This window comes from Hyla sarda, chromosome 3, assembly GCF_029499605.1.
Source record: "Hyla sarda isolate aHylSar1 chromosome 3, aHylSar1.hap1, whole genome shotgun sequence".
Lineage (NCBI taxonomy): Eukaryota > Metazoa > Chordata > Amphibia > Anura > Hylidae > Hyla > Hyla sarda.
The window spans coordinates 4,489,073-4,633,251 of NC_079191.1; the positions used below are offsets into that span (position 1 = coordinate 4,489,073).

At 46.3% G+C, this 144,179-nt stretch overlaps 3 protein-coding genes across 10 annotated transcripts in view; 1 reads left to right on the forward strand and 2 right to left on the reverse strand.

The window, feature by feature from the left end:
- Positions 1-11,907: 11,907 nt before the first annotated feature.
- Positions 11,908-73,989, reverse strand: LOC130361113 (putative nuclease HARBI1). Of its 5 annotated transcripts, XM_056563685.1 has the most exons (7): positions 73,676-73,863; positions 66,505-66,644; positions 65,251-66,362; positions 23,091-23,240; positions 22,862-23,002; positions 22,615-22,758; positions 11,908-12,029 (listed from the first exon to the last, which is right to left on the reverse strand). In XM_056563685.1, the coding sequence occupies exons 3-7, from the start codon at positions 66,044-66,046 to the stop codon at positions 12,019-12,021; spliced, it is 1,242 nt and encodes a 413-aa protein (XP_056419660.1). In that variant the 5' UTR covers positions 66,047-66,362; positions 66,505-66,644; positions 73,676-73,863; the 3' UTR covers positions 11,908-12,018. The 5 variants fall into 5 exon arrangements, 4 of the variants coding, with proteins under 4 accessions (XP_056419660.1, XP_056419659.1, XP_056419657.1 ...); XM_056563684.1 differs by lacking the exons at positions 66,505-66,644; positions 73,676-73,863 and adding an exon at positions 73,871-73,989; XM_056563682.1 differs by lacking the exon at positions 66,505-66,644.
- A 7,835-nt stretch (positions 73,990-81,824) lies between these two features.
- The window catches only part of LOC130361114 (whey acidic protein-like), a 296,171-nt gene continuing 233,816 nt past the window's right edge, over positions 81,825-144,179 (forward strand). For all 4 annotated transcript variants that reach the window (XM_056563690.1, XM_056563691.1, XM_056563689.1 and 1 more), the window contains exon 1: positions 81,825-81,900. The gene's annotated coding sequence lies outside the window, so the exon portion shown is untranslated. The remainder of the gene's footprint in view (positions 81,901-144,179) is intronic.
- The window catches only part of LOC130361117 (caltrin-like protein 2), a 17,555-nt gene continuing 885 nt past the window's right edge, over positions 127,510-144,179 (reverse strand). The window contains exons 2-4 of the mRNA XM_056563698.1: positions 133,639-133,776; positions 130,704-130,846; positions 127,510-127,629 (exon numbers count right to left, since the gene is read on the reverse strand). Coding sequence (XP_056419673.1) covers positions 127,624-127,629; positions 130,704-130,846; positions 133,639-133,735 — 246 coding nt within the window. The 5' untranslated portion in view covers positions 133,736-133,776 and the 3' untranslated portion in view covers positions 127,510-127,623. The remainder of the gene's footprint in view (positions 127,630-130,703; positions 130,847-133,638; positions 133,777-144,179) is intronic.

Sequence of the window (144,179 nt, forward strand, 5' to 3'; positions counted from 1 at the left end):
ATCCATTTATTGTGTTGTCGTATACATTTACTCCTTGTAAACGGTATTATCCATTTATTGTGTGGTGGTATATATTTACTCCTTGTATACAGTATTATCCATTTATTGTGTGGTGGTATATATTTACTCCTTGTATACGGTATTATCCATTTATTGTGTGGTGGTATATATTTACTCCTTGTAAACGGTATTATCCATTTATTGTGTGGTGGTATATATTTACTCCTTGTATACCAGTATTATCCATTTATTGTGTTGTCGTATACATTTACTCCTTGTATACAGTATTATCCATTTATTGTGTGGTGGTATATATTTACTCCTTGTATACCAGTATTATTGGTCATGAAAATTATTTTACCTATGTTAAAGTGTTTTTTACATACATACATTTTTGTTTATTTAGTGTGTGGGATTTGGGTGGAATAGGGGTGTGGCAGAAGTGTGACCAGCGGCAGAACCTTGCAGGGAGCCCTTGCCTTTTTTCGGTCAAGGGGCTCTGAGTGTTGTAAGTCCATCCCTGTCCGTGTGCACGGATCGTCACACTGCGCTCAGCCTATCACTGGCCTTGGCGGGACATCACTGCAGCTGGTGATAGGCTGAGCGCAGTGTGACGATCCGTGCACACGGAAGAAGGAAGAAAACCGGACCAGAGGGTCGAACAGCTCTAGTGGGGCGCTAAGGGGGAATGGAGGGAGGTGAGTTGAAGATTGTTTTCTTTCTTTTTGCAGTCCAGGCACAACGGACTGAAGATACTTTTCAACAGACTATTCCTTTAACACTTCTAGATACTTACATAGTTACATAGTTAGTACGGTCGAAAAAAGACATATGTCCATCAAGTTCAACCAGGGAATTAAGGGGTAGGGGCGCGGCGCGATATTGGGAAGGGATGAGATTTTATATTTCTTCATAAGCATTAATGTTATTTTGTTCCAGGAATGTATCTAATCCTGTTTTAAAGCTGTAAATTGTTCCAGCTGTGACCAGTTCCTGAGGTAGACCATTCCATAAATTCACAGTCCTCACGGTAAAGAAGGCGTGTCGCCCCTTGAGACTAAACTTTTTCTTCTCCAGACGGAGGGAGTGCCCCCTCGTCCTTTGGGGGGGTTTAACCTGGAACAGTTTTTCTCCATATTTTTTGTATGGGCCATTTATATACTTATATACGTTTATCATATCCCCCCTTATACGTCTCTTCTCAAGACTAAACAATTGTAACTCCTTTAATCGCTCCTCATAGCTAAGATGTTCCAGGCCCCATATTAGTTTAGTCGCGCGTCTCTGCCCCCTTTCCAGCTCTGCAGTGTCCCTTTTATGGACAGGTGCCCAAAACTGACCAGCATATTCCAGGTGAGGCCGTACCAATGCTTTATAAAGGGGGAGTATTATACACTATAGACTGTACCAATGATTTATAAAGGGGGAGTATTATACACTATAGACTGTACCAATGCTTTATAAAGGGGGAGTATTATACACTATAGACTGTACCAATGCTTTATAAAGGGGGAGTATTATACACTATAGACTGTACCAATGCTTTATAAAGGGGGAGTATTATACACTATAGACCGTACCAATGCTTTATAAAGGGGGAGTATTATACACTATAGACTGTACCAATGCTTTATAAAGGGGGAGTATTATACACTATAGACTGTACCAATGCTTTATAAAGGGGGAGTATTATACACTATAGACTGTACCAATGCTTTATAAAGGGGGAGTATTATACACTATAGACTGTACCAATGCTTTATAAAGGGGGAGTATTATACACTATAGACTGTACCAATGCTTTATAAAGGGGGAGTATTATGTCCCTGTCCCTGGAGTCCAGGCCTCTTTTGATACATGACAATATCCTGTCGGCCTTGGAAGCAGCAGCCTGACATTGTGCTATTCTGTAGTCTGTGATCTACAAGTCCCCCAGATCCTTCTCTACCAGTGACTCTGCCAGTTTAATCCCCCCTAAGACATACGACGCTGCAGGTTATTAGTATACACAGCCCCCTCTATATACACAGCCCCCCCTCTATATACACAGCCCCCCCTCTATATACACAGCCCCCCTCTATATACACAGCCATTCCTCTATATACAGAGCCCCCCTCTATATACACAGCCCCCCCTCTATATACACAGCCCCCCTCTATATACACAGCCCCCCTCTATATCCACAGCCCCCCTCTATATACACAGCCCCCCCTCTATATACACAGCCCCCCCTCTATATACACAGCCCCCCCTCTATATACACAGCCCCCCTCTATATACACAGCCCCCCCTCTATATACACAGCCCCCCTCTATATCCACAGCCATTCCTCTATATACAGAGCCCCCCTCTATATACACAGCCCCCCTCAATATACAGAGCCCCCCTCTATATACACAGCCCCCCTCTATATACACAGCCCCCCTCTATATACACAGCCCCCCTCTATATACACAGCCCCCCTCTATATCCACAGCCCCCCCTCTATATCCACAGCCCCCCCTCTATATACAGAGCCCCCCTCTATATCCACAGCCATTCCTCTGTCAAGGCTTCTACTCACCTCTTCATAAAAGCAAATTAGATTGGTGACACCTTCTATCCTTAGTAAACCCATGCCGGCTATCACTTATAATACAATTATCCCCTATGTATTCCTGTATGTAATCCCTTATAAGTCCTTCAAACAATTTACCCACAATGCACGTTAAACTTACCGGTCTATAGTTTCCTGGGGAAGACCTAGAGCCCTTTTTGAAGATTGGTACCACATTCGCCTTGCGCCAGTCCCTTGGCACAATACCAGACACCAGAGAATCTCTAAATATCATGAACAGGGGTACAGATATTACTGAACTTACCTCTCTAAGAACTCTTGGGTGTAGTCCATCCGGCCCTGGAGATTTGCTTACATTTATATTACTTAACTTACCTTGTACCATCTCTACATTAAGCCAGTTCAGTACATTACATGATGTGTTACCAGCACTGACCTGTACATGATGTGTTACCAGCACTGACCTGTACATGATGTGTTACCAGCACTGACCTGTACATGATGTGTTACCAGCACTGACCTGTACATGATGTGTTACCAGCACTGACCTGTACATGATGTGTTACCAGCACTGACCTGGCCAATGTCAGCTCCTTTTTCCATAGTGTATACAGAACTAAAGAACCCATTCAGTAGCTCCGCCTTCTCTTGATCGCCTGTGACAACCTCCCCATTATCATTATTAAGGGGTCCTACATGCTCTGTCCTTGGTTTTTTTTTGCATTTATATATCTAAAAAAAATATTTAGGATTAGTTTTGCTTTCTTCGGCCACCTGTCTCTCATTTTGAATTTTTGCTGTTTTTATTACATTTTTACAGATTTTATTAAGCTCTTTGTACTGTTTAAATGTTATCGCTGACCCATCAGATTTGTATTTTTTGAAGGCTATTTTTTTGTTGTTTATTGCTCTTTTAACATCATGTGTCAGCCATGTAGGATTTAGTTTTAATCGTTTATATTTGTTCCCCTTTGGTATATATTTAGCTGTATAGTTATTTAGAGTTGATATAAAGATGTCCCATTTACCTTCTGTATCAGTATTTGAGAACCCCTCCCCCCAGTCTATGTCCTGTAGTGCAGATCTCAGCCCAGGGAAATTTGCCTTTTTAAAGTTATATGTTTTTGCCTTCCCCGCCTGTCTTTGTTTTCTACATTTTAAGTGAAAAGTAACTATATTGTGGTCGCTATTCCCAAGGTTTTCCCGCACAGTTACATTACCAACCAGCTCTGCGTTGTTGGAAATGATCAGATCCCACAAGGCATCACTTCTTGTTGGGTCCTCCACAAACTGGCCCATAAAATTATCCTGCAATAAATTTAGGAATTGTCGCCCCTTTGTAGTTTTAGCCAACCCCGGCCCCAATCTATATCTGGATAGTTAAAATCTCCCATTATTACCACTGTACCTGCCCGGGCGGCCTCTCTATTTGTTTATGAAGCTGAACTTCTATCTCTTCAGTGATATTAGGGGGTCTGTAGATTACACCAAACATTATTTTCAGTATTTCCCTCCTTTTGTAATTCTACCCACAGTGATTCCACATCCTCAGAATCATCACACACTATGGCATCGTTCACACTGACTTTCATACCACTTCTTACATACAGACAGACTCCACCACCTTTTCTGTTCATTCTATCCTTGCGAAACAATGTAAACCCTGCAGATTAACAGCCCAGTCATGCGAGGAGTCCAGCCATGTCTCAGTGACCCCAACTATATCACCAGCCATGTCTCAGTGACCCCAACTATATCACCAGCCATGTCTCAGTGACCCCAACTATATCACCAGCCATGTCTCAGTGACCCCAAATATATCACCAGCCATGTCTCAGTGACCCCAACTATATCACCAGCCATGTCTCAGTGACCCCAACTATATCACCAGCCATGTCTCAGTGACCCCAAATATATCACCAGCCATGTCTCAGTGACCCCAACTATATCACCAGCCATGTCTCAGTGACCCCAACTATATCACCAGCCATGTCTCAGTGACCCCAACTATATCCCCAGCAATGTCTCAGTGACCCCAACTATATCACCAGCCATGTCTCAGTGACCCCAACTATATCACCAGCCATGTCTCAGTGACCCCAACTATATCACCAGCCATGTCTCAGTGACCCCAACTATATCACCAGCCATGTCTCAGTGACCCCAAATATATCACCAGCCATGTCTCAGTGACCCCAACTATATCACCAGCCATGTCTCAGTGACCCCAACTATATCACCAGCCATGTCTCAGTGACCCCAACTATATCACCAGCCATGTCTCAGTGACCCCAACTATATCACCAGCCATGTCTCAGTGACCCCAAATATATCACAGCCATGTCTCAGCGACCCCAACTATATCACCAGCCATGTCTCAGTGACCCCAACTATATCACCAGCCATGTCTCAGTGACCCCAACTATATCACCAGCCATGTCTCAGTGACCCCAAATATATCACAGCCATGTCTCAGCGACCCCAACTATATCACCAGCCATGTCTCAGTGACCCCAACTATATCAATATGTTCCTCCAGTATCAAGGCCTCAAGCTCCCCCATTTTATTTGCTAGGCTTCTGGCATTTGTGAACATACACTTTACATTTCCATCCTTTATGTTATTGGGGTTAATGGGATTCAAGGGTGTAAGTTTTATTTTCCTATGAAGCTTACTCCTATTAACTATTCTAACCCCTCCCTCCGCTCCACCCCCAGGTACATTTATAATTCCCACCTCTCTATCTACACTATCTTCCCCCTCTTTGCTGTAGGTTCCCTCCCCCCAGTCCCTAGTTTAAACACTCCTCCACCCTTCTAGCCATCTTCTCCCCAAGCAAAGCTGCACCCTCCCCATTGAGGTGCAGCCCGTCCCTACGGTAGAGCCGGTAACCGACAGCGAAGTCAGCCCAGTTCTCCATGAACCCAAACCCTTCCTTCCTACACCAGCTTCTGAGCCACTTGTTTACCTCCCTGATCTCCCGCTGCCTCTCTGGTGCGGCTCGTGGTACAGGGAATATTTCAGAAAAGACTACCTTGGAGGTCCTTGCCTTAAGCTTGCGGCCTAAGTCCCTGAAATCATTTTTAAGGACACTCCACCTACCTCTTACTTTGTCATTGGTGCCAATATGTACCATGACTGCTGGGCCTCTCCAGCCCCGCCCAACAACCTGTCAACCCGATCCGCGATGTGCCGAACTCGTGCGCCAGGCAGACAACACACTGTTCGGCGATCCCGGTCTTTGTGACAGATTGCCCTGTCTGTCCCCCTAATAATTGAGTCCCCCACCACTAGTACCTGTCTGGCCTGCCCTGTACTCCTCCCTCCCTCCTTACTGGAGCAGACACCCCCCTGGCGGTCAGAGGCGGTATCCTGCTGCAGTTCTGCTAGCTCTGTAATGGCATCCCCCTCATCTGCCAAGCGGGCAAACTTGTTGGGGTGTGCCAGTTCAGGACTAGCCTCCCTGACACTTTTTCCCCTACCCCTCTTTCTAACTGTAACCCAGCTAACTGCCTGACTGTCCTGCAACTCCGTCCCACTGTCCTCCCCCACCTCTATTCCCGAGAGTGCCTGCTCAGTGAGCAGGAGACTCCTCTCCATGTTGTTAATGCTTCTCATTGTTGCCAGTCGCCCCTCTAGATGCAGGATCGGGGCTTCCAAACGGACAACTAGCGCACATCTCGCACAACAATCTGCACCTCACACTGCTGGTCAAGGATTGTATACATCGCGCAGGATGTACACCGGACTGCATTTTCCAACATGGAGGCCATCTAGTTATGGGGATTTCACAAATGTATAGGAAAAAACAGACAGTCAAAATTACACTTAAAATTTTTTGTAGACCTTGTGGGTTCAGAAATTAACACTCACAGCAATCTCAACCTCCTGCTTTCAAACTCCAGTTTTTGAAACTCCTCTTTCACGCCCCCTCTTACACAGCAACACTCAGAAAGAGCAAGCTGCTTGGCTCCTACTTGGCTCCACAAAGGTTTAGGATGAGCTTTGGGGTGCTGACAAATAAATTCTACTTAAAGGGATCAAAATAAATTAGGATCTCTATACCTGGTCCTCTCAAACCTTCTCCTGATTGTCCCTAAATCCCATTAACCCCTTGTTGTTCTCCTAGATCCGGACGACCATTGTGAGAGAACCAGTGGGATGTGTCTGGGGACGTGTTCTTCACCCCTGTGGCCGAGGGGATCCTGCTCCAATGGGATGTGCTGCTCACCGCTGCTGGGATAGGATGTCACCATCTCAGAGAGGCACAGGACTTATCTCAGAGGGGCACGGGACTTATCTCAGAGGGGCACGGGACTTATCTCAGAGGGGCACGGGACTTATCTCAGAGGGGCACGGGACTTATCTCAGAGGGGCACGGGACTTATCTCAGAGGGGCACAGGACTTATGCCAGAGGGGCACGAGACTTATGTCAGAGGGGCACTGGACTTATCTCAGAGGGGCACGGGACTTATCTCAGAGCACGGTCAATAAATACAGATACTAATAAAATTGTTGTCATGTTCCCCTTTCCCTTGCATGTGACTGGGGTTTGGCTTCAGGGGGTTGATCTATCTGCACTCACTCGATCTTGCTTCCCCTCCTGAAGACACTGGAAGATGTGAAGTCTGATCACTGCACCTGGTCATCTAATTAGGCTGTTGGTGCTGGGGCTCATCCAGGTGAACTGATGACCAGCGTGTTCAAAGCAGGGTGCCTTCAGCTGTTGCAAAACTACAACTCCCAACATTCGCTGCCAGCCTCCTTTGTCTCTTCCTTACCCCACAGCCTTCTTTCTCTTCCTTACAGACTCCTCTGTCCCCCAACACTCTTGTCTCCCCCTCGTAGACTCCTGTTCCCTCCTCCAGACCCCTGTCCCCCAACACCCTTGTCTCCCCCTTACAGACTAATCTGTCTCCTCCCCCAGACCCCTCTGTCCCCCACGCTCTTGTCTTCCCCTTACAGACTCCTCTGCCCCCCCACGCTCTCGTCTCCCCCTTACAGACTCCTCTGCGCCCCCACGCTCTCGTCTCCCCCTTACAGACTCCTCTGCGCCCCCACGCTCTCGTCTCCCCCTTACAGACTCCTCTGCGTCCCCATGCTCTCGTCTCCCCCTTACAGACTCCTCTGCGCCCCCACGCTCTCGTCTCCCCCTTACAGACTCCTCTGCGCCCCCACGCTCTCGTCTCCCCCTTACAGACTCCTCTGCGCCCCCACGCTCTCGTCTCCCCCTTACAGACTCCATTGCCCCCCCTGCTCTTGTCTCCCCCTTACAGACTCCTTTGCCCCCCCTGCTCTTGTCTCCCCCTTATAGACTCGAATGTCCCTCAAGACCCCATCCCCCGAGCAAAACCAATGTTGTAGAGAAATGGAAGTGCCTGGACTTCAGCTCCATCTATTTCTTCCAATATCAGCGCCTGAACTCACAAACAACAACTTCAGGGGAAACACCCAAAGGGGTACCCTAAACTAGAACCTCCTCAAAAAAAGGAAATTATTAAAATGTAAATTTTATTGAACACTTAAAATACTGGGAACGCGTCTAATGATTAAACTTGACACCATTAGGTGCCAGTATCACAGAAATTAAAAGCATAAGGTACATCTAGCACATCTGCATCGTGTGCTTATGGAAATGCCTCTCAATGTGTGTCCCACTTATATATATACCGTATATACTCGAGTATAAGCCGACCCGAGTATAAGCCGAGACCCCTAATTTCAACCCAAAATCCCAGGAAAAGTTATTGACTCGAGTATAAGCCTAGGGTGGGAAATACCTCATCCCCCCCTGTCATCATCCAGACCCGTCATTAACATCCTCATCATCATCCCCTTGTCATCATCCCCTTATCATCCCACACATCCCCCCTTCATCATCCCCTTATCATCCCACACATCCCCCCTTCATCATCCCCTTATCATCCCACACATCCCCCCTTCATCATCCCCTTATCATCCCGCACATCCCCCCTTCATCATCCCCTTATCATCCCACACATCCCCCCTTCATCATCCCCTTGTCATCATCCCACACATCCCCCCTTCATCATCCCGTTATCATCCCGCACATCCCCCCTTTATCATCCCCTTATCATCCCACACATCCCCCCTTCATCATCCCCTTGTAATCATCCCACACCCCCCCCTTCATCATCCCCACCCCCCTTCATCATCCCACACCCCCCCCCCCCTTCATCATCCTCTTCTCATCATTCGCCCTCAGTGGTCTTCAACCTGCGGACCTCCAGAGGTTTCAAAACTACAACTCCCAGCAAGCCCGGGCAGCCATCGGCTGTCCGGGCTTGCTGGGAGTTGTAGTTTTGAAACCTCCGGAGGTCCGCAGGTTGAAGACCACTGCGGCCTTCAACATCATCCAGCCCCCTCTCACCCCCTTTAGTTCTGAGTACTCACCTCCGCTCGGCGCTGGTCCGGTCCTGCAGGGCTGTCCGGTGAGGAGGTGGTCCGGTGAGGAGGTGGTCCGGGCTGCTATCTTCACCGGGGGCGCCTCTTCTCCGCGCTTCCGGCCCGGAATAGAGGCGTTGCCTTGACAATGACGCAGAAGTACGTTGGCAATGAACGCACCTCTGCGTCGTTGTCACGGCAACGTGACTATTCTGAGGCCGGGCCCGAAGCGCTTAGAAGAGGCGCCCCCGGTGAAGATAGCAGCCCGGAACCACTAACCCACCGGACCACCTCCTCACCGGACAGTCCTGCAGGACCGGACCAGCGCCGAGCGGAGGTGAGTACTCAGAACTAAAGGGGGTGAGAGGGGGCTGGATGATGTTGAAGGCCGCAGTGGTCTTCAACCTGCGGACCTCCGGAGGTTTCAAAACTACAACTCCCAGCAAGCCCGGACAGCCGATGGCTGCCCGGGCTTGCTGGGAGTTGTAGTTTTGAAACCTCTGGAGGTCCGCAGGTTGAAGACCACTGCGGGTGGGGGAGTTCACTCGAGTATAAGCCGAGGGGGGTGTTTTCAGCACGAAAAATCGTGCTGAAAAACTCGGCTTATACTCGAGTATATACGGTATATATATATATATATATATATATATATATATATATATATATATATATATATATATATATATATATATAGTCACTACTGAGGCTATTGGTAGATAGAGGTAATAGTGCTGACTGTAACCACAATTTAAAGTATAACACTAGCCGCCAGTCCTCTGATGAAGCTGGGTTGCCAGCGAAACGTCAGGACACTGGCTGGTGTTATATTTTAAATTGCAGTGGTTACAGTCAGCACTATTACCTCTATCCACCAATAGCCTCAGTAGTGAACATGGGGGAGATATAAAAACCTGTGCAGAGGTAAAGTTGTCCAGTTGCCCATGGCAACCAATCAGATTGCTTCTTTTATTTTTCACCGACCTTCCTAAAAATGAAAGAAGCAAGCTGATTGGTTGCTATGGACAACAGGGCAAGTTTTACTAGCCCCCATGGTCACTACTGAGGCTATTGGTGGATAAAGGTTATTGGTCCAACTAAATGCAAACCGGATGGAATAGCAGCCGCTGCCAGATGCTGTGGTAGCCATACTGGGTCAGTATACCTTCAGAGTAAAAACCCCAACAGTGTCACCAGCAAAGCTCCCCCCACACCATCACACCTCCTCCCCCACACCATCACACCTCCTCCCCCACACCATCACACCTCCTCCCCCACACCATCACACCTCCTCCCCCACACCATCACACCTCCTCCCCCACACCAGCACACCTCCTCCTCCACACCATCACACCTCGTCCCCCACACCATCACACCTCCTCCCCCACACCAGCACACCTCCTCCTCCACACCATCACACCCCCTCCTCCACACCATCACACCTCCTCCTCCTCACCATCACACCTCCTCCCCCACACCAGCTCACCTCCTCCTCCACACCATCACACCTCCTCCCCCACACCATCACACCTCCTCCTCCACACCATCACACCTCCTCCCCCACACCATCACACCTCCTCCCCCACACCATCACACCTCCTCCCCCACACCATCACACCCCCTCCCCCACACCATCACACCTCCTCCCCCACACCAGCACACCTCCTCCTCCACACCATCACACCTCCTCCTCCACACCATCACACCTCCTCCTCCACACCATTACACCTCCTCCCCCACACCAGCACACCTCCTCCTCCACACCAGCACACCTCCTCCTCCACACCATCACACCTCCTCCTCCACACCATCACACCTCCTCCCCCACACCATCACACCTCCTCCTCCACACCAGCACACCTGTGAAATGAAAACCATTTCAGGTGACTACCTCTTGAATCTCAACAAGAGAATGCCAAGAGTGTGCAAAGCAGGAATCAAAGCAAAAGGAAGAACCTAGAATATGACAGATTCTCACACTTTTTTGTTATTTCTATAATTCCACATGTGATAATTCATAGTTTTGATGCCTTCAGTGTGAATCTACAATATTCATAGTCATGAAAATAAAGAAAACTCTGAATGAGAAGGTGTCCAAACTTTTGGTCTGTACTGTATATATAAGTGGGATACACATTGCAGATGTGCTAGATATACCCTGTGCTTTTAATTTGTGTGGTACTGGCACCTAATGGTGTCAAGTTTAATCATTATATGTGTTCCCTGTATTTTAAGTGTTCAATAAGAGTTTTAATCATTTCCTTTTGGGGGGGGGTTCTAGTTTAGGGTAGCCCTTTGGGGGTTTCCCCTAAAGTTGTTGTTTATTGGTAATTTCCCTGTAACCTCCAGGGGTTTTGTTGTTTTCTGAACTCATAAATGTGACACAAGGTCTCACAGAAGGTCTAAAATATTGTGGAAAACCTTTCCGGAAGTGTGGGGGCTGTGTTATCTAAAAGAAGGGGAAGAAATCCCCATTAACAGCCATGATTATGGATGATCGGGCTCCTTCTCTCTATGTTGAAGCTTTGGTGTCCTTCCTTCATCTGGATAGTGAAGTGTTACCAACCCAGACCATGTACTGACTACAGTTTGTGGATGTCATTGTATGTACCAGTTCAGTCCTAAAGTGTCCCTGTCATTATATGAAAACTTTACAGAGAACTTCAGAAGTTTTCATTGGATGGGTGAGTGGTCAGATCCCTATCAACCTCTGACCCAAAGGCTGAAACCTGAAAGGGTCTCATGGGTGACAGACTCAGGACCTCAGTAGGGATGTAAACTTCCTCGGTAAGTAGGATACAACTGTATATAGACCCCCAAGCCATGGCCGCCATGAAGACCCCCTAGGCTGAGTCCTTGGGGATAGTTTAGAGACCTCCAGGTCGGTCAGTATTAGGACAACATAAAAAATTCTCATACACAAAGACTTAATCCAGACCAGAGGCCTCCAGATGATCAAATAACTTTATTCATTCCACTTCTTAATAACAATAATCATTGTAGAAATGAAAAGGTGAACTTGGCCAAGTCCTAAGGTTCTCATTATCATCATCATCATCAACAGACAACTGTAATAAGAGGATAAAATATTTGTTATTTTACAGACAAGAATATTACAGCCATCTCATTAAAGGGGTATTCCAGCTTTATACATCTTATCCCCTATCCAAAGGATAAAGAATAAGGTGTAAGACTTCAGGGATCCTGCCGCTGGGGACCTCGCTATCTCGGTAATGTGTAGTGACCGGTTATATCTGGACACTGTGATGTGATGTGACTGGTTATATCTGGACACTGTGATGTGATGTGACTGGTTATATCTGGACACTGTGATGTGATGTGACTGGTTATATCTGGACACTGTGATGTGATGTGACTGGTTATATCTGGACACTGTGATGTGATGTGACTGATTATATCTGGACACTGTGATGTGATGTGACTGGTTATATCTGGACACTGTGATGTGATGTGACTGGTTATATCTGGACACTGTGATGTGACTGGTTATATCTGGACACTGTGATGTGACTGGTTATATCTGGACACTGTGATGTGACTGGTTATATCTGGACACTGTGATGTGATGTGACTGGTTATATCTGGACACTGTGATGTGACTGGTTATATCTGGACACTGTGATGTGACTGGTTATATCTGGACACTGTGATGTGACTGGTTATATCTGGACACTGTGATGTGACTGGTTATATCTGGACACTGTGATGTGATGTGACTGGTTATATCTGGACACTGTGATGTGATGTGACTGGTTATATCTGGACACTGTGATGTGATGTGACTGGTTATATCTGAACACTGTGATGTGATGTGACTGGTTATATCTGGACACTGTGATGTGATGTGACTGGTTATATCTGGAAACTGTGATGTGACTGGTTATATCTGGACACTGTGATGTGATGTGACCGGTTATATCTGGACACTGTGATGTGATGTGACCGGTTATATCTGGACACTGTGATGTGATGTGACTGGTTATATCTGGACACTGTGATGTGATGTGACTGGTTATATCTGGACACTGTGATGTGACTGGATATATCTGGACACTGATGTGATGTGACTGGTTATATCTGGACACTGTGATGTGACTGGTTATATCTGGACACTGTGATGTGATGTGACTGGTTATATCTGAACACTGTGATGTGATGTGACTGGTTATATCTGGACACTGTGATGTGACTGGTTATATCTGGACACTGTGATGTGATGTGACTGGTTATATCTGGACACTGTGATGTGACTGGTTATATCTGGACACTGTGATGTGATGTGACCGGTTATATCTGGACACTGTGATGTGATGTGACCGGTTATATCTGGACACTGTGATGTGATGTGACCGGTTATATCTGGACACTGTGGTGTAATGTGACTGGTTATATCTGGACACTGTGATGTGATGTGACTGGTTATATCTGGACACTGTGATGTGATGTGACTGGTTATATCTGGACACTGTGATGTGATGTGACTGGTTATATCTGGACACTGTAATGTGACTGGTTATATCTGGACACTGTGATGTGACTGGTCATATCTGGACACTGTGATGTGACTGGTTATATCTGGACACTGTGATGTGATGTGACTGGTTATATCTGGACACTGTGATGTGATTGGTTATATCTGGACACTGTGATGTGATGTGAGTGGTTATATCTGGACACTGTGATGTGATTGGTTATATCTGGACACTGTGATGTGATGTGAGTGGTTATATCTGGACACTGTGATGTGATGTGAGTGGTTATATCTGGACACTGTGATGTGATTGGTTATATCTGGACACTGTGATGTGATGTGAGTGGTTATATCTGGACACTGTAATGTGACTGGTTATATCTGGACACTGTGATGTGATGTGACTGGTTATATCTGGACACTGTGATGTGATGTGACTGGTTATATCTGGACAATGTAATGTGACTGGTTATATCTGGACACTGTGATGTGATGTGACTGGTTATATCTGGACACTGTGATGTGATGTGACTGGTTATATCTGGACACTGTGATGTGATGTGACTGGTTATATCTGGACATGTGATGTGATGTGACTGGTTATATCTGGACACTGTGATGTGACTGGTTATATCTGGACACTGTGATGTGATGTGACTGGTTATATCTGGACACTGTGATGTGATGTGACTGATTATATCTGGACACTGTGATGTGATGTGACTGGTTATATCTGGACACTGTGATGTGATGTGACTGGTTATATCTGGACACTGTGATGTGATGTGACTGGTTATATCTGGACACTGTGATGTGATGTGACCGGTTATATCTGGACACTGTGATGTAATGTGACCGGTTATATCTGGACACTGTGATGTGATGTGACTGGTTATATCTGGACACTGTGATGTGACCGGTTATATCTGGACACTGTGATGTGATGTGACTGGTTATATCTGGACACTGTGATGTGATGTGACTGGTTATATCTGGACACTGTGATGTGATGTGACTGGTTATATCTGGACACTGTGATGTGATGTGACTGGTTATATCTGGACACTGTGATGTGACTGGTTATATCTGGACACTGTGATGTGATGTGACTGGTTATATCTGGACACTGTGATGTGATGTGACTGATTATATCTGGACACTGTGATGTGATGTGACTGGTTATATCTGGACACTGTGATGTGATGTGACTGGTTATATCTGGACACTGTGATGTGATGTGACTGGTTATATCTGGACACTGTGATGTGACTGGTTATATCTGGACACTGTGATGTGATGTGACTGGTTATATCTGGACACTGTGATGTGACTGGTTATATCTGGACACTGTGATGTGATGTGACTGGTTATATCTGGACACTGTGATGTGATGTGACTGGTTATATCTGGACACTGTGATGTGATGTGACTGGTTATATCTGGACACTGTGATGTGATGTGACTGGTTATATCTGGACACTGTGATGTGATGTGACTGGTTATATCTGAACACTGTGATGTGATGTGACTGGTTATATCTGGACACTGTGATGTGACTGGTTATATCTGGACACTGTGATGTGATGTGACTGGTTATATCTGGACACTGTGATGTGACTGGTTATATCTGGACACTGTGATGTGATGTGACCGGTTATATCTGGACACTGTGATGTGATGTGACCGGTTATATCTGGACACTGTGATGTGATGTGACCGGTTATATCTGGACACTGTGATGTGATGTGACTGGTTATATCTGGACACTGTGATGTGATGTGACTGGTTATATCTGGACACTGTGATGTGACTGGATATATCTGGACACTGATGTGATGTGACTGGTTATATCTGGACACTGTGATGTGACTGGTTATATCTGGACACTGTGATGTGATGTGACTGGTTATATCTGAACACTGTGATGTGATGTGACTGGTTATATCTGGACACTGTGATGTGATGTGACTGGTTATATCTGGACACTGTGATGTGACTGGTTATATCTGGACACTGTGATGTGATGTGACCGGTTATATCTGGACACTGTGATGTGATGTGACCGGTTATATCTGGACACTGTGATGTGATGTGACCGGTTATATCTGGACACTGTGGTGTAATGTGACTGGTTATATCTGGACACTGTGATGTGATGTGACTGGTTATATCTGGACACTGTGATGTGATGTGACTGGTTATATCTGGACACTGTAATGTGACTGGTTATATCTGGACACTGTGATGTGACTGGTCATATCTGGACACTGTGATGTGACTGGTTATATCTGGACACTGTGATGTGATGTGACTGGTTATATCTGGACACTGTGATGTGATTGGTTATATCTGGACACTGTGATGTGATGTGAGTGGTTATATCTGGACACTGTGATGTGATTGGTTATATCTGGACACTGTGATGTGATGTGAGTGGTTATATCTGGACACTGTGATGTGATGTGAGTGGTTATATCTGGACACTGTGATGTGATTGGTTATATCTGGACACTGTGATGTGATGTGAGTGGTTATATCTGGACACTGTAATGTGACTGGTTATATCTGGACACTGTGATGTGATGTGACTGGTTATATCTGGACACTGTGATGTGACTGGTTATATCTGGACACTGTGATGTGATGTGACTGGTTATATCTGGACAATGTAATGTGACTGGTTATATCTGGACACTGTGATGTGATGTGACTGGTTATATCTGGACACTGTGATGTGATGTGACTGGTTATATCTGGACACTGTGATGTGATGTGACTGGTTATATCTGGACATGTGATGTGATGTGACTGGTTATATCTGGACACTGTGATGTGACTGGTTATATCTGGACACTGTGATGTGATGTGACTGGTTATATCTGGACACTGTGATGTGACTGGTTATATCTGGACACTGTGATGTGATGTGACTGGTTATATCTGAACACTGTGATGTGATATGACTGGTTATATCTGGACACTGTGATGTGATGTGACTGGTTATATCTGGACACTGTGATGTGACTGGTTATATCTGGACACTGTGATGTGATGTGACTGGTTATATCTGGACACTGTGGTGTAATGTGACTGGTTATATCTGGACACTGTGATGTGATGTGACTGGTTAAATCTGGACACTGTGATGTGACTGGTTATATCTGGACACTGTGATGTGACGGTTGTCATGGTGGATATAACTGGACATAAGATGGACACAGGAAGATGCTGAGCAGAGGAATGTGGATTGACCCTGCTGTGGATTGACACATTGGAGACGCTGGAGATGCCTTCCCTCCCCCCTACAGGAATCCGGGTAGATAAGAAGAGTTGGGTGGGGGACTCTGGGTAGTGTGTGATGTCCCAGAGACAGGAGCTGATGCTAGTACAGAGCCTGCTGGGACCTGTAGTACCCCAATAGCTGAGGAGTCATCTGATGGAGTTGCTGTGATGATCTCTGTGGTGAGAGTTGCTGCCAGTAAAACCTGCCCTGGAGATTATGCCCCAGAATCTGGAGAATTGCTGGGATAGAGGAGCTGAGGCTGAGACCGCCCTCTGGAACAAGGAATCGTGTTGGACTTATCTGTGGACTTAGCTGTGGACCCCTGTGAACTGAGGAGCGGATTTGAGGACCGGACCTCCCAGGGGACTTGAGGGACCACTAGACGTAGAGCTGTTATCTTTGGACTGTGGACAATACATTGGAGTGTGGAGTGTTGGACCCGAAGCTGAATCCCGGGATCTGCAGTTTGTTCCTTCCCCGTTGCCCAGTGACTGTGCCCTTCTGTTGCCCATTGTTTGCCCAGTAACTGTGCCCTTCTGTTGCCCATTGTTTGCCCAGTGACTGTGCCCTTCTGTTGCCCATTGTTTGCCCAGACTCCGGATCACCCCTCATCCTGTGGATTGTGTTTTGTGGTCTCTGCCAATAAACCTGGTGCTGTTCTCCCATCTCCTGCTCTGTTGATTGTGTGACAATCCTTGAGTGTTGAACCCCGTCACAACTGGTGGCAGCGGTGGGATCAACAGAGCGCAGCACCATGGAGAACAGTGCAGGGCATGAGTTCAGGAACTGGACCACACACAGCCTACAGGAATAGGCTCGAGAATTGGGCCTGGGCTACAAAAGGACTTTCTAAGGAACACTTAATTACAGCCCTGAAGCATGCCAACCAGACCACCTCCACCCAGATATCCCCTTGGCGAACCCTAGACCCTGGGGCCCCCACTACTGAAAGTCCATGGGTGGTGTGGTATGAAGAGGAGCTGGTAGTTCTGGGCGCAGAAGCCACCATAGATGACCGGAGAAAAGCTATAGACCGGGCAAACAGGAGGCAGGAGACACGGGAGGCCAGGGAACACCATATAAACATGAGCATACAGGAACCTAGACGGTTTCACCAAAGGACTTTAAGAAGTTTAATGAAGCCTCCGGTGATGTGGTGGGCTTCTTTAAGGACTTTGAGCTGCAGTGCAGTTTGCTGGAGGTGTCCTGCTCGGACTGTGTTTATATACTGGTGCAGCTCCTGGAAGGAGGGGCTGCAGAAGCTTAAAGGACCCTTGACAGGCGGTCAAATAGCAACTATGACACCATCAAACAAATGATCTTGGATTTTTATGCCATCACCCCGGAATCAAACCACATCCAATTCCGGGATCTTCCAGCTGCTACCGGAGGCTCCTTTAGGATGTATGCCCACAATATGTCCTACGCCTGTCAGCGATGGCTGGAAGCGGAAAAGCCAGAGCCCGGGAGTTTATGGAAGGCCAACAGGTGCTTATGGTTGTTGCTTTCCCTGCTAACAAGCTGTAAGCAACCTGGGAAGGACCGTACTGAGGTATAAAGAGGATCAATGATACCAACTATGTGATTGCCCAGGACCCTAGCGGCCTGCGACAGAAAACTGTTTTGGCTATCTGCCACCCCCCAAGTGATAGCACAGCGGAGGACTCTCTTCCAGACCTTCTCCAGAGTGCCCAAGCTGGGGATACTCTGCATCAAGTACCCATGGGTCTGCACCTGTCTGAGGAACAAAAGAGGAGTATTCACATCGTGCTGGGGTCAAGGGCTTCTGCTTTTTCATCAAAGCCAGGCAAGTCACACCTCACCCACCACCATGTGGAGACCCCAGGACAACGCCCCATTCAGCAGGCACCCTACCGAGTTCCAGAAGCTGTTCGGAACATGATCAAGAAAGAACTGGAGGAGATGAAACAGCTGGGAGTCATAAAGCCCTCAAAAAGCCCCTGGGCCTCACCTGTAGTGCTGGTACCGAAGAAGGATGGAACCACCCGGTTCTGTGTAGACTACAGACGCCTCAATGATGCCACCATAAGTGATGCCTACCCCATGCCCAGGATTGATGATCTGCTGGATCGGCTTGCAAGTGCCTGATATGTCACTACATTGGATCTGAGCAAGGGGTATTGGCAGATACCCCTGACTGAGGAAGCTCGGGAACGATCCACTTTCATTACCCCATTTGGATTATTTGAGTTACTCCGAATGCCCTTCGGGATGAAAAACGCCCCGGCCACATTCCAAAGACTGGTAGACAGACTGTTAGAAAACTGTGAGGACTTTGCCTGTGCATTTCTGGATTATATCGCCATTTATAGTGCAACATGGGAGGAACATCTCCAACACGTGGGCCTAGTACTAGATCAAATTCTATCTGCCGGTCTGACTATCCGCCCTGATAAATGCCAGTTGGGGATGGCAGAGGTGCAGTACCTGGGTCATAGAGTGGGAAGAGGAACCCTAAGAACCTGCCAAGGTGGAAGCCATCAGCAACTGGCCTACACCTCAGACTAAGAAGCAAGTGCTAGCCTTTCTAGGAACTGCTGGTTATTATCGAAAATTTGTTCCTCATTTCAGTGCCGTAGCCAAACCCCTGACGGACCTGACCTGCAAGAAGATGCCTAGGATGGTGAAGTGGACACCGGCCTGCGAGGAAGCCTTTACAGAGCTGAAGATGGCTCTCACCACTGCACCTGTCCTGGCTGCTCCCGACTACAAGCGCAGGTTCCTTGTCCAGACCGATGCGTCCACCTACGGGATCGGAGCCGTCCTCAGTCAAGTCAATGCAGCGGGAGAAGAGCACCCAGTCGCCTTCATCAGCCGTAAATTGTTGGATCGGAAAGTGGCTTATGCCACCATTGAAAAGGAGTGCCTCGCTATTGTATGGGCCCTAAATAAACTGCAGCCGTACCTGTATGGCAGAGACTTTACCATTGTAACAGATCAAAACCCCCTCACATGGCTGAACCGAGTGTCAGGAGACAATGGACGTTTGCTGCGGTGGAGCCTGTCCCTGCAGCCATACAACTTCTCCATCCAATACAGACACGGAGGCCAACACCAGAACGCTGATGGACTGTCCCGCCAGGGGGAAATATAAACCTGCCTGTGCCAACCAGGGAATCCGTCAGGATCCCCTGGATGGGCACATTGTTTGGGGGGTGGAGGGGTTGTCATGGTGGATATAACTGGACATAAGATGGACACAGGAAGATGCTGAGCAGAGGAATGTTTGTTGACCCTGCTGTGTATGTCTGTTCTGGGTGGGGCTGGATGGACACAGGAAGATGGGGGGATATTGACCAAAGGAATGAAAATTATTCCTGGTGCCCACCTCAGGTCTGGGGCAGACACCTTGGAGACGCTGGAGATGCTTTCCCTCCCCCTACAGGAATCTGGGTAGATAAGAAGAGCTGGGTGGGGGACTCTGAGTGTAGTGTGTGATGTCCCAGAACAGGAGCTGATGCTAGTACAGAGCCTGCTGGGACCTGTAGTGCCCCGATAGCTGAGGAGTCGTCTGATGGAGTTGCTGAGTTGATTTCTGGGGTGAGAGTTGCTGCCAGTAAAACCTGCCCTGGAGATTGTGCCCCAGAATCTGGAGGATTGCTGGGATACAGGAGCTGAGGCTGAGGTCGCCCTCTGGAACAAGGAATCGCGTAGGACTTATCTGTGGACCCCTGTGAACTGAGGAGCGGATTTGAGGACCGGACCTCCCAGGGGACTTGAGGGACCACTAGACGTGGAGCTGTTATCTGTGGACTGTGGAGCTGAATCCAGGGATCTGCAGTTTGTTCCTTCCCCGTTGCCCAGTGACTGTGCCCTTCTGTTGCCCATTGTTTGCCCAGTGACTGTGCCCTTCTGTTGCCCATTGTTTGCCCAGTGACTGTGCCCTTCTGTTGCCCATTGTTTGCCCAGACTCCGGATCACCCCTCATCGTGTGGATTGTGTTTTGTTTTGTGGTCTCTGCCAATAAACCTGGTGCTGTTCTCCCATCTCCTGCTCTGTTGATTGTGTGACAATCCTTGATTGTTGAACCCCGTCACAGTGACTGGTTATATCTGGACACTGTGATGTGATGTGACCGGTTATATCTGGACACTGTGATGTGATGTGACCGGTTATATCTGGACACTGTGATGTGACTGATTATATCTGGACACTGATGTGATGTGATGTGACTGGTTATATCTGGACACTGTGATGTGATGTGACTGGTTATATCTGGACACTGTGATGGGACTGGTTATATCTGGACACTGTGATGTGATGTGACTGGTTATATCTGGACACTGTGATGTGACTGGTTATATCTGGACACTGTGATGTGATGTGACTGGTTATATCTGGACACTGTGATGGGACTGGTTATATCTGGACACTGTGATGTGATGTGACTGGTTATATCTGGACACTGATGTGACTGGTTATATCTGGACACTGTGATGTGACTGGTTATATCTGAACACTGTGATGTGATGTGACTGGTTATATCTGGACACTGTGATGTGACTAGTTATATCTGGACACTGTGATGTGATGTGACTGGTTATATCTGAACACTGTGATGTGACTGGTTATATCTGGACACTGTGATGTGATGTGACTGGTTATATCTGGACACTGTGATGTGATGTGACCGGTTATATCTGGACACTGTGATGTGATGTGACCGGTTATATCTGGACACTGTGATGTGACTGATTATATCTGGACACTGATGTGATGTGATGTGACTGGTTATATCTGGACACTGTGATGTGATGTGACTGGTTATATCTGGACACTGTGATGGGACTGGTTATATCTGGACACTGTGATGTGATGTGACTGGTTATATCTGGACACTGTGATGTGACTGGTTATATCTGGACACTGTGATGTGATGTGACTGGTTATATCTGGACACTGTGATGGGACTGGTTATATCTGGACACTGTGATGTGATGTGACTGGTTATATCTGGACACTGATGTGACTGGTTATATCTGGACACTGTGATGTGACTGGTTATATCTGAACACTGTGATGTGATGTGACTGGTTATATCTGGACACTGTGATGTGACTAGTTATATCTGGACACTGTGATGTGATGTGACTGGTTATATCTGAACACTGTGATGTGACTGGTTATATCTGGACACTGTGATGTGATGTGACTGGTTATATCTGGACACTGTGATGTGACTGGTTATATCTGGACACTGTGATGTGACTGGTTATATCTGGACACTGATGTGATGTGACTGGTTATATCTGGACACTGTGATGTGACTGGTTATATCTGGACACTGTGATGTGATGTGACTGGTCATATCTGGACACTGTGATGTGATGTGACTGGTTAAATCTGGACACTGTGATGTTATGTGACTGGTTGTATCTGGACACTGTGATGTGTGTGACTGGTTATATCTGGGCACTGTGATGTGTGTGACTGGTTATATCTGGACACTGTGATGTGATGTGACTGGTTATATCTGGACACTGTGATGTGACTAGTTATATCTGGACACTGTGATGTGATGTGACTGGTTATATCTGGGCACTGTGATGTGACTGGTTATATCTGGACACTGTGATGTGATGTGACTGATTATATCTGGGCACTGTGATGTGATTGGTTATATCTGGACACTGTGATGTGATGTGACTGGTTATATCTGGACACTGTGATGTGACTGATTATATCTGGACACTGTGATGTGATGTGACTGGTTATATCTGGACACTGTGATGTGACTGGTTATATCTGGACACTGTGATGTGATGTGACTGGTTATATCTGGACACTGTGATGTGATAGGACCCCCAGGCCTCCTCATAGACCCTGTTGTATGAAGACCCCCCATCCTCTCTATTACCTGGCTCCACACATTTCTGTTCGTCCCCAGAAGTGCAGCATTTCTCGTTCGCCCCGCAGTCTGTATCCCGGGAGCATTGTACCGATGAACACTGAAGTTCACTCAACGTTTCTCCATCATTTTTGGGACAAACTCCAGGCGGTTCTGTAAAGAGGCAGAAAACATCAGACGGGCAGAATGTCGGCCTCCGGTCCTGGTGGAGCACAGAGTAGACTATGGCCATAGAGATGTCTTATAATAACTCTACCTGGTGCAGGGTCCCAGCAGTTGTATCCACAGATACTGCAGCACTTCTTTAGCCCTGGGCAGTCGGAGTCTTTGTGACACGTTGGTTTTGGATAGGGCATTCTGCACTTTGCAAATACTAGGGGGCAGCGGCCGGTCTTGACTGTATAGAAGGAGAAGACATTGGGTGACTGAGATGTCCTGGAGGTCACATATATCAGATATTTCCTGTCATGTGACCGGGGTGTTACCTTCCACCGGATCCATGCATTTCCAGCCACAGTTGGAGCAGCAGCATTTCATGGGGCTTGTACATTGACTGTCGTTGCGGCACTCGGCCCGGCCAGGTTTGGCGTACAGACAGATGGCCGGGTCAAAAGATGGACACTCGTATTTCACCTCTAAAAAGATCATAAAACATTTAGATGGATGAAATATCAAAGAAACATTTAACAAAATCCTTAATATGATAAAAGGGAATGAAGGGGTTGTCATGGTTGATATGTCTAGACATAAGATGGACACAGGAAGATGCTGAGCAAAGGAATGCAAATCACTCCTGCTGCTCACATATGGTCTGGGTGGGGGCTGGATGGACACAGGAATTGGGGGGATACTGACCAAAGGAATGCAAATTATTCCTGCTGAACACCTCAGGTCTGGGGGCAAACACATTGGAGACACTGGCAGTGCCCCCTTCCCCCCTACAGGAATCTGGGAAGATAAGAAGAGCTGGGTGTGGAATTCAGAGGAGTGTGATGTCCCAGAGACAGGACCTGATGTGAGGACAGAGCCTGCAGTTACTGTGATGTCCAGGAGACAGGACTTGATTTGAGGACAGAGCCTGCAGTTACTGTGATGTCCAGGAGACAGGACCTGATGTGAGGACAGAGCCTGCAGTTACTGTGATGTCCAGGAGAAAGGACCTGATGTGAAGACAGAGCCTGCAGTTACTGTGATGATCTCTGGGGTAAGAGTTGCTGCCAGTACAGCACTGCCCTGGAGATTGTGCCCCAGATTCTGGAGAATTGCTGGGATAGAGCAGCCGTGGTTGAGGCCGCCCTCTGGAGAATCATGTTGGAGTTATCTGTGGACTTTGATGTGGACTTTGATGAGGATCAGATGTGAGCACTGGACCTACCAGGGGACTTGAGGTACCATTAGACGTGGAGCTATCTGTGGACAATACATTGGAGTGAGGAGTGTTTGTCCAGTGACTGTGCCCTTCTGTTGCCCATTGTGTGCCCAGTGACCTTGCCCTTCTGTTGCCCATTGTTTGCCCAGTGACTGTGCCCTTCTGTTGCCCATTGTTTACCCAGACTCCAGATCACCCCTCATCGTGTGGATTGTGTTTTGTGATCTCTGCCAATAAACTTGGTTCTGTTCTCCCATCTCTTGCTTTTTTGAGTGACAATCCTTACGTGTTGAACCCCGTCACAACTGGTGGCAGTGTTGGGATCAACACAGCGCAGCTCCATGAAGAACAGCACAGGGCAGGAGTACAGGAACTGGACCACACACAGCCTACAGGAAAAGGCTCGAGAATTGGGCGTGGACTACAAAGGAAATTCTAAGGAACAATTAATTACAGCCCTGAAGCATGCCAGCCAGACCAACTCCTCCCAGATATCCCCTGGGTGAACCCCGGACCCTGGGGCCCCCACTACTGAAAGTCCATGGGTGGTGTGGTCTGAAGAGGAGCTGGCAGTTCTGGATGCAGAGGCCACCATGGATAATGGGAGAAAAGCTATAGATCGGGCAAACAGGAGGCAGGAGACACAGGAGACCAGGGAACACCATATAAACATGAGCTTACAGGAACATAGATGGGTCTCACCAAAGGACTTTAAGAAGTTTAATGAGGCCTCCGGTGATGTGGAGGGCTTCGTTAAGGACTTTGAGCTGCAGTGCAGTTTGCAGGAGGTGTCCTGCTCGGACTGTGTTTGTGTACTGGTGCAGCTCCTGGAAGGAGGAGTGGCTAAAGCTCATAGGACCCTTGACAGGCGGTCAAATCGCAACTATGAAATCATCAAACAAACGATCTTGGATTTTTATGCCGTCACCCCGGAATCATACCGCATCCAATTCCGGATCTTCTAGCAGCTACCGGAGGCTCCTTTTGGATGTATGCCCACAAGATGTCCTATGCCTGTCAGCGATGGCTGGAAGCGGAAAAGGCCGAGTCCAAGGAGGCTTTTCTACAGCTCATTCTGAAAGAGCAGTTTTATGCTAAGTGCCCCGCAGAGATACGGGAGTGGATCCGAGAGAGAAATCCACCTTCTCTGGATAGAGCCGCTGCCCTGGCGGATGAGGTGCCTACCATTAAGCCTCAGTGGAAGAGACCGCTGGAGAAAAAACCTCTGCCTGCTCCAGCACAAGGACCCCCACCAGTAACACCAGCCCCTCAAACCATCCGCAGGGCCAACCCAACCCCCTACAACCAGCCTGGGATCCCCACAACCTGCTCTCGACCTGGAGGAATCACAGAGAGTAGGTGCTATGGGTGTGGTCAGCCGGGCCACTTACAGTCCACCTACCAAGCAAGGAATTAGAGAGAACATCAGCCACTGCCCCCTCGCCCTGTACATCTTGTGCACTCCTATGCATCAGAGGAGGATTTACCACTACCCCCACCAGAGTGGATTAATGGGCCCTGCTCTACGGGAACTCCTCCTGGGGTATATGGAGTAAGGCCGCTGGCCCAGAGCTACCCTGAGCAAATACAGCATCATCTGCAGGATGTCCTCATTGACGGCCACAAGGTGTTAGGCTTTCGGGACACAGGGGCATTTCAGACCATTGCTGATCCCAGCGTGGTCTGTCCAGAAGCCATTTATCAAGGTCCAGGGTTCTCTATAGAACTTGCAGGAGGTACACACAGATACATACCAAAAGCTTCTGTACATTTGGATTATGGCCAGGGAGAAAGCTGTGCTGGATTGGAGTAATAAGCGGCCTTCCTGCTGATGTTTTGCTGGGGAACGACCTTGGGGAGTTACAGAGCTAATTTGTGGGAGCCATCACCCAACAACAAGCCGCCCAAGCCCAGAGAGAGCCGTATATTACCAAGTATCAGCCCCAGCCGCCCCCATGACCATCATCAGAACCGGTAAGCCCTGCATCCACCACTGCTACCATGGGAGGAAGCTGGGACAAGGATGAATTCAAGCAGGCACTAGAAAATGACCCTACCCTGGCAGCCATTAGATTAAGGCAAGAAAATGGACAGATGGGTGAGTATGGGGACATCATAACCAGGGAGAAAGGATTATACTATCGTGTAGTGAAGACCTGTGACAAGGGCGTCCCCATAGCACCTACCAGACCTCTTATCGTCCCCCAAATTTACCAACTACAGCTCCTGGAGCTGGCCCATGACATCCCCTTGGTTGGGCAGCAAGGGAGGAAACGGACTGAGAAAAGACTCATACAGAACTTTTACTGGCATGGTATCTCGCAGTCTGTTGCCCAATACTGTCGTACTTGTGATGGGTGCCAACGAATGAGGCATCCAAGAGCCCATTCCAAAGTACCATTGCAACCCCTGCCCATCATCGAGGAACCGTTCCAACGTGTTGCTGTGGACATTATAGGGCATCTGGTTCAGCCTAGCCGATCGGGAAAGAAAAACATCCTGAGAATGGTGGACTATGCTACCCGCTATCCTGAAGCCGTGGCCCTGTCCAGCATTACAGCCCCAAAGGTAGCAGAGGCTCTGGTTACGGTCTTCACCTGAGTAGAGTTCCCCAGTGAGATCCTATGAGATCAAGGGACTCAGTTCATGTCAAATCTGGTCCAGTCTCTCTGGCGCACCTGTGGTGTTCAAGCTATTCGCACACCCCATACCACCCTCAAACCAATGGACTGTGTAAACGCTTTAATGGGAACCTCAGAAATATGCTATGGGCTTTTACAGAGACTGTGAAGGACTGGGAGTGATACTTGTCACATCTCCTCTTCGCCTACTGGGAGGTGCCTGAAGAGTCCACAGGATTCTCCCCATTTGAGCTTCTATATGGCCGAACGATCCGGGACTTCTAAGTCTTGTGAAGGAATACTGGGAGGGAGACATTACAGATACCGGAGTCTCTGATGTCCCTTATGTTTAAGAGTTCCGTAACCGTCTCTCTCAGCTAGCTACCCTGACCAAAGAGCATCTACAGACTGCCCAAACTCGCCAAAAGACCTGGTAAGACCGTAAAGCCCGAGCCCGGGAGTTTATGCAGGGTCAACAAGTGCTCATGGTCATTGCTTTCCCTGCTAACAAGCTGCAAGCAACCTGGGAAGGACCGTACCGAGTTATAAAGATGATCAATGACACCAACTATCTGATCGCCCTGGACCCCAGCGGCCAGCGACAGAAAACTGTTCATATAAACATGCTGAAAGAGTATCATGACCATTCCCTTCCTGTTTTGGCCATCTGCCAATCCCCGAGTGATAGCACAGCGGATGACTCTCTTCCAGACCTTCTTCAGAGTGTCCAAGCTGGGGATACTCTGCACCAAGTGCTCATGGGTCCACACCTGTCGGAGGAACAAAAGAGGAGTATTCACACCATGTTTGGGTCAAGGGCTTCCACTTTTTCATCAAAGCCAGGGCAGACACCTCTGACCCACCACCATGTGGAGACCCCAGGACAACGGCCCATTCAGCAGGCACCCTACCGAGTTCTGAAAGCCGTTTGGAACATGATCAAGAAAGAACTGGAGAAGATGAAACAACTGGATCTGAGCAAGGGATACTGGCAGATACCCCTGACCAAGGATGCTAAGAAACAAGTGCTAGCCTTTCTAGGAACTGCTGGTTATTGCAGAAAAATTGTTCCTCATTTCAGTGCCCTGGCCAAACCCCTGATGGACCTAACCTGCAAGAAGATGCCTAGGATGGTGACGTGGACACCGGCCTGCGAGGAAGCCTTCACAGCGCTGAAGACGGCTCTCACCACCGCACCTGTCCTGGCCTCCCCAGACAACAAGCGCAGGTTTCTTGTCCAGACCAATGCGTCCACCTATGGGATTAAAGCCATCCTCAGCCAAGTCAATGGAGAAGAGCACCCAGTCGCCTTCATCAGTCGTAAATTGTTGGATCGGGAAGTGGCATATGCCACCATCGAAAAGGAGTGCCTCACTATTGTATGGGCCCTAAAGAAACTCCAGCCGTACCTGTATGGTTTACCATTGTAACAGATCACGACCCCCTCACATGGCTGAACCGAGTGTCAGGAGACAATGGACGATTGCTGCGGTGGAGCCTGTCCCTGCAGCCATACAACTTCTCCATCCAAAACAGATGCAGAGGCCAACACCAGAATGCTGATGGACTGTCCTGCCAGGGGGAAATGTAAATCTGTCTGTGCCAAACAAGGAATCCTGCAGGATCCCCTGGTTGGGCACAATGTTTGGGGGGCGGAGGGGTTGTCATGGTTGATATGTCTAGACATAGGATGGACACAGGAAGATGGGGGGATACTGACCAAAGGAATGCAAATTATTCCTGCTGACCACCTCAGGTCTGGGGGCAGACATTTTGGAGACGCTGGCATTGCCCCCCTCGCCCTACACGAATCTGGGAAGATAAGAAGAGCTGGGTGTGGGATTCAGAGGAGTGTGTGATGTCCCAGAGACAGGACCTGATGTGAGGACAGAGCCTGCCTGGACATGTAGTACCCCAATAGTTGGGGAGTCTTGTGCTCCAGTTGCTGTGATGATCTCTGGGGTAAGAATTGCTGGGATAGAGGAGCCAAGGCTGAGGCCACCCTCTGGAACAAAGAATCGTGTTGGAGTTATCTGTGGACTTAGATGTGGACCCCTGTGATCTGAGGAGCAGATGTGAGGACCGGACCTCCCAAGGGACTTGAGGTACCAATAGACGTGGAGCTGTTATCTGTGGACAATACATTGGTGTGTGGAGTGTTGGACCCAGAGCTGAATCCCGGGATTTGCAGTTTATTCCTTCCCTGGTGCCCAGTGACTGTGCCCTTCAGTTGCCCATTGTTTGCCCAGTGACTGTGCCCTTCTGATGCCCAGACTCCGGATCACCCTTCATCCTGTGGATTGTGTTTTGTTTTGTGATCTCTGCCAATAAACCTGGTGATGTTCTCCCGTCTCTATGTGACAATACCTACGTGTTGAACCCGATCACAGGGGTATTCTAGGATTTTTGTCTCTTTGAATGTAAGAGCAGAGTTCGTCTGGTTACTAATATACTTCACTTGTGTTCGGTGGCTGGCATCAAATTTCTTTTGTCTTTCTTTACCCTAGAAGTTTGTTTTCTACAGCCTACAAAATGAATGTAGTCTTGCACCTTTCCCAGCTTCCTGTGCGGCCCGAGACAATACATCACAAGTCAAGTGCTTAAAGGGTGCTTGGCTGCTTCCTCATAAAATACTGTGTACAGTACTGGTCAGACCACACATAGAATACTGTGTACAGTACTGGTCAGACCACACATAGAATACTGTGTACACTACTGGTCAGACCACACATAGAATACTGTGTACAGTACTGGTCAGACCACACATAGAATACTGTGTATAGTACTGGTCAGACCACACATAGAATACTGTGTACAGTACTGGTCATACCACACATAGAATACTGTGTACAGTACTGGTCAGACCACACATGGAATACTGTGTACAGTACTGATCAGACCACACATAGAATACTGTGTACAGTACTGGTCAGACCACACAGAATACTGTGTATAGATCTGGTTAGACCACACATGGAATACTGAGTACAATACTGGTCAGACCACACATAGAATACTGTGTACAGTACTGGTCAGACCACACATAGAATACTGTGTACAGTACTTGTCAGACCACACATAGAATACTGTGTACAGTACTGGTCAGACCACACATAGAATACTGTGTACAGTACTGGTCAGACCACACATAGAATACTGTGTACAGTACTGGTCAGACCACACATAGAATACTGTGTACAGTACTGGTCAGACCACACATAGAATACTGTGTACAGTACTGGTCAGACCACACATAGAATACTGTGTACAGTACTGGTCAGACCACACATGGAATACTGTGTACAGTACTGGTCAGACCACACATGGAATACTGTGTACAGTACTGGTCAGACCACACATGGAATACTGTGTACAGTACTGGTCAGACCACACATAGAATACTGTGTACAGTACTGGTCAGACCACACATAGAATACTGTGTACAGTACTGGTCAGACCACACATAGAATACTGTGTACAGTACTGGTCAGACCACACATAGAATACTGTGTACAGTACTAGTCAGACCACACATAGAATACTGTGTACAGTACTGGTCAGACCACACATGGAATACTGTGTACAGTACTGGTCAGACCACACATAGAATACTGTGTACAGTACTGGTCAGACCACACATAGAATACTGTGTACAGTACTGGTCAGACCACACATAGAATGCTGTGTACAGTACTGGTCAGACCACACATGGAATACTGTATACAATACTGGTCAGACCACACATAGAATACTGTGTACAGTACTCGTCAGACCACATATAGAATACAGTGTACAGTACTGGTCAGACCACACATAGAATACTGTGTACAGTACTGGTCAGACCACACAGAATACTGTGTATAGATCTGGTTAGACCACACATGGAATACTGAGTACAATACTGGTCAGACCACACATAGAATACTGTGTACAGTACTGGTCAGACCACACATAGAATACTGTGTACAGTACTCGTCAGACCACACATAGAATACTGTGTACAGTACTGGTCAGACCACACATAGAATACTGTGTACAGTACTGGTCAGACCACACATGGAATACTGTGTACAGTACTGGTCAGACCACACATGGAATACTGTGTACAGTACTGGTCAGACCACACATAGAATACTGTGTACAGTACTGGTCAGACCACACATAGAATACTGTGTACAGTACTGGTCAGACCACACATAGAATACTGTGTACAGTACTGGTCAGACCACACATAGAATACTGTGTACAGTACTAGTCAGACCACACATAGAATACTGTGTACAGTACTGGTCAGACCACACATGGAATACTGTGTACAGTACTGGTCAGACCACACATAGAATACTGTGTACAGTACTGGTCAGACCACACATAGAATACTGTGTACAGTACTGGTCAGACCACACATAGAATGCTGTGTACAGTACTGGTCAGACCACACATAGAATACTGTGTGCAGTACTGGTCAGACCACAAATGGAATCCTGTGTACAGTACTGGTCAGACCACACATAGAATACTGTGTACAGTACTGGTCTGACCACACATAGAATACTGTGTACAGTACTGGTCAGACCACACATAGAATACAGTGTACAGTACTGGTCAGACCACACATAGAATACTGTGTACAGTACTGGTCAGACCACACATAGAATACTGTGTACAGTACTGGTCAGACCACACATAGAATACTGTGTACAGTACTGGTCAGACCACACATAGAATACTGTGTACAGTACTGGTCAGACCACATATAGAATACTGTGTACAGTACTGATCAGACCACACATAGAATACTGTGTACAGTACTGGTCAGACCACACATAGAATACTGTGTATAGATCTGGTTAGACCACACATGGAATACTGTGTACAGTACTGGTCAGATCACACATAGAATACTGTGTACAGTACTGGTCAGACCACACATGGAATACTGTGTACAGTACTGGTCAGACCACACATGGAATACTGTGTACAGTACTGGTCAGATCGCACATGGAATACTGTGTACAGTACTGGTCAGACCGCACATAGAATACTGTGTACAGTACTGGTCAGACCACACATAGAATACTGTGTACAGTACTGGTCAGACCACACATGGAATACTGTGTACAGTACTGGTCAGACCACACATAGAATACTGTGTACAGTACTGGTCAGACCACACATAGAATACTGTGTACAGTACTGGTCAGACCACACATAGAATGCTGTGTACAGTACTGGTCAGACCACACATGGAATGCTGTATACAATACTGGTCAGACCACACATAGAATACTGTGTACAGTACTGGTCAGACCACACATGGAATACTGTGTACAGTACTGATCAGACCACACATAGAATACTGTGTACAGTACTGGTCGGACTACACATAGAATACTGTGTACAGTACTGGTCAGACCACACATAGAATACTGTGTACAGTACTGGTCAGACCACACATAGAATACTGTGTACAGTACTGGTCAGACCACACATAGAATCCTGTGTACAGTGCTGGTCAGACCACACATAGAATACTGTGTACAGTACTGGTCAGACCACACATGGAATACTGTGTACAGTACTGGTCAGACCACACATGGAATACTGTGTACAGTACTGGGCACCAGTGTACAAGAAAGATATAGTGGAGCTGGAGAGGGTTCAAAGACGGGCAACCAGAGTAATACGGGGAATGGGAGGACTACAGTACCCAGAAAGATCAGCAGAATTGGGGTAATTTAGTTTAGAAAAAAGAAGGTTTGGAGGCGACCTAATAACTATGTATAAATATATCAGGGGACAAAACAGAGATCTCTCCATGATCTATTCATACCCAGGACTGTATATATAACAAGGAGGTGACCTAATAATATATATAATATATCAGGACAGTACAGAGATCTCTCCATGATCTATTTATACCCAGGACTGTATATATAACAAAGGGGCATTGTCACGATTCGGCAGGCTGGAGGTGGATCCTCTGTGCCAGAGAGGGATTGGCGTGGACCGTGCTAGTGGACCGGTTCTAAGCTGCTACTGGTTTTCACCAGAGCCCGCCGCAAAGCGGGATGGTCTTGCAGCGGCGGTAGCAACCAGGTCGTATCCACTAGCAACGGCTCAACCTCTCTGACTGCTGAAGATAGGCGCGGTACAAGGGAGTAGACAAGAGCAAGGTCGGACGTAGCAGAAGGTCGGGGCAGGCAGCAAGAATCGTAGTCAATATGGCAATAGCAGGAAGTCAAGTACACAGTATGGACAAACACAGTAAACGCTTTCTCTAGGCACTAAGGCAACAAGATCCGGCAGGGGAGTGCAAGGGCAGTGATCAGATATAGTCTGGGAGCAGGTGGAAGCCAATTAAGCTAATTGGGCCAGGCACCAATCATTGGTGCACTGGCCCTTTAAATCTCAGAGAGCTGGCGCGCGCGCGCCCTAGAGAGCGGAGCCGCGCGCGCCAGCACATGACAGCAGGGGACCGGGACGGGTAAGTGACCTGGGATGCGATTCGCGAGCGGGCGCGTCCCGCTGTGCGAATCGCATCCCCGACGGCCATGACAGTGCAGCGCTCCCGGTCAGCGGGACTGACCGGGGCGCTGCGGAGAGAGAGGCGCCGTGAGCGCTCCGGGGAGGAGCGGGGACCCGGAGCGCTAGGCGTAACAGTACCCCCCCCCCTTAGGTCTCCCCTTTTCTTTGTCCGGTAACTGCCTCCCCTGGGATGAGGACACCGGGAAAGAGTGGAGGGTTTCCTCAACGGCAGGCAGTACAGCAGGAGTGGGAATGGGGAGGGAGGGCAGAGGGCGAAGCCTGGCACGGGGCAGTGTGACACCAGGACGGGGGCCATGAGGAGGCACTGAGGCCTGCCTGACGGGACTGGGAGGGGGGGAGAGGCACTTCCTATGGCAGGCAGAGCCCCAGTTCTTGATCTCTCCTGTGGACCAATCAAGGGTTGGGGAATGGCGTTGAAGCCATGGTAGTCCAAGGAGAATTTCGGAAGTGCAATTGGAGAGGACCAAAAACTAAATTTTTTCGTGATGAGGTCCGATGCACATTAGGAGGGGCTTCGTGCGGTAACGCACGGTGCAATCCAACCTGACTCCGTTGACCGCGGAAATGTAGAGTGGCTTGACGAGACGGGTGACCGGGATGCGGAATTTATTCACCAAGGAATCCAGAATAAAATTCCCAGAGGCACCGGAGTCCAAGCAGGCCACGGCTGAGAGGGAGGAGTTGGCTGAAGGAGAAATCCGCACGGGCACCGTGAGACGTGGAGAAGCCGACTCAGAATCAAGAGACGCCACACCCACGAGAGCTGGGTGCGAGCGTGCGTTTCCCAGACGTGGAGGACGAATAGGGCAATCCACCAAGAAATGTTCGGTATTGGCACAGTACAGACAAAGATTTTCTTCCCTACGGCGATTCCTCTCTTCCTGGGTCAGGCGAGACCGATCCACTTGCATGGCCTCCTCGGCGGGAGGCCCAGGCGTAGATTGCAACGGAGACTGTGGGAGAGGTGCCCAGAGATCTAAGTCTTTTTCCTGGCGGAGCTCTTGATGTCTCTCAGAAAAACGCATGTCAATGCGGGTGGCCAAATGGATAAGTTCTTGCAGGTTGGCAGGAATCTCTCGTGCGGCCAGCACATCCTTGATGCGACTGGATAGGCCTTTTTTAAAGGTCGCGCAGAGAGCCTCATTATTCCAGGATAATTCGGAAGCAAGAGTACGGAATTGGATGGCGTACTCGCCAACAGAAGAATTACCCTGGACCAGGTTCAGCAGGGCAGTCTCAGCAGAAGAGGCTTGGGCAGGTTCCTCAAAGACACTTCGAATTTCCGAGAAGAAGGAGTGTACAGAGGCAGTGACGGGGTCATTGCGGTCCCAGAGCGGTGTGGCCCATGACAGAGCTTTCCCAGACAGAAGGCTGACTACGAAAGCCACCTTAGACCTTTCAGTAGGAAACTGGTCCAACATCATCTCCAAGTGCAGGGAACATTGCGAAAGAAAGCCACGGCAAAACTTAGAGTCCCCATCAAATTTGTCCGGCAGGGACAAGCGGAGGCTAGGAGTGGCCACTCGCTGCGGAAGAGGTGCAGGAGCCGGCGGAGGAGATGGTTGTTGCTGCTGTAGCTGTGACTGAAATTGCTGTAGCTGTGACTGAAGCTGCTGTAGTTGCGACTGAAGTTGCTGTGTCATGGTGGTCAAGTACGACAGCTGGTGATCTTGTTGGGCGATCTGTCGGGCTTGCTGGGCGACCAGCGTAGTGAGGTCAGAGACAACTGGCAGGGGGATCCATGGCCGGATCTACTGTCACGATTCGGCAGGCTGGAGGTGGATCCTCTGTGCCAGAGAGGGATTGGCGTGGACCGTGCTAGTGGACCGGTTCTAAGCTGCTACTGGTTTTCACCAGAGCCCGCCGCAAAGCGGGATGGTCTTGCAGCGGCGGTAGCAACCAGGTCGTATCCACTAGCAACGGCTCAACCTCTCTGACTGCTGAAGATAGGCGCGGTACAAGGGAGTAGACAAGAGCAAGGTCGGACGTAGCAGAAGGTCGGGGCAGGCAGCAAGAATCGTAGTCAATATGGCAATAGCAGGAGGTCAAGTACACAGTATGGACAAACACAGTAAACGCTTTCTCTAGGCACTAAGGCAACAAGATCCGGCAGGGGAGTGCAAGGGCAGTGATCAGATATAGTCTGGGAGCAGGTGGAAGCCAATTAAGCTAATTGGGCCAGGCACCAATCATTGGTGCACTGGCCCTTTAAATCTCAGAGAGCTGGCGCGCGCGCGCCCTAGAGAGCGGAGCCGCGCGCGCCAGCACATGACAGCAGGGGACCGGGACGGGTAAGTGACCTGGGATGCGATTCGCGAGCGGGCGCGTCCCGCTGTGCGAATCGCATCCCCGACGGCCATGACAGTGCAGCGCTCCCGGTCAGCGGGACTGACCGGGGCGCTGCGGAGAGAGAGGCGCCGTGAGCGCTCCGGGGAGGAGCGGGGACCCGGAGCGCTAGGCGTAACAGGCATCCTCTACGTCTACAGGAAAGAAGGTTTCTACAGCAGCACAGACGGGGTTCTTTACTGTAAGAGCAGTGAGACTGTGGAATTCTCTCCCGGAGGAGGTGTCATGGGGAACTCTGTCAAAGAATTCAAAACGGGTCTGGATGCATTTTTGGAGAGTAATAACATCGCTGGTTATGGATATTAGATTTATAGGGACAGAACGTTGATCCAGGGATTTATTCTGATATTTGGAGTCGGGTTTTGAATTTTTTACCTCTAGTGTGAGGGATTTTTGCCTCCTCTGGATCAGTAGAGACTCATTAGGGTCATAGGTTGAACTTGATGGATTTTGGTCTTTATTCAGCCTTATGAACTATGTTACTATTGATCCTAAACCCTTGCAGGTGCCTTTTGGTCTGGAGGGGAAGAGAAGGTTTGTGGACATTTAATGTAACAAGTTATTTATGCACTTTTTTAGAGCATGTGCCTCAGCTATTTAAAAAGTTGTGCCCAGAAAACCCCTTTAACCCCTTAAGGACAGTAGGCATATGGGTACACCCGTGGGAATTTCGGTCCCCACCGCTAGCCGGTTGGGGACCAGACCGGGATGCCTGCTAAAATCATTCAGCAGGCATCCTGGAACATCGCCCAGGGGGGTCCTGAGACCCCTCCATGTCGGCAATCGCCGCAAATCGCCAGTCAATTCAGACAGGCAATCTGCGGCGATTCCTGGTCATACGGGTCTCCGGTGACACAGAAAATAAGAGGGATCGAGGATGTCCAAGACACCCCCGGTCCCCCTGAAGGAATAGGAGTGAGGTGGCAGGGGTGCCACCCCTCCAATCCCTGCTATTGGTCGATCTGGAGCGACCAACCAATAGCAGATTGGGGGCAAAGGGGGGGGGGGGGGTTAAAGTTTAGTTCCCCCGTCCTGCCCACCCACAGTAGTCCAGGCAGAATGGGGGAACCGACGGTGACCAGCACCGGAGGTCCACTTACCATTGGCGGCGGCGATCGGCAACGGGCGGCAATGACGTGCGGCTGGCTCCCTGGTGCGGCGTGCTGCAGACTATGGAAGCCGGTGAGTTGTCTAGCAACATCTGGAGGGCTACAGTTTGGAGATCACTATATAGTGGTCTCTAAACTATAGCCCTCCAGATGTTGCAAAACTACAACTCCCAGCATTCCCAGACAGCTGTTTGCTGTCTGGGCAGGCTGGGATTGTAGTTTTGCAACAGCTGGAGGGCTACAGTTTAGAGATCACTGTGCAGTGGTCTCTAAACTGTGGCCCTCTAGATCTTGCAAAACTGCAACTCCCAGCATGCAAGATCAGCAAACTGCTGTCTCGCCATGCTGGGAGTTGTAGTTGCGTACCTCCAGCGGTTGTATTACTACATCTCCCAACATTCCCTTCGGCGATCAGTACATGCTGGGAGTTGTAGTTTGGCAACAGCTGGACGCACACTGGTTGGAAAATACTGAGATAGGTAACAAAACCTAAGTGAAGGTTTTCCAACCAGTGTGCCTCCAGCTGTTGCAAAACTACAACTCCCAGCATGTACGCTCTGTAAGTGCATGCTGGGAGTTGTAGTTTTGAAACAGCTGGAGGTGTGCCCCCCCATGTGAATGTACAGGGTACAGGGTACATTCACACGGGCGAGTTTACAGTGAGTTTCCTGCTTCAAGTTTGAGCTGCTTCAAATTTTCCACCGCAGCTCAAACTCCTAGCTGGAAACTCACTGTAACCCCCCCCCCCCCCCCATGTGAATGTACCCTAAAAACAATACACTACACGAACACATAATAAAGGGTAAAACACTACATATACACCCCCTTACACTGCCCCCCCCCCCAATAAAAATGAAAAACGTATTGCACGGCAGTGTTTCCAAAACGGAGCCTCCAGCTGTTGTAAAACAACAACTCCCAGCATTTCCGGACAACCACTGACTGTCCAGGCATGCTGGGAGTTTAGCAACAGCTGGAGACACCCTGTTTGGGAATCACTGGCATAGAATACCCCTATGTCCACCCCTATGCAATCCCTATTTTACTCCTCAAATGCACATGGCGCTCTCTCACTTCGGAGCCCTGTTATATTTCAAGGAAACAGTTTAGGGCCACATATGGGGTATTTCCGTACTCGGGAGCAATTGAGTTACAAATTTTGGGGGGCATTTTTTTTCCTTTTACCCCTTATGAAAAGGAAAAGTTGGGGCCTACACCAGCCTGTTAGTGTAAAAAAAAAAAAATGTTTACACTAACATGCTGGTGTTGCCCCATACTTTTTATTTTCACAAGAGGTAAAAGGAAAAAAAGACAAGGGGTATAGTGAGCCTTAACACCCCACAGGTGTTTGACAAATTTGCGTTAAAGTTGGATGGGAAAATGAAAAAAATGTTTTTTTACTAAAATGCTGTTGTTACCCTAAATTATTCGTTTTCACAAGGGAAAATAGGAAAAAATGCCCCTTAAAATTTGTAACCCCATTTCTTCTGAGTAAGAAACATACCCCATATATGGATGTAATGTGCTCTGCTGGCGAACTACAATGCTCAGAAGAGAAGGAGCACCATTGGGCTTTTAGAGAGAAAATTTGTCTGGAATTGAAGGCCATGTGCGTTTACAAAGTCCCAATAGTGCCAGAACATTGGACCCCCCACCCCCACATGTGACCCCATTTTGGAAACTATACCCCTCACGTAATGTAATAAGGGGTACAGTGAGCATTTACACACAACAGGTGTCTGACAGATATTTGGAACAGGGGTCCGTGAAAATGAAAAAAATAATTTTCTGGTGTTTAAGTGGGGTGTAAATAATCACTGCACCCCTTATTAAATTCTGGGACCACAAGGGGCTTTGTAAATGCTCGTGGCCCCCGACTTCCATTCCAAACAAATTCTCTCTCCAAAAGCCCAATAGCGCTCCTTCTCTTCTGAGCATTGTAGTTCATCTGCAGAGCACTTGACGTCCACACATGGGGTATTTCCATACTCAAAAGAAATGGGGTTACAAATTTTGGGGGGCATTTTCTCCTATTACCCCTTGTAATTTGTGGAAAAAAACTGCATTTTAGTGAAAAAAAATTTTCATGTACACATCCGACTTTAACGAAAAGTCGTCAAACACCTGTGGGGTGTTAAGGCTCACTGTACCCCTTGTTATGTTCCTTGAGAGGTTTAGTTTCCAAAATAGTATGCCATGTGTTTTTTTTTTTTTTTTTTTAGTTCTGGCACCATAGGGGCTTCCTAAATGCGACATGCCCCCCAAAAACCATTTCAGCAAAAGTTGCTTTCCAAAAGCCAAATGTGACTCCTTCTCTTCTGAGCATTGTAGTTCGCCCGCAGAGCCTTTTATGTCCTAACATGGAGTATTTCCATACTCAGAAGAAATGGGGTTACAAATTTTGGGGGGCATTATCTCCTATTACCCCTTGTAAAAATTTGAAATTTGGGGGAAAAAACTGCATCTTAGTGAAAAAAAATTATTTTCATTTACACATCCGACTTTAACAAAAAGTCGTCAAACACCTGTGGGGTGTTAAGGCTCACTGGACCCCTTGTTAGATTCCTTGAGGGGTGTAGTTTCCAAAATAGTATGCCATGTGTTTTTTTTTCTTTTTTACTGTTCTGGCACCATAGGGGCTTCCTAAATGTGACATGCCCCCCAAAAACCATTTCATCAAAATTTACTCTCCAAAATCCCATTGTTGCTCCTTCCCTTCTGAGCCCTCTAGTTCACCCACAGAACACTTTACATCCACCTATGAGGTATTTCCTTACTTGAGAGAAATGGTATTACAAATTAAGGGAAGATTTCTCTCCTTTTACCCCTTGTAAAAATAAAAAAAATGGTTCTGCAAGAACATGCGAGTGTAAAAAATGAAGATTTAGAATTTTCTCCTTCACTTTGCTGCTATTCCTGTCAAACACCTAAAGGGTTAAAAAACTTTCTGAATATCATTTTAGATACTTCGAGGGGTGCAGTTTTTATAATGGGGTCATTTGTGGGGTATTTCTAACATGAAAGCCCCTCAAATCCACTTCAAAAACTGAACTGGTCCCTGAAAAATTACGAGTTTGAAATTTTTGGTAAAAATTTGATAATTGCTGCTGAACTTTGAAGCGTCTGATGTCTCCAAAAGTAAAAACATCTCAACTTTATGATGCCAACATAAAGAAGACATATTGTATATGTGTATATATATATATATATATATATATATAGTCAATATATAATTTATTTGGAATGTCCATTTTCCTTACAAGCAGAGAGCTTCAAAGTTATAAAAATACAAAATTTTCTAAATTTTCATGAAATTCAGGGATTTTTCACCAAGAAAGGATGCAAGTACTGATGAAAATTTACCACCAAAATAAATTAGAATATGTCATGAAAAAACAATCTCGGAATCAGAATAATCGGTAAAAGCATCAGAGTTATTAATGCATGAAGTGATCGTGGTCAGAATTGCAAAAAAGGGCTCAGTCCTCAGGTGAAAAAGGGCTCAGTCCTTAAAGGGGTACTCCGCCCCTAGACATCTTATCCCCTATCCAAAGGATAGGGGATAAGATGTTAGATCGCCACGGTGCCGCTGCTGGGGACCCTCGGGATCACCGCTGCGGCACCGCGCTATTATTACAGCACAGAGCGAGTTCGCTCTGTGCGTAATGACGGGCGATACGGGGGACGGAGCAGCGTGACGTCATGGCGCCGCCCCTCGTGACATCACGGCCTGTTCCCTTAATGCAAGTCTATGGGAGGGGGCGTGACGACTGCCACGCCCCCTCCCATAGACTTGTATTGAAAGGGGCGGACCGTGACATCACGAGGGGCGGAGCCGTGACATAACGATGCTCCGGCCTCTGTACTGCCCATCATTACGTGCAGAGCAATCTCGCTCTGTGCTGTAATGATAGCGCGGTGCCGCAGCGGGGATCCCAGGGGTCCCCAGCAGTGGGACCGCGGCGTACTGACATCTTATCCCCTATCCTTTGGATAGGGGATAAGATGTCTAGGGGCGGAATACCCCTTTAAGGGGTTAATTTTTACAACCAGAGATTGGTTTGGCATAATTGCCCCTTTAAAGGAAATCTGTCATCAGAATCACCCGCACTAAAACTGTTACACGGGCTTGTAGTGCGGGTGATCCTGATTAAAACGCTCCTTACCTGGTTAAAAATGGTTCAGCGCTTCTTAAGATATCTTTATTTTTAGTTTTCTGTTATTCCCTGACTTGGGACTCGGTGGGAGGTCTTATCATCTGGGACTCGGCCACACGTCATTCTAGCTGGGCGGAGCTGCAGCCCGGCTCATGAATATTCATGAACTTATCCTCTTGGTCTAATTCTTTTTTCTCGGTCTGTTTGTGAATAAATACACCCTCCGTCCCTCCCTTCCTCCTACCCCCGGCTTTTCACTTATGCAGCCCGTCTTCTTACTTGTATTGGGCCGCAGCTTGAGTGAAGCCGGGGGGAGAACGCCGCTTCCGGGTGTACGGAACGCGGCCCTCCACACCAGACCGAGAAAGAAGAATTAGACCAGGAGGATAAGTTCATGAATATTCATGAGCCGGGCTGCAGCTCCGCCCAGATAGAATGACGTGTGGCCGAGTCCCAGATGATAAGACCTCCCACCGAGTCCCAAGTCAGGGAATAACAGAAAACTAAAAATATAGATATCTTAAGAAGCGCTGAACCATTTTTAACCAGGTAAGGAGCGTTTTAATCAGGATCACCCGCACTACAAGCCCGTGTAACAGTTTTAGTGCGGGTGATTCTGATGACAGATTTCCTTTAAGAAGAAATATGGAAGGAAATTATCAACAGGTTAAGAGCCTTTTTTTGGTGCAGAAAACTCACAGAAATGTCTCTGTTGCACATCATTTGTGTGACTTTTTTCTAGTCATTCAGTGTTGTACTGATGTCATCTGTTTTTTTGCTTTCTTGCTCCTAATTAATGATCTCCCCTGCGATACTATGATAAATATGCCACATGTAAGCAAAACCAAAGCAAAAGTGAATTACTTCAAAACTCACTTTCTACAGACACATAATGATAAATGGTGTTTATTGTTCGTATTGTCACCCACGTGGCTTCAACAATATAGGGTTAAATGTTCTGGATGTTTAGGGACAGGCACATAAGCTGTCATCAGACACCATTGGTACCAGCTGATCTCCTGAGGGAACAAAGGATCGGGCAAGATGGAGCCCAACCTTCTTACCCCCCCACATCTCCCCTCAGACAACATTCCTGTAAAGGATAAGTCCCTTGTAGACATCTGCCCCATCTATATCCTCAGGACATCCCCCACCACACATCCCATCATCCTCCTCTACTGACCTGCAGCCGATATATATTCGGCACACACCGAGCCGAGGACAACGACCAGGAGGACGGATCGAGCAGACGCTTCCATCTCCCAGGATCACAATGTGGACAGATGCCTGAGACCTGGCTGAGTGTCATATATATATATATACACGGACCATGTGACATCCTGATCACACCCACACATTGTCCTGGTGACACAACTGCACAAACAGCAATGTATTAAGCATGTTATTACCACATACATCATTGTTATTTAGCAATGAATTAACCCATCCAGTGCCACTGAACATTCCATGAGTAAGCTAATCACTGTGACTTCTTTATACTGCCCCCGGTGGTCCCACTAGTAAATATATCTATATACCATACTGCCTCATGTACTCCAAAAGTAACTAAGACCCCTTATAATACTGCCCCCTGTGGTCTCCACTAATGTGACTGTTTAAATACTGTCCCCAGTGGTCCCCACTAATGTGACCCCTAAAATAATGTCCCCTGTGGTCCCCGCTAGTGTGACCCCTAAAATAAAGTTCTCTGTGGTCTCCACTTGTAAGCGTGACCTCCTATAATACTGCCCCATGTTTTTCGTCAGTAATTACAACCCCTTACAATACGGTCACCGGTGTTCGCTGCTGCTGTGCTATGGTTAATATGTCTGCTGAAGATACAGTACAGCCTCAGACCCACATTGATGATGCCCCCGTTTCTCACAGTTGGGATGGTATTCTTTTTAGGGTGCGTTCACACTACGGAATTCTTGCGGAATTCCACGAGCAGAATTCCGCGGTGTGAACTTAAGATTAGTGTAAATGGGTCTCCGCGAGACCTGTTCACACTGCGAAATTGTTCCACGCAAAGAAAGAACATGTTAATTCTTTGCACGGATTCCTCGAGCACTGCATAGCCGTCAATGGTTGACGGCTCAGTGCCCCAAGGCCCTAGCGCCGAAGCACCTTCAGCGGCGGCTGCTAGGCGGAATCTCCTCTCGTGGAATTCAGCCGCGAGAATTCCGTAGTGTGAACAGGGACTTAGGCTTCCAAACTTTTACCTTTTCCCTCCAAACGTAGTTATGGTCATTATGGCCAAACAGTTCAATTTTAGTTTGGTCAAACCACAGTACGTCTCCAAAAATGTAGGTCTTTGTTCCTGTATACATCTGCAAAAGCATCTGGCTATTCTAGGTTTCCTTTGGAGTAATGGCTTCTTCCTGGCAGAGTGGCCTTTCAGCCCATGTTGGAACAGGATTAATTTCATTGTGGATAATGACACAATCTTACCAGGATCCACCAGCATCTTTACAAGGTCTTTTGCTCTTGTTCTTGGGTTGATATGCACATATCGGACAAAGGCACGTTAACCTCTGAGATGCAGAACCGGTCTTCTTCCTGAGCGACATGATGGGCGGACATTGTTATCTTGTTTGTACTTGTGTATAATTGTTTGTGCAGATGTACGAGGCTCCGGCAGGTATCTGGTAACTGCACCCAAGGATGATCCAGACTTGTGTAAGTCCACAATTCTCTTCCGGATATCTTGGCTGATTTCTTTAGACTTTCCCATGATGTTATACACAGAAGCAGCGTGTTTCTGATGTGCATTAAAATAAATCCGCAAGTGAGTCTCTAATTAACTCAGATGTTGCCAATAAACCTATCAGAAGCTTCCAAAGACATGACATCATCACACGTGCTGTGTCACATTGTTTAAATGCATAGTAATCCTAGTGTATGTAAACTTTTGACTTTGCAGAAAGTAATAAAAATGCCTTAGAAAACTCTCTCTCTCTCTCTCTCGTTATTCCGGCATTTGGGAAATATAAATAATTTTGGTAATCCTAACTGACCTAAAACAAAGAAAAACATGCATGTGTCTTTTTATATCTGGTTTAAACTGTATGTTTTTAAAGCGATAAAAAAAAAAAAAATACCACTAGGTGTCTCTGTTCTGTTCCTTGCATCAAGTCGGATAGTTAGTTTGGTCTCCTCCCCCATCCTAGCAAGAGACCAAACTCAGAAACTGCGAAGCTCTCGCAGGCTTCGGTGACGTTGCGCCTGCTGGGGAACGCCCACTTTCTCCTGCCAGGAGCTCACACACAGTGAGCAAGGGGAAAGGTATGATACACAGCTTTTTAAAGTCTATAATTGAGCCCCGTCTCCTGTAATCAGTTGGACTGTGCCACACATGGGGAGTCATTCAGTTATAACTAATAAATGCAGGGGGACTCAGCATCGAGACCCCGATAGATCATATCTTTTTACACGTCTGTGAGACAAGTCAAATGCCACTGACACTTTAAAAGGGGAGCAAAAACAACAGAAATGTAAGTGCACTCACCACAGGGTACTTGTCACTGCATTCCGGGGTCTGGGTAGCAGGTAGCTGAATCTCAGCATTGACGCATGGTGAGAGCGCTCAGAGAGCGCTCTCACCATGCGTCAACGCTGAGATTCAGCTACCCGCTACCCAGAATGCAGTGACAAGTACCCTCTGGTGAGTGCACTTACTTTTCTGTTGTTTTTGGTTGCTTATACTTTACCTTTAGTATATGCACCCCCCAGGTGTCACTACATTTATTGACCGCTGATCCTACATAGGTGATTATTCCGTCTTGCGTGCCCTACCTATTCTGTCTGGGAGCTATCTCCAACAGGAAGCATTAGAGAGCCAAATGCTACTTTGCATGTTTTGGCAGAACAATAGTCACCGGTTATAGATGGAGGACAGCGTGTGCTGTGTACAAGAGATGAATCAGGAAGAAAAGTTCTACCAGGTCCGCCTCACAACCAGGATATCCTTACCCTGGAGCAAACTATTTCCCAACCGTGACTATTTCCCAACCGTGCCCATCTGTGTCTCACCTGCTGGGGAGTGACAATAACACCAGCATTGTGACAGTGTCCGTGCTCCCCTGCTACTGGAAGGACAACAACTCCCAGTGGACCATCAAGGTTTGATGTTGTTCAGATATCCTCAACACTTTGGGTTTATCCAGGAAAACGAAAAATGGTCTCCGGCTCCCATAAAAATCGACTTTATTCAAAAATGACATTAAAACATATAAGGTGAATCGTGTCAAAAACATAAGCTTCTCGAAAAGCCGACGCGTTTCGATCTGTTAACAGATCTTAGCCATGGCACGAATTACCAACACTGCTGGCAGAATATATACTGAGCAAGTTGCAGGCGCAGGTATACAATTGTCCAACCCACATATATAAGTCATATTCTGTTCTTAAACTATATCACAAACAGTAAATAATAGATGGAAAGGAGAAGACCAGCTCACCCCGCCCTGGAAAGAAGGAGCACGGATCCAGGTGCTGGACAACACCGGTAGACAGGAAAACAAAAACAAAAAAATACAGAATCCAGCTCTTGTGCAAATAAAATCCAAGATTTATTCCAAAAAGACATCACAGGAACACAGGAAGTCACGCGTTTCAAGCGCAGAACTTCCTGTGTTGTCTTATTGGAATAAATCTTGTATTTTATATGCACAAGAGCTGGATTCAATGGGGGAGATTTATCAAAACCGGTGTAGGAGAAGAGTGGCGCAGTTGCCCATGGCAACCAATCAGATCACTTCTTTCATTTTTAAAGATACCAGTGAAAAATGAAAGAAGCGATCTGATTGGTGGCCATGGGCAACTGCACCACTCTTCCCCTACACCGGTTTTGATAAATCTCCCCCATTGAATCCAGCTCTTGTGCAAATAAAATGCAAGATTTATTCCACTAAGACAACACAGGAAGTTACGCGTTTCAAGCGCAGAAAGCGCTCTTAGCGCTTTCTGCGCTTGAAACGCGTAACTTCCTGTGTTCTCTTATTGGAATAAATCTTGGATTTTATTTTGCACAAGAGCTGGATTCTATTTTTTTTTTGTTTTCCAGTAAATAATAGAAAACCATATTAATTATACAAGTGTATGTTACACAAAGATGTTATTGATAATTATATGATGCTTCCAGCGTCTACAGGTCACAATACCATATACCCTGCACATAGCTAAATGCCGATTTCATTTCTCTATACCTCCGCAGCAATCCGGTCCGATGAAGGTCCAATGTGGACCGAAACGTTATAATTTTTGGGATTACAAATAAAGTTACCTTGATTCAATTCAGAAGCGGTGTGCCGAGTTTTATCTACATATTGATAATTACATGTTAGGTCATCAGGAAAAATTCAAACCTGTTTGAGATCGCGTATCCGAGCATAAGATCCAATATGCCTCACGTAAGAAGACCTGCTTACTCCAGTCACCGCCCCTAGGTGGCGCCCGCACCTTCTTGATCCCGGAGGTGCACAAACTTGCAGTGTCTGCCGCATGGACTTCATGGAAGTGTCTAGTAAGTCCCGATAAGGATCTATATGTGTTTTTGTGAGGATCAGGATGTTTAGGTGTTCTGTGGTGTTTAGCGCTAATATTAAAATTGCTAATTTTTACAGCGTTTATCAGCGATTCGCAATTTCGAGAATATTTAGAATATCATGATATATATTGGTAGTGATGAATATTCGTTTTTTTAATGCAATTTTTTATGCAAAATTATGCAAATATCGGCACTTCCACACTGGACACTTATCCCTCCCTTCCTTTAGGTGAAAGATATAATTGCGCATGCGCACTATGCGAATTTCCTTACAAATTTTCGCATGAAAAAGTAATGAATATGCGAATTTCGCCAACATAGGAAGAATATTCGTCCATATATTCACAACATATTGCGAATTTGAATATGGCCCCTGCCATTCCGTAATTCTAACTTTTAATTTCCTAGACGAACATCCGACGTAGTGAATATTGCATGAATTGCATGTAGCTAGGACTGACAATTAATAAAACTTTTTATTTTATATTCAGTTCCTCTCTTGATTTAAAATGGGTATTCCGGGCAAAAACATCTTATCCCCTATGGAAAGGTTAGATGTCTGATCGCGGGGGGCCTGCCGCTGGGACCATCTGCAATCTCCCTGCAGCAGCCCGCATTTTATGCATAGCTGCGTCTGAAGTTTCGGAAACCGCCGGGCTTCCGAGACAGGGACGTGACGTCACGCCACACACCCCTCCATTCATGTCTATGGGAGGGGGCGTTGCAGCAGTTACGCCCCCTCCCATAGAAATGAATGGAGGGGGCGTGGCGTGACATCTTATTCCCTATCCTTTGGATAGGGGATAAGATGTTTTTACCCGGAATACCCCTTTAACTGTCTTATTGTTTTGCATACAGGCACATAAACCCCACACATACGTTTACATAAGACGCTTGATCTGAACATGCTCTTCTAGCTCTTGCAAACTCTCCAATAGGTAATTTGTGAACAACATGTTTGGGGTGACACCTATTGGAATGTCGAAAGCTATTGCCTGCACATGGTTTACGGTACAGTTTGTTTTAAAGGAAAACTGTCAGCTTGCTCCCCCCACACTAATCAGCGCTACTGGCTGGTAGTGCGGGGGACGCTGATCAGTTTGATACCTACCGTGCCCGGATCCGCCACGCTGTTCATCCGAAATCGTTTTTCTGTATATGCTAATTAGTTGCTAACTGGCACAGGCGGCGTAATTGGAACTCTGACATCAGCGCCGCCCAGCTCATCAATATTCCTCTCCTCCCCACTCTGCAATGAAGAGGGAGAGGCAGAGGATGAATATTGATGAGCTGGGTGGCGCTGCGGACGAGCGGCACTGACGTCAGAGTGCCAGTTACACTGCCTGTGTCAGTTAGTACCTAATTAGCATATATATATATATATATATATATATATATATATATATATATATGTATATATATAAACAAAGATTCCGGCCGACTGCGTGGCGGATCTGGGCACGTTAAGCATCAAACTGATCAGCGTGCCCTGCACTACCAGCCAGTACCACTGGTTAGTGCGGGGGGGGAGAGCAAGTGGACAGTTTTTCTTTCATTTCATTGTTTTCTATAGACTCTGTGAGAGTAATGTCCAAAAAATCTATGTGTTCATATTTTAAACATGTAGTAAATGACTCAAATTCATTATTGTTGAGAAAAATCTCAAAAGTGCTTCTGTGTCACTGCCCCTCCACACGAGGAGAATGTCGTCTATGTATCTTCCATACCAGCCAATCGAAGATGTAAAAGGATTGGTTGGTGAATACAAGACGACCTCCTCCCAGTGCCATGTATATGTTCGCCAAGGTTGGTGAGAACTTGGCCCCCATAGGGCAGCCTGTGATCTGAAAGTAAAAAGTGTTGTTAAAGGGGTACTCCGACCCCAAGACATCTTATCCTTTGGATAGGGAATAAGAAGTCTGATCGCGGGGGTCCCGCTGCTGGATGCAGAACCCACCTGTAAGCACTGCAGGAAGCTCTGGAGGCTTTCAGTGTTATGCCTCCCGACCACGGGGTATCATGACGTCCCGCCCCGCCCCCTCAATGCAAGTCTATGGGAGGGGCGTGATGGCCATCACGCCCCCTCCCATAGACTTGCATTGAGGGGGTGGGGCAGGACATCATAAGGGGGCAGAGTCACGATACTCCGTCCCCGTGGTCGGGAGGCATAACACTGATAGCCTCCAGAGCTTCCTGCAGTGCTTACAGGTGGGTGCTGCATGCTAGATTACGGGGGTCCCCAGAAGTGTGACCCCCATGATCAGACATCTTATCCCCTATTCTTTGGATAGGGGATAAAATGTTTCGAGGCCGGAGTACCACTTTAAAACTGAAAAACGTATACAATTATACATCTAAAATGTACGAATGACTAAAGGTTGTAGTAATTGGTCCAGCCATGACCCCAATCTTACTAGACACTTCCATGAAGTCCATGCGGGAGACACTTCAAGTTTGTGCATCTCCGGGAGCAAGAAGGTGGGGCTGCCACCTAGAGGCATTGACTGGAGTAAGCAGGTCTTCTTACGTGAGGCATATTGGATCTTATGTTTAGATACGCGATCTCAAACAGGTTTGAATGTTCGTAATGACTACAGATGAGCGAACTTACAGTAAATTCGATTCGTCACTAACTTCTCGGCTCGGCGGTTGCTGACTTTTCCTGCATAAATTAGTTCAGCTTTCCGGTGCAACTGTGGGCTGGAAAAGATGGATACAGTCCTAGTAAAGAGTCTCCTAGGAGTGTATCCACCTTTTCCAGCCCACCGGAAAGCTGAACTAATTTATGCAGGAAAAGTCATCAACTGCCGAGCCGAGAAGTTCGTGACGAATCAAATTTACTGTAAGTTCGCTCATCTCTAGTAATGACCTAATATGTAATTATCAATAACATCTTTGTGTAACATACACTTTGTGATATAGTTTAAGAACAAGATATGACGTATATGTATGTTGGACAATTGTATACTTGCACCTGCAACTAATTCAGTATATATTCTGCCAGCAGCGTTGGTGATGTGTGCCATGACTAAGATTTGTTAACAGATCGAAACGAGTCGCCGTTTCGAGGAGCATGTTTTTTTTTATCCTCTTTTGATATAATTCACCTTATTTGTTTTAATTATATATTTTTAATAAAGTCGATTTTTATAGGAGCCGGAGACCATTTTTAGTTTTCCTGGATTATCTACACTGTAATGTAAATGTGATCAAAGAAAATAAAAAAAACAAGGTGCCTGGGAATGAATCAGTGCCCCTACATCCCGGTGGCAGCTCACACAAGCTGTAGATGGGAGGGCATACATGAAGGACAGCTCACATAGGCTGTAGATAGGGAGGAGAGCATAAATGAGGGCAGCTCACACAGGCTGTACATAGAGAGGAGAGCATACATGGAGGACAGCTCAAACAGGCTGTAGATTGGGAGGAGACCATATATGGAGTGCAGTTCACTTAGGCTGTAGGTAGGGAGAAGAGCATACATGGAGGACAGCTCACACAGACTGTAGAGAGAACATACATGAGGACAGCCCTCACAGGCTGTAGATAGGGAGGAGAACATACATGGAGGACAGCTCACACAGGCTGTAGAAAGGAGAGAATAGCTCACACAGACTGTAGATAGGAAGGAGAGCATACCTGGAGGACAGCTCACACAGGCTGTAGAGAAAACCTACATGGAGAATAGCTCATACAGACTGTAAGAGCATACATGAAGGACAGCTCACAGACTAAAGAAAGGGAGGAGGGTATACATGGAGGGCAGCTCACACAGGCTGTATATAGGGAGAAGAGCATACATGAAGGGCAGCTAACACAGGCTGTATATAGGGAGGAGAGCATACATGGAGGGCAGCTCACACAGGCTGTAGGTAAGGAGGAGAGCATACATGGAGGACAGCTGCTCACACAGGCTGTATATAGAGAGGAGAGCATACATGGAGGGCAGTTCACTCAGGCTATAGGTAGGGAGGAGAGCATACATGGAGGGCAGCTCACACAGGCTGGAGATAGAGAGAAGAGCATACATCGAGGCTCACATATGCTGGAGAGAAAAAGAGGAAAGCAGAATGCTCGCTCTCATTATTCTGGAATTTAGCAAATGTGATTTTAATAATCCTAATTGACCTAAAATGGGTAATTTCACGTCAGATAGTGAGAAAAAAAAATGCATGTGTATTTTTATATAGTGTATGTAAACTTCTGATTTCAACTGTATATTTTGAATGTGATTGAAAAAATGTCCACTAGGTGGCTCTGTTCTGTTCCCTGTAGCAAGTCAAACAGTTAGCTTGGTCTCCTCCCGGCCTGGCAGGAGACAAAATACAGGAAGTGCGTGCAGGCTTCAGTGATGTTGCACCTTCTTGGGAACGCCTACTTTCTCTTGCTAGGAGCTCACACAATAAGAGCAAGGGGAAAGGTATGATAAAGAGCTTTTAAAAGGAGAACTGTGGCAAAATATTTTGCATTACTCCTGTGCCCAGGCTGCAAAAACAAAACAATAAAACTATAACTCACCTTCCTACGTTCCCCCGTTGCACAGATATCGGCATCCTGGTCCTCCACTGCTGGTCTTCTTCCTGGTTCCTGGGCTCAGTGACTCATACTGGGCTCAGAGTATGGCTGGCCACAGTAATATCCCGCCTCGACTGGTGATAGGCTGAGTGCACTGTCATGTAAGGAGCCTGGGCAGCAGGGAGAAGACGGGGCCCAGGCTTCTTACATGACAGTGCGCTCAGCCTATCACCGGCCGATATGGGACATTGCTGTGGCCGGTGATACGCTGAGCGCAGTATGAGTCACTGAGCCCAGGAACCAGGAAGACCAGCACTGGAGGACCGGGACACCGATATTGGCACAATGGGGGAACGTAGGAAGGTGAGTAAAAGTTTTTATTTTTTTCAGCCTGGGCACAGGAGTAATGAAACGGATGTTAGGAGTAGTTAGGGAACATAATCTTAGTTAGTTTAGAGTCTATAATTGAGCCCCATCTCCTGTAATCAGTTGGACGATGCCAGACATGGAGAGTCACCCAGTTATAACTAAGAAATGCAGGGGGACTCAGCACCGAGACCCTGATTGATCATAACTATTTACATGTCTGTGAGACAAGTCAAATGTCACTGACACTTTAAAAGGTGCTGAGCATTAACTTACAGGGAAGCTACCTCCAAAAGGTAGCATTAGAGAGCCAAATGCTACAGTATGTTTTGGCAGAATAATAGTCACCGGTTATAGATGGAGGATAGTGTGTGCTGTGTACAAGAGGAGTCAGGAAGAAAAGTTCTACCAGGATATCCTTACCCTGGAGCAAACTATTTCCCAACCATGACTATTTCCCAACCGTGCCCATCTGTGTCTCACCTGCTAGGGAGTGACAATAACACCAGCATTGTGACAGTGTCCGTGCTCCCCTGCTACTGGGGGACAACAACTCCCAGTGGTCCATCGAGGTTTGATGTTGTTCAGATATCCTCAACACTTTGGGTTTATGACTCCTGTATGGATGGTCCTTAAGCTAATTTCACAATGGGTGGTAACCGAGAAAATGTCAATGCAAGTCCTAAACCTCTTACATCTGATGGACACATCTCCAGTGACTGGAACCAATCATTGTAGTATTATCCCCCAAAGGATAACTATCCACCTGATAACCTTCTATGAACGGCTTGTGGTTATTATTACAACCTACAGAGTGTAAACCGAGTGGCCCTGGGATTGATGGAGGAGACACCGACACAAGTGCCTGCTCGTCATATCCGGTACAGAACATCCTATAGAAAACCAGAAAAGTTACACATACTCTAGAGATTTAGGGAGACATGACTGACATGCTGCCCGCTGTGCCCGACCATATCTCTTGTCCCTTACCATCCCCCCATCCGTGATTAAATGCCACCCATTGCGCTGTGCCCGACCGCATTTCTTGTCCCCTACAACCCCCCCCCCCATCCGTGATTACATGCCGCTAGATGCCTGTGCACGCCAGGCATGACTGCTCCAATCTCCCTCCTTGCTCTATGCCTTGTGCTCTGCATAACAGGTAGGAGGGGGGATGACAGCCTGCCTGCCGTGATTCTGCCTGTTCTATGTGAGCTCTGGAGCGCACATAGAACAGGGAAGGGCAGAAGTGTTACATGGCAGGCTTCAGCTGACGTCATGCCTGGCGAGAAACGCCTTCTTCAGCCCAGGAAAGCTCACAGGTAGTGAGCAGGGTTTGGAAGCAGTTGATATATGAAATACTGGGCTAAAATGAAAAAGAAAAACAGTGGGGGAAGGTAATGAGGAAGGCAACATAACAGGAGGGTAATTTTAAAAAGTTGAGATGGTAGGTACTCTTTAAAAACAACCACCCGAGGAGATTTTTGTGGTCGCTTTCCTAATCCACAAATAAACATTTTTACATTTTAAAATGCCCTTATAAAATAGTTTATGGGAGCCACATACAACATAGAGGGCAGCTCTCACAGGCTGTAGATAGAGAGAGAGCATACATGGAGGACAGCTCACACAGGCTGTAGATAGAGAGGAGAGCATACATTGAGGACAGCTTACACAGGCTGTAGATAGATAGAGAGGAGAGCATACATAGAGGGCAGCTCACACAGGTTGTAGAAAGAGAGGAGAGCATACATGGAGGACAGCTCACACAGGCTGTAGATAGAGAGGAAAGCATACATAGAGGACAGCTCATACAGGCTGTAGATAGAGAGGAGAGCATACATAGAGCACAGCTCAGAGGCTGTCGATACGGAGGTGAGCACACATGGAGGACAGCTCATTCAGGCTGTAGATAGAGAGGAGAGCATACATAGAGCACAGCTCACAGAGGCTGTAGATACGGAGGAGAGCATACATAGAGGACAGCTCACACAGGTTGCATATAGGGAGGAGAGGATACATGGAGGGCAGCTCACAGGCTGTAGATAGGGAGGAGAGCATACATGGAGGACAGGTCACATAGGCTGTAGATAGGGAGGAGAACATACATGGAGGACAGCTCACACAGGATGTAGATAGGGAGGGGAACATACATGGAGGAAAGCTCACACAGGCTGTATATAGGGAGGAGAGCATACATGGAGGACAGCTCTCACAGGCTGTAGATATAGGTGAACATACATGGAGGACAGCTCACACAGGATGTAGATAGGGAGGGGAACATACATGGAGGAAAGCTCACACAGGCTGTATATAGGGAGGAGAGCATACATGGAGGACAGCTCTCACAGGCTGTAGATATAGGTGAACATACATGGAGGACAGCTCACACAGGCTGTAGATAGAGAGGAAAGCATACATAGAGGACAGCTCACACAGGCTGTAGATAGAGAGGAGAGCATACATAGAGCACAGCTCACAGAGGCTGTAGATACGGAGAAGAGCATACATAGAGGACAGCTCACACAGGTTGCATATAGGGAGGAGAGGATACATGGAGGACAGCTCACAGGCTGTAGACAGGGAGGAGAGCATACATGGAGGACAGGTCACATAGGCTGTAGATAGGGAGGAGAACATACATGGAGGAAAGCTCACACAGGCTGTATATAGGGAGGAGAGCATACATGGAGGACAGCTCTCACAGGCTGTATATATAGGTGAACATACATGGAGGACAGCTCACACAGGCTGTAAATATGGAGAGCATACATGGAGGCTCACACACTCTGCAGAGAAAGAGGGGAGAGTAAAATTATCTCTCATTATTCTGGCATTTGGTAAATAAAAATGAGCAAAAGAAAGTGAGGTAAGGCACAGTGAAGGACTTATAGTCCAGAGTGGGTGCACAAGCTCCAGGGGTCCGACTCGAGATCCCAGATATTGAAGAAAATACGGAAGAAGCGGCACTCCAGGGATTGTAATCCAAAAAAATAGTTTTTATTCACCCATCAGTGAGATGCAACGTTTCGATCCACAATCCGGATCTTTATCAAGCATAGTAATCAAGTGCAACAACACAGTATTTATATGGTATCCAAATGACATCATATCCTTCAAGGGGTGTGGCCACCCATGTAAACACAAACTAATTCATGATATAGTGCATAATCAACATGACATAATCCATGAACCAACAGATCTAGTGTTAATACAAAGATCCACCCATATAAGTGTATATAATAAGAGTTCTGACCTCCGATATCCAACTGTCCGGTCACCTTCACATACCACCATATCCGATACGTCATTGCCGGAAGCATGCGGCCTGTGTTTGTACACAAACACTCTGCGCAGAAGCGGCCATCCGCTTCTGCGCAGAGTGTTTGTGTACAAACACAGGCCGCATGCTTCCGGCAATGACGTATCGGATATGGTGGTATGTGAAGGTGACCGGACAGTTGGATATCGGAGGTCAGAACTCTTATTATATACACTTATATGGGTGGATCTTTGTATTAACACTAGATCTGTTGGTTCATGGATTATGTCATGTTGATTATGCACTATATCATGAATTAGTTTGTGTTTACATGGGTGGCCACACCCCTTGAAGGATATGATGTCATTTGGATACCATATAAATACTGTGTTGTTGCACTTGATTACTATGCTTGATAAAGATCCGGATTGTGGATCGAAACGTTGCATCTCACTGATGGGTGAATAAAAACTATTTTTTTGGATTACAATCCCTGGAGTGCCGCTTCTTCCGTATTTTCTGGTAAATAAAAATAATTTAGCTAATTCTAATTGACCTAAAACGGGTGAGGTTTAGTCTGATTTCATGTCAGATAGTGAGAAAAACATGCATACATGTCTTTTTATATAGTGAATGTAAAATTCTGGTTTCAACTGTATGTTTTTAATGTGATTGAAAAAATGGCCACTAGATGGCTCTGTTCTGTTCCCTGCAGCAAGTGAAACAGTTAGTTTGGTTTCCCCCGACTGGAAAAAAAAAAAGCCATGCGGCACATGGCGAGGCACAGGCTTCAGTGACTTCACGCCTGCTTGGTAACACCCACTTTCTCCTGCCAGAAGCTCACACAATAACAGCAAGGGGAAAGGTATGATACACAGCTTTTTAAGCTCAGAAATTATTTTAAGAGCAGGAGGGGTGTTAGGAGTAGATAGGGAACATATTTTGACTTAGTTTAGAAAATATGCTAATTTAAAAAAGGTGTTGAGCATTAACTTAGAGGAAGCATTAGAGAGCCAAATGCTACTTTGCATTTTTTGGCAGAATAATAGTCACCGGTTATAGATGGAGGACAGTGTGTGCTGTGTACAAGAGGAGTCAGGAAGAAAACTTCTACCAGGTCCGCCTCACAACCAGGAAATCCTTACCCTGGAGCAAACTATTTCCCAACCATGACTATTTCCCAACCGTGCCCATCTGTGTCTCACCTGCTAGGGAGTGACAATAACACCAGCATTGTGACAGTGTCCGTGCTCCCCTGCTACTGGGGGACAACAACTCCCAGTGGTCCATCGAGGTTTGATGTTGTTCAGATATCCTCAACACTTTGGGTTTATGACTCCTGCAATGAAGGTCCGTAAGCTAATTTCACAATGGGTGGTAACCGAAAAAACATCAATGCAAGTCCTAAACCTCTTACATCTGATGGACACATCTCCAGTGCCTGGAACCAATCATTGTAGTAATATCCCCCAAAGGATAACTATCCACCTGATAACCATCTATGAACGACTTGTGGTTATTATTACAACCTACAGAGTGTAAACCGAGTGGCCCTGGGATTGATGGAGGAGACACCAACACAAGTTCCTGCTCGTCATATCCGGTACAGAAAATCCTCTAGAAAACCATAAAAGTTACACATACTCTGTAGACAGTTTTAAGGAAAGATGACTGACATTGAGCGCAGATCTGGCATTCTTCCTTCAGGTCTTTTTATTGTAGCACTAATGGGACACAGGATCACTCATGAAAATAAAAATCTCACTTTATTTTGGTTCTTTACACCAGAGGACATTGGGAAAGGATCTGTAGAAGTTCACAATGTCCCATTTTGCATCTGGTCTTGGTTTGGGCTTCTTCTCTCAGGTTTTAGTAGTGATCAGAAGTTTCCCCTTCTTCCGTAGCCGTTCTTTCTTACCTCTAAACCATGGAAATCTTTTAGGATTTCCTAAATTCTAGTGATCCCCCACTACTGACTTGGTTAAAGTTGAACTCTAAAGATGGCACCCAAAACCTTTCCCCCAGCCTGGAGCTAAACTCTTGGTAACACAAGTAATGCATGTTCTGTCCCAAAAGACAGAGACCAAATCAGCAACGTAGCAGAAGCTACTGTTCATGACCCACACCACCACAACCCACTGGACTATTGTTACGGGGTCATCATTAGGATAATTCATTCATTGGTCTATAAGTTGCACAGAAAGGTTAATGATCCAATGTGAAGATCAGTGGAACAGTCCATTCTGCAGATCAAAGAGTCATTTTATGGAAGAGTCCATTAACCAAACTGAAGGATAAACACTGGAACTCAAATGCAGATAATTCATTGGCAGTCCACTCCCCTAACTAAAGATATCAGTGGAACAATCCAGATCAGGTCTAGAGACATTAGAAGATATGTTTATTCTTATTAGGTTTATTAATCCTTGGCTATCTACTGGAATAGCATTAGACCAGTCCACCTTAAAAACTAGGGGAATAGCACCGAGTCAAATGGAACAATCCTCTTCCATATAGAGAGGTTATTGGGCGAGTCCATTTCAAGATAAGGATTTAAATAGCTAATGTTACATTATTATAGTGATCACGGTATTAGTACAATTCCATGACTACATAGAGGGGGCACTGGACCAGTCCATTCTAATAACTATATATAGGGAGGTCAATGGATCAGCCCATTCCTAAAAAATATATATGGAGGTAGGAAGAGCAGTTCATTACTATCTAGGAAGGACCATGGATCAACCTATTTACTCAACACTAGAGGGGGCGGGTCGCAGTGCAAACCATTATGGCATTATAATATGAAGGAAACTAGAACAGCACATTCTCGATACTGTTTAGTGTGGTAACTGGATCAGTCCATTTCTGTTAGTAAATAGGGAGGTCACTGGATCAGTCCATTTACATTACTGTATCGGGAGGTCAGCCTATCAGGGGCTGAGGCAGAACATCAAGGTGGCTGGCTGAGCCATAGTATGATCAGTCTACCACAAGAAGCAGGTAGAGGATTGCACCGCAGCGGGATATCGAAAGCACCGGGGAAGAGGCAAGACTGGATCAGTCTATTTCCATTACTGTATAGGGAGGTCCATTATTGTATAATGCGGCCACTGGATCAGTCCATTTTCATTAGTGTATAGGGAGGTGACTGGATAGGTCCATTAGTGTAAAGGGAGGTCACTGGATCAGTCCATTTCCATTACTGTATAGGGAGGTCACTGGATCAGTCCATTTCCATTACTGTATAGGGAGGACACTGGACCGGTCCATTTCCATTACTGTATAGAGAGGTCAATGGATGAGTCTATTTTACTTAACTACATGTAAAGGTTACAAAGTGTTGATAGAGCAACATATTCAGACAAGATGGAAGGATAAACTATGTGCACACGGTGCTTAATGCTATCCATATCAGAATCTGCAAAACAAGACAAGAGGCCATGACAGTTGTATCCAGCAGTGACAGTCCCCCCCCCCCCCCCCCCTCGTGCAGGCGCATTATATCGTTACCCACGTTCCCATACAATTTTATAAGGATCATGCCGTACGACACTTGCTCTCACTGTGTCTCACCTGTCGCTTCTTCAACTACACAGAAATGGTTTCTCCAAGTCCAATCCTGAATGTAAAGGTGTCACTTTGCGTGTGGGGACAGTTTCTACATAAGAAGAAATTATTATAGGGCTGCAGTTATGGGTCCAGGAGCCGATCTCAGGGCGGTCACCTACAGGAGAAGTAGTCCGCAATGATCTGGGCGCGGATGTCGTGAGCATTGCCGGCAGCTGGATCCTCGTGTGGAGCTCCAGGCTTTTCCTCAAAGGTCGGCTCCTCAGTTTTGGGTGAGATGTTGTGGAGGATTGAGATGTTGTGTAGGATGCAGCAGGCCACAATGATGTCGGAGACCTTCGTGGGGTCGTACTGGAGCCCCCCGCCCGACTTGTCCAAGCACTTGAATCGACTTTTTAACATCTTGAAGGTTTTGTCTATGACGGCTCGAGTGGTGGCGTGGGCCTCATTGTAGGAGAACTCTGCGGGGGTCTTGGGGTCTGGGACTGGGGTCATCAGCCAGGGGCGGCAGGCGTATCCTGACCCGCCTACACAAAATAAAGACAAGCCTCTTATACAAAGACACTGAGAAGCATAAAAAAGAAAACAACAGGACGAGCATGGATGGGAAGAAGCTATGCTGGTGGCCATTTTTCCTGTGATGCTGAAATGCTCTGCAGTACTCAGTGCAGAGTATTTTGTTGACGTGAGTTACCACTGAGGATCTCTGCACCTCCAGACAGGCTGCACATCGGACGCCCTATAAACAGATATACTATAGACTGCTAGGGAGAGGCGCATCACTCAAGCCGGTCGGGCAGGGAGCAGCTGTTGTGACCTGCCCTAAGGACTAGTCACCCAGGTCACAGCTAAATTTTTAAACTATGACTACTATGAATCGCCCGAGGGTCTTCAAGTAATATATTGCATGCCAGGATCACCTGCACCAGATTTATGCTGCCCGTGGTTTAGGCAGCATAAAACCAATGACAGGTTCCCTTTAAGCACAAATTCTTGCAAAAAAAAAAATCATTGACCACTAGATGGTGTAATAGAATCTACTGGAGACCTGCAGGATATATACTGTATACAGTGCATCTTGTGATATTCTGTCCTCTCCACCAGGTGGCAGTACCATGGCTGGCCTTATTTTATGTCTTACACCGCCCACCTCCTGCATATTTACACCTGTAATAGCAAAATGACGATGTGGAACACTTAGGAATAGGAAATGGGCGAGTGTCCCTTAGTGTATGGCACAAGGACACTTCTTATACGCAGCTTATATGTAACATGGAGGAATCTTATGAAAACCAGAGGGGAGGGGAGCTCCTCTCACCTAGTCCCATTCTTCGGCCGGCAGCAAAGGCCTCTCCTCTTGATTGAATGGCTGTGTCATTGCTCTTCTCAGTCTGTTCAGTGAGCAGAGTGATGACGCGGCCCGTCAATCAAGCCGAGGGGGCGTGGCTGCCGGACGAAGAACGGGACAAGGTGAGAGGAGCTCCCCACTCAGGGGACTACATACGGCCACGGCAGTGACTAGTTTATAAGTTCATATCCTCACCATCCATGGGGGCAGGAGCGTCCCCCGGGGATGGTGAGACAAAGATTTTATCCTATATATCGCTTTGCCAAGTGTTATATAGGGTAAAATCTGATGATTGGTTCTCTTTAACCCCTTAAGGATCCGGGGTTTTTCCGTTTTTTGCATGTTCGTTTTTTCCTCCTTACCTTTAAAAAAAATCATAACCCTTTCAATTTTGCACCTAGAAATATATATGATTGCTTATTTTTTGCACCAGCAATTCTAGTTTGTAATGATATCAGTCATTTTACCCAAAAATCTACGGCGAAACGGGAAAAAATCATTGAGACAAAATAGAAAAAAAAAAATGCCATTTTGTAACTTTTGGGGGCTTCTGTTTCTACTGGGGATCGACCGATATTGATTTTTCTAGGGCCAATACCGATAATCTGTGAACTTTGAGGCCGATAGCCGATAACTTATACCGATATTCCAGTATAAGTTATCGGCTATTTCAATCCCCCCCCCCCCCCCCCCCCGCGCGCAGAAGCCGCTGCAGATCAATGATTTAAAGCGGGCGCTTTAAATCAATGAACTGCAGTGGCTTTTGCGGGAGAGATTGCCGCCGCCGCCCGCTTTTCTCCTGCTGCCTGTCCTGGGGTCCTCCATAGTCCAACCACCACCACCACCGCTGCCCCCTCCCCCCCTGCCTATCCTCTGGCCAGAGACCGCTGCTGCCCGCTTCTCTCCCCCTGCCGGTCCTGGGGTCCTGAGTCCAATCACCACCGCTGCCCCATTGCCTCCCGCATCCCCGGTTTTATAATTACCTGTTCCCGGGGTCCGCACTACTTCTGGCTCCGGTGGCGTCCTATGCTGTTACTGTGCGCACTGATGACGACGTTGAGTACGTCACTCGTCATTGCGCAGGGCAGCGCACAGTAATAGCGCAGGACGCCGCAGGAGCCAGAAGTAGCGCGGACCCCGGGAACAGGTAATTCTAAAACTGGGGATGGGGGAGGCAATGGGGCAGCGGCGGCGGTCTCTGGCCCGGCGGGGACATTCTCGGCAATGTAACTGCCAATACCGATAACGTCCAAAATCGTGAATATCGGCCGATGATATCGGCCAAACCGATAATCGGTCGATCCCTAGTTTCTACACAGTACATTTTTCGGTAAAAATGACACCTTCTCTTTATTCTGTAGGTCCATACAGTTAAAATGATCCCCGACTTATATAGGTTTGATTTTGTCGTACGTTTGGAAAAAAAATCATAACTACATGCAGGAAAATTTATACGTTAAAAATTCTCATCTTCTGACCCCTATAACTTTCATTTTCCGCGTACAGGGCGATATGAGGGCTCATTTTTTGCGCTGTGATCTGAAGTTTTTAGCGGTACCATTTTTGTATTCGTAGGACTTATTGATCGCTTTTTATTATATAAAAAGTGACCAAAAATACACTATTTGGAACTTTGCGCGTGCGTCATTGACCGTGCGGTTTAATTAACGATATATTTTTATAATTCAGAGATTTCCGAACGGCACGATACCACATGTTTATTTTTATTTACACTGTTTGTTTTTTATGGGAAAAGGGGGGTGATTCAAACTTCTATTAGGGAAGGGGTTAAATGATCTTTATTCCCTTATTTTTTTTTTGCAATGTTATAGCTCCCATAGGAGACTATAACACTGCACACACTGATCTCTTATACTGATCATTATTATCCCATAGGAGACTATAACACTGCACACACTGATCTCTTATACTGATCATTATTATCCCATAGGAGACTATAACACTGCACACACTGATCTCTTATACTGAACACTGTTATCCCATAGGAGACTATAGTACTGCACATACTGATCTCTTATACTGATCATTGTTATCCCATAGGAGACTATAACACTGAAAACACTGATCATTGTTATCCCATATGGGACTATAACACTGCACATACTGATCTCTTATACTGATCATTGTTATCCCATAGGAGACTATAGCACTGCACACACTGATCTCTTATACTGATCATTGTTATCCCATAGGGGGCTATAACACTGCACACACTGATCTTTTACATTGATCAGTGGTTTCTCATAGGAAACCATTGATCAATGATTCTGGTGCTTGACTGCTCATGCCTGGATCTCAGGCATTGATCAGTCATTCGGCGATCGGACACCAGGAGGCAAGGTAAGGGACCCTCCTGCTGTGTCACCGCTGTTCGGGATGCCGCGATTTCGCCGTGGACATCCCAAACAGCCTCCTGAGCTAACCGGCAATTATTTACATTCACTTTAGACGCGGCGTATAACTTTGAACGACGTGTCTAAAGGGTTGCGCGCGACACCGCGATCAGTGCTGGGCACTATTAGCCACGGGTCCCGGCCATTGTTAGAGGACTGGCCCGACCACCGTGGCCCCACGTTATAGAACGGGAGCAGACTCATGACGTACCGGTACATCATGGGTGCTGTAGGGGTTAACGCGAATCTGGCAGCTATTTCATCCACACTAAACCCAGTACACAGACAGGATTATAGTGCGGGTGAACAGCTGTAAAATGAGTCACTTAATAAAAGCCGCTGGTTAGATGGAGAATTATGGTTGTAAATAGTTTTATACCTAATGTGTCCCAGCACGCATTAAAGGCCGGGAGCCGGCTGGCCAAGCTACCCTGCCTTATCTATATTCTGCCCTCAAATTATTCACTCTCACATCACCTCCTCCCACCCTCCTCACAGTAAACTGGGTGTGGGTGAACAAGCTGTCAGAATCACCTTAAAAGGGGTACTCCATCCCTCCCTGAGACATAAGATGTCTCACCGCTGGGGTCCCGCTGCTGGGGACCCCCGCAATCTTGTATTCACCACCCACCTGTTTGGGCTGCACGCCGCGGTGCCAGCTCACAAACAGCCTGGTGGCGACCACGGGGCCGGAGTATCGTGACATCTTGACTCCACCCCCATGTGACGTTACCCCCAACCCCCGCTAAGTCTGGCACTGCGGCGTGCAGCTCAAACAGGTGGGTGGAGAATACAAGATTGCGGGGGTCCCCCGGATTACTCCTTTAATGCACTATTTTAGGTATTGCCTTTGGTCTAACGTATTGATGTATAATCACCCTGGGGGAAATTTACCATTGTATGTGCTATCAGCAGCTGACATCTGCCGGTAACGATGGACATTGGTGATCGTCCCGATGTTCATCATTTAACTGGTTAAATACCATGATCTATACAGGTCACTGCATCTAAACATTCAGTGCTGTTATTCCCTGGTGTCTGGTGTTCCCATCACCCCCCCCCTCCCAAAAGATGTAATCACCGAGAGATGATGGGTTGTTAAGAAAGCCCAGGGAGTTACCTCTGCTCCTCGGGCTTCCCTGACTCGGTGTGATTGCTGAAGGCTACCTTAGGAAGCCCTTAGCAATCAAGCACAGAAAACAATGCATTACACTGATCTATGTAAGCCACCTAATGATGGCTTATGATAGGCCCCTAAGAGAAAAGTAATACCGTATATACTCGAGTATAAGCCAAGTTTTTCAGCACGATTTTTCGTGCTGAAAACACCCCCCTCGGCTTATACTCGAGTGAACTCCCCCACCCGCAGTGGTCTTCAACCTGCGGACTTCCAGAGGTTTCAAAACTACAACTCCCAGCAAGCCAGGGCAGCCATCGGCTGTCCGGGCTTGCTGGGAGTTGTAGTTTTGAAACCTCCGGAGGTCCGCAGGTTGAAGACCACTGCGGCATTCAACATCATCCAGCCCCCTCTCACCCCCTTTAGTTCTGTACAGTACTCACCTCCGCTCGGCGCTGGTCCGGTCCTGCAGGGCTGTCCGGTGAGGAGGTGGTCCGGTGGGATAGTGGTTCCGGGCTGCTATCTTCACCGGGGAGGCCTCTTCTCCGCGCTTCGGGCCCGGCCTCAGAATAGTCACGTTGCCTTGACAACGACGCAGAGGTGCGTTCATTGCCAACGTACTTCTGCGTCGTTGTCAAGGCAACGGCTCTATTCCGGGCCGGAAGCGCGGAGAAGAGGCGCCCCCAGTGAAGATAGCAGCCCGGAACCACTATCCCACCGGACCACCTCCTCACCGGACAGCCCTGCAGGACCGGACCAGCGCCGAGCGGAGGTGAGTACTGTACAGAACTAAAGGGGGTGAGAGGGGGCTGGATGATGTTGAAGGCCGCAGTGTTCTTCAACCTGCGGACCTCCGGAGGTTTCAAAACTACAACTCCCAGCAAGCCCGGACAGCCGATGGCTGCCCGGGCTTGCTGGGAGTTGTAGTTTTGAAACCTCTGGAGGTCCGCAGGTTGAAGACCACTGAGGGCGAATGATGAGAAGAGGATGATGAAGGGGGGGTGTGGGGATGATGAAGGGGGGGTGGGGATGATGACAAGGGGATGATGAATGGGGGGTGTGGGATGATTACAAGGGGATGATGAAGGGGGGGATGTGTGGGATGATAAGGGGATGATGAAGGGGGGATGTGCGGGATGATAAGGGGATGATGAAGGGGGGATGTGTGGGATGATGAAGGGGGGGATGTGTGGGATGATGACAAGGGGATGATGAGGATGTTAATGACGGGTCTGGATGATGACAGGGGGGGATGAGGTATTTCCCACCCTAGGCTTATACTCGAGTCAATAACTTTTCCTGGGATTTTGGGTTGAAATTAGGGGTCTCGGCTTATACTCGGGTCGGCTTATACTCGAGTATATACGGTAAGTGAAAAAAGGTTATTAAAAATATGGAAAAAATACATCACCCCCTAATGAAAAATTTAAACCACCCTCCCTTTCCCATTTTTCAAATAAAACACTGTAAATAAAAAAATAAAACATTTGGTGGTATCGCTGCGTGAGTAACTGTCCAAACTATTAAATTATGATATTACTGATCCTGCACGATAAACCGCATAAATGTAAAGAAATAAAAAATGTAAGCCAAAATTTTTTTTTGGCTGGGTCATGCAAATATTGCAACTTATTCACAAATTTGCACAACGAAAAAAACTAAATCACTAAAATTGCCCTATATATGGGGCTATATGCCCTATATGCGAGGGCTAATTTTGTTTTGCCCCATTATCTGTAGTTTTTATTGGTACCATTTTTGTTTTGATGGGACTTTTTGATTGCTTTTTATTCACACGATACCAAGTCAGTTTATGGTATTGTAACTTTTACGATTATTTTAGTCTTTAGATGCTCTGATCGGCATTGATCACAGCATCTAAAGGCTTCTTGAAGCATCAGCGTGATGGCCAACATCATTCATTAGTGGCGAGTCTTGGCTGCTAATAGTAGCCGTCACTCCCCATCTATGCAGCGAGCACAGCTCCGGAACGCACTTCATACTCCCTGACCACATCTGTGCCATATATACACAACGTAAGTCGGTAAGCTGTCCATACACATTAGACATTTGTTTGCCAATTTTAGTGAGTCCAGAAGGCCATCTAATGTGTATGGGAGCCGCTCAAATCTCACCCAAGTGCAGAGATCAGGAGGTGAGAAGAACTGATTTGTTGGATTATAATGGCTCAATACTTTGGTTCTCTGGGAGATACACTGCCTCCAGGAGGTAATTAATTCTTCCCATACAGAACACATGAAGCCAAGGCGAGCAAACTTGTATCTTTAGACTTTTTGCTGGTGGATACGAGCCACCAATTCAGGAGGATTAATGCCACGAGAAGTGTGACCTACCTAGCAGCCAGCCACCACTGAGCCGACCGCTCTCGAACCCCTCGTAGACTGAAGATTGCCGCAATATAGACGAGTTCTGGGAGCTTCCGGGAAAAGCTGAGAACAAGCTGAGGATCTTACAGTTGCTGTCCACAATCATCTGCACGTTTACAGAGTGGTAGCCTTTCTTATTCCTGTAGATCTCCTCTTGCTCGTGCGGAGCCGACAGAGCTATATGTATACAATCCAACACCCCCATGACATGTGGGATCCCGGCCACTGAGCTGAAGCCGTTTTTCAACTGCTGCCACGTGGCCTTATCAGTGGGGAAGTATATGAAGGTGTGGACGTGCTTCTTCAGGGCCTGAATCACTGGTACCAGGAATCGAGAGAACGTAGACTGAGAGACGCCCCCGATGGCGGACGCCTTGGTCTGGAAAGAGCCTGTGGAAAAGAAGTGCAGGCAGTTCAGCAGCTTCACGATGCCAGGGATGGCGTGGCTCCTCTGCGTCAGCGGGTCGATGTCCACGCGGATCAGCTCATATAGATCTATGATGGAACGTTTGGTGAGCCTGAACCTTTCCATCACCTCTTCATCTGTCAGTCCTTCCATTCCCGTGCGTTCCCGGAAGATACGTGGCCTCCGGATGCCGAGCACTTGAGGTTTCTGCGGTTGAGGCCTCTTTGGTTTTGGTTGTGGCTTTTGCCCAGATGGAGATGGTCTGTGATGTCTTCTCGGTCTTGGATTTGGTTTCTCTTTCTTCTCATCTTCCTCAACCTGTAGCAAGTACAGCATGACGGGGCCAAACGCCTCCATGCCGGCAGCAACATAAAGTCTATGGGTGGGTGGGAGATAGATAGATAATGTCTAGCTAGCACCAAATTCGTTACAGCGCCTCAGTAACTGGGCATTATTACCACATTTGACTCCAGGCTGACGACATTGTCCGTGCGTGATCCAGATAGATGGACGTACGGTAGAAGATGCTGATGCATTTTGAGAGGGCTCGGTTAGGTATCTGAGTAGAGGGCAGCTCTGTCACAAACTCCTATAATGGTGGAAAGAAATTGTCGTACTTGAAATTATCTGAAGCGTCAATGATGGTCACTGGGAAGGTCCAAGCACCAGAACTCTGCAGAAGAGAGAGCATTTATATAAAGATTCCAGCAAACAATACATAAAACAATGCAGCTTTATTTATAATCTGGTGACACGGAGGGGGCACGAACCATTCTACAATCAGTTAAGATGGCAGCCAGAGAAATTCTCCTTACCTCCTATCGCTGCTCTTCTTATGCAGCTTGCCTCAGGCAGACTATACAAGCAGATCCCCAATATCACTGACCAATGCCACTGCATATAACTGAACAGTATAAGCAATTGAAAGATTGCTTAGAATAGTCCCCCATGGGTACTTAAAAAGGGTAAATAAAAATGTAAAGTTTTAAAATAAATAAATAACCCCCTAAAAAATTTAAATCAACTCTCTTTTCCCATTTTTCAAATAAAAAAAAAATGTAAACATGGCTGTATGTGGAAATGTGCAGAGTATTAAAATATAATGTTAAAGAAACCGCATGGTGAACAGTGACTAAATACTAAAAGCCAGAATTGCTGATTTTTGCTCACTTGCTGTATAAAAAAAAAAAATAAAAAAAATTATAAAAAGTGATCAAAAAGTCCCATCTAAACAATGGTTCCGATAAAAAGATCCGGTCACAAAAAATGAGCCATAAAACAGACCCATATAGGAAAAAACTAAAAAACATTATAGTGGTCAGAGTACTACTACAAAATAGGGGACACTCTCGATAGCGGACGCAAACACCCAATACGGGTGCACCGCCTCTACATTGTACACAAGGCTGCTGAAAGGGGGGGGGGGGGATACAGCCGTCAATAACCCAGTAAGGGACCCAGGGGGGTCTGGCCCCCGATGCACCCCCTGTTTAAACATTGGGGTCCTGCTTCTGTACGTCCGCCAGCCATTTCATTCACATAATTTTCCTTTGATCCCTCCCTGACATTTTCGCACACGTCGATACCACATGTTTATTTTTATTTACAATGTTTTTTTTTTCTTTAACGGGAAAAAAGGGGGGTGATTCTTACTTTTAGTAGGGAAGGGGTTAAATGATCTTTATTAACTTTTTATTAACTGATCTCTTACACTGATCATTGTTATCCCATAGGAGACTATAACACTCCACACACTGATCTCTTATACTGATCATTATTATCCCATAGGGGGCTATAACACTGCACACACTGATCTCTTATACTGATCATTATTATCCCATAGGAGACTATAACACTGCACACACTGATCTCTTATACTGATGATTGTTATCCCATAGGAGACTATAACACTGCACACACTGATCTCTTATACTGATCATTGTTATCCCATAGGGACCTATAACACTGCACACACTGATCTCTTATACTGATCATTATTATCCCATAGGGACCTATAACACTGCACACACTGATCTCTTATACTGATCATTGTTATCCCATAGGGACCTATAACACTGCACACACTGATCTCTTATACTGATCATTGTTATCCCATAGGGGCCTATAACACTGCACACTCTGATCTCTTATACTGATGATTGTTATCCCATAGGGGCCTATAACACTGCACACACTGATTTCTTATACTGATCATTGTTATCCCATAGGAGACTATAACACTGCACACACTGATATCTTATACTGATCATTGTTATCCCATAGGAGACTATAACACTGCACACACTGATCTCTTATACTGATCATTGTTATCCCATAGGGACCTATAACACTGCACACACTGATCTCTTATACTGATCATTATTATCCCATAGGGACCTATAACACTGCACACTCTGATCTCTTATACTGATCATTGTTATCCCATAGGGACCTATAACACTGCACACACTGATCTCTTATACTGATCATTGTTATCCCATAGGGACCTATAACACTGCACACACTGATCTCTTATACTGATCATTATTATCCCATAGGAGACTATAACACTGCACACACTGATCTCTTATACTGATCATTATTATCCCATAGGGACCTATAACACTGCACACTCTGATCTCTTATACTGATCATTGTTATCCCATAGGGACCTATAACACTGCACACACTGATCATTAGTCTTCATAGGTCTTATTTTCTGGGGATGTCTTATTTTCGGGGAAACATGGTAGCAGCCATTACTCCCCGGCTGTTAAACAAGCATAGCTTCAAAGTCCTACAGCAGATAAATGTACAGCCTGATAGCAGCCGGCACTCACAATCTATAAAGAGAGCGCAGGGCACGAGCTAAATGTACATCCAATGTCGTTAAAGGGGTACTCCGGTAGAAAACTTTTTTTTTTTTATGAACTGGTGCCAGAAAGTTGAACAGATTTGTAAATTACTTCTATTAAAAAATCTTTATCCTTCCAGTACTTATTAGCAGCTGTATGCTACTGAGGAAATTCTTTGCTTTTTGAATCTTTTTTTGTCTTGTCCACAGTGCTCTCTGCTGACACCTGATGCCCGTATCAGGAACTGTCCAGAGCAGCATAAGTTTGCTATGAGGATTTTCTCCTGCATCGGACAGTTCCTGATACGTACAGAGGTGTCAGCAGAGAGCACTGTGGACAAGACAAAAAAGAAATTCAAAAAGAAAAGAATTTCCTCTGTAGCATACAGCTGCTAAGAAGTACTGGAAGGATAAAGATTTCTTAATAGAAGTAATTTACAAATCTGCTTAACTTTCTGGCACCAGTTGATTTAAAAAAAATAAAGTTTTCCACCGGAGTACCCCTTTAACGACGCAGGACGTATATTTACGTCCTGCGCCGGCTCCTGCGTCGAGCTGCAACCCCGCATCACATCGTGTCGGTCCCGGCGCTCATCAACGCCCGGGACCCGCGGCTAATACCACACATCGCCGATCGCGGCAATGTGCGGTATTAACCCTTTAGAAGCGGCGGTCAAAGCTGACCGCCGCTTCTAGAGCGAAAGTGAAAGTATCCCGGCTAGTCAGTCGGGCTGTTCGGGACCGCCGCGGTGAAATTGCAGCGTCCCAAACAGCTTACAGGACACCGGGAGGGCCCTTACCTGCCTCCTCGGTGTCCGATCAGCGAATGACTGCTCCGTGCCTGAGATCCAGGCAGGAGCAATCAAGCGCCAATAACGCTGATCACAGGCGTGTTAATACATAGCATAGACCAGTGTGTGCAGTATTATAGTCTCCTATGGGATAATAATGATCAGAATAAGAGATCAGTGTGTGCAGTATTATAGTCTCCTATGGGATAACAATGATCAGTATAAGAGATCAGTGTGTGCAGTGTTTTAGTCTCCTATGGGATAACAATGATCAGTATAAGAGATCAGTGTGTGCAGTGTTATAGGTCCCTATGGGATAATAATGATCAGTATAAGAGATCAGTGTGTGCAGTGTTTTAGTCTCCTATGGGATAACAATGATCAGTATAAGAGATCAGTGTGTGCAGTGTTATAGGTCCCTATGGGATAACAATGATCAGTATAAGAGATCAGTGTGTGCAGTGTTTTAGTCTCCTATGGGATAATAATGATCAGTATAAGAGATCAGTGTGTGCAGTGTTATAGGTCCCTATGGGATAACAATGATCAGTATAAGAGATCAGTGTATGCAGTGTTATAGTATCCTATGGGATAACAATCATCAGTATACGAGATCAGTGTGTGAAGTGTTATAGTCTCCTATGGGATAACAATGATCAGTATAAGAGATCAGTGTGTGCAGTGTTATAGCCCCCTATAGGATAACAATGATCAGTATAAGAGATCAGTGTATGCAGTGTTATAGGTCCCTATGGGATAACAATCATCAGTATAAGAGATCAGTGTGTGCAGTGTTTTAGTCTCCTATGAGATAATAATGATCAGTATAAGAGATCAGTGTGTGCAGTGTTATAGGTCCCTATGGGATAACAATGATCAGTATAAGAGATCAGTGTATGCAGTGTTATAGTATCCTATGGGATAACAATCATCAGTATACGAGATCAGTGTGTGCAGTGTTATAGTCTCCTATGGGATAACAATGATCAGTATAAGAGATCAGTGTGTGCAGTGTTATAGTCTCCTATGGGATAACAATGATCAGTATAAGAGATAAGTGTGTGCAGTGTTATAGTCTCCTATGGGACCTATAACATTGCAAAAAAAAAACCTTCCCTAATAAAAGTTTGAATCACCCCCCTTTTCCCATGAAAAAAATAAAACAGTGTAAATAAAAATAAACATATGTGGTATCGCCGCGTGCGTAAATGTTCGCACTATAAAAATATATCATTAATTAAACCGCACGGTCAATGGCATACGCGCAAAAAAATTCCAAAGTCAAAAAAAGCGCATTTTGGTCACTTTTTATACCATTAAAAAATGAATAAAAAGTGATCAAAAAGTCCGATCAAAACAAAAATCATACCGATAAAAACTTCAGATCACGGCGCAAAAAATGAGTCCTCATACCGCCCCGTACGTGGAAAAATAAAAAAGTTATAGGGGTCAGAAGAGGACATTTTTTAAACGTATAAATTTTCCTGCATGAAGTTATGATTTTTTCCAGAAGTGCGACAAAATCACCTATATAAGTAGGGGATCATTTTAATCGTATGGACCTACAGAATAATGATAAGTAGAGATGAGCGAACTTACAGTAAATTCGATTCGTCACAAACTTCTCGGCTCGGCAGTTGATGACTTTTCCTGCATAAATTAGTTCAGCTTTCCGATGCTCCAGTGGGCTGGAAAAGGTGGATACAGTCCTAGAAGACTCTTTCCTAGGAGACTATCCACCTTTTCCAGCCCACGGGAGAACCTGAAGGCTGAACTAATTTATGCAGGAAAAGCCATCAACTGCCGAGCCGAGAAGTTCGTGACGAATCGAATTTACTGTAAGTTCGCTCATCTCTAATGATAAGGTGTCATTTTATCCAAATATGCACTGCGTAGAAACGGAAGCCCCCAAAAGTTACAAAATGGCGTTTTTTCTTCGATTTTGTCGCACAATGATTTTTTTTCCGTTTCGCCGTGCATTTTTGGGTAAAATGACTGATGTCACTGCAAAGTAGAATTAGTGACACAAAAAATAAGCCATAATATGGATTTTTAGGTGGAAAATTGAAAGGGTTATGATTTTTAAAAAGTAACGAAGAAAAAACGAAAGTGCAAAAACGGAAAAACCCTGAGTCCTTAAGGGGTTAAAGGGTTATTTCAGCCATAGACATCTTATCCCCTATCCAAAGGCGTGACCCTGTCCGCTCCATGCCGGATGACTGGCGACTACAGCCACCACGCCCACTCCATTCACGTCTATGGGATGGGGCGTGACGGCTACTACGTAGCCGTCACGCCCCCCTCCCATAGACATGAATGGAGGGGGCGTGGTATGACGTCACGAACGCGTAAGCTAGAAGCTTCCGAGTTCCGGACGCTGCCGGAGCTTCCGCGTTCGTGACATCACACCACGCCCCCTCCATTCATGTCCTTTAGATAGAGGATACGATGTTTTTCGGCGGAGTACCCCTTTAAGGACGCAGTAATTTTTCACGTTAGATTTTTTGTTTTTTCCTCCTCACCTTCTAATAATCATAACACTTTCAGTTTCCGCCCTACAGACCCATACGGGGCCTTTTGTTATTTTTTGCGCCAATCGTACTTTGTAGTGACATCGCTCATTTTCATCGCTCAAATCTACAGCGGAAAAAAAAAATTATAATTTGTGGGGCAAAATAAAAAAATAAAAAAACTAAAACCCGCCATTTTGCTACATTTCGGGGGCTTCCGTTTCAACACCGCGCACTTTGACACCTGATCTTTATGCAGTAGATCCACAGGGTTACAATCATCCCCGATTTATACAGGTTTTTATTATTTTACTACTGTATATAAATGATAACTTTTTGTACAATAATTAATTTAATATCCTTCTCTTCTGACGCCTTTAAACACTTTCACTTTTCCGTATTCGCGGCCGTGTGAGGGCGATTTTATTGCGCAGTGATCTGTAGTTTATACATTTTGTTTGGACTTTCTAATCACAATTTTTTTTTCTGGTACATGAAGTGACCAAAAAATAAGCAATTCTGAACTTTGGTATTTTTGCTCAGACAGACTCCAGCCAATCAGAGTGCCTCCAGCTGTTGCAAAACTACAAGTGCCAGCATACCCGGACAGCGTTCGCCCACTATTTCCCGACCAGAGTGCCTCCAGCTGTTGGAAAACTACAACTCCCAGCATGCCCCGAGAGCCTTCAGCCACTATTTCGCAACCAGAGTGCCTCCAGCTGTTGCAAAACTACAACTCCCAGAATGCCCGGACAGCCTTCGCCCACTATTTCCCAACCAAAGTGCCTCCAGCTGTTGCAAAACTACAACTCCCAGCATGTCCGGACAGTGTTCGCCCACTATTTCCCAGAGTGCCTCCAGCTGTTGCAAAGCTACAGCTCCCAGCATGCCCGAACAGCCTTCGCCCACTATTTCCCAACCAGAGTGACTCCAGCTGTTGCAAAACTACAACTCCCAGCATGTCCGGACAGCGTTCGCCCACTATTTCCCAGAGTGCCTCCAGCTGTTGCAAAACTACAACTCCCAGCATGCCCGGACAGCCAACGGCCACTATTTCCCAACCAGAGTGCCTCCAGCTGTTGCAAAACTACCACTCCCAGCATACCCAGACAGTGTTCGCCCACTATTTCCTAGAGTTCCCCCAGCTGTTGCAAAACTACAACTGCCAGCATGTTCGGACAGCCTTCGGCCACTATTTCCCAGAGTGCCTCCAGCTGTTGCAAAACTACAACTCCCATCCGGACATGCTGGGAGTTGTAGTTTTGCAACAGCTGAAGGCACCCTGGTAGTGAAACATTGCACTAAGTTCACATAAAGCTGCTGGACACTGGTGAACAATGGCGGCACTGCAGAGGTGTGTAATGCCGCCGCCCCCTCCCTAAACTACCACCTTAGGCGCTGGTGACATCACATGACTGCGACATATCCGTTTTTTTTTTCTTTTTTGCAAAAACAATAGCGCAGTCTGTTACTTGTTGCATACGTCTAAATTAAACAGACGGTAACGGAAAGAGCAGTACAAGCGAAGGGCGAAGGCGCGATGCGTACGACTTCACGGCGCTCCCTGCTGGGCATGCTGGGAGTTGTAGTGTCCCAATACCTGGAGATCACTGATATAGATGATGGTCATTGTTTGCTACAGCACTAAACCATATAAAAGGATAAGGCTGCCATCATGTGACCGGTCACGTGATCAATACGATTATTAACATATTTGTCGCGGTTTTAGGCGCTAAGGGACTTTTTTTTCCTCCAAAAATAGAGCAAGAAAAATAGAAAATAATAGAAGAGATGACGTCACTCCACACCTGAGAATAAATTGTCAACACACCTGTACAAGTGGGCGGGGCTTATCAGCGAGGAGGCGGGGCCTAGTGACGCTACATTATAATAACGGGACTATAGTAATGATGGCGGGTCCCCGCTCCCCTCCCCCGGTCTATACACTGGAGACACCCGTGAGGGGGAGGAGCCCTGCCGCCTGCGCTCCGGTATATACAGGCGCCACAGCCGACTCTACACTCACCTCAGCGAACAAAGACGGCCCCGCCGACTGCACCGCGCATGCGCCTGTACCACAGCGCGATAAACGACTAGCGCGCAGGCGCCGAGGACGGAGTGCGCATGACCCTACATCACACTCAGTGTGGACAGACGCGCATGCGCACACACGCGTTGTCCTGGAGAAGCGTAAAAATGCGCGCCAAATGTACTGCGCATGCGTTGTAGAGCTGTATGTGGTTGTGAAGGGACAAAGCGGCCTGAGGAGAAAGAGGGTTATTATCCCTTATATTATTATTATTATTTTATTATTATTATTTATATTATCCCTTATATTATTATTATCCTTTATCATTATTATGTATATTATCACCTATATCCTTTTTTTACATTATTATTGGTCATTTATTATAATTTCTAGTCATAATAGTATCTAGTTCCTAGGTGGCGCTGTTCATGGGTTATTTTTGTCACGGCGAGGTGCGAATCCGGTTATTTCCTGCGCGTCGTGCGTTCACGATTCGCTTGTTCTCTTTTGGTATAAAAGAAATTTAAACTCTTATTATAAGGGTGCTCCGGGGAAAAACATCTTGTCCCCTATCCTTCACTTTACGGCTGGACATCACTTTACGGTAAAATGTACAGCAAAAATTATCTTTATTCTGCGGGTCAGTACGATAACAGCCATAATGCATTTATATCGGTCTTGTCTAGGGATCGGCCGATTATCGCTTTGGCCGATATTATTGGCCGATATTCACGATTTTGGACATTATCGGTATCGGCAATCACCTTGCTGATAATGCCCTGCCCCAGCCAGAGACCACCACCGCCGCGGCCCCATTGCCATTGCATCGCTACTTGCTGTGCAGCGCAGGACGAGTGACGTCCTCAACGCGATGTCACCGTCAGTGCGCACAGTGACAGCTCAGGACACCGCCGGAGCCAGAATTAGCGCGGGCCCCGGGAACAGGTAATTATAAAACCGGGGATAGGGGAGGCAATGGGGCAACGGCGGTGGTGGTTGGACTATGGAGGACCCCAGGACAGGCAGGGGGAGAGAAGCTGGCCCATAGGGACCTATAACACTGCACACACTGATCTCTTATACTGATCATTGTTATCCCATAGGGACCTATAACACTGCACACACTGATCTCTTATACTGATCATTGTTATCCCATAGGGACCTATAACACTGCACACACTGATCTCTTATACTGATCATTGTTATCCCATAGGGACCTATAACACTGCACACACTGAACTCTTATACTGATCATTGTTATCCCATAGGGACCTATAACACTGCACACACTGATCTCTTATACTGATCATTGTTATCCCATAGGGACCTATAACACTGTACACACTGAACTCTTATACTGATCATTGTTATCCCATAGGGACCTATAACACTGCACACACTGAACTCTTATACTGATCATTGTTATCCCATAGGGACCTGTAACACTGCACACACTGATCTCTTATACTGATCATTGTTATCCCATAGGGACCTATAACACTGCACACACTGATCTCTTATACTGATCATTGTTATCCCATAGGGACCTATAACACTGCACACACTGAACTCTTATACTGATCATTGTTATCCCATAGGGACCTATAACACTGCACACACTGATCTCTTATACTGATCATTGTTATCCCATAGGGACCTATAACACTGTACACACTGAACTCTTATACTGATCATTGTTATCCCATAGGGACCTATAACACTGCACACACTGAACTCTTATACTGATCATTGTTATCCCATAGGGACCTATAACACTGCACACACTGATCTCTTATACTGATCATTGTTATCCCATAGGGACCTATAACACTGCACACACTGATCTCTTATACTGATCATTGTTATCCCATAGGGACCTATAACACTGCACACACTGATCTCTTATACTGATCATTATTATCCCATAGGGACCTATAACACTGCACACACTGATCTCTTATACTGATCATTGTTATCCCATAGGAACCTATAACAGTGCACACACTGATCTCCTATGCTGATCACTGGCATGTATTAACACGCCTGTGATCAGCGTTATTGGCGCTTGATTGCTCCTGCCTGGATCTCAGGCATGGAACAGTCATTTGTCGATTGGACACCGAGGAGGCAGGTAAGGGCCCTCCCGGTGTCCTGCAAGCTGTTCGGGACGCCGCAATTTCACCGCTGCGGTCCCGAACAGCCCGACTGACTAGCCGGGATACTTTCGCTTCAGAAGCGGCCGTCAGCTTTGACCGCCGCTTCTAAAGGGTTAATACCGCACATCGCCGCGATCGGCGATGTGTGGTATTAGCCGCGGGTCCCGGCCGTTGATGAGCGCCGGGACCGACGCGATGTGATGCGGGGTCGCAGCACGACCCCGCTTCATATCGCAGGAGCCGGCGCAGGACGTAAATATACGTCCTGCGTCGTTAAAGGGTTAAATCATTGATCTGCAGCGGCCTCTGCGGGGGTGGGGGGGTTTGGTGGTGGTTTAATAGCCTATAACTTATACCGAAATATCGGTATAAGTAATCTGCAATCGGACTGAAAGGTCACAGATTATCGGTATCGGCCCTAAAAAATCGATATCGGCCAATCCCTAGTCTTGCCTAGTATTACCGCAACAATTACATCGCCCTGTTCTGAGCGCTATGACTTTTTATTTTATCATCTACGGAGCATGCGGGCTCGTGTTTTGTTCTGTAATCTGTACTATTTAGCGGTAACAAACCGTAAAAAAAAAAGCATTCCATCATATACCATGGTGTACAGTGGCAGGTCTGTCCACTTTAACCCCTTATCACAGACCGCCATATGTGTTTAGTGGCTGCGTTCTGACGACGTGGCGAGGTCAGGAGCCGAGCTCACTTTATAGATGGCGAATGCTGTCAATGGCCGATATCACTGATCTTCCTACTTTGGCGGACGCCCCTGTAGTCAGAGATTGGCTGAACGGGCTGTCACTGCTGAGACAAGTCCGCTCACCGCTAATGATGGACGTCAGCGATCATTGTGATGTTTGTCAGTTAACCATTTAGATGCTGTGATCAATGTCGATCATTGACAGGTGCCATAATGACAGGTGTTGGGGTTTTGGGGGCACTTATCAGGCAATGCGTTAAGATGGTGGCTGGAGGCTTTCTGCATACCTCCGTGCCAGCCACAGATCCTCTACTCACAGAGGGGGAGATTTATCAAAACCTGTCCAATCAGATCGCTTCTTTCATTTTTAACAAGGCTTCTGCAAAATGAAAGAATCGATCTGATTGGTTGCTATGGGCAACTGAGCAACTTTTTCATTGCACAGGTTTTGATAAATTTCCCCAAGAGTGACTATTTTACCGTCCAGTGCTAATCTAGTGATTGCTTATTATAGTCCCCCACTTCTGTGAATTAAATGGGTACTCCGCCACTAGACATCTTAACCCCTATCCAAAGGATAGGGGATAAGATGTTCAATTGAGTGGGTCCAGCCCGATCTCGGCTGCGGCACCCCAGACATCAGGTGCACGGAGCGAACTTCGCTCTGTGCCGGATGACTGTCGATGCAGGGCAGAGGCTCATGACGTCGCAGTTACGCCACGCTCATGATGTCACGGCCGTGCCCCCTCAATGCATGTCTATAGGAGGGGGGCACTTGGCATTCGTATAGAATGCTGGGAGTGGGCGGCAGGGGTCGTGACATCACAGCCGCGCCCCTCATGACATCACATCACACACCCTCAATGCAAGTCTATGAGAGGGGGTGTGGCGGCATTCATGCCTCCTCTCAGACTTGCATTGAGGAGGCGTGGTGTGATGAGGGGCGTGGCTGTGTAGTCACGACCCCCGCCACCCTGCTCCAAGTGTTTGGAACAAAATGTACCGAGTGCTTGGGCAGTGGAGTACCCCTTTAACCCTTTGTAAAATCCGCTCCAGAGGGGGACAATAAAATAAATCAACCTCTCTCTTACTTTCCTTGCTGCCACCTGAATCACGGTCCTCGATTCACGGTGTCCATGGCTTCCTGGTTTGGGTGACATGAAGTCACATGGTAGGTTGACCAACTAGCAGCTGAGGAGGGACAATAATTGAATAAGCAGTCGTGTGATGTCACCCTAACCCAGAAGTGTCAGACCATGTCTGCCAAGTTCCGTGATTTCGCTGGCAGTGCCGGAACGAGGAAGGTAAGAGAGGGTGTTTAGTTTTTTGGGGGGTTTTTTCACTGTCCCCTCTAGGGATCGACCGATATCGGTTTTTTAGGGCCGATACCGATAATCGGTGGAGGTTAGGGCCGATAGCCGATAACTTATACCGATATTCCGGTACAAGTTATCGGCTATTTATCCCCCCGCGACACCGCTGCAGATCATTGATTTAAAGCGGGCACTTTAAATCAATGCACTTCAGTGGCTTTTGCAGTGCCATAGGCCGCCGCCGCCACCCGCTTCTCTCCCCCTGCCTGTCCGGGGGTCCTGAGTCCTATCACTGCCCCCGCGAGCAAAACCACCCCCCCCCCCCGACCCGCCACACCGCGAACGCCCCCCCCCCCCCCCGCACCGCCCCCGCGACCCGCCGCACCGCCCCAGCCCCATTGCCTCCCCCATCCCCGGTTTTATAATTACCTGTTCCCGGGGTCCACTCTACATCTGGCTCCGGTGGCGTCCTCCTGAGCTGTCACTGTGCGCACTGACGGTGACGTCACGTCGCGCACGTCACGTCACTCGTTATTGCGCACAGCGTAACGCAGGACGCCACCGGACCCAGAAGTAGCGCGGGCCTCGGGAACAGGTAATTATAAAACCAGGGATGGGGGAGGCAATGGGGCCGGGGTGGTGCGGTGGGGGGTGCGACGCGGTGCGGCAGGTCGGGGGGGGGGGGGGCGGAGGGACGGTCGCGGCGGGTCGGGGTGGTGGCGGGGCGGGGCGGTGCGGGGGCAGGGCATTATCGGCTTATCGGCAAGGTAATTGCCGATACCGATAATGCCCAAAATCGTGATTATTGGCCGATAATCAGTCGATCCCTAGTCCCCTCCCAAAGCAGATTTTACACTGTTTTAATTCCATGAAGTACCCATTCAAAAAGAGTAAAAAATATGTTTTTAAAAATTCTTATTTTTGGCCATTTCATATATCATAAAAAAATGTATAAAAAGTCCCATCAAAGATGAAACCAATAAAAACTATAGATCACGGTACAAAAATTGAGCCATCATACATCCCCCTATATACAGAAATATATATAAAAAAAACTTATAGGGGTCAGAGAGGAGGATTCTTAACCCCTCTCTGTGATTTAACCCCTTCCCTAATAAAAGTTTAAATCACCCCCCCTTTCCCATGAAAAAAATATGGAAACAAAATTAATCATGAATATATGTGGTATCGCCGTATGCGCAAATGTCTGAACTATAAAAATATCATTTTAATTATACCACACAGTCAATGGCGCAAGCATGAAAAAATACCAAAGTCTTAAAATTGTGTATTTTTGTATACCCTAATAAAATTGATTAAAAAAAAGTGATCAAAAAGTCCCATCAAAACAAAAAATGGTACGGATAAAAGCCACAGACCATGGCACAAACAATGAGCCCTCATATAGCCCCGTATACAGAAAAACACATACGTTTTATAGGGGTCAGGACAGGACATTTTTAAACATGCAAATGTTTGTACAAAAAGTTAAAAAATGTATAAAAGTAGTAAAACAAAGTAAAACCTATATAAATTAGGTATCATTGGTTTTGCCATAGATTTTGTGAGTGATGTTATTACAAAGTACAATTGGTGGTGCAAAAAACAAGCCTCATGTTGGTCTGTAGGTGGAAAATTAAATGCGTTATGATTTTCATTTTTCAAGTGAAACAAAACTTACAGTATATAAATTGGTGTTGTTGTAATCATAGGTCCTACAGCTTAAAGAGAATGTGTCATTGTACTGTAAAGTGGGCTGTGTAAAAACTAAACCCCCTAAAGATTGCGGGGATTTTTTTTTATTATTATTATGATTTTTTTAATCAATTTCACTCCACAAATAATTTATATTTAATTTTGCCATACATTTGGTGGTCAATTGAGTGATGTTGGTCAAGCATAAAACAAGCCTCATATGGGTCTGTAGGTGGAAAATTGGAAGAGTTCTGGATTTTAAAAGGCCAGGAAAAGAAGAAAATGATAAAATGAAAATGTGCTGCGTCATCAAGGGGTTAAAGGGGTACTCCGGGGAGCTAAAACCATAGCCCATCCTTTCCCTCTCACCAACCTATGTATTTGTCTAAATATCATTCATTAGCTATATAGAGAAGTTTCCCTCTATCAGCTGTCACTTACAAGCAGGGAGTGAGGAAATGACATCATTATCAGACCCACCTTGTCTTTCTGTAAAGCCCTCACTGAGACAATCCCCCACCCTCCTGGTAGACAAATACCAGGTGATTTCTGTCTTCACAGGCACACCTCCCCTGCCCCTCCCCTCCCTGTGTGAGGCTCTTGCCAGTGTCTCCTGTGAAGATTCTCAGTCACAACTCAGCACATAACACTGCTCTTTTCTTTATCACTGACTGCTGCTATTAAGAGTATATCATGATTTATTGATAAGGGAAAGGAAAATAAAAGACATGTACAATGTGTGCTGCTGACTGTGTTTACAACAACACAGCATGCACAGATAGTAAAAGCAATTGACCAGCAGCCATTACACAGAACTGCCCTGACTGCTGGGAGTTGTAGTCTGGGCTGCAAGTAAGGAAAAAGAATATAAAGGAGACAACAGGGGACACAGGAGCTGGCAAAATCACAAAGATAACTACAGGGAACACAGAATAAGTATTGTGGTGGCTTAGGGGCATTTTTATTAACTTACCTGGAGCACCCCTTTAACTCCTTGGGGTCGGAGGGCATACCTATACGCCCTCAGCCCACTCCCTTTCTGGTCCCGCGGTGCCGCGCTATTAACACTTTAGACGCAGAGTTTAAAGTTGAACGCCGCGTCTAAAGTGAAAGCAAAGCACTGCCGGTTAGCTCAGGGGGCTGTTCGGGATCGCCACGATGAAATCGCGGCATCCCGACAGCTGTCAGGACAGCAGGAGGGTCCCTACTAGGGATCGACCGATTATTGGTATGGCCGATATTATTGGGCGATAATCACGATTTTGGGCATTATCGGTATCGGCAAGTACCTTGCCGATAAGCCGATAATGCCTCGCCCCCCGCACCGCAACCACCCCTCCCCCGACCCGGACCGCACCACGACCGGCCCCCCAACCCGCACCACGACGCTCCGCGTCGCACCCCCCACCGCACCGCCCCCATTGCCTCCCCCATCCCCGGTTTTATAATTACCTGTTCCCGGAGCCCACGCTACTTCTTGCTCCTGCTGCGTCCTGCGTTACGCTGTGCGCAATGACGAGTGACGTCCGCGACATGACGTCACCGTCAGTGTGCACAGTGACAGTTCAGGAGGATGCCACCGGAGCCAAATGTGGAGTGGACCCCGGGAACAGGTAATTATAAAACCGGGGATGGGGGAGGCAATGGGGCTGGTGCTGTGCGGGGGGGTCGGTCTTGGTGCGGCGGGTCGGGGGCGCGGTCGTGGGTGCGGTGCGGCGGCGCTCGCGGTGTGGTGCGGCGGGGGGAGCGGTGGCTGTGATCGGTCTCAGGACCCCTGGACAGGCAGGGGGAGAGAAGCGGGTGGCGGCGGCGGCCTATGGTCCCTACCTAGTCCCTACCTTCCTCCATGCTGTCCGATCGCCGAATGACTGCTCAGTGCCTGAGATCCAGGCATGAGCACTCAAGTGGCAGAATCATCGATCACTGGTTTCCTATGAGAAAATGAGCAACTGTGGCATTGTGTGTTTGGGAATTTCCACTTGTGGTTATACCAATTACCGGTATGTGCTTATAACTTTAATTAGAAAAGGGGATTTTAAAAAAAATATACATGTTTACAAACATTTCTATTTTTATTATATTTTTAGGGGACTTTAAAATGCTTGATCACCTTACGTGGAACCACTGTAATGCCCTAAGAATAGCGGATAAAATCTAGTAAGTGATTTAGAATTTGAGTCAAATGAGTGAAATCCTGATTTATTAGATCGTATCCTGGGGGCTTGAGTCGACTCTGCCTCTAGCTCTGATTATTATATGGTGATTATAACCTTTTGGCCATTAAATGTTGCTGTATATCGGAACAGGTAGAAGCTTCTGTCATATTAGTTGTTCTTTTTGCCCTTACAAACTCTCCTTTGGTAAGTTACGTATGATATAGCTGGGATGTAAAGCTTGGTCCCTACACAATCAGCTTTCCTCAAGTATATATCAGAAGGTATCTAATACCCGTAACTGGTAATCCAATAAAGTCTATTACAAATGCAATCTATCTAGATGTGCAAGTACATGACAAATTCTCCTACCTAAGTCTGCTGTCACAAAGAAATAATTTAACCGCTTAACCCCTTAAGGACCAAGCCCATATTGGCCTTAAGGACCGGAGCGTTTTTTGCACATCTGACCACTGTCACTTTAAACATTAATAACTCTGATGCTTTTAGTTATCATTCTGATTCTGAGATTGTTTTTTCGTGACATATTCTACTTTAACTTAGTGGTAAAATTTTATGGTAACTTGCATCCTTTCTTGGTGAAAAATCCCCAAATTTGATGAAAAATTAGAAAATTTTGCATTTTTCTAACTTTGAAGCTCTCTGCTTGTAAGGAAAATGTATATTACACATTTTTTTTTTGATTCACATATACAATATGTCTACTTTATGTTTGCATCATAAAATTGATGAATTTTGACTTTTGGAGACACCAGAGGGTTCAAAGTTCAGCAGCAATTTTCCAATTTTTCACAACATTTTCAAACTCACTATTTTTCAGGGACCAGTTCAGGTTTGAAGTAGATTTGAAGGGTCTTCATATTAGAAATACCCCATAAATGACCCCATTATAAAAACTGCACCCCTCAAAGTATTCAAAATAACATTCAGTCAGTGTTTTAACCCTTTAGGTGTTTCACAGGAATAGCAGCAAAGTGAAGGAGAAAATTCAAAATCTTCATTTTTTACACTCACATGTTCTTGTAGACCCAATTTTAGAATTTTTGCATGTGGTAAAAGGAGAACATTTCTCTCGAGTAAGGACATACCTCATATGTCTATGTAAATTGTTCGGCGGGCGCAGTAGAGGGCTCAGAAGGGAAGGAGCGACAAGGGGATTTTGGAGAGAACATTTTTCTGAAATGGTTTTTGGGGGGCATGTTGCATTTAGGAAGCCCCTATGGTGCCAGGACAGCAAAAAAAAAAACCCACATGGCATACCATTTTGGAAACGAGACCCCTCGGGGAATGTAACAAGGGGTAAAGTGAACCTTAATACCCCACAGGTGTTTCATGACTTTTGCAAATGTAAAAAAAAAAAAAAAAATTTACCTAAAATGCTTGTTTTCCCAAAAATTTTACATTTTTAAAAAGGGTAATAGCAGAAAATAGCCCCCAAAATTTGAAGCCCAATTTCTCCCGATTCAGAAAACACCCCATATGGGGGTGAAAAGTGCTCTGCTGGCGCACTACAGGTCTCAGAAGAGAAGGAGTCACATTTGGCTTTTTGGAAGCAAATTTTGCTCTGGGGGCATGCCGCATTTAGGAAGCCCCTATGGTGCCAGAACAGCAAAAAAAAAAACACATGGCATACCATTTTGGAAACTAGACCCCTCGGGGAACGTAACAAGGGGGTAAGTGAACCTTTATTCCTAAAATGCTTGTTTTCCCAAAAATTTAACATTTTTAAAAAGGGTAAAAGCAGAAAATAGCCCCCAAAATTTGTAACACAATTTCTCCCGAGTACGGCGATACCCCATATGTGACCCTAAACTGTTGCCTTGAGATACGACAGGGCTCCAAAGTGAGAGCGCCATGCCCATTTGAGGCCTACATTAGGGATTTGCATAGGGGTGGACATAGGGGAATTCTACGTCAGTGATTCCCAAACAGGGTGCCTCCAGCTGTTGTAAAACTCCCAGCATGCCTGGACAGTCAGTGGCTATCTGGTAATACTGGGAGTAGTTGTTTTGTAACAGCTGGAGGCTCCGTTTTGGAAACAGTGGCGTACCAGACGTTTTTCATTTTTATTGGGGAGGGGGGCTGTGTAGGGGTATGTGTATATGTAGTGTTTTTTTACTTTTTATTTTATTTTTTGTTAGTGTAGTGTAGTGTTTTTAGGGTACAGTCACACGGGCGGGGGTTCACAGTAGTTTCTCGCTGGCAGTTTGAGCTGCGGCAGAAAATTTGCCGCAGCTCAAACATGCAGCCGGATACTTACTGTAAACCTCCGCCCATGTGAGTGTACCCTGTACTTTCACATTGGGGGTGGGGGTGGGGGGGGGACATCCAGCTGTTGCAAAACTACAACTCCCAGCATGCGCTGACGGACTGTACATGCTGAGAGTTTTAGTTTTGCAACAGCTGTAGGCTCCAGCTGTAACTCAGTGTTTCATAACCAGTGTGCCTCCAGCTGTTGCAAAACTACAACTCCCAGCATGTACGGTGCATGGTGTACGGTGACTGCTGAGAGTTGTAGTTTGCAACAGCTGGAGGCGCACCGGTCGTGAAACACTGAGTTAGGTAAAAAAAAAACTGAGTTTTACAACCATTGTGCCTTCAGCTGTTGCAAAACTACAACTCTCAGCAGTCACCGACAGCCAATGGGCATGCTGGGAGTTGTAGTTATGCAACCAGCAGATGCACCACTACAACTCCCAGCATGCACTTTAGCTGTTTGTGCAAGCTGGGAGTTGTAGTTATACAACAGCTGAAGGTACATTTTTCCATTGAAAAAATGTGCCTCCAGCTGTTGCAAAACTATAAGTCCCAGCATGCCCATAAGGGAATGCTGGGAGTTGTGGTTGTCTGCCTCCTACTGTTGCATAACTACAGCTCCCAGGATGCCCTTTTTGCATGCTGGGAGCTGTTGCTAAGCAACAGCAGGAGGCTGTCACTCACCTTCTACTGCTGCTACGGGACACAGGTCAGTCCCTCGCCGCCACCACCGCTGTTCCTGGGGCCCCGATCCCAACATTGACGCCGGGGATCGGGGTCCCCAGCTCCCGGGGTCTTTTTCCCGCACCCGTTCACGTCCTCCGGAAGAGCGGGTTGCGGGAGTGACACCCACATCAGGTGCCCTGATTGGTCGACGAATCAGGGCGATCGTGAGGTGGCACCAGTGCCACCTCACCCCTGCTGGCTATGGCTGTTCGGGGCCGTCTCTGACTGTCACTGGAGACCCGATTGACCCGGAATCCCCACAGATCACTGGGCTGAATTGTCCAGCGATCTGCGGCCATCGCCGACATGGGGGGGGCATAATGACCCCCCTGGGCGATATGCCGTGATGCCTGCTGAACAATTTCAGCAGGCATCCGGCTCCGGTCCCCAACCGGCGTATGGATACGCCCTCGGTCCTTAAGGACTCGGAATGCAGGGTGTCTCCATACGCCCTATGTCCTGAAGAGGTTAAGGACCCAGCCAATTTTCAGTGTAGGACACGGCCATTTTTTGCACATCTAACCACTGTCACTTTAAACATTAATAACTCTGATGCTTTTACCTTTCATTCTGATTCCGAGATTTGTTTTTTCGTGACATATTCTACTTTATGTTAGTGGTAAAATTTTGTCGATACTTTTATCATTTCTTGGTGAAAAATTCCAAAATTTTGCATTTTATTTTTTTACTTTGAAGCTCTCTGCTTATACGAAAAATGAATATTCCAAATAAATTTTATATATATATATATATATATATATATATATATATATATATACACACATATACAATATGTCTACTTTTATGTTGGCATCATAAAGATGTCATGTTTTTACTTTTGGAGACATCAGAGGCTTCAAAGTTCAGCAGCAATTTTGCAACTTTTCACAAAATTTTCAAAATTGAAATTTTTCAGGGACCAGTTCTGTTTTGAAGTGGATTTGAAGGGCCTTCATATTAGAAATATCCCACAATTGACCCCATTATAAAAATTGCACCCCTTAAAGTATTCAAAATTACATTCAGAAGGTTTGTTAACCCTTTAGGTGTTTCACAGGAATAGCAGCAAATTTAAGGAGAAAATTCAAAATCTTCATTTTTTACACTCGCATGTTCTTGTAGACCCAGTTATTGATTTTTTACAAGGGGTAAAAGGAGAGAAATCTTCCTAAAATGTGTAACCCAATTTCTCTTGAGTAAGGAAATACCTCATATGTGGATGTCAAGTGTTCGGCGGGCGCAGTAGAGGGCACAGAAGGGATGGAGCGACAATTGGATTTTACATAGTGAGTTTTTTTAAATGGTTTTTGGGGGGCATGTCACATTTAGGAAGCCCCTATGGTGCCATAACAGCAGAAAACCCACCACATGGCACACTATTTTGGATACTACATCCCTCAAGGCATGTAACAAGGGGTCCAGTGAACCTTAACACCTCACAGGTGTTTGACGACTTTTCGTTAAAGTCGGATGTGTAAATTATTTTTTTTTTTCACTAATATGCTAGTTTTCCCCAAAATTTTTAATTTTTACAAGGGTTAATAGGAAAGAATGCCCCCCAAAATTTGTTACCCCATCTCTTCTGAGTATGGAAATACCTCATTTGTGCACGTCAAGTGCTCTGCTGGTGCACTACAATGCTCAGAAGAGAAGGAGTCACATTTGGCTTTTGCAAAGTAAATTTTGCTGCAATGGTTTTTGGGGGCATGTCCCATTTAGGAAGCCCCTATGGTGCCAGGACAGCAAAAAAAAAACAAAAAAAAAAAAACACATGGCATACTATTTTGGAAACTACACCCCTCAAGGAACGTAACAAGGGGTACAGTGAGCCTTAACACCCCACTGGTGTTTGACGACTCTTCCTTAAAATTGGATGTGTAAATTATAATTTTTTTCACTAAAATGCTGGTTTTCCCTAAAATTTTACATTTTTACAAGAGGTAATAGGAGAAAATGACCCCCAAAAAAAAAATTGTAACCCCATCTCTTCTGAGTATGGAAAAACCCCATGTGTGGATGTAAAGTGCACTGCGGGCGCACTACAATGCTCAGAAGAGAAGGAGTCACATTTGCAAATTTTGCTGAAATGGGGGGGGGGGGCATATCACATTTAGGAAGCCCCTATGATGCCAGGAGAGCAAAAAAAAAACACATGATGTCCTATTTTAGAAACTACACCCCTCAAGGAATGTAACAAGGGGTACAGTGAGCCTTAACACCCCACAGGTGTTTGATAAATATTCATGAAGTGGGATGGGAAAATGAAAAATTGGATTTTTTTACACTAAAATGCTGGGGTTATCCCAAATTTTTCATTTTCACAAGTGGTAAAAGGAGAAAATGTCATTGTAAATGTGTAAATACATTTCTTTGGAGTAAGGACATACCTCATGTCTGGGCGTATACGGCATGCACACCGGTCTCAGAGGTGCCGGAGATCAGTCAGGGTCCTTGAGCTTTGGCTTTCTCCTACGGAGCCAGAACAGTGGGACCCCCCCTCAAGGGGCACTACATGGGGTAAATAACTGGGGTACACTAATAACTAAAATGGTGTACAGTGGGACATAAAATTATAAATTATGTTCCCAGAATGATGACCCAGAGCATAGCCAAAACTAAAAAATATGCCCACCCCAAACCCCATGCTCTGAATCATCATTCTGGGAATGTGATGTGTGTGGCCGTCCCTGACTTGTTGCCTCAAATGCGCACCCCGCACAGGTGGAGAGAGAGCGCTGCGCATTTGAGGCAACATAAAAAGTCCCCGATGATAGTGACTCAGTGACCCATGACCCATTTTTTGTAAAAAATACCCCCAGAGGTCTTATCAGTTTTTTTGTTTTTTTTTTCAGATGAAAAAATTTAGTACTGCATGGAAGTGTGATACTCCCTGAAGCAATCCTTAATGCAGAGGCCCAGATGATCGGGGCAAGTGTCACATTGAGTGGTGGTGTCCTTCCGGATCCCCCTCCTGTCCTTCTGAATCCCCCTCTTGTGACACACTCTGCATCTTTTCTGGGTTCGTCCCTTCTTTCCAGTGTGGGGGACTTCACCTGGAAAGTGTTGGCCTGGGACGATCCTGGCACCTATAACTCCAGTTCCTTGGGAAGTCCGGCCTGCTCTTTCCCAGTCTCCAAAGATCAGGACCTTTAGGAATTCTTCTTTGAACTGGAGGAATGTCCCTGTGTTGCCAGCTTGCTGGGACAGTACAAAAGAGTTGTTCATGGCAACCTGTACCAAGTAGACCGCAACTTTTTTGTACAATACGCGTGTTGTGCGCAATGCCATGTATGGCTTGAGGACTTGATCAGAAAGATCAACTCCCCCCATATACCGATTGTAGTCCAGAATACAATCGGGCTTGAGGATCGGTGTTGTGGTACCTCGCACAGGGACAGGTGAGCTACCGTTACCATGAATAGTGGTCAGCATAAGGACATCCCTCTTATCCTTATACTTGACCAACAACAGGTTTTCATGGGCAAGGGCACGGGACTCAGCCTTGGGAATAGGTGTCTGGATCAAATTTAGAGGGAGGCATCTCTGGTTTCTCCGCACGGTCCCACAAGCGGACGTCGATCTGGCGGCAAGGGATGTGAAGAGAGGGATGCTGGTATAAAAGTTGTCCACGTACACGTGGTAACCCTTATCCAGCAATGGGTGCACAAGCTCCCAAACGAGTTTCCTGCTAACACCCAGAGTGGGGGAACAATCTGGGGGTTCAATACGGGAATCTCGTCCCTCATATACTCTAAACTTGTAAGTGTACCAGGAGGTACTCTCACAAAGTTTATAGAGCTTCACGCCATATCGCGCCCGCTTCGAGGGAATATACTGGCGGAAGATGAGTCTCCCCTTAAAACTGATAAGAGACTCATCTACCGAGAGGTCCCTGAGCGGTACGTAGGCCTCCAAAAATTTGGCCCCAAAGTGATCGATGACCGGCCTCACTTTGTAAAGCCGGTCATAGGTGGGATCACTTCGAGGTGGACATGCCTCATTATTTGCATAATGAAGGCATTTCCGAATGGCCTCGAGCCGCTTCCGTGTCATGGCCATATTGTAAAGCGGGGACTTGTATAGGACGTCCCCGCTCCAGTAGTGCCTGACACTAGGCTTTTTGTCCTGGCCCATATGCAGCAAGAGGCCCCAAAATGTCCTCATCTCTGCTGCATCAATGGCACGCCATTCATTGGGCCTGGCCAAAAAAGAATCAGGGTGGTGGGCGATGAACTGCCTGGCGTACAGATTCGTCTGCTTCACCATTAGATTGACCAGGCAGTCACTGAAAAAATAACTGAAATAGTAAATTTCAGTGAACCCGGCCATGTCAATCCGGATTCCGGAGTTGCCAACAAACTCCGGAACCCGTGGCTGATGACCCTCTGGGGGTCTCCAGACAGGTTCACCGGAAGGGGGCTCCGGTAAACTTGTCTGGGGGGTCGGACTCCTAGTACCAGCGGCATTGTCGCTTGTACTAGTGCCGGCCACTGGGCCACTATCATGGGGGGTGCGTGGCCTCGCCTGGCGGCGTCTCCGCCGCCGTACAGGGGACTCATCATCAGTACTAGATGATGAGGAGGACGATGAAGAACACAGGAATGTTGGACCTTCATCGTCCTCACTGGCAGATACGGAATCGGAGGCAAGAAAAGCGTATGCCTCCGCTGCCGAAAATGCTTGGCGAGCCATCGCCTTTTTCTACGGTGGCATGGGGTGGTGGTGTCGGGGGGGGAGTGTTGGGGGGGGGGGGTATGTACTGTGTGTGATTGGTGTAACTATAAACTGTGGGGGGGGAAGCCCTAATAGGATCGGGGTCACACTGAAAAATTGCGGCGGACCCTTGGGGACCTATTAGGGGGGCGGGGGGGGGGGGGGTTACTTTTTTTAACTTGTATTTAACTTTTTTCCCTACCTTTCCCTGGATTGTATTCATTCCCTGTTCTATGGGGGCTTCTTTTCTTCTGTGGGGGCTCCAATCTCAGCAGAGGGGGGGGGGGGGGCGGTCTTCCTCCAGCAGCTCTGACCGCTGACTGAACCCAGCCAGCCGTCGGAGCTGCAGGAGGATACGGTTAACCCCTCCCCTGCCGGCTGCTATTGGCTGGATGATCGTCCAGCCAATAGCAGCGCGAAATTGCCACCTCCCCATAGATACGGGAGGTGATCGGGGGTGTATCCTACACCCCCGATCACCTTGTATCTCCGGGTCAGCGGGTCACCAGTGACCCGCATCACCAGAATCACAGCGATTCACAAGTGTGAATTCGCTTGCGTTTTTTGCAATCGCCGACATGGGGCGGTCTAATGACCCCCCTGGGCGTTTGCAGGGGATGCCTGCTGAATGATTTCAGCAGGCATCCCGGTCCGATTCCCGCCCGTCGGGGACTGGAATTGTGCTCCAGTGCGCATTGCACTCCATATTCCTCCATCGTCCCCACCCCCTTCATTGTTATGATTATGAATGCTACGGGTGAGCACTCTGCTCTTTGTGCGCTCACCCCTGGCATATATTGGCATATTTATGAAAGGGGTGAGGCTGACAAGGGAATACGGAGAAGGCATGGGGAGCTGGGGGAGCCGGGTGATTCTACCTTCCCACAAGGAAACAACTGATACTATCAATCAGCAATGAAATTGCAGATATTCTATGACACCTTACTCCATAGCCTCAATGTGTATTCCTAAGAACTACAATAATCCTCAATGTCTACTGTATAGCAGTGTTATTGGGTGGCTTTGGACTAAAGGAAAGAGAGTAAAAAGTACAAATTTACAGTAAGTAAAAATGTCACTTTCTTTTACATCCTGCAGCAGCAGCACCAATGGGGATATAGCCACTAACCATTAAAGGGGTTATCCAGGAATTGAAAAACAGAGCTAATTTCTTATAAAAAAAAAGGTGTGATATTATAACCTTCAATGGAACTAACTGTTGAACCACACCCAACCCCGAGACACACGGGGAGCGATGTTTGAAAGAAATTAGCTCTGTTTTTATATTCCTAGATAACCCCTTTTAAGGGAGTAGTTTTCCACTGTGTTCTGTACAGTAGTACCACTCTACTGAATGCTAGTTGTTCTGGTTCTCTGTTAGGCTGGGTTCACATCACGTTTTCCCCATACGGGAGCGCATACGGCAGGGGGAGATAAAACCTCGCGCTCCCGTATGCCTTCATATGCTCTACCGTATGTAATTCATTTCAATGAGCCGGCCTGAGTGAAACGTTCGGTCCGGTCGGCTCATTTTTGCGCCTTATGCGCTTTTTCCCCGGACCTAAAACTGTGGTCGACAACGGTTTGAGGTCCAGTTGTAAAAGTGCATACGGCGCAAAAATGAGCAGAACGGACCGAACGTTTCACTCCGGCCGGCTCATTGAAAGGAATTACATACGGGAGCGCATACGAAGGCATACGGGAGCGCGAGGTTTTTGCTCCCCCCTGCCGTATGTGCTCCCGTATGGGAGAAAACGTAGTGGGAACCCAGCCTTCTCCATCCGGCAGTAGTTCACAAACATGTGGAACTGTCTTTGGGTCTTTGTCTCAAAAGTCTAGACAGTAGGGATACATTTCTGTGCACACGAGGTAGACGCTTTTGTGGATTATCTCTCTGTTGTGCTGCTTGTAACAGTTTGTATATATAGTAAAAGAAATGTTCTCACTTTTCCATTTGGATAAAGCAGATAATTTCAGACTCTTGTTCTTTCCTAAGAAAGAATAAACAAGAGATGCTCTTACTTTAATATCTCTTCGGCGCGCTTCACATTGGTATTTAGGGCTCAGGCCCATGTCTAGAGAGTGAAGACCCTTCTCTTCAGTAGAAAGATCAGAAAAAAAGCTGAGTAATTCAATCTGGTTGTTAATGTTGTTGAATATGAGGCTAAGTGCACATCTGTGTTGGAGCGCCATCAGGCTATGTTCACACGATGGAATGTCCGCACGGAACAACAGACTGCAGAACATACCAGCGCTAGGACCGCTCAGAAATAATTTCATAGACGGCAGTGCATTTCCGTGTGGACTCCACATATGGAGTAGACATGTATATTCTTTTTGCGGACACCGGAATTTTTTCTGTACGAACAGTGCCACATTCCATTGAATTCCATTGAAATCAATGAAACTCTGCTGCGGAATCTCTGTGCAGAATTTTAATGCTGAATTCCGCACTGAAATTTCATCATGTGAACATACCCTCACAGTCTCTTTCCCTGAGATGGACGGTCTGTTGCACAATGGACACCAACAGACCCCATTGACTTTAAAGGGGTACTCCGGTGGGAAACAATTTTTTTTTCTTATTTGTAATCAATTGGCTCCAGAAAGTTAAACAGATTAAAAAATCTTAATCCTTCCAGAATTTATCAGCTGCTGTATGCTCCACAGGAAGTTATTTTCTTTTTTAATTTCTTTCTGACCCAGTGCTCTCTGCTGACACCTCTGTCCATGTCAGGAACTGTCCAGAGTAGGAGCAAATCCCCATAGCAAACCTTTCCTTTTCTGGACAGTTCCTGACATGGACAGAGGTGTCAGCAGATAGCATTGTGGTCAGACTTGAAAGAACTACACAACGTCCTCTGTAGTATACAGCAGCTGATAAGTACTGGAAGGATAAAGATTTTTAAATAGAAGTAATTTACAAATCTGTTTAACTTTCTAGCACCAGTTGATTTTAACAAAAATAGTTTTCCACTGGAGCACCCCTTTAATGGGATTTGTCTGGTGTTCCATTTATTTGCAGGATTTAAGAGGAATAAAATCAAAGTCCAAGAATTGGGTAAGAGTCAATAGCTGCTAAAGCCTGCTTCTTACTAATGCATTTTACAGAGATTTATAGACACAATAAAGCAGAACAATAAATGCTTTAAAGGGGTACTCCACTGCCCCAGCGTACGGAACATTTAGTTCTGAACATTGGGTGCGGGCAGCAGGGATCGTGATGTCACCGCCACGCCCCCTCGTGATGTCACACCACACCCCCTCAATGCAAGTCTATGGGAGGGGGCTTGACAGCCGTCACGCCCCCTCCTATTGATATGCATTGGGGGGGGGGGGGTGGCGTGACGTCACGACCCCTGCAGTCTGCACCCATCGTTCGGAACTAAATGTTCCGGACGCTGGGGCAGTGGAGTGCCCCTTTTAAGTCTGAAGAAGAAGCTCAGATGAGGCTTTACAGAGTTGCTCTAGAACAAGACAAAGGTCCCATTTAGGAACTGGATCCAAAACTACTGGGTGAATCATAGGAACCGCCTTAAGTCTCTGTTGTATTGTCTTCTGCAAAAGCCTTTTCCCTAGAGCTGATTACAAAGCCAGAATTTACACTTTAAGGGTAGGTTCGCCCGGAGCGCATCCACAGCGTATTTCACCCTGCAGATGCACCAAGGCAGTCACAAGAGCGAGGACTGCCATTGGCGCATTCGCAGGTGCGGATCTAGCACTATAAAGGTAGAGTCACTTAGAGTGCATCCGCAGTGTATTTTAGGAATAGTATATCAGAGATAATTTCTTCCACAAAAAATGCCCAATACTTACCCTCCATTAACTTCAATGGAACTGAACTGCAAAACCCAACTCCCGAGCCCATGCCATCTTCCGTCACCCGTCCCATGACAACCTGGTATTTTGATGAGTATTTAGTCTTTTCTTCTTTTCTTTTTTATGACATCCCCCACCATTATATTACACCTAAGGGTAATAAGAGGTCTCCTACTATCTCATATAGCTACAGACTCTGACACATACCTGCATTGTCTTACTGCTCTACCTATAGCGCCATTCTGTGGGGTGTTATCAAAAGAAAAGGTGAAGTGTTTTTCAGTTGATTTCTTTCTGCAATTTCTGCACAACAATCAAATCCTGTCCCTACTCAGTTTTATCAGAGTTATATACGTGTGATGTATTATAATTTTCTCTTATCCATACTATGAGTTCTTCTGCTTGTTGTCTTTATGTTGTTTCTCTACTGTTAATTTAAGTCAAATTAACTGTTCCTCCGATACGAACTGTTCCTCTGATACGAACTGTTCCTCTGATACGAACTGTTCCTCCGATACGAACTGTTCCTCCGATACGAACTCTTCCTCCGATACGAACTCTTCCTCCGATACGAACTCTTCCTCCGATACGAACTCTTCCTCCGATACGAACTCTTCCTCCGATACGAACTCTTCCTCCGATACAAACTGTTCCTCCAATAAGAACTGTTCCTCCTATACGAACTGTTCCTCCAATAAGAACTGTTCCTCCCAACCAGGGTGTCTCCAACAGTTGCATAACCCTTGCATTTTTTTTCCTCTGGTCTGTAGCACACCTGGGGGAAGGGTTAATTGATTAACTGCTCTCAGGTGTATAAAACTAACTGGGATACTCTCTTGAGCCTTGCTCTGGCTGAGTCTCTCTGAAGCTTTGGTTTGTATTCTAAAGTGTTTCATCTGAAAAGTTTTATACACAGAAGTTTAAAAAGCAGGAGTTGTAAGCAGGACCCACTGTAACTGTAAGTATTACACTCCCTTGATAAAAGTAGTTTTTCTTAATAGTTAATAACAGCTGTTTGTCACCAAGGATATGGACAGCAGGATTGGAGGTTTTCTTCAGTGCACATTGTGCCACATGTATACATCTCTGCAGCTTCAGGGTGAATACCGCTGTGACAAATGTCAGCATGTCGCCCACCTGGAAGCTCGTATTAGAGATCTAGAGGAGCAAAATGCAACATGAGGGCGATTGACAATCTTACAGAGCAAGCAGTTAGTGGGGTAGAAATGGAGGATGCAGAAACCAGCCAGGAGGCCCAAGTAGGGAGCTGGGTTAATGTAGTTAGAGGAACTGGAAAGGGGGCAAGGAAAAGGAAGGCCACTTCTGCTTCTGATCTCCCAAGTAAAATTGCCAAGTTGGGCAATGATGCGAGGGCCTCAGTATCAGAGATGGCAACCCTAGTGGATACTGGTCTCCCTAACAGCCGGGGGAACAGCTCAACTAGTAGTGTGGGGGATGGTAACGCAGGTAGGCCAAGACAGTTAGTTGTGGTAGGGGATTCTATAATCAGGAAGACGGATAGAATAATTTGTCGCCAAGACCATCTCAACCAAATGGTTTGCTGTCTCCCTGGTGCCAGGGTTCGGCATGTGGTGGAAAGGGTGGACAAATTACTAGGGGGGGCTGGGAATGACCCAGTTGTCGTGGTCCATGTGGGAACCAACGACAGAATACATGGTAGGTGGAGGTCCTTGAAGAACAATTACAAGGACCTAGGTGCCAGGCTGAAGGGAAGGACCTCTAAGGTTGTGTTCTCTGGAATACGTCCTGTGCAATGCGCATCGCAGGAAAGACAGCAGGAGCTTAGGGAGTTAAATGCATGGCTTAAGTCGTGGTGTAAGGGGAAAGGGTTTGGGTTTTTAGAGCACTGGGCTGACTTTTCATTGGGGTACAAACTCTATTCTACGGATAATTTGCACCTGAATGGAAGGGGGTCCTCTGTGCTGGGGGAGAGAATCCTGGAAGGGGTGGCTGAGTATTTAAACTAGGTGAGTGGGGGGAGGATAATAAAGCAAAGAAAGCAGACAGTGGGATGGATAGGTTAGAGAGGGGTCAGGACATAATGGTGGGTGGAGAGGAGTCCTGTGGGGGGAGGTTAAGAGCAGTGGATAAGGAGATCCATGGGTTACAAACCAGCTGTAAAAATAAATGTAGCCCGAAAAACTTTAACCCAAATAATTCAAAAAATTCCATTAGCCCCAATAACTCAATAACTACAATTAGCCCCAATAACTTAAATAGTACAATTAGCCCTTATAACTCAAATAATAACATTAACCCCAATAACTCAGAAAATCCCATTAGTGAGACTATATGTGTAAAACTTAATGGAAATGTAAAGTGTATGTTCACAAATGCCAGAAGCCTAGCAAATAAAATGGGGGAGCTAGAGGCCTTGATACTGGAGGAACATATTGATATAGTTGGGGTCACTGAGACATGGCTGGTGATATAGTTGGGGTCACTGAGACATGGCTGGTGATATAGTTGGGGTCACTGAGACATGGCTGGGGATATAGATGGGGTCACTGAGACATGGCTGGTGATATAGTTGGGGTCACTGAGACATGGCTGGTGATATAGTTGGGGTCACTGAGACATGGCTGGACTCATCACATGACTGGGCCGTTAATCTGCAGGGTTTACATTGTTTCGCAAGAATAGAATGAACAGAAAAGGTGGTGGAGTCTGTCTGTATGTAAGAAGTGGTATGAAAGTCAGTGTGAACGATGCCATAGTGTGTGATGATTCTGAGGAGGTGGAATCACTGTGGGTAGAATTACAAAAGGAGGGAAATACTGAAAAAATAATATTTGGTGTAATCCACAGACCCCCTAATATCACTGAATAGATAGAAGGTCGGCTGTATAAACAAATAAAGAGGGCCGCCCGGGCAGGTACAGTGGTAATAATGGGAGATTTTAACTATCCAGATATAGATTGGGGTCCGGGGTTGGCTAAAACTACAAAGGGGAGAAAATTCCTAAATTTATTGCAGGATAATTTTATGGGCCAGTTTGTGGAGGACCCAACAAGAAGTGATGCCTTGTGGGATCTGATCATTTCCAACAACGCAGAGCTGGTTGGTGATGTAACTGTGCGGGAAAACCTTGGGAATAGCGACCACAATATAGTTACTTTTCACTTAAAATGTAGAAAACAAAGACAGACGGGGAAAGCAAAAACATATAACTTTAAAAAGGCAAATTTCCCAGGGCTGAGGGCTGCACTACAGGACATAGACTGGGGGAGGGGTTCTCAAATACTGATACAGAAGGTAAATGGGACATCTTTATATCAACTCTAAATAACTATACAGCTAAATATATACCAAAGGGGAACAAATATAAACCATTAAAACTAAATCCTACATGGCTGACAAATGAGGTTAAAAGAGCAATAAACAACAAAAAAATAGCCTTCAAAAAATTCAAATCTGATGGGTCAGCAATAACATTTAAACAGTACAAAGAGCTTAATAAAATCTGTAAAAATGTAATAAAAACAGCAAAAATTCAAAACGAGAGACAGGTGGCCAAAGAAAGCAAAACTAATCCTAAATATTTTTTTAGATATATAAATACAAAAAAAACAAGGACAGAGCATGTAGGACCCCTTAATAATGATAATGGGGAGGTTGTCACAGGCGATAAAGAGAAGGCGGAGCTACTGAATGGGTTCTTTAGTTCTGTACATACTATGGAAGAAGGAGCTGACATTGGCCAGGTCAGTGCTGGTAACACATCATGTACAGGTCAGTGCTGGTAACACATCATGTACAGGTCAGTGCTGGTAACACATCATGTACAGGTCAGTGCTGGTAACACATCATGTACAGGTCAGTGCTGGTAACACATCATGTAATGTACTGAACTGGCTTAATTTAGAGATGGTACAAGGTAAGTTAAGTAATATAAATGTAAGCAAATCTCCAGGGCCAGATGGACTACACCCAAGAGTTCTTAGAGAGGTTAGTTCAGAAATATCTGTACCCATGTTCATGATATTTAGAGATTCTCTGGTGTCTGGTATTGTGCCAAGGGACTGGCGCAAGGCGAATGTGGTGCCAATCTTCAAAAAGGGCTCTAGGTCTTCCCCAGGAAACTATAGACCGGTAAGTTTAACGTGCATTGTGGGCAAATTGTTCGAAGGACTTATACGGGATTACATACAGGAATACATAGGGGATAATAGTATTATAAGTGATAACCAGCATGGGTTTACTAAGGATAGAAGTTGTCACCAATCTAATTTGCTTTTATGAAGAGGTGAGTAGAAGCCTTGACAGAGGAATGGCTGTGGATATAGAGGGGGGCTCTGTATATAGAGGGGGGGCTGTGGATATAGAGGGGGGCTGTGGATATAGAGGGGGGCTGTGGATATAGAGGGGGGCTGTGGATATAGAGGGGGGCTGTGTATAAAGAGGAATGGCTGTGGATATAGAGGGGGCTCTGTATATAGAGGGGGGCTGTGTATATAGAGGGGGGCTGTGTATATAGAGGAATGGCTGTGGATATAGTGTTTCTGGATTTTGCTAAAGCGTTTGATACTGTCCCTCATAGACGTCTGACAGGTAAGTTAAGGTCTTTGGGTTTGGAAATTTTAGTTTGTAACTGGATTGAACACTGGCTCATGGATCGTACCCAGAGAGTGGTGGTCAATGATTCGTACTCTGATTGGTCCCCGGTAATTAGTGGTGTACCCCAAGGTTCAGTACTGGGCCCGCTGTTGTATAATTTATTTATCAATGATATAGAGGATGGTATTAACAGCTCTGTTTCTATCTTTGCAGATTACACCAAGCTTTGTAGCACGGTACAGTCTATAGAGGATGTGTATAAGTTACAAGATGACTTGGATAGACTAAGTGTCTGGGCATCCACTTTGCAAATGAGGTTCAATGTGGATAAATGTAAAGTTATGCATCTGGGGACTAATAACCTGCAGCATCGTATGTCTTAGGGGGGCTGTGTATATAGAGGAATGGCTGTGTATATAGAGGGGTGGCTGTGTATATAGAGGGGGGCTGTGTATATAGAGGGGGGGCTGTGTATATAAAGGGGGGCTGTGTATACTAATAACCTGCAGCGTCGTATGTCTTAGGGGGGATTAAACTGGCAGAGTCACTGGTAGAGAAGGATCTGGGTGTACTTGTAGATCACAGACTTCAGAATAGCACAATGTCAGGCTGCTGCTTCCAAAGCCAGCAGGATATTGTCATGTATAAAAAGAGGCATGGACTCAAGGGACAGGGACATAATACTCCCCCTTTATAAAGCATTGGTACGGCCTCACCTGGCATATGCTGTTCAGTTTTGGTCGCCTGTCCATAAAAGGGACACTGCGGAGCTGGAAAGGGTGTAGAGACGCGCGACTAAACTAATATGGGGCATGAAACATTTTAGCTACGAGGAACGATTAAAGGAGTTACAATTGTTTAGTCTTGAGAAGAGACGTTTAAGGGGGGATATGATAAACGTATATAAGTATATTAATGGTCCATACAAAAAATATGGAGAAAAACTGTTCCAGGTTAAACCCCCCAAAGGACAAGGGGGCACTCCCTCTGTTTGGAGAAGAAATGGTTTAGTCTCAAGGGGCGACACGCCTTCTTTACCATAAGAACTGTGAACTTATGGAACAATCTACCTCAGGAACTGGTCACAGCAGGAACAATTAATAGCTTTAAAACAGGATTAGATACATTCCTGGAACAAAATAACATTAATGCTTATGCAGAATTATAAAACAACATCCCTTCCCCTTATCCCCTTACACCCTTCACTTAAATTCCCTGGTTGAACTTGATGGGCGTATGTCTTTTTTCAACCATAATAACTATGTAACTATGATGCGAACTGTTCCTCCCATACGAACTGTTCCTCCAATACGAACTGTTCCTCCGATACGAACTCTTCCTCTGATACGAACTCTTCCTCCGATTCGAACTCTTCCTCCGATACGAACTGTTCCTCCGATACGAACTGTTCCTCCGATACGAACTGTTCCTCCGATTCGAACTCTTCCTCCGATACGAACTCTTCCTCCGATACGAACTCTTCCTCCGATACGAACTCTTCCTCCGATTCGAACTCTTCCTCCGATACGAACTCTTCCTCCGATACGAACTCTTCCTCCGATACGAACTCTTCCTCCGATACGAACTCTTCCTCCGATACGAACTCTTCCTCCGATACGATCTCTTCCTCCGATACGATCTCTTCCTCTGATATCCTTTTTTTTTTACATGATTGAGATGTAAATTTTTAAAATGTAAAATACTTTTTATCAATGTTCTTTTCATAGTTGTCTCTAAGATGTTATTTTCAACAAAAACATTAACATCTAATTCTTTGCCTCTAAATTATGACATAAACTTCATATTAATGTTGATGGCAGTATTAAAATCGATAAATAAATTCATCAAAAATCTCTGTGTTACTTCTCCATATGACTAAAATGTCATCCATAAATCAGAGGTAGAGTTTTGAAGAATGTCAGGAAGTATTACTTTGCTGAGAGAATAGTGGATGCATGGAATAGCCTTCCTGCAGAAGGGGTAGCTGCAAGAGTGTGAGTGTAAGCGTGTATGGGATAGGCATAACGCTATCCTTCATATAAGTTAGTGATAGGTATAAGGCTATCCTTCATATAAGATAGTGATAGGCTTAAGGCTATCCTTCATATAAGATAGAGCTAGGTATAAGGCTATCCTTCATATAAGATAGTGATAGGCATAATGCTATCCTTCATATAAGATAGGGATAGTTATAAGGCTATCCTTCATATAAGATAGAGATAGGTATAAGGCTATCCTTCATATAAGATAGAGATAGGTATAAGGCTATCCTTCATATAAGATAGTTATAAGCATAAGGCTATCCTTCATATAAGATAGGGATATGCATAAGGCTATCCTTCATATAAGATAGAGATAGGTATAAGGCTATCCTTCATATAAGATAGTGATAGGCATAAGGCTATCCTTCATATAAGATAGGGATAGGTAAAAGGCTATCCTTCATATAAGATAGGGATAGATATAAGGCTATCCTTCATATAAGATAGGGATAGGCATAAGGCTATCCTTCATTTAAGATAGAGATAGGTATAAGGCTATCCTTCATTTAAGATAGAGATAGGTATAAGGCTATCCTTCATATAAGATAGTGATATGCATAAGGCTATCCTTCATATAAGATAGGGATAGGTATAAGGCTATCCTTCATATAAGATAGTGATAGGCATAAGGCTATCCTTAACCCCTTAAGGACTCAGCCCATTTTGGCCTTAAGGACTCAATTTAATTTTTACGTTTTCATTTTTTCCTCCTCGCCTTCTAAAAATCATAACTCTTTTATATTTTCATCCACAGACTAGTATGAGGGCTTGTTTTTTGCGCGACCAGTTGTCCTTTGTAATGACATCACTCATTATATCATAAAATGTATGGCGCAACCAAAAAACACTATTTTTGTGGGGAAATTAAAACGAAAAACACCATTTTGCTAATTTTGGAAGGTTTTGTTTTCACGCCGTACAATTTCTGGTAAAAATGACGTGTGTTCTTTATTCTGAGGGTCAATACGATTAAAATGATACCCATTATTACATACTTTTATATTATTGTTGCGCTTAAAAAAAATCACAAACTTTTTAACCAAATTAGTACGTTTATAATCCCTTTATTTTGATGACCTCTAACTTTTTTATTTTTCCGTATAAGCGGCGGTATGGGGGCTCATTTTTTGCGCCATGATCTGTACTGTTTTTTTGATACCACATTTGCATATAAAAAACTTTTAATACATTTTTTATAATTTTTTTTAATAAAATGTATTAAAAAAGTAGGAATTTTGTACTTTTTAAATTTTTTTTTCGTTCACGCCGTTCACCGTACGGGATCATTAACATTTTATTTTAATAGTTCGGACATTTACGCACGCGGCGATACCAAATATGTCTATAAAAAATGTTTTTTACGCTTTTTGGGGGTAAAATAGGAAAAAACGGACGTTTTACTTTTTTATTGGGGGAGGGGATTTTTCACTTTTTTTTTACTTTTACTTTTACATTTTTTTACATTTTTTTTTACACTTGAATAGTCCCCATAGGGGACTATTCATAGCAATACCATGATTGCTAATACTGATCTGTTCTATGTATAGGACATAGAACAGATCAGTATTATCGGTCATCTCCTGCTCTGGTCTGCTCGATCACAGACCAGAGCAGGAGATGCCGGGAGCCGCACGGAGGAAGGAGAGGGGACCTCCGTGCGGCGTTATGAATGATCGGATCCCCGCAGCAGCGCTCATGGATCGTACCCAGAGAGTGGTGGTCAATGATTCGTACTCTGATTGGTCCCCGGTAATTAGTGGTGTACCCCAAGGTTCAGTACTGGGCCCGCTGTTGTATAATTTATTTATCAATGATATAGAGGATGGTATTAACAGCTCTGTTTCTATCTTTGCAGATTACACCAAGCTTTGTAGCACGGTACAGTCTATAGAGGATGTGTATAAGTTACAAGATGACTTGGATAGACTAAGTGTCTGGGCATCCACTTTGCAAATGAGGTTCAATGTGGATAAATGTAAAGTTATGCATCTGGGTACTAATAACCTGCATGCGTCGTATGTCTTAGGGGGGCTGTGTATATAGAGGGGGGCTGTGTATATAGAGGGGGGCTGTGTATATAGAGGGGGGGCTGTGTATATAGAGGGGGGCTGTGTATACTAATAACCTGCAGCATCGTATGTCTTAGGGGGGCTGTGTATATAGAGGAATGGCTGTGTATATAGAGGGGTGGCTGTGTATATAGAGGGGGGCTGTGTATATAGAGGGGGGGCTGTGTATATAAAGGGGGGGCTGTGTATATAGAGGGGGGTTGTGTATATAGAGGGGGGGCTGTGTATATAGAGGGGGGCTGTGTATATAGAGGGGGGGCTGTGTATATAGAGGGGGGCTGTGTATATAGAGGGGGGGCTGTGTATATAGAGGGGGGGCTGTGTATATAGAGGGGGGCTGTGTATATAGAGGGGGGCTGTGTATATAGAGGGGGGCTGTGTATATAGAGGGGGCCTCTGTATATAGAGGGGGGCTGTGTATATAGAGGGGGGGCTGTGTATATAAAGGGGGGCTGTGTATACTAATAACCTGCAGCGTCGTATGTCTTAGGGGGGATTAAACTGGCAGAGTCACTGGTAGAGAAGGATCTGGGTGTACTTGTAGATCACAGACTTCAGAATAGCACAATGTCAGGCTGCTGCTTCCAAAGCCAGCAGGATATTGTCATGTATAAAAAGAGGCCTGGACTCCAGGGACAGGGACATAATACTCCCCCTTTATAAAGCATTGGTACGGCCTCACCTGGCATATGCTGTTCAGTTTTGGTCGCCTGTCCAAAAAAGGGACACTGCGGAGCTGGAAAGGGTGTAGAGACGCGCGACTAAACTAATATGGGGCATGAAACATTTTAGCTACGAGGAACGATTAAAGGAGTTACAATTGTTTAGTCTTGAGAAGAGACGTTTAAGGGGGGATATGATAAACGTATATAAGTATATTAATGGTCCATACAAAAAATATGGAGAAAAACTGTTCCAGGTTAAACCCCCCCAAAGGACAAGGGGGCACTCCCTCTGTTTGGAGAAGAAATGGTTTAGTCTCAAGGGGCGACACGCCTTCTTTACCATAAGAACTGTGAACTTATGGAACAATCTACCTCAGGAACTGGTCACAGCAGGAACAATTAATAGCTTTAAAACAGGATTAGATACATTCCTGGAACAAAATAACATTAATGCTTATGCAGAATTATAAAACAACATCCCTTCCCCTTATCCCCTTACACCCTTCACTTAAATTCCCTGGGGGCGATCCGATCGTTCATTTTAATCGCGAACTGCCGCAGATGCCGGGATCTGTATTGATCCCGGCACCTGAGGGGTTAATGGCGGACGCCCGCGAGATCGCGGGCGTCGGCCATTGCCGGCGGGTCCCTGGCTGCGATCAGCAGCCGGGATCAGCCGCGCATGACACGGGCATCGCTCCGATGCCAGCGGTTATGCTTAGGACGTAAATGTACGTCCTGGTGCGTTAAGTACCACCTCACCAGGACGTACATTTACGTCCTGCGTCCTTAAGGGGTTAATATAAGATAGAGATATGTATAAGGCTATCCTTCATATAAGATAGGGATAGTTATAAGGCTATCCTTCATATAAGATAGGGATAGGCATAAGGCTATCCTTCATATAAGATAGAGATAGGTATAAGGCTATCCTTCATATAAGATAGGCATAAGGCTATCCTTCATATAAGATAGGAATAGGTATAAGGCTATCCTTCATATAAGATAGGGATAGGTAATTACTAAATTGCAGTTTTTTCCCAAAATTTTACATTTTTACAATGGGTAATAGGAGAAAATTACCCCCAAAATTTGTAACCCTATTTCTTTTGAGTATGGAAATACCTCATGTGTGGACGTCAAGTGCTCTGCTGGCGCACGACAATGCTCAGTAGAGGAGGAGCACCACTGAGCTTTTGGAGAGGGAATTCGTTTGGAAAGTTTACAAAGCCCCCTGTGGTGCCAGAATTTAATAAGGGGTGCAGTGAGTATCTACACCCCACTGGCGTTTGACAGATCTTTGGAACAGTGGGCTGTGCAAATGAAAAATAGCATTTTTCATTTTCACGGACCACTGTTCCAAAAATCTGTCAGACTCCTGTGGGGCGTCAATGCTCACTGTGCCCCTTATTACATTACATGAGGGGTGTAGTTTCCAAAATGGGGTCACATGTGGGGGGTCCATTGTTCTGGCACTATGGGGGCTTTGTAAACACGTGGCCTTCAATTCCGGACAAATTTTCACTTAAAAATCCCAATGGCGCTCCTTCTCTTCTGAGCATTGTAGTTCGCCTGCAGTGCACTTTACATCCACATATGGAGTATTTTCTTAATCAGAAGAAATGGGGTTACAAATTTGGGGGGGCTTTTTTTTCCTATTTTCCCTTGTGAAAATGGAAACATTTAGGGTGACACCAGCATTTTAGTGACATTTATTATTATTTTTTTTCATTTTCACATCCAACTTTAATGAAAATTCGTCAAACACCTGTGGGGAGTTAAGGCTCACTATACCCCTTGTCACCGTGAGGGGTGTAGTTTCCAAAACAGGGTCATATGTGGGTATTTCTTTTTTTGCGTTTATGTCAGAACCGCTATAAGATCAGCCACCCCTGTGCAAATCACCAATTTAGGCCTCAAATGTACATGGTGCGTTCTCACTCCTGTGCCTTGTTGTGCGCCCACAGACTATTTTGCGCCCACATATGGGGTATTTCCGTACTCAGGAGAATTTGCGTTACAAATTTTGGGGCTCTTTTTCTCCTTTTACCGCTTGTGAAAATAAAAAGTATGGGGCAACACCAGCATGTTAGTGTAAAAATGTTTTATTTTTTTACACTAACAGGCTGGTATAACCCCCAATTTTTCCTTTTCATAAGGGGTAAAAGGAGAAAAAGCCCCAAAATTTGTAGTGCAATTTCTCCCGAGAACGGAAATACTCCATATGTGGCCCTATACTGTTTCCTTGAAATACGCTAGGGCTTCGACAGGGCTAAATTAGGGATTGCATAGCGGTGGACATAGGGGTATTCTACGACAGTGGTTCCCAAACAGGGTGCCTTCAGCTGTTGCTAAACTCCCAGCATGCCTGAACAGTCAGTATAGTGGTCTCAAACTGTAGCCCTCAAGCTGTTGCAAAACTTCATATTCCAGAATGCCCAAACAGCTGTCTGGGCATGCTGCGAGTTGTAGTTTTGCAAAATCTGGAGGGCTACAGGTTAGAGACCACTGTATAGTGCTCTCAGACTGTAGCCCTCTAGATGTTGCTAGGCAACTTACCGGCTTCCGTAGGATCCAGGGAGCCGTCCTCTTCTTCCGCACGACATTGCCGCCCGCCGATCACCGTCACCCGCTGCCCCTGGACAGGTAAGTAGATCTTCTGCACCGGTCCCCATAGTTTTCACCCGTTCTGCTCCGCCTATTGTCGGTGGGCAGGACGTGGAAAACGAAAGTTAACCCCCCACCCCCGATCTGCTATTGGTCGTCGCTTCTGACGACCAATAGCAGGGATAGGAGGGGTGGCATCCCTGCCACCTCACTCCTATCCCTTCAGGGGGATCGTAGGTGTCTTAGACAACCGCGATCCCCCTTATATTCCGGGTCACCGGGTCTCCATAGACCCGGAATAAGCGCAAATCGCAAGTGTGAATTCACTTGCGATATGCGCCGATTGCCGACATGGGGGGGTCTCATGACCCCCTGGGCATTTGCGTGCGGGGGGCCTGCTGATCAATATGAGCAGTCACCCCGGTCTGATCCCCGCCCAGCGCGCGGCGGGGACCGAAATTCCCCCGGGCGTATGGATACGTCCTGGGTCCTTAAGTACCAGGAAGCCAGGGCGTATCCATACGCCCTAGGTCCTTTGGGGTTAAAGATATAATGGATATTTGTCAATATGTATACAATTATGTACAAAGTTGTATAGTATTGTGGTGTCCCGGTACTGCATCTTATACGGTACTTATGTATGTGTGGGTCCCCATAGCCAGAGTCCCTAGGACGCAGGGATCCCTGTGATGTAGTCTACCCCTTGTCGCCTCTATTTCAGCTCATAGACCAGTAATTTATGTAAAGGTAATGTAAATAAAGTAATATATATGTAAATAAATGGTTAATTACCGGTTCCATAGTGTTGCAGGACCTGCGGGTCACATGACTAGGTTAACACTATGGTATTTAGCTTAAGGACCTTTGGAGGCCCTGTGACGTAAGCAATCCCATTACTCTCTGTAATGGTGAGTGACAGATATTCGGGCCAATCGGATTCGCCCCGCCCCCTGCCCATATAAGGGAGCAGCGGCCATCTTTTCGCTCTCTTGTTCCTGTACTCCTGACGTGGAAAGACCTGTACAGCAACTAACGCAGTGAGTTAGGCCCGAGCCTTGCAGGCAACGGCTGAGTAATCCAGAATATAGAGTTGATCAATTCCCAGACACTCTGCAGCATCACCGGACCTAATCTAACCCCTAAATCTGGACGGATCTGCAATATCTACTCTAAATTCAGAGACTGTTTAAATAGCAAGATCTGCAACAACTGTCAGTCACTAATCAATATAAGGACTGTTTGTACGAGACTGTTACTGTGCCTTGGATGTATCGCAAGCACTTAAGTAAAGTTGTTCAAGTTCAATCTCCTTATGGACCTTCAGTCATTTCATGCACCTATCGTTACTGGGAAGGGCGGCGATAGGCTGGAGCATTGCCTCAGCATACCAGCCCTCAGCCTGGCGTCACGAACTATAGGGTTAACATTAACCCCTCATATACCGATACCATACCACAACTACCATACACCCCCCAAGGGCTACCACAAAGCCTTTTTGGCGTTGCACGAACAGGATTCAAGTGTGTGCCTACTATGGCCACTAGTGAAAGTGTACTCCCCCCCCCCCCCCCCAGAAAACGAGCTTTATTTATGTGTTGCAAACCGTGTTACTGTGTACAGGAACGGTGCTTGTGGTGCAACATACAAGGGGGTCAAGAGAAAAGTAAGGGGGGAGGCGAAGATTTGTCTAGGGTGGAAATGTGTAAACTGCGCAATGAGTTCATGCTGCGACCCTCTGGTCCGGTCGGCACAGGCGGAGCCGAACTGCTGCCGGAAAAGCTTGCAAAGAAAGCCCGCGCTGCGCCACGCCCCGCCCCTGGGCGTGGACGCCAGGTTGCTGTATCCCAACTGAAAGGGAACTCAGAGATGCAGGAGTCGTTTCTGGAGGGACCGGAAGTCGGTGCTGCACCGATAGCGTCCTTCCTGCCCAACGCCATTTTAGAGAAGCCTACTATAAAAGACGCCACGCAGAGCAAGCTCTTCAGTCTGCACAGAGAGAGGCGGAGAGCAACGTTCCACGTGGTCAAGTTGGCAAAATGGCGCCGGAAACACGGAAAGTTGTGGCAGTCACAGACCAACTTTTTCAAGAGCTTGCTGACCGTCTGCAGCGGTTGTCATTAGACGAAGAGGGGGCCTGCAATCTTCCCCCACTGCCTGATGATGACGACGATTGGCCAGAGACACCTCCAGCGAACAGTGCAGGGACACCTGGAGGTGCATCACCGGTGAGATTGTCCCCTCACCACAGGACCTGGGGCTCGTGGGCTGAGATTCCGTCAGAGGAGTCTGCTGTGAGTACCCCGCCAGAGGCAGCCTATTCTTCCCCCTCCAGCCCTGAGGTCATTCCTCGATCAAGTTTGCCAAGTGCACGACCGTGCTCACCAAAATTGCCGCAATGGGTGTTCGGAGATGAGCCGGAGCTGATCGAGTACATGCACAGAGTACTTCAACCATCACCATGGAAGCCACTCCCACCAATCCCAACTGCAGAAAGGGAAAGGGCCCGTCAAGAAGCCGAGCTGGCCAAATTGATGGAAAAGCTAAAGGCCCGATACAAAGAACTCTATGCTCCAAAGCACGTACATTTGCCTTATGAAGAAAGAGTGTGGTATCAAGAAAATACCTAAGAAGTGGAGGCATTGTACATCCGTAAATGGGTTCACCCCTGAGAAGGGGAGGAGCCATTAGAAAGGAGAAGAGCAACTGTGGCCAAGTTCGACAAGATCAGAGGTTATGGGACACTCCTTTACTGCCACACTGGGCAGACCATCCTCGTAAATCGGCGAGCAGTGCAAAGGCCATATCTCCATAAGAAATTCTATACCTTAGAGGTGGGTGAAATTGTGGAGTACACCCCCGTCCAGAGCCTTCGTGGAGAATGGGCTGCAGCGGTCACCAGACCAACAGCCCCAACACAGCTTCCTTTCAAATATTTCCCGTCGACGGATTGGGAGTCTGATCCCTTCAACTTGAGGCCGACGAGGTCTGCTCCTAAAGCCTCCACCAGAGTACCCAAGGAGGAGGAGCCTAAAGAGTCAAGTTCATCATCTTCCATGTACAGTAAAGAGTCAAGTTCATCATCTTCTTCATACAGTCGAGAGTCAAGTTCTGCACAGGGTGAAGAAAACAGGCCAAAGTTGCGGCCACCCAAGTCGGTACCTAGACCCTCTCGGAGCAGTGAGAGTTTGTCTAACCCTGGGGTACCCACAGATGTACCAAGGCCCTCTCAGAGCAGTGAGAGTTTGCCAGTTCCTAAGGTACCAACGAAAGGGTCATGGGTTGCTCCTAATTTGGAGATGGTGCTCAAGCCCTATTACCCCACTGTGATCCCGGCTAGTAAGCCTATAACCCCTTCTCAATCTGCTTTCCACCACTCTATCCTCACCAATGCCCCTGATGTTGGCAGATATAGGGGAACCAAGAGAGGCACTACAAGAGTGAAGAAGAACGTCTTCTAAAGAGACTCTAAAGTAATGTCTTATTGTTTTCTGTCTAACCATTTTTGTCTTACAGCAACCAAGTTCAAGAATTGTGCCTAGCAGGACTGTGCTAAGTTTGTTTCAGTTTAAAGTTTAGCAACGTAACCACTAAGCTTGTGCCTGACTATTAAGTCAAGAGACTCCTAGCCTATAGGAGATTCATTAAGGACTGTGCCCAGCTGAATTGTGGTTAAGGCCGTGTTTACCTTTCCCTTCCTATGAACTCCTAGTGTAGGTGGACTGCTGATCCTTACACGCCAATTTGTATATATTCTTTGGACTCCTAGTGTAGGTGGACTGCTGATCCTTACACTCCTGCTTCATGTATATACCACCAGCTTCATAAGAACTCTTATGATAAATGTTGCACTTATTGGGTGAATGCACCTGAAACATGTTGTAGTGTTGATAAATGTATAGTAAATATATATATGGTTCTGTACACAGGAAGGTATCCTCGTGTCTGTGTACATAAGTAGTAAGTAAAGGTTGTACATAAGAAAATAGTCTAATGTCTATGTACATAAAAAGTAAGTCAGAGCTGTACACAGAAAATATTGACATACTGCACGTGTACACTCAACACTGAAAACCTAACTAACTCTTGTACATATAAATGTCTAGAATGCTAAAGGTGTTCTTCACAGGGGACACCTCGGCTCCTCCGAGGGAAGTATTATGTCGCTCATCGCTAGCACCTGTCTCAACAAAAATAGTAGGGAGGATTCCCTCTTGAAATAGTACTTGCACTCATAATACCCTAGATTACTCACTTAAATGTACTACCTCAAAATTTCTCTAGTACATTAATCAAGATAAATATCTCACTTAAAGAAAACACTTAAGGAATTGTAGCATATTGATACCCAATTCCTGCCACTGTTAGGTACACTTCTTCTCTTTCATTGCGTGTGTGAGATGCTCTGCCTGGCCAGTAGGTACTCTTACAAATACAAAAAAATAAACACGTAATCCTAAGAATAACCTAGTAGGTTGTTTTGAAAGTGCTCTAGGGATAAGTAGCGTGTAGTCGATAGACCCTAGCAGCCACCCTTACTGTGACCTAGCTTCCGGCTAGCCAGTATACCTTTCATGTACTAACTAACAGGTAACTTATTGTTGGCGAATAGAATGTGTAAGATAATACAAATGCGTAGTCAGCTTGAAGCTAACTGTATAGAAAGCTGTACTAATGTCTAGTTAGCCTTATGTATAGAAGTATGTGCTAATGTTCTGTTTAGCCTCATAAAAATGTATAGAGAGCTAATAAAGTGCCTTAGGAGATAGCAACTACATGTCAGATAGCTGCCTAATTGTCTAGTAAGCTTCAAATGTATAAGTTTGATAAAGTTGTATAGGAAGCTAGAAACTAAAGTATAGATAGCTTCTTTAAATGTCTAGATAGCTTTAAATGTCTAGATAGCTTTAAATGTCTAGATAGCATTAAATGTCTAGATAGATTTCTAATAGCCTAATCCAGATACTATACTAGGAAATGTATCAAAATAATGTGAATGTGTTTAATCTACTTAGGATGTATAGCAAAAATACAGATCATCCTGTTCTATAGCATCCTGTTCTAGTCCTAGTCCCTCTGTCTCAGGGGACAGACGTTGAGGCCGGCTTATCTTATGTAAGGGGGTTTGTGGTGTCCCGGTACCGCATCCTATATGGTACCTATGTATGTGTGGGTCCCCATAGCCAGAGTCCCTAGAACTTAGGGATCCCTGTGATGTAGTCTACCCCTTGTCGCCTCTATTCCAGCTCATAGACCAGTAATTTATGTAAAGGTAATGTAAATAAAGTAATATATATGTAAATAAATGGTTAATTACCAGTTCTATAGCGTTGCAGGACCTGCGGGTCAAATGACTAGGTAAACTCTATGGTATTTAGCTTAACTCTTTAACATATATTTACGTCCTGCGCCGGCTCCCGCGATATGAAGCGGGGTCGCGCTGCGACCCCGCATCACATCGCCTCGGTCCCGTCGCTCATCAATGGCTAATACCACACATCGCCGATCGCTAGTCTGTCGGGCTATTCGGGACCGCCGCGGTGAAATCGCGGCGTCCCGAACAGCTTGCAGGACACCGGGAGGGCCCTTACCTGCCTCCTCGGTGTCCGATCGACGAATGACTGCTCCGTGCCTGAGATCCAGGCAGGAGCAGTCAAGCGCCGATAACGCTGATCACAGGCGTGTTAATACACGCCAGTGATCAGCATAGGAGATCAGTGTGTGCAGTGTTATAGGTCCCTATGGGACCTATAACACTGCAAAAAAAAAGTTTAAAAAAAGTGTTAATAAAGGTCATTTAAAGGGGTACTCCGGTGAAAACCTTTTTTCTTTTAAATCAACTGGTGGCAGAAAGTTAAACATATTTGTAAATTACTTCTATTAAAAAATCTTAATCCTTCCAGTACTTATTAGCTGAATGAATGCTACAGAGGAAATTCCTTTCTTTTTGGAACACTGATGACATCACAAGCACAGTGCTCTCTGCTGACATCTCTGTCCATTTTAGCAACCATGCATAGCAGATGCATAGCAGATGTATAGTAAGGGCAGCATGGTGGCTCAGTGGTTAGCACTGCTGCCTTGCAGTGCTGTGGACTTGGGTTCAAATCCCACTAAGGACCACAATAAATAAAGTGTTATTATTATTATAATAACGTCAGCAGAGGGAACTGTGCTCGTGATGTCATCAGAGAGGATTCTAAAAAGAAAACAATTTCCTCTGTAGTATTCAGCAGCTGATAACTACAGGAAGGATTAAGATTTTTTAATAGAAGTAATTTACAAATATGTAGAAATTATAAATATAAAATATTTATGTGAACCAGTCCTCAAAAGCACAGGGGAGAGAAAAAGGAAAAGACTAGTGGAGATAGGATCCAAGAAATGGTCTTTATTATATAAAAAGGATATATATGACCAATCGCCTAGCAGGGCCCTTGCTAAAGGCGAATGGAATATACTGGGTAAAAAATAGATATAATTAAAAAATACAGAATATAGTAGGATTAAAATGAAATAAATATGATGGGTAAGTAGCACCAAAGAAAATTCATTAATTAAATATCTGCTGCATATATCAGGAGAAAACGTTCTCAGTCCATATAATTCATAGGGATATTTCAATGAAAAATATTAAATATCTGCTGCATATATCAGGAGAAAACGTTCTCAGTCCATATAATTCATAGGGATATTTCAATGAAAAATATTAAATATCTGCTGCATATATCAGGAGAAAACTTTCTCAGTCCATATAATTCATAGGGATATTTCAATGAAAAATATTAAATATCTGCTGCATATATCAGGAGAAAACTTTCTCAGTCCATATAATTCATAGGGATATTTCAATGAAAAATCCACAAGAAATGTCCAGAATGAAAAGTCACAATTAGTTTGGGTGTGTCTGGAGTAACGGTATATGGTAGTGAGTGTAGCGACAATAGCTACAATAGGAAATTCATGGACAGGTAATGCAGACAATGTGGCAAACACTGTCAGCGATGAAGATGTCAAGTCTCGGTGCACAGCACCACTCACCCTCCTTCGGAGTCCTCAGGTCCGGGCTGGCACGGCTGAGTCCGGCACTCTGGATATCAATGCCCGCCTGGGTGGTATGCTGGGTGAATGGCTGAATCTCCGGGGGTCCGAGTGTCCTGTTCTTTTATCCTAAGTGAGCTACACATATTTTACATTTCCAATTTACAAATATGTTTAACTTTCTGCCACCAGTTGATTTAAAAGAAAAAAGGTTTTCACCGGAGTACCCCTTTAACCCCTTCCCTAATAAAAGTTTGAATCACCCCCCTTTTCCCATAAAAAAAATAACAGTGTAAATAAAAATAAACATATGTGGTATCACCGCGTGCGTAAATGTCCGAACTATAAAAATATATTGTTAATTAAACCGCACGGTCAATGGCGTACGCGCAAAAAAATTCCAAAGTCCAAAAAAGCGTATTTTGGTCACTTTTTATACCATTAAAAAATGAATAGAAAGTGATCAAAAAGTCCGATCAAAACAAAAATCATACCGATAAAAACTTCAGATCACGGTGCAAAAAATGAGTCATCATACCGTCATACCGCCCTGTACGTGGAAAAATAAAAAAAAGTTATAGGGGTCAGAAGATGACATTTTTAAACGTATATGTTACGCCGAGCGCTCCGGGTCCCCGCTCCTCCCCGGAGCGCTCGCTACACTTCCCTCACTGCAGCGCCCCGGTCGGTTCCACGGACCCGGGGCGCTGCGTTACCACCTCCGGCCGGGATGCGATTCGCGATGCGGGTAGCGCCCGCTCGCGATGCGCACCCCGGCTCCCGTACCTGACTCGCTCCCCGTCAGTTCTGTCCCGGCGCGCGCGGCCCCGCTCCCTAGGGCGCGCGCGCGCCGGGTCTTTGCGATTTAAAGGGCCACTGCACCGCTGATTGGTGCAGTGGTTCCAATTAGTGTTTACACCTGTGCACTTCCCTATATCACCTCACTTCCCCTTCACTCCCTCGCCGGATCTTGTTGCCCTAGTGCCAGTGAAAGCGTTCCTTGTGTGTTCCTTGCCTGTGATTCCAGACCTTCTGCCGTTGCCCCTGACTACGATCCTTGCTGCCTGCCCCGACCTTCTGCTACGTCCGACCTTGCTTCTGTCTACTCCCTTGTACCGCGCCTATCTTCAGCAGCCAGAGAGGTTGAGCCGTTGCTAGGGGATACGACCTGGTCACTACCGCCGCAGCAAGACCATCCCGCTTTGCGGCGGGCTCTGGTGAAAACCAGTAGTGACTTAGAACCGATCCTCTAGCACGGTCCACGCCAATCCCTCTCTGGCACAGAGGATCCACCACCTGCCAGCCGGCATCGTGACAGTAGATCCGGCCATGGATCCCGCTGAAGTTCCTCTGCCAGTTGTCGCTGACCTCACCACGGTGGTCGCCCAGCAGTCACAACAGATTGCGCAACAAGGCCAACAGCTGTCTCAACTGACTGTTATGCTACAACAGTTACTACCACAGCTCCAGCAATCATCTCCTCCGCCAGCTCCTGTACCTCCTCCGCAGCGAGTGGCCGCTTCTGGAATACGACTATCCTTGCCGGATAAATTTGATGGGGACTCTAAGTTTTGCCGTGGCTTTCTTTCCCAATGTTCATTACACTTGGAGATGATGTCGGACCAGTTCCCCACTGAAAGGTCTAAGGTGGCTTTCGTAGTCAGCCTGCTGTCTGGAAAAGCCCTGGCTTGGGCCACACCGCTCTGGGACCGCAATGACCCCGTCACTGCCTCTGTACACTCCTTCTTCTCGGAAATTCGAAGTGTCTTTGAGGAACCTGCCCGAGCCTCTTCTGCTGAGACTGCCCTGTTGAACCTGGTCCAGGGTAATTCTTCCGTTGGCGAGTATGCCGTACAGTTCCGTACCCTTGCTTCAGAATTATCCTGGAATAATGAGGCACTCTGCGCGACCTTTAAAAAAGGCCTATCCAGCAACATTAAAGATGTTCTGGCCGCACGAGAAATCCCTGCTAACCTACATGAACTCATCCATCTTGCCACTCGCATTGACATGCGTTTTTCCGAACGGCGTCAGGAGCTCCGCCAGGATATGGACTCTGTTCGCACGAGGCGTTTCTTCTCCCCGGCTCCTCTCTCCTCTGGTCCCCTGCAACCTGTTCCTGTGCCTCCCGCCGTGGAGGCTATGCAGGTCGACCGGTCTCGCCTGACACCCCAAGAGAGGACACGACGCCGCATGGAGAATCTCTGCCTGTACTGTGCTAGTACCGAACACTTCCTGAAGGATTGTCCTATCCGTCCTCCCCGCCTGGAAAGACGTCCGCTGACTCCGCACAAAGGTGAGACAGTCCTTGATGTCTACTCTGCTTCTCCACGTCTTACTGTGCCTGTGCGGATGTCTGCCTCTGCCTTCTCCTTCTCTGCTGTGGCCTTCTTGGACTCTGGATCTGCAGGAAATTTTATCTTGGCCTCTCTCGTCAACAGGTTCAACATCCCGGTGACCAGTCTCGCCAGACCCCTCTACATCAATTGTGTAAACAATGAAAGATTGGACTGTACTATACGTTTCCGCACGGAGCCCCTTCTAATGCGCATCGGATCTCATCACGAGAGGATTGAACTGTTGGTCCTCCCCAATTGCACTTCTGAAATCCTTCTTGGACTTCCCTGGCTTCAACTCCATTCCCCAATCCTGGATTGGTCCACTGGGGAGATCAAGAGTTGGGGGCCCTCTTGTTCCAAGGACTGCTTAAAACCGGTTCCCAGTAAACCTTGCCGTGTCCCTGTGCTTCCTCATGTAACCGGTCTCCCTAAGGCCTATATGGACTTTGCGGACGTTTTTTGCAAAAAACAAGCTGAGACTCTACCTCCTCACAGGCCTTATGATTGTCCCATTGACCTCCTCCCGGGCACTACTCCACCCCGGGGCAGAATCTATCCTCTGTCCGTCCCAGAGACTCTTGCCATGTCTGAATACGTCCAAGAAAATTTAAAAAAGGGCTTTATCCGTAAATCCTCCTCTCCTGCCGGAGCCGGATTTTTCTTTGTGTCCAAAAAAGATGGCTCTCTACGTCCTTGCATTGACTACCGCGGTCTTAATAAAATCACGGTTAAGAACCGCTACCCCCTACCCCTCATCTCTGAACTCTTTGATCGTCTCCAAGGTGCCCATATTTTTACCAAACTGGACTTAAGAGGTGCTTATAATCTCATCCGCATCAGAGAGGGGGATGAATGGAAAACGGCATTTAACACCAGAGATGGACACTTTGAGTATCTGGTCATGCCCTTTGGTCTATGCAACGCCCCTGCCGTCTTCCAAGACTTTGTTAATGAAATTTTTCGTGATCTCCTATACTCCTGTGTTGTTGTATATCTGGACGATATCCTGATTTTTTCTGCCAATCTTGAAGAACACCGCCAGCATGTCCGTATGGTTCTTCAGAGACTTCGTGATAATCAACTCTATGCCAAAATAGAGAAATGTCTGTTTGAATGCCAATCTCTTCCTTTTCTAGGATACTTGGTCTCTGGCCAGGGACTACAAATGGACCCAGATAAACTCTCTGCCGTCTTAGATTGGCCACGCCCCTCCGGACTCCGTGCCATCCAACGTTTTTTGGGGTTCGCCAATTATTACAGGCAATTTATTCCACATTTTTCTACCATTGTGGCTCCTATTGTGGCTTTAACAAAAAAAAATGCCGATCCCAAGTCTTGGCCTCCTCAAGCGGAAGACGCCTTTAAACGACTCAAGTCTGCCTTTTCTTCGGCTCCCGTGCTCTCCAGACCTGACCCATCTAAACCCTTCCTATTGGAGGTTGATGCCTCCTCAGTGGGAGCTGGAGCTGTCCTTCTACAAAAAAACTCTTCCGGGCATGCTGTTACTTGTGGTTTTTTTTCCAGGACCTTCTCTCCGGCGGAGAGGAACTACTCCATCGGGGATCGAGAGCTTCTAGCCATTAAATTAGCACTTGAGGAATGGAGGCATCTGCTGGAGGGATCAAGATTTCCAGTTATTATTTACACCGATCACAAGAACCTCTCCTACCTCCAGTCTGCCCAACGGCTGAATCCTCGTCAGGCCAGGTGGTCTCTGTTCTTTGCCCGATTTAATTTTGAAATTCACTTTCGGCCTGCTGATAAGAACATTAGGGCCGATGCTCTCTCTCGTTCCTCAGATGCCTCTGAAATTGAACTCTCTCCTCAACACATCATTCCTCCTGACTGCCTGATTTCCACTTCTCCAGCCTCCATCAGACAAACTCCTCCAGGAAAGACCTTTGTTTCTCCACGCCAACGCCTTGGGATCCTCAAATGGGGTCACTCCTCCCATCTCGCAGGTCATGCGGGCATTAAGAAATCTGTGCAACTCATCTCTCGCTTCTATTGGTGGCCGACTCTAGAGACTGATGTGGTGGACTTTGTGCGAGCCTGCACTATCTGTGCCCGGGATAAGACTCCTCGCCAGAAGCCCGCTGGTTTTCTTCATCCTCTACCTGTCCCCGAACAACCTTGGTCTCTGATTGGTATGGATTTTATTACTGACTTACCCCCATCCCATGGCAACACTGTTATTTGGGTGGTCGTTGATCGATTCTCCAAAATGGCACATTTCATCCCTCTTCCTGGTCTTCCTTCAGCGCCTCAGTTGGCTAAACAATTTTTTGTACACATTTTTCGTCTTCACGGGTTGCCTACACAGATCGTCTCGGATAGAGGCGTCCAATTTGTGTCTAAATTCTGGAGGGCTCTCTGTAAACAACTCAAGATTAAATTAAATTTTTCTTCTGCATACCATCCTCAATCCAATGGACAAGTAGAGAGAATTAACCAGATCTTGGGTGACTATTTACGACATTTTGTTTCCTCCCGCCAGGATGACTGGGCAGATCTTCTACCTTGGGCCGAATTCTCGTATAATTTCAGAATCTCTGAATCTTCCTCCAAATCTCCGTTTTTCGTGGTGTACGGCCGTCACCCTCTTCCCCCCCTCCCTACCCCCTTGCCCTCTGGTCTGCCCGCTGTGGATGAAATTTCTCGTGATCTTTCCACCATATGGAAAGAGACCCAAAATTCTCTCTTACAGGCTTCTTCTCGCATGAAGAGATTCGCAGATAAGAAAAGAAGAGCTCCTCCCATTTTTTCCCCTGGAGACAAGGTATGGCTCTCCGCTAAATATGTCCGTTTCCGTGTCCCGAGCTATAAGTTGGGACCACGCTATCTTGGTCCTTTTAAAGTTTTGTCTCAAATTAATCCTGTCTCTTACAAACTTCTTCTTCCTCCTTCTCTTCGTATCCCTAATGCCTTTCACGTCTCTCTTCTTAAACCTCTCATCCTCAACCGTTTTTCTCCTAAATCTGTTCCTCCCACTCCTGTTTCCGGCTCCTCGGACATCTTCTCTGTCAAAGAAATCTTGGCCTCTAAAAAAGTCAGAGGAAAAACTTTTTTTTTAGTGGATTGGGAGGGTTGTGGTCCAGAAGAGAGGTCCTGGGAACCTGAGGACAATATCCTGGACAAAAGTCTGATCCTCAGGTTCTCAGGCCCCAAGAAGAGGGGGAGACCCAAGGGGGGGGGTACTGTTACGCCGAGCGCTCCGGGTCCCCGCTCCTCCCCGGAGCGCTCGCTACACTTCCCTCACTGCAGCGCCCCGGTCGGTTCCACGGACCCGGGGCGCTGCGTTACCACCTCCGGCCGGGATGCGATTCGCGATGCGGGTAGCGCCCGCTCGCGATGCGCACCCCGGCTCCCGTACCTGACTCGCTCCCCGTCAGTTCTGTCCCGGCGCGCGCGGCCCCGCTCCCTAGGGCGCGCGCGCGCCGGGTCTTTGCGATTTAAAGGGCCACTGCACCGCTGATTGGTGCAGTGGTTCCAATTAGTGTTTACACCTGTGCACTTCCCTATATCACCTCACTTCCCCTTCACTCCCTCGCCGGATCTTGTTGCCCTAGTGCCAGTGAAAGCGTTCCTTGTGTGTTCCTTGCCTGTGATTCCAGACCTTCTGCCGTTGCCCCTGACTACGATCCTTGCTGCCTGCCCCGACCTTCTGCTACGTCCGACCTTGCTTCTGTCTACTCCCTTGTACCGCGCCTATCTTCAGCAGCCAGAGAGGTTGAGCCGTTGCTAGGGGATACGACCTGGTCACTACCGCCGCAGCAAGACCATCCCGCTTTGCGGCGGGCTCTGGTGAAAACCAGTAGTGACTTAGAACCGATCCTCTAGCACGGTCCACGCCAATCCCTCTCTGGCACAGAGGATCCACCACCTGCCAGCCGGCATCGTGACAGTATACATTTTCCTGCGTGTAGTTATGATTTTTTCCAGAAGTACGACAAAATCAAACCTATATAAGTAGGGTATCATTTTAACCGTATGGACCTACAGAATAATGATAAGGTGTAATTTTTACCGAAATATGCACTGCGTAGAAACGGAAGCCCCCAAAAGTTACAAAATTGCGTTTTTTCTTCGATTTTGTCGCACAATGATTTTTTTTTCCGTTTCGTCGTGAATTTTTGGGTAAAATGACTGATGTCACTGCAAAGTAGAATTGGTGACGCAAAAAATAAGCCATAATATGGATTTTTAGGTGGAAAATTGAAAGGGTTATTATTATTAAAACGTAAGGAGGAAAAAACTAAAGTGCAAAACGGAAAAACCCTGAGTCCTTAAGGGGTTAAGGACCTTTGGAGGCCCTGTGACGTAAGCAATCCCATTACTCTCTGTAATGGTGAGTGACAGATGTTCGGACCAATCGGATTCGCCCCGCCCCCTGCCCATATAGTGGAGCGGCGGCCATCTTTTCGCACTCTTGTTCCTGTACTCCTGACGTGAAAAGACCTGTACAGCAACTAACGCAGTGAGTTAGGCCCGAGCCTTGCGGCAACGGCTAAGTAATCCAGAATATAGAGTGTATCAGTTCCCCGACACTCTTCAGCATCACCGGACCTAATATAACCCCTAAATCCGGACGGATCTGCAATATCTACCCTAAATTCAGAGACTGTTTAAATAGCAAGGTCCGCAACAACTGTCAGTCACTAGTCAATATAAGGACTGTTTGTACGAGACTGTTACTGTGCCTTGGATGTATCCCAAGTACTTAAGTAAAGTTGAAGTTCAAGTTTGTGGACCTTCAGTCATTTCATGCACCTATCGTTACTGGGAAGGGCAGCGATAAGCTGGAGCATTGCCTTAGAATACCAGCCCTCAGCCTGGCGTCACGAACTATAGGGTTAACATTAACCTACATATACCGATACCATACCACCACTACCATACACCGCCCAAGGGCTGCCACAGTAAAATGTGTAGGGCCTTCCGGGTCATGTGATACTGTCATGTGATCTACCCAGAGTTCTCTGGGTTCAGGACCTACAGGCTTTGCAACCAATGGGATTAGTCCAGCCCCCTTAGTATATAAGGGGCTGCAGTCACTAAATTCTCTCTTGGTTCCTGCACTCTCTCTCTTCCTGCTGGACACTAAGCAAACACAATCAGCATATCTCAGTTCATCGTACCTAGGCCAAGGGCTAAAGGAGCAGCAGCCACTAAAACCGTGAGTTACCAAGCTCTATCTACAAATTCCTAGTGACTACTATTCAACTCAAATCCTATAGTTAGTGGCACAGTGGCCTGCTTAACCCCTTAAGGACCAGGCCATTTTACAACTTAAGGACCAGAGCGTTTTTTGCAAATCTGACCACTGTCATTTTAAACATTAATTACTCTGGAATGCTTTTAGTTATCATTCTGATTCCGAGATTGTTTTTTCGTGACATATTCTACTTTAACTTAGTGGTAAAATTTTATGGTAACTTGCATCCTTTCTTTGTGAAAAATCCCCAAATTTGATGAAAAAAATGAAAATTTTGCATTTTTCTAACTTTGAAGCTCTCTGCTTGTAAGGACAATGGATATTCAAAATAATTGTTTTTTTGGGGTTCACATATACAATATGTCTACTTTATGTTTGCTTCATAAAATTGATGAGTTTTTACTTTTGGAGACATCAGAGGCTTCAAAGTTCAGCAGCAATTTTGAAATTTTTCACAAACTTTTCAAACTCACTATTTTTCAGGGACCAGTTCAGGTTTGAAGTGGATTTGAAGGGTCTTCATATTAGAAATACCCCACAAATGACCCCATTATAAAAACTACACCCCCCAAAGTATTCAAAATGACATTCAGTAAGTGTATTAACCCTTTAGGTGTTTCACAGGAATAGCAGCAAAGTGAAGGAGAAAATTCAAAATCTTCATTTTTTACACTTGCATGTTCTTGTAGACCCAATTTTTGAATTTTTGCAAGGGGTAAAAAGGAGAAAAATTTTACTTGTATTTGAAACCCAATTTCTCTCGAGTAAGCACATACCTCATATGTCTATGTTAATTGTTCAGCGGGCGCAGTGGAGGGCTCAGAAGGGAAGGAGCGACAAATGGTTTTTGGAGGGCATGTCACCTTTAGTGCCAGGACAGCAAAAAAAAAAAAAACACATGGCATACCATTTTGGAAAATAGACCCCTCGGGGAACGTAACAAGGGGTAATGTGAACTTTTATACCCCACAGGTGTTTCACGACTTTTGCATATGTAAAAAAATGTTTATTTTTTTTTACCTAAAATGCTTGTTTTCCCAAAAATTTTACATTTTAAAAAGGGTAATAGCAGAAAATACCCCCCAAAATTTGTAACACAATTTCTCCCGAGTACGGCGATACCCCATATGTGACCCTAAACTGTTGCCTTCAAATATGACAGGGCTCCAAAGTGAGAGAGCGCCATGCGCATTTGAGGCCTAAATTAGGGACATAGGGGTATTCTACGCCAGTGATTCCCAAACAGGGTGCCTCCAGCTGTTGTAAAACTCCCAGCATGCCTAGACAGTCAGTGGCTATCTGGCAATACTGGGAGTAGTTGTTTTGCAACAGCTGGAGGCTCCGTTTTGGAAACAGTGGCGTACCAGACGTTTGTCATTTTTATTGGGGAGGGGGGCTGTGTAGGGGTATTGTATATGTAGTATTTTTTACTTTTTATTTTATTTTTTGTTAGTGTAGTGTAGTGTTTTTAGGGTACAGTCGCACGGGCGGGGGTTCACAGTAGTTTCTCGCTGGCAGTTTGAGCTGCGGCAGAAAATTTGCCGCAGCTCAAACTTGCAGCTGGATACTTACTGTAAACCTCCGCCCATGTCAGTTTACCCTGTACGTTCACATTGGGGGGGAGAAACATCCAGCTGTTGCAAAACTACAACTCCCAGCATGTACGGTCTATCAGTGCATGCTGGGAGTTGTAGTTTTGCAACAGCTGGAGGCACACTGGTTGTGAAACACCGAGTTTGGTAACAAACTCAGTGTTTTGCAACCAGTGTGCCTTCAGCTGTTGCAAAAGCTACAACCCCCAGCATGTACGGACAGCGGAAGGGCATTCTGGGTCTTGTAGTTATGCAACAGCTGGAGACATACTGCTTTGGCTGGGGATGCTGGGGATTGTAGTTATGCGACAGCTGGAGACACACTGGTTTGCTACTTAACTCAGTGTGCCTTCAGCTGTTGCAAAACTACAACTCTCAGCAGTCACCGACAGCCAACGGGCATGCTGGGAGTTGTAGTTATGCAACCAGCAGATGCACCACTACAACTCCCAGCATGCACTTTAGCTGATTGTGCAAGCTGGGAGTTGTAGTTATACAACAGCTGAAGGTACACTTTTCCATAGAAAAAATGTGCCTCCAGCTGTTGCAAAACTATAAGTCCCAGCATGCCCATAAGGGAATGCTGGGAGTTGTGGTGGTCTGCCTCCTGCTGTTGCATAACTACAGCTCCCAGCATGCCCTTTTTGCATGCTGGGAGCTGTTGCTAAGCAACAGCAAGAGACTGTCACTCACCTCCTGCTGCTGCTCCGGGACACAGGTCAGTCCCTCGCTGCCGCCGCTGCTCCTGGGGCCCCGATTCCAACATTGACGCCGGAGATCGGGTCCCCAGCTCCCAGGGTCTTCTTCCCGCACCCACTCACGTCCTCCGGAAGAGGGGCGGAGCGGGTTGCGGGAGTGACACCCGCAGCAGGCGCCCTGATTGGTCGGCCGGTAAACCGGCCGACGAATCAGGGCGATCGTGAGGTGGCACCAGTGCCACCTCACCCCTGCTGGCTATGGCTGTTCGGGGCCATCTCTGATGGCCCCGATCAGCCAGTAATTCCGGGTCACTGGAGACCCGATTGACCCGGAATCGCCGCAGATCGCTGGACTGAATTGTCCAGCGATCTGCGGCCATCGCCGACATGGGGGGGCATAATGACCCCCCTGGGCGATATGCCGCGATGCCTGCTGAACGATTTCAGCAGGCAACGGGCACCGGCTTCCCTCCGGCTAGCGGCGGGGGGCCGGGAATGGACAGGACGTACTCCTACGTCCTCGGTCCTTAATGACTCGGAAACGGGGGCTTAGGAGTACGTCCATTGTCCTTAAGGGGTTAAAGCTCAAGACTATTAGTCCCAGCAAAGCCTGTGAGGAACCTGCATCCCGGTTACCTCAGGATAAACTGTATATTTGTAAAGACTGTTTGCTCAAGAAGTTAAGTAAAAGATCCAGTTATCTCATAAATCCTACTGTGGTCATTCCATTTATTCCCTGCCGTTTTTGGTCCGGTTGACGTCGGCATCACGAGAAACCAAGGGTTAATACCACCACACCCTGTAACATCATTGCCTCACCCCGACACCACAAGTCCATTTCAAGCAGTGTTACAGAGCAGGCTACGTTTTGTCACCTCTCATGCTTGACAAAGGCGAAGACAGGTTGCTGAAATATAGCCTGCTCTGTAACACTGTTCGGAATGGGATAAACTCCACCGAATTCTGCACTTCTCGGGAGTGCACTGGAAAAATGCAGAAACTAAGATATTTGCCCTGCAGATGCTGCAGTGATGGGTTTTGGCTGGAAGACGTCATCATGGTGGTCTGAGCCAGAAGGAGAACAGAAGGAAAGAGGACCACGCCGACAGTAAAAGACGTGAATTGTGAGTCAGTTAAGACCCTGCCGCCAACCGTCCCAAAAACAGCAGGGAATAAATGGAATGTCCACAGCAGGATTTATGAGATAACTGGAACTTTTACTTAACTTCATGTATATTATTGTGCAACACGACTGGGGTCTGATCCTGGGGTCTGTATTATGTAAAGGGGGGGGGGGCTGTATTATGGTTGGGTCTGATTCTGGGGTCTGTATTATGTAAAGGGGGGGCTGTATTATGGTGGGTGGTGATTCTGGGGTCTGTATTATGGTGGGTGGTGATTCTGGGGCCTGTATTATGGTGGGTGGTGATTCTGGGGTCTGTATTATGGTGGGTGGTGATTCTGGGGTCTGTATTATGGTGGTGTGTTATTCTGGGGTCTGTATTATGGTGGGTGGTGATTCTGGGGCCTGTATTATGGTGGGTGGTGATTCTGAGGTCTGTATTATGGTGGGTGGTGATTCTGGGGTCTGTATTATGGTGGGTGGTGATTCTGGGGTCTGTATTATGGTGGTGTGTTATTCTGGGGTCTGTATTATGGTGGGTCATGATTCTGGGGTCTGTATTATGGTGGGGGTGATTCTGGGGTCTGTATTATGGTGGGTGGTGATTCTGGGGTCTGTATTATGGTGGGTGGGGGTGATTCTGAGGTCTGTATTATGGTGGGTGGGGATTCTGGGGTCTGTATTATGGCGGGTGGGGATTCTGGGGTCTGTATTATGGTGGGGGTGATTCTGGGGTCTGTATTATGGTGGGTGGTGATTCTGGGGTCTGTATTATGGTGGGTGGGGGTGATTCTGAGGTCTGTATTATGGTGGGTGGGGATTCTGGGGTCTGTATTATGGCGGGTGGGGATTCTGGGGTCTGTATTAAGACAGGTGGAGATTCTGGGGTCTGTATTATGGTGGGTGGTGATTCTAGGGTCTGTATTATGGTGGGTGGTGATTCTGGGGTCTGTATTATAGTGGGTGGGGATTCTGGGGTCTGTATTATGGTGATGATTCTGGGGTCTGTATTATGGTGGGTGATTATTCTGGGGTCTGTATTATGGTGGGTGGGGATTCTGGGGTCTGTATTATGGTGATGATTCTGGGGTCTGTATTATGGTGGGTGGTTATTCTGGGGTCTGTATTATGGTGGGTGGTGATTCTGGGGTCTGTATTATGGTGGGTGGGGATTCTGGGGTCTGTATTATGGTGATGATTCTGGGGTCTGTATTATGGTGGTGTGTTATTCTGGGGTCTGTATTATGGTGGGTGGTGATTCTGGGGTCTGTATTATGGTGGGGTCTGATTCTGGGGTCTGTATTATGGTGGGTGGTGATTCTGGGGTCTGTATTATGGTGGGTGGTGATTCTGGGGTCTGTATTATGGTGGGTGGTGATTCTGGGGTCTGTATTACGGTGGGTGGTGATTCTGGGGTCTGTATTACGGTGGGTGGTGATTCTGGGGTCTGTATTATGGTGGGTGGTGATTCTGGGGTCTGTATTATGGTGGGTGGTGATTCTGGGGTCTGTATTATGGTGGTGATTCTGGGGTCTGTATTATGGTGGTGATTCTGGGGTCTGTATTATGGTGGGTGGTGATTCTGGGGTCTTTATTATGGTGGGTGGTGATTCTGGGGTCTGTATTATGGTGGTGATTCTGGGGTCTGTATTATGGTGGTGATTCTGAGGTCTGTATTATGGTGGGTGGTGATTCTGGGGTCTGTATTATAGTGGTGATATAGTGGTGCTGCAGTGATGGGTTTTGGCTGGAAGACGTCATCATGGTGGTCTGAGCCAGAAGGAGAACAGAAGGAAAGAGGACCACGCCGACAGTAAAAGACGTGAATTGTGAGTCAGTTAAGACCCTGCCGCCAACCGGCCCAAAAACAGCAGGGAATAAATGGAATGTCCACAGCAGGATTTATGAGATAACTGGAACTTTTACTTAACTTCATGTATATTATTGTGCAACACGACTGGGGTCTGATCCTGGGGTCTGTATTATGTAAAGGGGGGGGGGCTGTATTATGGTTGGGTCTGACTCTGGGGTCTGTATTATGTAAAGGGGGGGCTGTATTATGGTGGGTGGTGATTCTGGGGTCTGTATTATGGTGGGTGGTGATTCTGGGGTCTGTATTATGGTGGGTGGTGATTCTGGGGCCTGTATTATGGTGGGTGGTGATTCTGGGGTCTGTATTATGGTGGGTGGTGATTCTGGGGTCTGTATTATGGTGGTGTGTTATTCTGGGGTCTGTATTATGGTGGGTGGTGATTCTGGGACCTGTATTATGGTGGGTGGTGATTCTGAGGTCTGTATTATGGTGGGTGGTGATTCTGGGGTCTGTATTATGGTGGGTGGTGATTCTGGGGTCTGTATTATGGTGGTGTGTTATTCTGGGGTCTGTATTATGGTGGGTCATGATTCTGGGGTCTGTATTATGGTGGGGGTGATTCTGGGGTCTGTATTATGGTGGGTGGTGATTCTGGGGTCTGTATTATGGTGGGTGGGGGTGATTCTGAGGTCTGTATTATGGTGGGTGGGGATTCTGGGGTCTGTATTATGGCGGGTGGGGATTCTGGGGTCTGTATTATGGTGGGGGTGATTCTGGGGTCTGTATTATGGTGGGTGGTGATTCTGGGGTCTGTATTATGGTGGGTGGGGGTGATTCTGAGGTCTGTATTATGGTGGGTGGGGATTCTGGGGTCTGTATTATGGCGGGTGGGGATTCTGGGGTCTGTATTAAGACAGGTGGAGATTCTGGGGTCTGTATTATGGTGGGTGGTGATTCTAGGGTCTGTATTATGGTGGGTGGTGATTCTGGGGTCTGTATTATAGTGGGTGGGGATTCTGGGGTCTGTATTATGGTGATGATTCTGGGGTCTGTATTATGGTGGGTGGTTATTCTGGGGTCTGTATTATGGTGGGTGGGGATTCTGGGGTCTGTATTATGGTGATGATTCTGGGGTCTGTATTATGGTGGGTGGTTATTCTGGGGTCTGTATTATGGTGGGTGGTGATTCTGGGGTCTGTATTATGGTGGGTGGGGATTCTGGGGTCTGTATTATGGTGATGATTCTGGGGTCTGTATTATGGTGGTGTGTTATTCTGGGGTCTGTATTATGGTGGGTGGTGATTCTGGGGTCTGTATTATGGTGGGGTCTGATTCTGGGGTCTGTATTATGGTGGGTGGTGATTCTGGGGTCTGTATTATGGTGGGTGGTGATTCTGGGGTCTGTATTATGGTGGGTGGTGATTCTGGGGTCTGTATTACGGTGGGTGGTGATTCTGGGGTCTGTATTACGGTGGGTGGTGATTCTGGGGTCTGTATTATGGTGGGTGGTGATTCTGGGGTCTGTATTATGGTGGGTGGTGATTCTGGGGTCTGTATTATGGTGGTGATTCTGGGGTCTGTATTATGGTGGGTGGTGATTCTGGGGTCTTTATTATGGTGGGTGGTGATTCTGGGGTCTGTATTATGGTGGTGATTCTGGGGTCTGTATTATGGTGGTGATTCTGAGGTCTGTATTATGGTGGGTGGTGATTCTGGGGTCTGTATTATAGTGGTGATATCTGGGTCTGTATTATGGTGGGTGGTGATTCTGGGGTCTGTATTATGGCGGGTGGTGATTCTGGGGTCTGTATTATGGTGGGTGGTGATTCTGGGGTCTGTATTATGGCGGGTGGTGATTCTGGGGTCTGTATTATGGTGGTGATTCTGAGGTCTGTATTATGGTGGGGTTGACTCTGAGGACTGTATTATGTAGGGGGGGGGGGGTCTGTAGTATACATGTCTGAGTTAAAATGGTTGTTCTCACTGTAAGGTACTCACAGGGAGAACAATATGTAAGGACAATTCTGGAAAAAAAACACCCTGTGACAAGCCACACCCACAACAAGCCACACCCATATTGCCGACACACAAAGCGACTTTGAAAACAATTTGGGCCTAGCACTACCAAAAGGTTGCCTACCCCTGATCTACAGTGTCCTCTGCTGCTGGTCTTCATCACAGACTCCTGGTCATCACGTTGTGTGTGATGTATGACAGAGACTCGGGGACATACTAAACATGTGTATTTTATGTTATTTTTTATAAAGCTGTAGAATAAGAGTCACAGGACAATGATGAGGATGATCCTTTTATTAGATAGTGTAAACACGGCTGTAAATACAGAATTATATAGGACACTGGAGCGGACTATGGATCCTCCTTGGTGCTCATGGCCGATGTTCAGGGCTTTGGTTATACCTGGAAAACAGGATGTTGTGATATAAATATCTAGTTCTCCACCAGTAGTAGACGCACAGCTTAGTGAACCTACCATGGTCACATCACATTCGTGATTTATAAGATATCACTGTCCCCGTACAAGTTCACAACAAAGAAGGTAAAGGGAGCACTCACCAGTTGTCACCAGCAAAATGATTCTAATCAATGTGACCTGGATCTACACAATCTGTGACATTTGGGTCTGAATATTATGTTTTTGAAATTTCCAGTGATACCAATTATATAGTGGTCTGAAAAGCACAATGGCTGCATTCACAAACCTGAGCTCATGGGTGTCCGCAGGAATTTTTTACAGGGGGGGGGGCTGGGGCATAATTTGAATGGGGTACTCAACTATTTTAAAACTTATGGATAGAGGATACGTGTCTGATAGCGGTGGGCCTGACCGCTTAGACTTCCTCCATGAAGTGCTGTACTTTATCTCCTGCGCTCAGATAGATAGATATGAGATAGATAATAGACAGGTGTAACCCGGGCTTCAGCATTTTCTTTTCAGGAGGTGCAGCACATAAAGCATTCCCCCAGGGAACTGGTAGCCATTGGGCCCCATCAAGAACGGCCGTCAAACTCTCAGTCAGTGATCAAAATAATATTTCTCCTCCACCCCTCTGCCAATGTAATTTTCTGATATTTTCCTGATGTTTTCCTAATGAGTAAATATCAAGTATAGTGAATTTAGCAAATTTACTATGGACATTGTTTCACCTTACACAGAACCATCTATTTGGTCACCTTTTCAAATTGATCATCCATCTGTATGTACATGTTTTCAACTCTTAAAGTTGTACTCTTCCCCTACACATCTTATCCCCTAGCAAAAGGATAGGGGATAAGATGTCTGATTGCGGGGATATGGCTGCTGGGACCCCCTGCGAACTCCGGACTGGCACCCCGTAATCTGAATGCTTGGAGTGAACTCAGCTCCGTGCCGGATTACGAGTGACCACAGCCATCACGCTACTCTTCATAGACATAAATGGAGGGGTGTGATGACCAGCAACCGGATACCCTGTGATCATACAACCTTTGGATAGCGGCTAAGATGTCTAGTGGTGGAGTACCCCTTTGATGCTCTCCTAAGATCATAAAAAAACATTTAATAATGCCTGAGACTCTAATGAATGTCCAGGTGAAAGACAGAGGGGGGGATTTATCAAAACCTGTGTAGAGGAAGAGTGGTGCAGTTGCCCATGGCAACCAATCAGATTGCTTCTTTTATTTTTACTGGTCTCTTTAAAAATGAAAGAAGCAATCTGATTGGTTGCTATGGGCAACTGCACCACTCTTCCCCTACACAGGTTTTGATAAATCTGCCTCAGAGAGTTGACTGGTGAGTGCCCTCCGCAGTCAGCACCTCACCTCCCCACAGTCGACCGCTCGCCTACCTACAGCCTGCCTTTTGCCTCGTCGCAGCCTGCCCCTCGTCTCCCCGCAACCTGCCCTTGTCTCCTTGCAGCCTGCCCTTCACCTCCCCGTAGTCTGCAGTCTTCCGCTCACCTCCCTGCACTACCTGCCCACTGTCTGTATGTGTTAGGATTAAATGAAACAAAACAGAATCCTCAGTTGGTGAGTTCTCCAATTACCTTCATGTTGGCTCAAGCATATAGATATTGTATAAATAATTGTCTTTGATTTTGGCTAAACGGGTTTACTTGGAAATGTCTGATTGAATGGATGTGATGGTCACAAGCAGCTGATTGGATGGATGTGATGGTTACAAGCAGCTGATTGGATGAATGTGATGGTTGCAAACAGGTGATTGGATGAATATGATGGTTACAAGCAGGGGATTGGATGGATGTGATGGTTACAAGCAGGGGATTGGATGAATGTGATGGTTACAAGCAGGTGATTGGATGAATGTGATGGTTACAAGCAGGTGATTGGATGAATGTGATGGTTACAAGCAGGGGATTGGATGAATGTGATGGTTACAAGCAGGGGATTGTATGGATGTGATGTTACAAGCAGGGGATTGGATGGATGTGAGGGTTACAAGCAGGGGATTGTATGGATGTGATGTTACAAGCAGGTGATTGTATGGATGTGATGGTTACAAGCAGGGGATTGTATGGATGTGATGTTACAAGCAGGTGATTGTATGGATGTGATGGTTACAAGCAGGTGATTGGATGAATGTGATGGTTACAAGCAGGTGATTGTATGGATGTGATGTTACAAGCAGGTGATTGTATGGATGTGATGTTACAAGCAGGTGATTGTATGGATGTGATGGTTACAAGCAGGTGATTGTATGGATATGATGGTTACAAGCAGGTGACTGGATGAATGTGATGGTTACAAGCAGGTGATTGTATGGATGTGATGTTACAAGCAGGTGATTGTATGGATGTGATGGTTACAAGCAGGTGATTGGATGAATGTGATGGTTACAAGCAGGTGATTGTATGGATGTGATGGTTACAAGCAGGTGACTGGATGAATGTGATGGTTACAAGCAGGTGATTGTATGGATGTGATGTTACAAGCAGGTGATTGTATGGATGTGATGTTACAAGCAGGTGATTGTATGGATGTGATGGTTACAAGCAGGTGATTGTATGGATGTGATGGTTACAAGCAGGTGATTGGATGAATGTGATGGTTACAAGCAGGTGATTGTATGGATGTGATGTTACAAGCAGGTGATTGTATGGATGTGATGGTTACAAGCAGGTGACTGGATGAATGTGATGGTTACAAGCAGGTGATTGTATGGATGTGATGTTACAAGCAGGTGATTGGATAGATGTATGGTAACAAGCAGCTGATTGGATGGATGTGATGGTTACAAGCAGCTGATTGGATGGATGTGATGGTTACAAGCAGCTGATTGGATGGATGTGATGGTTACAAGAAGATGATTGGTTGTATTGAGTGATGGGATTAGATGGTGCTGGGACCTCCTGTTGGGAGAGAGGGAGGGAGAGCTGCTCTATATAGATCTTCTCACATGATGGATAAAACTAGTGATGGAACATGAAAACCTGACAATTATTTATCCCTCCAGTGTGATTGGTTGCAGTACTTACAGGATCGACGCACTGCACCTGACAGGCGTAATTACAGCACTTCTTAGCCTTAGGACAGTCATAGTCATAGTTGCACTTCGGCTTAGGAGCAGGAGTAGAACATTTTACAAGTGTATACACTATAGGACACTTCCCAGGTTTCTCTGCATGTAGAGAAACAAAACACGAGAAAGAGAATGACATTACAGGGAGCAGGTGAAAAAATTATTCCATTGCTTCAAGGAGCCTATTAGCAGCCCAAGCCATCCTAAAAACGAATGTGATCCCATAGATGTCATGTACAGAGCCTACCAGATGTCTCGAGGGGGGGCCCGATAAGTAAATCATACGTGTGGCCCTTTGCAGCTATCAGCGGTTCGCCGCGCATCACCTATTACATGTCTTGCTCATTTGAAGACGGATCTTTGATCATATTACATATGTCAATGTCAGCCAGTCCCAAGTCCAACCCTTCCCTTCTGGGGAAAGAGGTGGATTTAAACTTGTTCTAGTTGGTTGAGGACTTGGCCTTTACCAGTCACGCATGCTTCAGCTAGCTCCTGTCAGCTAGGTCTTCCTCCATATAGGCCATATTTGTACCTTCAGGCGCTATTCTTAGGTCTAGTTACTAGGGGTGTAAGAAAAAAATCGATTCACTCGATTTTCGCGTTTTTTTTATTTGGTGATACGGTATCAATTCAAAATATTTTTGAATCGATCCTTTTTAGGTATGTGGAATTCGTATCTCCTGACGCCCGGGACAGGCAGTTCTGGGCACCAGGCAGGTGAATTTTTCTGGCTCGTGCAAGCAGGACCAGACCTGATAAGCGTGGCGGGGCTCTGGGTGTATGGAGCGGGCTCCCGACTTGTGCCCGCTCCGTACTCTGCGACCACCACTAATAGCCAGCATGTGGCGCTCTGCAGTCTGTATGGAGCGGGCTCCGGACTTCTGGCCGCTCCATACTCTGCAGCCCCCGGCTGATTTCAGTAGCCGGGGGCCGCCGCTAATGCAGCGATCGCCACGGCTGGCTATTAACCCTTTAGATCGCCGCTGTCAAAGCTGTCAGCGGCATCTAAAAGGATCTGTGAATGCTCCCTGGTGGGCTAGTGGGGTGGATCCCCCCCTCGCAGCACGATTGTGGGCAGACGATCCACTATAGAGGTAGCCGGAGGGCTTACCTCTGCTTCCTGCATTCCCGTGGCTCTGTCATTGATAGAGCTTGGCTGGATCAATGGAGTTCAATAGAACTCTATTTATCTGTCTGAGGAATCTAATGATTCCTCCTAAAAGTCTAATAAAGTGTATAAAAAAAATGTTTTAATAAAAGTGTAAAAGACATTGTTTTTGAGACAGCATCGGGATATATCGCAATATATCATCTCGTAAACAGAATCGGGATATATCGGGATATATAGTATGGTCATATGTGTATCGCGATACGTATCGTATTGCCAAATTCTTGCCGATTCACACCCCTACTAGTTACAGTCCACACTGCAAGGATACATTTCTACATTGTCCTCCAAGAGGAAAGTGTTTTCCATAAAGGAGAAGTTGCATAAGGGCCTTTCTGTAAATTGCTGCTCTGTTTCGGGCCTATGGTCGGACCAGTGCCTGCCTGTCTGCAAAGTCAGGGGGACTTCCATGGACAACCCTTTCTGAGTGTTGTGTCGTAGAATATCGCCAAAAGAGTGAGTGAAGTGAAGTCCTATATTGCAGACATATTTCCAGAAGACATTTTCACATATACCTACTAAAAGAATTACATTGTAACTAAGCTTCTACTAAAACACTAGTTCAAGAGACAGTGCCCAAATCTAGTTCTCCAGACTCTCTACTATTTGTATTCCTCTGTACTCCAGAACTCTACTATTTAAAATTGTATTCCCAAATCTTTCTGGAATTGTAAAAGATAAGTAAAGTTTACAGGTTGTTTCACCAGCCCATGTGAAGGGCTTTTCAATTAGAAGGATCTGAGCTGCTAATGGGAAATGATTAAAAATATTATATTAAAAGGGATGCTCTGCCAAAAAATATCTTGTCCCCTATCCAAAGGATAAGGTTTAAGATGTCTGATCGCGGGGGTCCTGCCGCTGGGAAACCCTGTGATCTCCGGACCGACAGCGTCGGCATCCGGAACACAGAAGCTTTGAGCTTCTGTGTTTGGGAAATCACACCACGCCCCCATTCATGTCTATGAATGGAGGGGGCATGGCGGCTGTAATCACCAGTCATCTGGCACAGAGCAGAGTTTGCTTGATGCACGGATGACCGGGCTACGACGCTGGAGATCACGGGGGTCCCCAGCAGCGGGACCCACACGATCAGGCATCTTATCCCCTATCCTTCAGATAGGGAATAAGATGTTTTTTGTCGGGGTACCCCTTTAAAGGGATCCTGTCTTCAGAGATGTTCCTGCAGGGATAGTGAGGATATGAAGTAAGAAAGTGTACCCTTCTGGCTCTGTAAGTAGATCCCTGGGTGAGGAGCTATACTTACCTAGTCCTGTCTTCTCCTGATGTAACCACGCCCTCTCAACTTTATTGACAGCTCTCATCTCCAGGGCAGAGCGTTGACATTGGCCGTGGCAGAGCTGTCAATCACGCTGAATGAGTGTGATTACAGCCAAACTATACGGGACTAGGTGTAGAGTACAGCTCCCCCACCTAGGGGACTACATACGGGGCTGGCAGAGGAGACTTTCTAACCATCCTTCTCACCGTCCCAATAGGAACATCCCTCAGGGATGGTGAGGAAGAGGATTTTACCAAATATATCGTGTTGCCATGTATTATATAAGGTAATATCTCATGACAGGTTCCCTTTTACGTCTTCCTGTGAGGTCCCATCCTTACCCCCATACGATCTCAACTCCAAGTATCTCATACACCCGGTGCCATCTCTTGTCCCATACCGAGCCCTATGACTTGTAGAGATGGGTGGTCATTGACTCACCTGGCCTCATGCATTTCGGTTTACACTCCGGGGCGCAGCATTTCAGTTGTCCATTACAGTCCTTGTCAAATTTACATGATCCTTTTATAAGTGGCATCGCACATTTTGTTTTTGGAATCGGACAGGTTCCCGGTTTTGCTGCAGTTAAAGAGTTTGACAAGAGGTTCAAATCATTTTTATTGAATTTTTTGAGAATTTTTTTTCACAAAACAGAATTGTCCAATAGATAACAAACGCAGCCAAAAGAACAATACAGAAATAAATAGAACAGAATCATACAAATTCTCTATAAATGATCACTCAGTTTAGATACACTTAAAAAAAAATCAGATCCATCGGATATTGTATAAGCATATCCAGAATGTGTTGGAAAAATCTATAAGATTTACCATTAATTAAATGAACAGATAAGGTGGAAGACTCCATCTGTACCGGCTACTGCTGACATTATTGACGCTGTCAAAACCAACTGTTTCTACGAAATAACGTACGCATGGAAGTTGAATACCAGAGCTGACTGCGAGTCTAGATAGTGCAGCTGGACTAAACATTATCCACAGTCCTAACTATTGCAAGTTTCACACTTAAATGGCGTTTCTTGTGTTCCAGTATTCATAGTACCGTTTTGGTGTGTAGACTGTACCAAGGGCTATGTACACATGTACATAGGTCATTACATGATGTATGTTATATTCTCCACATACTTTTTATGGCTGCCTGTGGCGAGAGAGGGGAGGACTGCGGGATCCTGCATAAATTTACTTGCTGATATTTCATCTTGAGAGGAGACTGATTCCAGCCTCCAGGGACCAACCCCAGTCCCAAAGCTGACAAGGACTAGATACATTAGTCAGACTTGGGTGACTGTCCCATCCCTGGCCGGATTTACACCCAGCATACAGGACAGGAGAAGTAGTACTGTGCAGTATATATAGATATATATATATATATATATATATATATATATATATATATATATATACAGTATAAGAGCAGATACTGAGGAACTCTTTTATTTTATATAAAGTACAAAACATAAACCAACACAACATCCATAACAATGATAATCAAATGAACATAAATAAACCTAACACATAACAAATAATAATAAACAAAATCCCTTCTGGTCCAGGACAACTCACACTACATACCTATATACACACTTCATACCTATATACACACACCACAAACCTATATAACTATATACACCACAAACCTATATAACTATATACACCACAACCTATATACACATCACATACCTATACACACACACAGAACATATACCTATACAACATTTTTTTTAAATAGTATAATACACACACAAAAACAATAATCAAGAACAAAATAAGAATTTACTCATAATATCCCCCACCTTCCCTATAACCTACACAAAAATATACACAAAATATAAATCAAATATTATAACCTTATTCATAATACGCTTAATACTCCTATACATATATACAACCCCTATACATATATACAACCCTTATACAATATACAACACCTATACATATATACAACCCTTATACATATATACAGTCCCTGTATATATACAACTCCTATACATATATACAGTCCCTACACCATAACAATAACCTCAAGGGGATCCTAGGGGAATTTAAAAGAGCCAACCCAATCCCTTGATCCTGACCTGGGCAATCCTTGAGGGCCAGTGGTTTCTGGAAATGGCTCAGCAAAACCCTGTTATCGAGGATTTTCCTCGGCAGAGTTCTTACCTCCCACATCCCCCGCCTCCACCTCCTGATGACCTTCAGAACCAATGCAACATAAGTCTGGAGATGCCCGTGTGACGTGCAAAGATCCTTCACTTGACCGCCTCTCTCCCATTCCTGGAAGAAAGGCTGAAACCATCTCCTGCAAGAGACTACCCACGGAGGAGCCCTCTCTGTCCAGAGGTTCGATATATTGGTCTTTAAAAAGGAATTCACTAGAAATACCACCGGGTTGACCATACCCAACCCGCCTAGTCTCCTCGTGTGGTAAGTCACCTCCCTCTTAACTAGTCTATTCAGTCTATTCCCCCACAACATTAGGAAGAACAGACTGTAGACCCGTCTCCAGAGGGGTTCTGGCAAAAGGCTGACACTGCCCAGATAGATTAACAACGGGAGCAAGAAAGACCTGATCAAGAAAACCCTTTCCCTAAAGGTCAAAGAGCAACCTTTCCACTGTTACACTCTCTTGGAGACATCTTCCAGTCTGCTTTCCCAATTTCGTGTGGGGTAATCCCCGGAACCAAATTCGATGCCCAGAATTTTTGCAGATTCCTGGGGCACAGGGAGGGTGTCCGGGAGACAGAACTCAGGGTCTCCACCTCCCAACCAAAGACTTTTGCACTTTTCCCGGTTGATCTTAGACCCGGATGCCTCCGAGTAGCAATCCACCTCCGACATCACCCATTCCGCTTCTCCTTGCGAAGAGACAAAAATGGAGACGTCATCAGCGTATGCCACTACCCTTAAGGCCGAATCCGGCACCGCCGGGTCAATCCTCACCCCCGCCAATGGTCTGCGATCTAGCCTTCGAAGGAAGGGGTCGATCGCGAACACATAAAGCAAAGGGCTTAACGGACAGCCTTGACGCACACCAGACTCCACCCCGAAAGGGCGGCCCACCCAACCGTTTACCAATGGAAAAGTCTCAGCCCCTGCGTACAATGTTCTCAGCCAATCCACAAACCCCCCCGGCAGACCGTATTTCAAAAGAGTGGACCAGAGATACTCGTGATCAACTCGATCAAAAGCCTTTGCTTGGTCCAAGGACAGCAGAAACCCCTTCCAGTGACCAGCCCGACCCTGCTCCACGGCTTCGCGGACACCCAGCACCGCACTAAAAGTGCCAAGACCTGGAACAGAGCAGTGCTGGGACCCCGAAAGGAGCTGGGGTGCAAATTTCACCAACCTGTTGAATAGCACTTTTGTCTTTACCCTTTGACAGGATGATCAGAGCCGACCTCCTCATTGACCTTGGCAGAGTGCCCGAGGATAGACACTCATTTCTTACCTCAGTCAAGAGGGGAACCAAGATGTCCTTAAAGGTCTTATAAAACTCGGGTGTTAAGCCATCCGGCCCTGGCAACTTTTTGAGGGCAAGCCTCTCAATCGCCAGCTTAACTTCCTCTTCTCTGATCTTCTCTGTCAAAACATTAAGAGAGGGGTCTACTCCTGACTGAGGAATGGCATCAGCCAGGAAAGCCGCCATCTTGCCTCGATCTAGATCCCTCTTCCCAAAGAGGTGCGAGTAAAAGGCTCTGATGACCTCTAGGATCCCCGATCTGGACTTGTTCAGAGATCCTGTACTATCAACCAGGCCGGTCACAATCTAACAATCCACTGACACCTTACAGCTCCGGAAAGGGTCGGGCGAGCGGTACTTCCCGAAATCCCTTTCAAAAACCAAAGATGTGTGTCTATCATACTGGCACTTCTTTAGCAAAGATTTCACTCTGGAGATTTCCTCTCGGTCACCTCCAGTCGAGACCAGAACCTCGAGTTTCCTCCTTAGTTCCTGATAGAGACGATCCCTATTCAGACTCCTAAGGTTCGCGGTATGGCGGAAGAATCTCGCAGCCCGTTTTTTGAACATCTCCCACCACTCTGACTTAGTGCTGCATAAGTCCAGTAATGGTACCTGGCTCTGAAGAAACTCCTCACAGGATCGTCTTATCTCCTTGACTTCCAGGAGGGACAAATTCAGCTTCCACAATCCCCTTCCCATCCTGGGGGTCTCTGAAACATTCAAAGAGAACATAATCAAACAGTGGTCGGAGAACTCCACCTCAACAACCTGTAAAGGTGAAGAGACAGACTCCTCCTTCAAAAAAAAAACTATCTATCCTAGACCTGATCTCTCTACCTCTAAAGTAAGTGAACCCACTGTGACCTGGGGTGTGCCGGATGTGGACAGCCACAAGGCGAGACTCACTAGCTATTCTATTCAAGGCGACGCTATCATAATCTAGCCGATCCCTGGAGCCTCCCCTATCACCAGACCTTGTGACAGTATTAAAGTCTCCTCCAAAGATGACCTGCCGGCTAGTAAAAAGTAGGGGCTTAATCCTCATAAAGAGACTTTTCTGGTCCCACCTAGACTGTGGACCATGGATGTTTATAAGCCGGAGCTCTTGTCCCTTCATGAGGACGTCTAATACCAGACATCTCCCCATTTCTAGCTCGATAACACGTCTGCATTCTACCTGAGCGGTTTTAAAAAGAACCGCCACCCCGCTATACGGCTGGGCCGCAAGAGACCAGTGAGAGGGCCCGTGGCGCCACTCACGCTTTGCCTTATGGATAGCGGTTAGATCGGTCAACCTGGTCTCCTGCAAAAATAAAATGTCGGCCTCAATTCGGCCGAGAAAATCAAAGGCTGCAAATCTTGCCGCATCTGACTTTCTGCTGGCGACATTAATACTCGCCAGCGTCAACGGGGAGGGTGCCGCCATCATGTGTGATCAAGCTAGACAGCCCTCTATTTCCCTCACCCTCCCTTTTCCTTAGTGTCATCATCAGAATTACCCACTTTACCCCTTTTTAAGCACAGAGACATATCCATATTTACAGAATTTGCAGAGTTTCCCTCTTTTCCAGAGGTCACCTCCTGCACCCCACCTGGTCCTGGGACAGCCTCCCTCCCCGTTACCAGAGAGGAGGACTTGACGCTCCCAGAAGGCCTCACTTCAGACACCGGCACCTCGTCCCCGGCCTCCTCATCAGAGGAAGAGATGTTATCCCTGAGGACTTGGTACCGGTTAGGGCTATCTACCAGAGGGGAGGCGGTAGATCCTTCCGCTGGTACCTGGACAAGGGTGAGGGGGACTAAATGATCCCACTCCAAAGAAGGGGACTCTTTCTCCTTGCTTCTCTTACTCCTCTTTTTCCTGGCACCCGATTTTCTCTTATTCTTTAGCCACTCTTTGCTCTCCTCATCCATACTCTCTCCTGGAGAGGAGGTAGCAGTGATGGCCCTCTTATCCTCCTCCTCTCTATCCAGTCTCCTGGCCTCCTCCTCCAGCCCACCATCGCTCAGATCTTCAGCAGAATCCACCATCTCAGGGTCAGGTACCTCAGCTGCCACCTGAGGAGCCCCTTCCCTTTCCCTTTGGCGTGCCTCCAAACGCCTCAGCCTAGAAGGTGTCATTCTTTTCTTCCTTGGACCCGTAGTCTCCCCGCCTCCGCCGGTACCCTCCCCAGTGGAGTCAGCATCTCTGCTAACCCCAGCTGGGGATTCCACCGCATTGGCAAAAGAGACCGAACAGCGGCTGAAGGAGTGACCGAGGTCCCCCACACAGATGACAACGAATGTCCCCACAGGTTGCGGCGAGATGTCCTAACCCTCCACACAACGCGCACTTCTGGACCCCACATTGTGCACTGAAGTGTTTCGGGTCACTGCACCTATGGCAGACCTTCGGTTGTCCCTGGTAGAAAACCAGGATCCTGTCCCTCCCCAGAAAAGTGGAGGAGGGAATGTGGGTGACAGAATTACCCGAAACCTTCAACTTGACCATGAAGGTCCAGGCCCCTGACCACATACCGAATTCATCCCTGTTCTTCTGGGGAATGCTGACCACCTCTCCATAACGCCCAATCCAGGTCATGATGTCTATGCAAGAAAGAGATTTGTTACACGTTAATACCGTCACTTTCTTGATGTTATTCTGGCGAGAAATTGCCTGGACAGCAAAGTCTCGCCACTCGGGTGCTATCTTTGCCAGTTTGTACCGAAACCAAAAGAGCTCGAGCCCTTCAGCCCGGACGAAGCTGACTTCGAAAAATGGGGTACCATGAGGATGTATCAGGACAAAGATGTCACCTGCCCTGAAATCCATCTTGAGGAGGAGCTCAACTCCTTTTGTCCTGTTTGGACAGGTATCACTGCCCTTCCACCTAAGACAGACCACATTCCTCCTGGTGACCCCAGACCCGGCTGTGGGGAGTGACCATGACTCCTCTCCTTTGCTCTCGGAAGGCCCCAAGGCCATGCCTCTCTATGCAAAAGGACAGTTCTACCTCTCTACACTCCACAGTGATAGATTTATCCCCCCCTCCGCAAGGCCTCCAGAAAGCGTCTCTGAAGGTCACTATGGCCAGGACCAGAAGGTGCAGGAATCCCATGAGGCCTACTTGCACCGGCAGCAACGCTGGCATAACTCCTAGTGGGCACTGCTGCTGGGGGTTCAGGTGGAACAACATCACTCTCTACAGAAACCATACTCTCCCCCCCTCTCACACTCACATCCCCTCCATCCATCCTGTCATCATCATTCCCATCCTCCCTCACTCCCTCTACCCCATTCACACCTCCATTCAGTCCTGGACCAGACCCCACAGACAGACCCCCCATATGTACATTATTTACAGTATTTACATTATGTACACATGTGACCTCAGCTTCATCGGGTGCTCCTGACCAGTCTTGCTCCGCCCCAATAATAGACTCTGACTGGTCAGGAACCCCATCCACCTCACTGGTCACAGGAAAGTCCTTTGGGACAGGAGGCCGTCTAGCTGCAGAAACAGTTCCTATTTTGTCCATAGACCCTCCAGTCCCCATGGGTTTGAGGACAGTCCCTTTAATGTTCTCCACTGCTTTAGCAGCCGCCATTGCCAGTCCAGCCTTGGCCGGTTTTATTATCCCTGCTGAGGTGCCACCTGCCCCAACCGCAGATGAGGTTCCCCCACGAGAAGCCTCTGCAGGTGACACCCCGACAGCAGACACCACTCCAGCCGCAGACTCCACCGCGGAGCCTACTTTACCACCAAGTGCCTGGTGGCGCCGCTTATCTCCGCCCTCGCTCCTCATCTCCAGCACCGGGACCAAACCTGTACCACTGCCTGCCTTGCCCTTTCCCGGTGCCAAAGAAAAGCAGCCTCCCGCTGGGCTGCTGACCTCACCAGACATGTCCGGTTTCACAGCCGAAGTCGCCCCAAAACTCTTACCGCTACTACAAGCTGAAACAGTGTCACATGACTTTCCCGTAGGGACCTCCATACTCTGCCCACTGCTCTTACCCTGCACAGAACCCACCGCAGGGCCCTGACTAGATGGAGCTGGGGAAAGGGGGACATAGGAAAATGATACCGACTCACCCCCCTTCTGGTCATTCCTTCTCCTCCTCCTCCTCCTCTCTCCCTCATTCGGTACAGGGTCTTCTCTGAACGTGAAACGCTCCAACCGTACCGGAGACTCCATCTCCCTGATGACCCCCATCAGTCTCCCCCCGGAGTCACTGCTCTCCTCCTCCGAGCTCCTCCGGGGTCCTGGCGCTGAGGCTGGTGGTCCTTGTCCGGGGCAAATGCCGCTTCTGTGCGCTTATTTCCGGTCGCAGTGTTTGCCCGCACTCGAGCGCATCTCAGCTCTGCACGCAACCTGCTGAGCTCTTTGCCATTAGTTTTAAATGCTTGCAGAAAATAAGCGAGGTAAAGTCAATCACAGGCTCCTGGGGTCTCCGCACCCCCCAATCCTTCACATCCATGTCTTCACAGGGAGGGGGGGCGGGTGAAACATTGCTGCTTCCCCCACCAGATCTCCTTACCCCCTCCGAACAGGCCGGTCGCTGTGCGTCCTCTGTCCCCGCCGGCCTACTCCGGGAACCATATATATATATATACACAGAATAAGAGCAGATATGATTACACCCAGTATACAGGACAGGAGAAGTGGTACTGTGCAATATATATATATATATATATATATATATATATATATATATATATATATATATGTATATATACAGAATAAGATCAGATACTGAGGATTACCACCAGTATACCGGACAGGAGAAGTGGTACTGTGCAGTGTGTATGTATATATATATATATATATATATATGTATATGTATATATATATATATATATATATATATATATATATATACACAGAATAAGAGCAGATATGATTACACCCAGTATACAGGACAGGAGAAGTGGTACTGTGCAGTGTATATATATATACAGAATAAGAGCAGATACTGAAGATTACACCCAGTATACAGGACAGAAGTGGTACTGTGCAGTGTATATATACAGAATAAGGGGGACATGTATCATTTCCAGTGTATAATAGAAGTTTTTTACCCCCTCTGCCTGTTGTCTAAATTTGGTGCAGCTGCGTTAAATTTATCATTCTTGTGCAGCTACTTTCTTGAATTGCGTTTAAATTTAGAATTCTCCTCAGAGCATAAATTTACACTGCAGCTCTATTTAGTAGGAGCTTTGTCTGCAGCGTATCTGCACCTAAACAGTAATTGTGTCCTCGTTATTAGTTTTAGAATTTTTTTTCTTCATTATGTAGAGTTTTAATCTCACAATAATACCACTTTTTGCACCCAATTATAACACATCAATTATACCAATGTCCTTATTCTTCATTTAACATCTGTGACACCCCTGTGCAAATCACCTCAAATGTACATGGTGCCCTCTACCTTCTGGGCCTTGTTGTGCGCCCGCAGAGCACTTTGCGCCCACATATGTGGTATCTCCGTACTCTGGCTAAATTGTGTCCCAAAAAATGGGGATCTTTTTTCCCATTTACCTCTTGTGAAAATGTAAAGTATGCCGCAATACCTGTATGTCAGTGTAAATAATTTTATTTTTATACACTAACATACTGGTGTAGACTTCAACTGTTCCTTTTCATAATGGGTAAAAGGAGAAAAAGTCCCCCAAAATCTGTAAGGCAATTTCTTCCGAGTACGACGATACCCCATATGTGACCCTAAAATTTTGCCTTGAAATACGACAGGGCTCCGAAGTGAGAGAGCGCCATGCGCATTTGAGGCCTAAATTAGGGTTTTGCATAGGGGTGGACATAGGGGTATTCTATGCCAGTGTTTCCCAAACAGGGTGCCTCCAGCTGTGGCAAAACTCCCAACATGCCTGGACAGTCAATGTCTGTCCGGCAATACTGGGAGTTGTTGTTTTGCAACAGCTGGAGGCTCCATTTTGGAAACAGTGCGTTACCAGACGTTGTTCATATTTATTGGGGAGGGGAGGGGGGCTGTGTAGCGGTATGTGTATATATAGTGTTTTTTACTTATTTTATTTAAGTGTAGTGTAGTGTAGTGTTTTTAGGGTACAGTCACACGGGCGGGGGTTGACAGCGAGTTTGCTGCATCTCAATCTTGCAGCACTCCCTGTAAACCTCCGCCCATGTGAGTGTACCCTGTCCATTCACATTGGGGGGGGGGGGGAACATCCAGCTGTTGCAAAACTACAACTCAGAGCATGCCCTTTTGCTGTCCGTGCATGCTGGGAGTTATAGTTTTGCAACAGCTGGAGGCACACTGGTTGCGAAACACGGAAACAGACTCAGTGTTTCGCAACCAGTGTGCCTTTAGCTGTTGCAAAAACTTCAAATCTCAGCATGCAGTGACAGCAGAAGGACATGCTGGAACATGTAGTTATGCAACAGCTGGAGGCATACTGCTACAACTCCCAGCATGCCCTTTGGCAGTCCGTGCATGCTGAGGGTTGTAGTTATGCAACAGCTGAAGGCACACTGGTTGCAAAACACTTGAAAGTTTTTTACTTAACTTAGTGTTTCCAAACCAGTGTGCCTCCAGCTGTTGCACAACTTCAATTCCCAGCATGAATGGTCTGCATGCTGGGCGTTATAGTTTGGAGGCACCGCTGGAGGCACACGGGTTGGGAAAAAGAGTTAGGAAACGAACAATGTTTCCCAACTAGTGTGCCTCCAGCTGTTGCAAAACTATAATTCCCAGCATGGCCAGGCATGCTGGAAGTTGTATTTCGGCAATATCTGAAGGGTCAGATATTGACAAACTACAAATCCCAGCATGCTTGGGCAGTCTGGGCATGCTGGGAGTTGTAGTTTTGCAACAGCTGGAGGTCCACAGTTTGTAGACCACTGTATAATGGTCTCCAATCTGTGGTCTTCCAGATGTTACAGAACTACAACTCCCAGCATGCCTCGACAGAGTGGGCATGCTGAGATTTGTAATTTTGGAACATCTGGAAGAGCACAGATTGGAGACCATTATACAGTGGTCTCCAAACTGTGGCCCTCCAGATGTTGCAAAACTACAACTCCCAGCATGCCCAGATGGTCAAATGGTAAGATGGCTGGATATCAGTGATAGCCGCCATTTTACCGGGCGCTGGGGAAAAGTATAACGGAAAGCATTAAATTTTAAAAATAAAAGGAGAATGATCTACAGTGTTAAGTGGATACAAAGCGATTATAATGTGACGGATCTTGTTCAATGATAAGTAAGATATCAAACATTTCCTATGTAAATGTATTAAATTGTTGGATCATAAAATAACAAAACCAATATACAAGTGATCTGATGAATAACTGAACTGTAAACAAATATTCTATATGCAAATTATTATAAAAGTGCTTTGGAATAACCAAGGAGTAAAAAGCAATATAAAGCAACCAAAGGAGGAATTGAGATAGGAAAGTAAAAACATTCTGGTGGTTCCTTAGTAGAACTTTCCTTCAGAAATAGAAAGGATTTCGCTACGTGCAGTTATAGATGGTTTATA

What these genes read in the sequence shown, in the direction of transcription:
- LOC130361113 (XM_056563684.1), bottom strand. Translation starts at nt 66,046, where the DNA reads ATGGAGGCGTTTGGCCCCGTCATGCTGTACTTGCTACAGGTTGAGGAA. An exon ending in CAGTGGTGGCTGGCTGCTAG is followed by an intron (nt 23,241 to 65,250) that starts GTAGGTCACACT and finishes TGATCTTTTTAG; the next exon opens with AGGTGAAATACGAGTGTCCA. An exon ending in CTGCTGGGACCCTGCACCAG is followed by an intron (nt 22,759 to 22,861) that starts GTAGAGTTATTA and finishes GCCTCTTTACAG; the next exon opens with AACCGCCTGGAGTTTGTCCC.